Raw genomic sequence first — 137,107 nt, 5'->3', positions numbered from 1 at the left:
TGTATAAAACATCTATCAGGTAATGGTACAAACTCTGCTCCTCAGATCATCTCTCCTGTCAATCACACTGATTGACAGGATTAATCCTTACATGTACAATGAGGGTTGCATTTACAATAGAATGTGTAAAGTACACAGTATAATTGTAACTATTAACAAACCTTCTTATCTGCAGCAGTTAGGGCTTCAGTGCCTTGCTCAAGGACACTTGCTCAAGGACGCTTGCTCATTAACACAGACACACACACGGTATCCGTGTGCATCGCCCAAAGAACAAACATTACACACGCGATCGACCCCTTCTGTTCTAGCAGCATGTTGAAAATAACATGCCTCGCGAAATCCAGGGCAAAAACAGTCAACTCAAGATAAAGCCGTTTTAATTAAAAGATTAAACAGGAAGTGGACGGAGGCGGAAATGTTCGGATGACGTTATTTCCGGATCCGGGTGAATGGAAAGTGAACCTGATCACTTGGGGGACAGAGAACAGCGCAATCCTCCTATAATTTGACAAACCTCTGTAGTGGTGCGTGGTGTAGTGGTGTAGTGGTGAGGCCAAAATTGGTTCTGCCCGGTTCTCCTCAGTGGCTGGAGCAATTGCTCTGAATTTGCACACAGCCATTGACCATTACCATGTGCACCTAACAGCGAAGCCCGTTTTCCGATTACACGAAATCTCAGCTGTTTATTAGTGATTTTGTGTTCGCTGGCTCCCGGGTTGCCAGATCATGTGCGCATATCCCCCCACGGGTATGGTCTTTTATAAAACGATAAAAAAACTAATGCCATTGGCACTAGAGCCTTTGGGGAAAAAACTGGATGAGTTAAGAGGGATTTAAAACTGGTTAATGATCTGGTTAACCTGAGTTGGCCTTTATAGCAACCCATCTCCTTTGGTCACCAAAGTAGCCGTATGAATCTCCAGTAGACCCTGACCAGATGATCTAATGGTACGCACTGGCACATACTGTTCAACCATATCACATAGATAGCTAGGAGCTACACCATTAAACTCTTTAACTGCCAGAGTATATACTACTAAACAAGGCCCAGACTGCCAGAGATTTTTTAAATGTTCTTACCTTTTCAAGTAGTCACAGAATATTTATCTCCAGTATGATCGATCCCCTGATGGTTGCTAATCACGGAGGGTTTCACTGTGCTTCCGCAAAAAAAAAGAAATGTCATCGCGACCTCCCGTTCGCTTGTTATACGCACTTAAAAATAGCATGTTTCGGCAAAAAATAATAATAATAATAATAATTAATAAGTTAACCAGGGAGTGAATGGAGCAGTAAATGTTCGGATCACGATATCTTTGGCTCTGTGTAAAAAAAATAAAGAACACAAATCGGGTCTTTCTCGTCGATGGCAGGCTGCGCCATAGCAGAATATGAAATCTTAATAAAATCTTAAAATCTATCATGAAGGATATGGAGTACAGGTACAGACCACACTTTCAATGCAGGTTTTCAGGAAGTTTATTGGTAAAATATTAGCTCTGGTCCATAGCGTTAGAAGGAGTCCTCCTTAACGCTATGGTACTTTACATTCTTTCCCCTCGCACCGCGGTAGTGCAGCCTCTCGTCTTTAGTAAAAATAAAAAATACACTTTTGCTACTCACCAAAACAAAGAGGGTTTTATAGAGTTGAAAGCCTACTCTACTTAGTGGGAACACTCTGAGCCCCCACCTCACGTCTAAAATACACCTTTTGGCCAGAAAAGAAAATATTTCACCGGAAGGAAGAATCTGGTCAATGGGAAAATTCCATTGACCAGATCTGTAGAGGGCACTGTGGAGTAACCAAAAACATGTTTTCCTTCTGCTCGGCCAAAAAGTGTATTTTAGACGTGAGGTGGGGGGCTCAGAGTGTTCCCACTTAGTAGAGAAGGCTTTCAACTCCATAAAACCGTCTTTGTTTTGGTGAGTAGAGAAAGTGTATTTCTTATTTTTTACTACAGACGAGAGGCTGCGCTACCGCGGTGCGAGGGGAAAGGCTCGAAAGTACCATAGCGTTAAGGAGAACTCCTTCTTCTAACGCTATGGACCAGAGCTAGTAAAGTATATACGTATATGTACTATAATTATGTGCTTCTGCTGATGATAGTTAGTGTTCAGGATGTGAAGTCTGCAGGTCCAGGAGCACAAAGTTTTGGTAGGACCAAGCCCCCAGAACTACGGTAGAACAGTGAAGCGGCCAAGCCTGGTGGTCAAATCTGAGAATGCACTTAAATGCTACTGCGCGTGCGTCTCCCGTTTTGTGCGCATGCTCACGACGCGTCACGCCCCATGGATCCATTCCATTGGTTCATATTGGTTCCATATTGGTTCCTATTCTTACTTCCTGAAGATTCTTGCAGGGGCCCTCATACAAGGTTATTATGATTATGCATGCACTTCATGGTATCACAACACCTCCAAGGCCTTAAAAACAAGGCTCCAAACATCCCAAAACAAACTAGTAAGGCTACTTCTTGGCCTCAACTACAAAACCCATCTAACCCCTGCTCATTTTGCTAGGATTGGATGGCTTAGGGTTGAGGACAGAGTACAGCAACTTGCTATGGGCCTGGTCTTCAAGATACACCACAACATTGGGATCCTCATCCCCCTGTATTTGTCTAAATACTTCCTAAATGTTAATGAAGTCCACGATCATAACACCAGAGGCAGCTCCACAAATCATGTGCAACCCAGATTTGGCTCAACAAAGGGAATTAACTCTTTCTCATGCTATTCATCAAAAATGTGGAATGCCCTACCAAAAGGAGTAAAGGAGTGTAAAACCCTACTCACCTTCAAAACTGCCCTAAAGATACACCTTCAGGAGGCTGCAATTCGAAAATGGCCCCTGTCCAAGTCTTAACCTACCCCCCCCCCCCTTTTCTTTTTTCTTTTGTACATTTTTGTTTCACTCTTCATACCAGTAACCTGTAAGCTGATTGTATGACTTTCTGTATAGTAGTGTGTATATCTGTCTGTCTCTTATATGTCATCATGATTTGTGTGCATGGGGATCTCATCTTAAACAAGCTTAGTGCTTAATGAGTCTTCCAGTTTAGTAGACCTTGTATTGTGAATTTGTACTTCCATGTACTGATGTGCTCATGTCTTACTAAATAAAGTACATCAATCAATCAATCAATTCCGGGTGCTTCAAAACACCACTGAGCACTTTAATAGAAATGAATAGCTGGGGGCGGGGCAATCCGCCCTCTAGATATATTATAACTCTATGGGTAGGACACATAATGACACATCAAAATGTTCTATTTTATGATACTTTAATAAGTTGTTATTGTCAATGTCATGGTGAAACAGTGCCATCTCTTGGCGGTATGTAGACAAATCAAACGCTAATCTAAATGGTTGAACGGCAGACAGTTTATGAAAGAAATGCTCTGATTGTCATTGTAACTAATGATCGCCAAAGTGTAAAATAACTGCATTATATGACTCATGAAACTACATGTAATGTGTTAATATCGCCAACGCTGCTACATACTTAAAGGCAGGGTAAGTGATATTTTTTGGTTAAAACAAAAAGCTTTATGTTAAAGGAGGAGTTCACCCAAAACATTACTTTTTATCAATTGCACGCCCTATGAAGCCTTGAATCCATGGATTATTTTTAGTTTTTGGCGCATTCTTAAGCTAATAATTTGATTCCCGTCTCCTACCGGCTAATGTATCCGGTAGGAGACACAAAGTAGATTATTTGTGTCTCCTACCGGAAATACACACGGTCATCAAATTATTGTCTTAGGAATGCCACAAAAACAAAAATAAATCCATGAAATCTAGGCTTCATGGGGTGTGTAATTGATAGAAAATAAGTAATTTTTTGGGTGAACTCCTCCTTTAAAAGGTTAAAGCTCTATATTGTGATAGTGTTTGTTCAGTAACAGGAGTCTCCCCGTCTCTCCAGCTCTTTAATAAACAGAAAATACATTTTCAGGTAGGTGACAAAATCTCAGCCAATCAGGAGAGAGTACCCATTTACCAGCTTCATTTGTATAGTGTTCCAAGTTCCAATTTTTTTCTGCTCATTTCTTTGTGTCATAATTTCCAATTTCATTTGTATAATCTGTATCCTTTCCGAGTTCTCTATCCTGATTGGATACAATTGGTATCCCGACCTGAAAATGCATTTTCTGTTTCCTAAAGAGCTGGTGAGACATGGAGACTCCTGTTACTGAACAAACACTCTATAGCAATGAGTACTATCAGAACATAGAGCTATTTAACACTTATTTTAACCAAAGAAAATCACTTACCCTTCCTTTAACACTAACTGTAAAAAAAATCGGAATGATTTTAGTAGAGACACACACTACAGGCAGACAGTGGATGAAAGCAAGTTATGATTTTGTGCAACATGTTTAAATGCTGGACTTTGGGCCCAAGGGGGGCCCAAGGGGGGCCCAGGGGAAGCCCAGAGACCCCAGGTTGGGTAACAGTTTAATCTGAAGAATACATTTGAATGTCAGTGTCAAACAGAACCCTCAGTCGTGCTGCCGTCCTCCAGAACCCGTGTTGTCCCCATTGTCCCCCAGAACCACGCCCAGAAGGTCCCCCTCGGCCAATGAGATTCCCGAATCGTTGGGCGAGTGCTGCTGCTGATTGGCCACTAGCGGCGACGCCCCCGTGTTCATGTTGTTGCTGCTGCCGTTGGTTCCTCCGTGAGGGACGGCTCGCCCGCCGTTGATGCCGATCGAGTTGCCGATCAAGTTGCCGGTGCTGGTGCTGCCGGAACCCACGACTGTGTTGATGTTGCTGGAGCTGATGCTGCTGGTGGTGTTACAGGTGTTGCTGGTGTTAATGGGATTACCGGGAGCTGACTGCGTCGTACGAGAGGGAACGCTGAAGGAGAAGATCCTCTCCGCCGCGCCACACAACAACCCCCGTGCGCTCAGGGGTCCGCCGGGGGCGGGGCCGTTGTTCTGCTGGCCGTCGGCCGAAAGCAGGGGGTCCAGGGTGAGGCGCGGCGGCAGCGGGCGCCGGGACAGCAGGCCGTTGGTCCCGGGTCTGAATGAATGAATGAGTTTTATTTCGAACATTATTTAAAAAAAGACAAATAGAAAACAAAACAGAAGAAAAACAACAACAACAACAATGTCCGAAAAGGAATAGGATGAAGTGTAAAACTTAAAAACTCATTTTTTCAAAATGTATTCACTTTTTTTTTTTTTTTTGATGTTTAGGCTAAACATCTCCACTGCATGTTAAAAAGAAAACATAAAAATAGAACAATAAAAATAACCGCAGTAATAACAGAGATAAAATAAAACCAACCCTACTTGTAGACACTATCTACAGGGATGGTAGGTCAACATGGCCCCTCCTCAACCAAATACCTCTTAAATATGACATTTTAATATGCCTTCTTGAAGTGATTCATATTTGGACTTTGTTGTACCTCCAAACTCAGTCCATTCCATAAATTTACTCTGTGAACTGAAATGCACATTTTGAGATTAAGCTCTCGTCTTTAATTGTAACCCCCCTCTCTGTCACCAAACATTTTTTGTATGTTACCTGGCAATCGTTTGTTTCTTGCTCTAAACATGATTAGTGCAGTCTTGTATTCAACAAGGTCCATGAAATTCATGGAAAGTGATTTTGAAAACAGTAGCCTACCTGAGCTTGGACATGGGACAGAGCTCCGGAGCGGCCGGGTCGGGGAAGGAGAAGGAGAAGCACTCGCCGTCTACCTCGCTCAGCCAGGGGAACGCAGAGGACGGGGGCTGCGGCATGCTGTGGCCGCCGGGCGTGTCCGGGGCGGGCAGGAGGAGCTGAGAGCCCGCCCCCCCCGCCGCCATGGTGGGAGGGGCCAGAGAGGTACAGCTACGGTGGTCCCAGTCGCCCCCCGGGCGCGGCGGCTGCCTGGCGGGGCGGTGGCGCGGCAGAGTGGGCGGCACGCAGTGGATGGGCGTCTGTGGGCAGCTGGAAGGCAATAAGGCAAGTTTATTGATATACAGTACACATATATATATTATATATACACAGTAGCACATTTCAACTGCAAGGCAATTCAATGTGCTTTAACAGCAGTTATTCTAAAATACTTTTTCATGTCATGTTTCTTTTCGCACTGATTTAAAAGCAGTGAGAGTTACAGACAGACAGACAGACAGACAGACAGACAGACAGAGACAGACCTGTAGAAGCCAGGTCTGTCATACATGGGCATGGAGGAGAAGACAGGCAGACAGGCAGACAGGCAGACAGGCAGACAGACCTGTAGAAGCCAGGTCTGTCATACGTGGGCATGGAGGAGAAGACCATAGATATAGAAACCTAGATACCTCATTGGCCTCTGCAGTTTGTTGGAGCAACTCGTATAGCGGCCGCCATTTTCGCGTAGGCAAACGGACACTCAAAGTGACTACTGGCCAATCACAGTGCTCACAGCGCGTTGACTACTGGCCAATCACAATGCGTCTTTTCTAAGACTTGTCAGAATGTAGTTGTCCCGCCCCGACCTGCCTCTGATTGGCCTACCGAACGCCCCCCTCTGTGACACACGCGGAAGCTTCAGGGAAGATTTCCTACGCTAAAATGGCGCCCGAGATACCAGAGAGACCTCAGAGCCGAAGGAGGCGTCTACCTTTATATGTCTATGGAGAAGACAGGCAGACAGACAGACAGACAGACAGACCTGTAGAAGCCGGGTCTGTCATACATGGGCATGGAGGAGAAGGCGTAGTCCGGGTCAGCTTCGTGGCCTCCTCTTCCTCCACCGGAGGTGGCCTGTAGGTGGCGCTGTTGGACCAGTCCGGGCGCCGTGGGCAGCGCCTCAGGGTGCAGGTACAGGAAGCGGCTCGACGGCGCGCCGGGCCGGCGGCGCAGCAGGGAGACCCGCGAGGAGCGAGGAAAACTGGGCGACTGGACTCCCTGCAGGAGGCGCCCCAGACCTCCTAACAGCGGCGTGGTGGAGTAGCTGGCCTCCTCGTGCTCCTTGATCTGCTCCAGGTTGGTCTGGAACTCCATCTCCTCCTTGGGAACACTGGTGGTGTACAATGGTACAGCGTTACAGAATGTTATATTATACCCATGTAGGAGGGCTTAATATTAATAATAATAATAATAATAATAATAATAATAATAATAATAATAATAATAATAATAATAATAATAACCTGATGTCCAGGGCAGAGCCCATGTAGGAGGGCTTAATAATAATAATAATAATAAATGTAACAATAATAATAATAATAATAAATGTAATAATAATAACCTGATGTCCAGGGCAGAGCCCATGTAGGAGGGCTTAATAATAATAATAATAATAATAATAATAATAATAATAATAATAATAATAATAATAATAATAATAAATGTAATAATAATAATAATAATAATAAATGTAATAATAATAATAATTAATTATAATAAATGTAATAATAATAATAATAACCTGATGTCCAGGGCAGAGCCCATGTAAGAAGGTTTACGGTGCTCAGCGCTGGCTGCAGTGTATGGAGGCTGAGGCTCTGCTTCATTCCAGTACTTGTCTCTCTCCACCAGGGGGAGACTGTCGTACATCTCGTCCACACACAGCAAGGACACCTTGGAGCACAGGACTTTGATTGATTGATTGAATGAATGCTTTATTAGCACGATTATTAACAGTACGGGTACAGTCAAAGGTTATGCTAAAAGGATAACACAAAAAAATAACAGGGGGCTTGTTTCCATTGGGGTCCATGGTACTCAATTCATCAGCAATACAACACAAACCACATTTTGATGGCAGCATAGTAGAATGCATTTTGTCTCATGTTTGAGACATTTTGGGGGAACGTGGATCAGATGATCTCCTTCACAATTGAAATGATTACCATCATAATATAGAGCTATTTAACACATTATTTTAGCTAAATAAAACCTCACATACAGCCCCTTTAATGCAGGTGTTGTGCATCATTTGGTTCCGGTACAAACCTGTAAATTGCGGTCGACCAGCCAGTTGGTTTCAAAGTCATCATCATCTTCCCCGAAAGGGTTAATTAGCTGTTCTGCTACCTGACAATATGAAGAGAAGATGAAACGTGATATAAAATCATCTTTAGTTGTTTTGAATTCTTTCATTCTACCCTTTTCAGCTTCTATAAATCAAGGCTTTCCTAATAATACCTTAACATTTTAAACAGTAAAACTAAAATACAAAACAAAACAAATTTAAATTCCTAAAACTAAAGATGCATGTAAAGTAAACGTAAAACTTTTCTTTTCTGTCATACATGGGCATGGAGGAGAAAATCCAAGCCAATAGAAACTACAGCCATCCTCTTCCTGGAGAGTTAGCGCGCTATAATAGAAGTATTAGATCTGGCATTAACTCATTCTCTGCCATTGATGTGCTTCTGATGTGTTTTTTCCAAAGACGTGTTTGACGTGTTTTTCCGTTTTTACGCTAGATGGCGCTCTTCGCTAACACATTTAAAAAAAATCCTTTTATTGCAAGTTGTTCATATTACATTTGATATTTAGCCTACATTACATATATTATATCTCCTTGAAATTGTTTTATTTTCTTTTTCTTTTTTTTATATATACACCCAGTGTTAAATAAAATGCAGTAACCAAAACAATTATAATAATTAAAAAAAAAACATAATTACACAAGTCAATCAAAGCAAAATATACTAATACTAATACATGCTAAATTATTATCCTTATTAATAATGATAACTTAAAATAAAAATAAAGGGGGGGGGGTATGTGTGTCCTCTATGTTGCGAACAGTTGGTTGTCTCTATTTTTATGTCAGTTCTTAAAGATCTGACTGCCTTTTTCCTAAATAGCCTTTTTTTTTTTTTTTATAAAAGATCACAGCCCGAGTTTCTGATGTGGAATCGGTGCTGGCCTGGGTCTCATCAGTCATTCCCTAAACTTAGTCAACGGCCCCTTAATTTGTCCTTTTACTCCATCTTCTGTTAAACTAATTGTTTCTAATTATAAACGTTATACTCTCCATTTTGAATATTTCCTGTACTCCTCCTCACTGGCAGTAGGATACAGCAGCAGAAACCTTTCTGTCAGAAAAGAAGGTTTCTGATAGAAAGGTTTCTGACAGAAAGCCCTAGCTGTCTGTCAGGAAATAAGTTCTACCTTGAGCCATCCGACGTAGAAGAAGAACTGCAGCAGGGTGAAGACGGGGACGTAGAAGTCCACATCGTGACCCGGGTAACCCTGACCTGGGTCCAGGAACTGTCGACCAATCAGACACGCCAGGAAGAAACTGTAGACGGCCACCGTCACCACCTGGACACGCCCACATCGTTATACATCCTGTATATCCTATCATCATCATCGGTGGTGGTAAAAGTACTCACACGTTTTACTTAAATAAAAGTATCAATACTGCAATGTAGAAATGCTCTGTTACAAGTAAAAGTCTGGAATTCCAAATTGACTTGAGTAAAAGTACAAACGTATTGGTATCAAATGTAATTAAAGTACCAAAAGTAGAAAATACTCATTGTGAAGAATGTCCCATTTCACAAGTTTTCAAATGTATAAAAATCTTTTGAAAAAAGCAGATCTACAAGTTCACAATGCGTCGCATGGCGACGCATTGTGAACTTACCTGTGTATAGACCAGAGGCAGACTGATCCAGTCATAACTGTACAGCTTCATGCACTTTGTCCGTAAACTGTTCAGCTCCTGAACAGAGAAGAGACAGAGAAGGACAGAGGAAACAGAGAAGGAAAGGAGTTAGGGTTTAGAACAGATCATCATCAGATCAATATATATATTGGTTTGGTTGACATATCATTAAATATTTGTCTAAATGTTCTAAAATAGAGACTTTGATCAAATAAAATGTGTTTTTATTGATTTTAAGAATTTGCGCAACCCCCCCCTTTTTATACTAGAGTTTCGGGCACCTAGGCTCTCAAATCTACGTTGCAACGCCGATCCGAAGGATATGTCTGAGTCATAGTGACGGAGGCTTTGTCAGAGTACCCGCTGTACCCGTCTGTCTGTGGCACTACATGTACAGTAACACCCATCTTACCGTTAGAATGGTGGACAGTGTTGTTACAGTGTTGTTACAGTGTTGTTACAGTGTTGTCACAGTGTTGTCACAGTGTTCTTACCGTCAGAATGGTGGACAGCGCCACATCGTTGTTGATTCGTCCTTCAGTCCTGGCTCTAAGAGCCAGGCTGACGAACCACATGCAGGGAACCCAGAACTTGTTGTGAGGAGAGGGCAGGGCTTCTAGATGTCTGAGCTCCTCTTTGGTCATCAACCCTGAGTGACACACACAGCAACTAATCAGAACACTTCCTCTGTGGTCATCAACCCTGAGTGACACACACATCAACCAATCAGAACAGTTCCTCTATGGTCATCAACCCTGAGTGACACACACATCAACCAATCAGAACACTTCCTCTGTGGTCATCAACCCTGAGTGACACACACAGCAACCAATCAGAACACTTCTCTGCAGTCATCAACCCTGAGTGACACACACATCAACCAATCAGAACAGTTCATATGTTGTCATCAACCCCAAGGAAGGAAGGTTTTGAAAAGAAGAGTCATGCAGTCCGCCCTCTATATAGTTGTGCAGTCTGCCCTCTAGATAGTCGCGCAGTCCGCCCTCTAGATAGTCGTGCAGATAGTGATGCAGATAGTCGAACTGCACGACTAGATAGTCGTGCAGTCCGCCCTCTAGATAGTGGTGCAGTCCACCCTCTAGATAGTGGTGCAGTCCACCCTCTAGGTAGTCGTGCAGTCCACCCTCTAGATAGTGGTGCAGTCCACCCTCTAGATAGTTGTGCAGTCCACCCTCTAGATAGTGGTGCAGTCCACCCTCTAGATAGTGGTGCAGTCCACCCTCTAGATAGTTGTGCAGTCCACCCTCTAGATAGTCGTGCAGTCCACCCTCTAGATAGTGGTGCAGTCCACCCTCTAGATAGTCGTGCAGTCCACCCTCTAGGTTTGCCACTCATGGGTGGCATACCGGAAATACTCCAGTATAGTAAAAATCACACCCTGTGTGAAGTGGGCGGTGTCTTGCTAGCTAATCACAATACTGAATGGAGTCAACCAATCATGTACAAAAAATAAATACATTTATTGAAACACTCTTTATGATGGAAGAAACCATAACTTAAAAAAAACCAATTTATGTTTTTTTTTAAAAGTTATGGTTTCTTATATAGGGCTATGCACATGTGTCATGTGACACTGGCCAATCACAGTCCTGAATAGACTGTGATTGGCCAATCACGGTGCAGGGTTAGGCGGGGTACATTTTGGCCAATCACAGCGCAGGATTTGGTGTACAAATATCCAAACCTCACTTATAGGGGCGGTTTCACCGGCCAAAAAATAACTCAAAATTGTACTTAAGTACAGTACTTGAATAAATGTACACACAAACGCACACAAACACGGACGCACACCCACACAGCCCTTCTTCCTACCGGCCTGCACCAGGTGCTCCATGGTGGGGAACCTCTTGTAGACGGCGGTGCTGACGGAGCGGTAGATGAGGACGCCGGACAGGTTGGCGTAACGCATCAGCGTGCGTCTGGTCAGACGTGCGCTCTCGTCCACACCGCGCACGTGACCCCCCACCAGGGCGGCCAGCCGGTCGGGCCAGGGGACGCTCTCGAACTGACCCCACCAGCGAGACACCACCAAGGTCACGTAGAAACCTGACAACCATACAGAACACTATTAATTTTTTTCCTTTTCTTTTTTTCCTTTCTTTTTTACCCCTTTCTTCTCCCCAATTTCTCCCCAAACAGTTTTCTGAAAAAACGTATGTTTCTATATCAGTGGTGCTCAAACGTTTTCATGTCAAGGACCCCCAACATAATTTGGCCGCCGACCCCCATCTCAAAATGACCCCCAGAAGCAAAGATTTGAGTTAAGAATTTTCGCTTGAAAAAATATATATATTCAAAGATTTTCTAGATTTTTCTAAAATAGCAGATCTACAAGCTCAAAAATAATAGATCTACAAGCTCGAGCTACGAGCTTGTAGATCTACTATTTTTGAATAGCCCAAGTATAAAATAATAGTTATAGCTAAAATCTAAAATGACACAGATGCGTTCCGGAAGCTACGTCCTACCGGGGAAACTCCCCCCTGTCAGGTGATAAGAAGTCTGCTAGCTCCTCATGCATTGAAGCCAGGTCAGTTCAACTGAACCTGGTGCATAACATCTACATAAACAGCGCCCCTGTGTAAGCTTTTTCAGAAGCGTAGCGAAGCCCATTCCCACCTAACCAGAGCCAGCATAGCAGACCTGACCATGCCCACGTTCACCACTGAAATGGGAAAACGCTCATTTAGATTTGGAGGAGCAGTTAACTGGAACTCGCTACCTCTGACTATAAAGAGCACCAGCAGCCATCTCCTTTTTAAGATAAGGGTCAAAGCATGGCTATTAGAAAATGTTGCAGAATAGTAGGGTCACTTATGTTAGCAATGCGATTATATGTATTTATGCTGTAGGTAGTGTAGCTATTGATTGTTTTATGTATTACTGTACTGTCTACCTGTATGTATTTTGTTGCAGTGTTGTTTGTCTCAGACCAAGGACCACAATGAAAATAAGCCGCAAGACTTTTATGTGTCTGTATCCTTGACGTTTCTACGATGAACATGACGTAACATGTGTTTTTTCCTGCATAACGTCTAATAAAATCAAATCAAATCAAGGAGGCATGAGCTCAGTTTTTCCTGGAGAACTAATGTGGTTAATTATGAACTATGACATTATAACTCACCCAGAACAAAGGACACAGGGATCAGTTCTCCATAATGGTTGCAGTAGAGGGAGAGCTTCTCAAAGTATCTCTTCTGCTCATCAGCCAACACAAACCTACAACACACACACACACACACGTATGCACGCACGCACACACGCACGCACATCCTGCTCAGTCTTTCTTTTTTTTCTCTTTAATTTAGTGTAGCCAATATTTTTTTAGCCCTTTTCCTTCCCAATTTAGTCGTTATGCCAATGAATTCCTCTCCACACACATTTCTGTGTTGTCACTGCTGTCGTATCCTACTGACTCACCTGCCAGTGAGGAGCCCCCACCGGGAGGACATAGAGCCCAAATTCGTTCTACTCCTCCCGCCCAACACTCCCCGCTGACAGATGCCGCCCCAACCCGTAGGAGTACGTGCAATGACCGATATCACCCTCCCCGCCCGGCCCCTCCCCAGAACACGGGCCAATTGCGTTCGTATAGACGCTCGACAAAGCCGGATGCACCACGGTGGATTCGAACGCCCAACCTCCGTGGTGGTGGGCAGTGACTTTTACCACTGCGCCACCCGAGCGCCTCTGCTCAGTCTTTCAATTCAATTTACGTTCAATACATTTGTATTATATATTGCCAAATCACATTTATCGTCGTTGTCGGGCAGAAAACTTATTTTATGTTGTGTGTTACTGGGTCCTGCCCGCCAGACAGACACAGGGACAGATGCAAAAACATAATCTCCATCCTGATGGACATTTAAAAAACAAAACAAAAACAAAGAAACGTACCTGTAGAAGACTAATATAATATATGGAAATTAACGTTGCGATGGGAACGATGTACAAAAACGAATTTCACCCACTTCTTTACCTTGTAAACCTGTGATGTGACAATAAAACTGATTCTGATTCTGATTCTGATTCTAATATAATATAATATAATATAATATAATATAATATAATATAATATAATATAATATAATATAATATAATATAATATAATATAATGTAATATAATATAATATAATGTAGTACCTGTAGAAGACCCCTAGGAGGTAGTAGAGAGCGATGAAGATGATCAGCTCTCTGTAGAGCAGCTTGTAGACGCTTCCCTTCCATCTCAGCAGCAGGTGGAAGAACGTTCCTAGACCTGCGTCAGCCACCCGCCGCGAGTATGTGACCGTCATGACCTCTGACCTGACCGCTCTGCTCTGTCACCACAGTTCTGCTCTGTCACCTCCGTCACCACAGAGATGTTCTGCTCTGCTCTGTCACCAGATAGTTCTTCTGCTGCTCTGTCACCTCTGTCACCACAGAGGTCTTCTGCTCCGTCACCAGGTCGGTCCAATGGAAACACAGAGAGAGTTCTGTGCTGTGGTGAATGTTCTCTGAGAGCAGAGTTCCTCATCAACCTGGTCCTCCTGATCACATGGTCTGAAATAGAAACATTAATGTCATCAATAGTTCCGTCTCCCTGTCCTCCTCCACCTCCATGGAGGCTAGGGGTTCAAATCCCCTGATAATATTTTTACTTTTGGTACTTTAAGTACATTTGGATACCAATACTTTAGTACTTTTAATCAAGTACATTTTTAATTCTGGACTTTTACTTGCAACAGAGTATTTCCACATTGCGGTATTGATACTTTTACTTAAGTAAAACATTTGAGTACTTTTTCCACCATTCCGTGTGACAGACCATCTTATATAGCCTACAATAATAATAACTATATAGTAGTTGCTATAAAATTAAATCAACAAAGATGTATACCTGCATATTGACGGAACTGTTTGTGTTATAACATGTAACAGGTGTAAATGGAAATGCTTTGCGTAATCATGTTGTGCAGGAAACGCATCCTTGAATGTTACACTTGGTTTATTTAGTTCATTTAACCCATTAAGACCTGAGGCCCATTCTTGTCTTCTAAATCCTAACAGTTTTCATATGCTCAAAATGGAAATGTTTTTGGTCGCGGACCCACATCTCAAAATATGTTGTTCCAGGGACCCCCAGAAGCAAAGATTTGGATAAAAATGTTCGCTTTAAAAAAAAATATATACTGTATTCAAAGATTTGCAAAAAATGTTCATGATTTTTCAAAAATATCAGATCTACAAGCTCATAGCGCGGCACTCGGTGCCGCGCTATGAGCTTTCCCGGTCTTTGTGAGTAATTTTTTTTTTTAATCTGCAAACAGACTTTTTGACGGGAGATAAAGCAGCTCTTTTACAGACCAGGAGCTCAAGGTCTTTTCTTAGATATGGAGAGAAACGGTGTATTATTGCTACAGTTAAGCCTTCAGGCATGTGAAACACATGGCCTGTTATTTACTCTCTACGTGGATACAAGCATTCTTCAGGTGGGGGTATAGAATAGAGAATCTATTTGCACGTATTATGTGGGACACGGTCAGATAGTGTTACGAGTGATATGTAACATCTGATCTGGTAAAGGCCGATTGTTACAGTGTAAATGATCTACAACATGATTTGACGGTCCAGATAATAACTAGGCTTACTTAACTAAAAATATCAATACTAGAATGTAGAAATACTAAATTCCAGAATTCAAAATATACTTTTGAGTACAAAAGTATTGGTATTAAAAGGTACTTAAGGTACCAAAAGTAGAAAGTACTCATTATGCATAATGAGAAAATACTCATTATGCAGAATGCCTCTGAGATGTAGTGGAGTAGAAGTAAAAGTATTGGAAGTTGGATTTACTCAAGTAAAGTACTAATACCTAAAAATTGTACTTCAGTAAATCTACTTAGTTACTTTCCACCACTGATTGTAAGACACGTTGTATTTTCTACTCCTATAAGGAAAAGGGTAACTTTATGTCCTGCTGTAAGATGTTTTCAGAACTATGGCTTATGGATAGCGTGTTGTTTGTAGTTTTTTACTAAAATGGATTAAATCCTAACGAGGATTACATCATTAATTCAGAGGCGACTCGTTGACCGACTATAAAACACAACAATGTTTGTTACAATTCTACACAATACCAAGTAAAAGTACTAAAATGTTTGAAAATAGCCGATCTACAAGCTCACAACGCGTCGCGATGCGACGCGTTGTGAGCTCGTAGATCGGCTATTTTCCAATAGCCTAGGTATAAAATAGGGCTTTAAAGGGGTCAATGTATGTTTTATAATGTAATCATTTATATCTGCAAAGTAACTAGTAACTAAAGTTTTCAAATAATTGTAGTGGAGTAAAAGTACAATATTTGCCTCTGAGATGTAGTGGAGTAGAAGTGAAAGTATAGATAGACAATTGGAAATACTAGTTCACCCCCAAAATGACTTTGTGTCTATGGATTAGTCACCACATGGAGACTTGAATTCATGGATACTTTTTAGTCTTTGTCTCATTCCTAAGACAATAATTTGATGACCGGCAGCGGTTCCAGTAGGAGACACAAATAGTCTCCTTTGTGTCTCCTACCGGAACCGCTGCCTACCGGTCCGCTGGTCATCAAATTATTGGCTTAGGAATGAGACAAAAACAAAATAAATATCCATGAATTCAAGTGTCCATGGGGTGACTAATCCATAGGAATAAAGATGAATTATCCCTTTAAATGAACACAACTAAAGGGTTTTACTGATCAGCCAATGAACAGACAACATGATGAATGAATGAATGAATGCACTTACTGTGACTTGAAGTGTAGTATGTTGATGGCCTCTGTAGTGAACGCTGAGGAGAGAGAAGTGTGTGTGTGTGTGTGTGTGTGTGTGTGTGTGTGTGTGTGTGTGTGTGTGTGTGTGTGTGTGTGTGTGTGTGTGTGTGTGTGTGTGTGTGTGTGTGTGTGTGTGTGTGTGTGTGTGTGTGTGTCCGGTCACTTGATGTGTTAATCTCTCTCTAACAGAACAGTATTGTGAAACCAGGGCAGTTAATCTGACCACAGCATAACAAACACTTCACTAGTATTATTACAATATCCGTTCACTAAATACTGTCTACAACCTATTATCACTCACACACACACACACACGCGCACACACGCACACACACACACACGCACACGACTGCTGCCATCAGCAGGGGGGGGGGGGGGTAACGGTTAAGTGTCTTGCTCATGGACACCTCGACACATAGCCGGGGCCGGGAATTGAACCTGGGACCTTCTGTTTTCCCAGGTAGCCTCTCTCTCTACCCATTCAGCTATGCCTTAAATGCCTCAAGTTTCTGCTCATAATGCTTATAAATGCCTTATTGGCTCATTTATATATAGACTGTATTCACCCTCTCCCTTTAATGTGTTATCTTCTTATTTCTTATTAAGTTTGCCTGCCATGTAATGGCAGAACAACACTTATTCTAATCCGCCATACTTAATAATATATATATATGGTTAGATGCTCCTTTTTTGCTTAATTCTTCTTATTTTTTTTGGTTTTAGGGTTAGGTGAATTTTGTATTACTTTTTTAATTCATTTTTTTGTTTTTTTTACCCTGCCAAAAGTGACCACCCAAAAACCAGTTAGGAGCATGTTTCAGGCCATTTGGTGTCAATTGGTGGTACTTTGTAGTGACAGTATTTTGGGTCCAGACTTAGCGAGCTGCAGGCACACTCAAACTTTCTAAGACATTTTGTTTCTAGGTTTCTAGTTATTTTTAGTGGCTTGTATTGTTTAACTATAAGTGACAAATAAACCTTCTTGATTCTTGGAAGCCCTTTGCAACAAGCCCATTTTTCCATTCACACACATCAGAGGGAACTTTAGAGGGTTTATATTAGTGTCTTGCTCAAGGACACATCTCCACAGAGAGGGAGGAGGAGCCAGGCAGGGATTTGGAACCTGGAACCTTACAGTTCCGGCCCGCTCATCTAGTTGATCTTAAAGTCCTGAGTCACTGAGTCTCTGACGCCAACCTGTTCATTCCTGGATCAGAGCTCTGAGGAGCCGGCTGTACCCGGTACCATGGAACACTTCCTGTCAGGTGTGTGTGTGTGTGTGTGTGTGTGTGTGTGTGTGTGTGTGTGTGTGTGTGTGTGTGTGTGTGTGTGCGTGTGCGTGTGCGTGTGCGCGTGCGCGTGTGTGTGTGTGTGTGTGTGGACCCCTACTGGAAGGAATGTGTCCTGCAGACTAAACTACAAAGAAGTTGTTAGCCATTATTAACCCTTCACACCCTCCTTCTCCTCACCAGGCTGAAGTTTAACCTGATGAACTCTGTCAGAGTCTCTGTGAAAAACCTCCAACAAACAGGACTTCACCTTTTCATCTCCTTCCTCGGTGAGTTTAAATCATATACATATTATATATATATATATATATTGTTTTGAATACTTTGTAACATTTGCTCAAACGTTTGTGGTGTTTAAGACATCAAATAGGTTTTATTGCACTAAAATGATTCATGTAGCCTAAAACAAATGTGTTTTTGGGGAAGTTGAAAATGAGCACCAACTGCTCTGTCCTACATTAACCCTGACGGAGTCCCACAGGGGTCTGTACTAAGCCCCCTCCTTTTTTTCATCCCCCATCTAAATCTGAGCTTGTAGATCTGCTATTCTCCACAGGAATAGGGAGGCTGTTTAAGAGATTAAAGACGCCTTAAAGAAACAGCAGTGGACCGTGTGGCTGACGTTAAACATCTAACTATAGCTCAACCACTTGAACTTTAGCATCACTGATCCTTGGGGTGGGTGGGGGTGGGGGGCATTCGCCCAGAAAAATAGCAGATCTACAAGTCACAACGCATTGTGAGCTTGTAGGTCTGCTGTTTGTTTGGTGCAGAGGGTAGTGGACCAATACAGAGCCGACCCCAGTCAACAAAGTATTAGTTTACTAAGACAAGGCAAGACGAGCCAGTTTTGTTTGTAGAGCACATTTCAAAATATCTATGCTGTGATATTAGTCTGGAATCTCTGTGGTCCCTCACAACTTCGGAGGGAGAGAAGTCCAGTCTGGAACCAGGCTATTGTCAATGGCAATGGACATTTAAAGGGAAAAAAGTACAAACATTGGCAGGCTACTATAGTGTTACATACTTACACCTAGAAACCCCATACAAACTTCAAAATGTTCATCTTACTGTGAACATGTTTGCCTGAAAATGAGTCTTTGAATTCAATTGTCATGAATTCAAGTCTCCATGGGGTGACTAATCCATAGAAAAAAATATGTTTTTGGGTGAACTATCCCTTTAATCTTCGAAATAAAACAAATTGATTCATTGATTCATTCAGTCTCCTGGTTGTTCCATCCTGTAGGGGGCGCCATCATGGAGTCTTTAGAGGGGGTCCACAGTGTCCAGCTGTCCTCCTCGCCTCCATTCGGACCCCCGCCCCCCAGCCGGGGGTACGAGCTCATCAGAGGGAGGTCAGGGGTCGCCGTCTACTCTAACAATGCTACCTTCTTCACACGCTCGTCAGAGGAGAGGTGCATTGTGGGAAGGTAAGCGTCACACATCACAGTATCGTATGCTTTTATTATTATCGTTAAAAAGATAATGAATCCATCTTGGTGCATCCGATTTTGTCGGGCGTCTGCTCGAACATAGCCTCGATCTCCAGACTTTTATTGTTTAGTTTTGCTAAAAAATAAAAGCCTGGAGGAACGCGTCGGTGTACCCGGTATAGGAAGTGTTTCATTTCCCCAACCAACCAGAGTGCTGTGGGCGTCGCTCGTAATGTTGTGTTAACGGGGCGGGGGTTGACGGACAGATTGGTGAACCAATGGGATCAGGCGCAATCTCTCTGCCATCTCGCTGCACCAACGCCCCTCTGGAGCGTTGGTGCAGCCTAACTCGAACACAACTCGGTCCGTGTTCGGGGGAGGGAAGCCGGGTGGGAGGAGGAGGAGGGTGATAATTGTCACTGCACATACTCCTATGGACTGGGGGGCGGAGCCTGTCAGCGGGGAGTGTTGGGCGGGAGGAGTAGGACGAAGGCTCAACTACGTCCTCCCAGTGGGGACTCCTCACTGGGAGAAATGTGTGTGTGTGTGTGTGTGTGTGTGTGTGTGTGTGTGTGTGTGTGTGGGGGGGGGGGGAGGAATTAATTGGCATAACGACTACATTGTTGAGAAAAAGAGGTAAAAAGCTAAAACAATAAAATAAAATAAAAAACAATGAGTCCAATACATAATGTTACAAATATTGAACATCAGGCTATAAGTTCATAATAGAACAGCAACATGTTGTTGGCCCAAATAACACCAACACCAAGTCTCCTACATCATTAATTCCTGGGTCAAAACATGTTGGTATTTTGTAAATGTTATGAACTTTCCTGATTTCTAACATTATGAAGCCTGATGCCGTCACTCATTTTATTTTTGATCATGAATGTTTATATTATCTATGTTGGGTCTGTGCTCTGGAGAACGTGTGTAATATTTAACAATTCTTTCAAAAATAGCAGATTTAGAAGCTCACAACTTGTAAACCTGCTATTATTTGTCATTTTTCATATGCCAAAGTATATAGGGCTGAAGTGGTTAGAGGTTGTGCACGTGTAAAAGTGATAATTAATTAGTTAAATTTAAGTTAGTTATTTTAAGTTAGTTAATAAGTGTTGAATAGCTCAGTTATCACTGCTATACAGTGTTTGTCCACCAGGGGTCTCCCTGTCTCCCCAAGTTATTTTCAGGCCAGGATACCAATGTCATCCAATCAAGACAGAGAACACATACAGGATAAACATTGGAAGTGATGACACAAACAAACACAAACAAAACAATTAGCAGAACCATTTAGAACTGCATGGATCAATGGAGGCTGATGAATGGATTATCTCTCCTGATTGGATTACATTTATAACCCACTTGAAAATGTGTTTTTCACAGTGGTGGAAAAGTACTCAAATGTTTTACTTAAGTAAAAGTATCAACACTGCAATGTAGAAATGCTCTGTTACAAGAAAAATAATGGAATTTAAAAAAATAGTAGATCTACAAGCACACAACGTGTCGCGATGCAGATTTACAAATGTTGTGAGCTTGTTGTGGATCTGCTATTTTCAAATAGCCTTGGTATAAAATAGGGCTAAAGTGGTTAATGTATGTTTTATAATGTAATAATTTATATCTGCAAAGTAACTAGTAACTAAAGTTTTCAAATAATTGTAGTGGAGTAAAAGTACAATATTTGCCTCTGAGATGTAGTGGAGTAGAAGTAAAAGTACTGACAATTGGACATACTCCAATTTTTTAAATACATTTCTATCTACACAATCTACATTTTTAATTCCAGACTTTTACTTAGTACTTCTACATTGCAGTATTGATACTTTCACTTAAGTAAAACATTCTAGTATTTTTTTCCACCCCTGCTTAATAGACACCCTGACCCTGTCATGTGATGATGTAACATTGAGGAAGACACTTTGCAAGAACATGTGACAATCATTAGTGTGTGTGTGTGTGTGTGTGTGTGTGTGTGTGTGTGTGTGTGTGTGTGTGTGTGTGTGTGTGTGTGTGTGTGTGTGTGCGTGTGCGCGCGCGCGTGTGCGTGCGTGTGTGATCATGTGACTTGTCAGAGCTTGACAACACTTTAATTTTCTCCTTCATTCATTGGTTATTTATTATTCTCTGCCTTAAACTAAATACAAAAAATAAATAGATACCAAATAAAAAATCTCCCAATTCGTCCTGTAGTGTTTAGGCTAAAAGGAGTGATAAAAACAGATCTATAGAACCTATAATCTCCATGCAGACACCAGGCAGCAACCTGACACTTACAGCTCTGCAGGTTGAAACATCCCATAGCCCGGAGGTCAGCCGTGCTGTGATTGGCTGGCTGTTTGTCAGAGATTTATTTTATTTTATTTTATTTATTTATTTTTGGTTGGAGGTATAAATAAAGGTACAAACAAAGGTATAATAATAACACCAACATGAACCTTTATGTAAATGTAATATGTATGGATTTAAATCACCTTTTTTCTCTCTATAGTGTTTAAATCTGCATGTTTTTTTCTTGAAACTAAAAGCGAATGAATTTATAATAACTGCCCATTGTTCTAACCATGAGGATATGATCATGACAGCCCTTGATGTTTACATAATACTACTACTACTACTACTACTACTACTACTACTACTACTACTACTACTACTACTACTACTACTACTACAGTCTACTAATAATAATAATAATAGTTTTATGTATTATTATTATTTACATTAAAACATTCTGTAAACATTCCTAAAACAGATATATTTATATGTGATAAAGTCCCAAATATGATCATTTTCCATCTACAAACTAAACTCTTTAAGACAGAAAGTGAACAGTCATCATAAATTGGAAATCTCAGCGGTTGGCCTGACAACCACGTCTGAGCAAATCACAGCAGAGCTGGAGACCCTCCGGGCCTATGGGATCTGTCTACGTCAGCGTCCGCATTCCAGCGCTCTCAGCGCTCCATGAACAGAGCAGATCTACAAGCTATCGACGCGTCGCTTGGCGACGCGGCGATAGCTTGTAGATCTGCTCTGTTCATGGGAGCGTCGATCCTAGAGGAGTGTTGAGATCTGATTGAAGTCGCTTTGTTGTTGTTTTAAAGTGATCTTGGAAGGGGTGAGACAGGTTCTGATACTGTCTGTCTGTCTGTCTGTCTGTCTGTCTGTCTGCCTGTCTCTCTGTCTGCTTGTTGACTGTCTGTCTGTCTGTCTGTCTCTCTCTCTGTGTGTCTGTGTGTGTGTGTGTGTGTGTGTGTGTGTGTGTGTGTGTGTGTGTGTGTGTGTGTGTGTGTGTGTGTGTGTGTGTGTGTGTGTGTGTGTGTGTGTGTCAGTGTGTGTGTCAGACTCTCTGTCTGTCTGTCTGCTGTGGGTTGCTGGTTCTGAAGTTAAAGTGTTGGTTCTGAACAAACATACACGGGGTAAGCGGCACACTAACTCACACACACACACACACACACACACACACACACACACACACACACAGAGGTGGGGTGATTGCATTGTTGTTGTTGTTATGAATGTATGTATTATTGGACATAATGTGACATTTAGGATGTTGTTACAATGTTAGACATATTGTAACTTTAACATAAGGACACTTTGTAACATTCTGAGTCACAATGTTACAAAGTGTCCTTATGTTAAAGTTACAATCACAATTTATGTACACATTGTACATAACATTGTAACTTTAAAGGGACACATTGTACATTGTAACTTTAAGGAACGATTGCATAACATTGTGACATTAAGGCCATATTGTAGCCTTAGATCAGGGCTGCCAGGCTTAGATCAAGACTATCGTAGAAGTATTTGATCGATTTTGACATATTTTTTATATCTATGACTATGAATCTACCCCCCCAAGTTTCCACTGGAATGTCACCAGTAAAGTCTGTATTTCTCCAAACATGTATAAATGCTAAATATAAGGTTCTTAACAGCTTGTCTCAAATGTTAACTATGTGTCCAGAGTATTTGTGTAATGTATTAGTTCATATGTATCAATAAAGAAGTGTTTAATCCCCTTCTGTGGCCGATTCTGTCAGGGGTTCCCAATGGGTGGTAGGGACGGGGCGCATCCGGTGAAAGCCTGAATTACACTCAATGTAAACAGGAAGTAAACGAGGAAAAAGGCGTTCGGCCACAGACGGGATTAAAACACTTATTTATTGAAACATATGGACTAATACATTACACCGACACGCCGGACACCTAGTTAACATTTGGAATAAGCGGGTAAACACCTTATATTTATCATTTGTACGTAGAAATACGGGCTTTACTAGTGACAATCCAGGGCAATCTGGGAGGGTGGTCGCTAAGACTCGTAGATATAAAACATGTCCAAATCGATAAAATGTATCTACGATAGTCTTGATCTAAGTCTAGACAGACTGTAACATTAAAGGGACACTTTGTAACATTTAAGATTACGGAGCTTGATTAATGTAGTGCTACTTTAATTTGAGAATCTGTGTGTGAGAGAAGAGACAGGACGGGCGGCTGCCCCGTCTCGTTTGTGTGTGTGTGGGTGTGTGAGAAATACTCTCTCTCATATAAAAATCGCGCCGTCATTCCACGACCCCAAAATACGGAACATAGTGCGTCCCGTAACAGTTCAATACGGAACACGTCTTTTAGTTTCCAAATAAGGAACGATTCCGTATTTTACGGGACGGTTGGCAACCCTATAAGATGTCGCCATGCTGACCCAATTCAGAGAAACTAGGTGGGTTGGGAAATTGCTCACCGGGAGCGCACTCACTCACGTAGGCTATTAGTTTGTATTGGCCAGTGCGCTCGCAGTGCTTTATATCCAAACGCACCCAATGCCACCCATATTCAACTTTCAATTCAACATTTATTATAGTTTCAATTAATCACAAGTTTGTCTTCAAGTCACTTTAGATGTTATGATCGCTTTAGATGACTGAGAACATAAGACACTCCAGGCTGTGTTTTAAAACGTATTATTCTGATTAATGATGCATCTAAGACACATAGTTTTTTTTGGTAGCTTTTTAAATATCAGCCGCATTGTAAGCTTTTAGATCTGCAATTTCCGCAATTTCTTAATTTTTTGAAAGTATTTAATGATTAAATATGTCAGTCATTTTCTTTGTATTTAAGTTATTTGTAATATCTGTCCCGTGTAACTTCAAAGCCTAAACGCCAAACAGAAATGCAATTTCTATTCATAATGTTCCAGTGTTCAATGTCAAAAACAAAAATTAATGGTTAATCGCAATTATTTGAGTGACAATTAATCATCAAGCAACATTTCATAATGGTGACAACAAGCACAGCCATGCTGGTGGGAGCTGTTCCACAGAACTCTGCTAACATAACATGATACAACAATGAGATAATAGTAATAAAAAGTAAGAATAAAAAAAGATTAAAATAAAGATGATGATACTGAATGCAATAGAACTGAATGTTAGGGTCAGGGTCTCGTCTTAACCCATGAAAACTGGGAACGCATCTGTGTAACCACTTTAACCATTATTTTATACTTTATTGTAGCCTTAGATCAGGGCTGCCAGGCTTAGATCAAGACTATCGTAGAAGTATTTGATCGATTTTGACATATTTTTTATATCTATGACTATGAATCTACCCCCCCAAGTTTCCACTGGAATGTCACCAGTAAAGTCTGTATTTCTCCAAACATGTATAAATGCTAAATATAAGGTTCTTAACAGCTTGTCTCAAATGTTAACTATGTGTCCAGAGTATTTGTGTAATGTATTAGTTCATATGTATCAATAAAGAAGTGTTTAATCCCCTTCTGTGTTATTCATAATGTTCCAGTGTTCAATGTCAAAAACAAAAATTAATGGTTAATCGCAATTATTTGAGTGACAATTAATCATCAAGCAACATTTCATAATGGTGACAACAAGCACAGCCATGCTGGTGGGAGCTGTTCCACAGAACTCTGCTAACATAACATGATACAACAATGAGATAATAGTAATAAAAAGTAAGAATAAAAAAAGACTTTGGCGATTCAAAAAATTGAAGATCTACAAGCTCATAGCGCGGCTTGTAGATCTGCTTTTTTTTATTGTGAAACTTTGTGCAAATCTTTGAATATATATATATGTCACAGGGTGAATGGAGATCCAGGGTGATTGAAGACAGAGCGCTCGTTTTTAGGCACGGGGCTCCTTCGGGGCGAGGCGGGGCTTTTCGAGACAGGGTTTATTAGCGAGGCTCGCGAGGAGGAGGAGGAGGACGGCGCTGCGAGGCGGGGGGTTATTACGCGAGGCTCGCGAGGAAGAGGAGCCTCCTCCTCCTCCTCCTCCTCGCGTTTTAAACCGTCCCGTCCTCTCCTTCTCTCCTTCTCCTCCTCCTCCGAGGAGGAGAAGGAGAGCGCGGAGAGGCGGGGCTTTGATGCGCCGACGGAGACCTGTCTTTTGTTGTTCCCCCCCACATAGCAACCAGGAAGCTAAGCTAGGGGAACCATAATATCTATGAGGGGAACGCTGAACACGCGTTCACACGCACGGCGCGCCGACTTAGTGGAGCTTGAGGCCGAGGAAGCGCGCCCTCGCGCCTCCAGGCGCGAGTGCCCGCGGTGACCGGCCGACGCTCCACTAGTCGACTCAGCGCCGTTTGATTTGTAAACCGATAGGGACAGAATAGTTCTTTTCATGGATCACTGTGTGTGTGTGTGTGTGTGTGTGTGTGTGTGTGTGTGTGTGTGTGTGTGTGTGTGTGTGTGTGTGTGTGTGTGTGTGTGTGTGTGTGTGTGTGTGTGTGTGTGTGTGTGTGTGTGTGTGTGTGTGTGTGTGTGTGTGTGTGTGTCAGGGAGAAACTAAAACAAAAGCCAGCAGAACACAATAAAAGTATCTTAACAGTCCATTGAAAGCATGAGCGCGTGTGCGTGCGCGCGCATGTGTGTGTGTGTGTGACTGTGTGTGTGTGGGTGGTCACGGCCATATGTGCTTGTGCACAAGCCTGGCTTGTGGCTCCCTCTAGTGTTTCTTCTACAGAATTGCTGGGTGGGTAAAAACGAGCGAGCCTTCTTCAATCACCCTGGTTCTCCATTCACCCTGTAACATATATATATGTATATATATTTTAACATGTGTAACTCAAATATTTGCTTCTGGGGATTCTACAAATGTTCCCCAAAAAGTTTGTTTTGGGGGAAAAAAAGAATAATATCAGTGGTTCTCAAACCTTTTTCACGTCAAGGACCACCCACAATTATATGTATTTGTCCACGAACCCCCATCTCAAAATATTTTGTTCCAGAAGCAAAGATTTGAGTTAAAAATGTATCTACTGTACAGTGAGGAGAACAAGTATTTGATACACTGCCGATTTTGCAGGTTTTCCCACTTACAAAGAATGTAGTAGTATTTGTTATAATAGGTACTTACTGTAGGTAGGTACTTCAATCCAGAATCCAGAAAAACAAATCCAGAAAATCCTATTGTGTGATTTTTAAGTAATTAATTAGCATTTTATTGCATGAAATAGAAAAACAGAAAAACAGAACGTAATATTTGGTAAAGAAACCTTTGTTTGCAATGACAGTAGCCTCGATCTCCAGGCTTTTATTGTTTAGTGTTCTAAAAAATAAAAGCCTGGCCCAGCCCGTCGGTGTACTCGGTATGAGGAAGTGTTTCACTTCCCAACCAACCAGAGTGCAGTGGGCGTCGCTCGTAATATTGTGTTAACGGGGCGGGGGTTGACGGACAGATCGGTGAACCAAAGGGATCGGCCGCAATCTCTCGCCGGCTCTTTACACCCGCCCCTCTATACACGAAATCAGGAGCGTTGGGGCAGTCTACAATGACAGAGATCAGACGTTTCCTGTAGTTCTTGACCAGGTTTACACACACACACACTGCAGCAGGGATGTTGGCCCACTCCTCCATACAGATCTTCTCCAGATCCTTCAGGTTTCGGGGCTGTCGCTGGGCAACACAGACTTTCAGCTCCCTCCAAAGATTTTCTATTGGGTTCAGGTCTGGAGACTGGCTAGGCCACTCCAGGACCTTTTTAGATGAAGAGAGTTGGGACCACAGTCTCAAAGAAAACCATTAGTAACACTAACGACAGTGTATCAAATACCCACTGTATTTATTCAAAGATTTGCACATAATGTTCACGATGTTTTTTAGCCAAAGACATTTTAAGTGACACGGGTGTGTTCCCGGATTAAATGGGTTAAAGACACACAATATCTGTATCTTTTAGCAGCAGTGTCAAAAACGTGCAAGAGCAGAGAAACACGATATCCTGTATCTTTGTCTCTGCAGCAGCAGAGTGTCAAATGTACAGAGGATGCAGAATGCACACAGATACTGTTTTATGCGTTGTGTGTCTCCCTTCCTGCCATCTTCTGTCTCCATTGAAGACCGGGAACGCATCTGTGTGTCATTTTAAGATTTCTTTGCCCATTCAAAAATAGCTGATCTACAAGCTCCTAGCGCGGCACCGAGTGCCGCGCTAGGAGCTTGTAGATCTGCTATGTTTGAAAAATCGTGAAAATGTGTGCAAATCTTTGAATATATATATATTTTCAAAGCGAAAATTTTTAACAGATCTACAAGCTCATAGCGCATATCTACTATTTTTTAATAGCCAAAGAAATCTAAAAATGACAGATTCTTTCCCGGTCTAAATGGGTTAAGAGAGCATGTGATCCTATAGTTTACTGAGACACTACACTGTCTCTCTGTATTCTATGATCCTATAGTTTACTGAGACACTACACTGTCTCTGTATTCTATGATCCTATAGTTTACTGAGACACTACACTGTCTCTCTGTATTCTATGATCCTATAGTTTACTGAGACACTACACTGTCTCTCTGTATTCTATGATCCTATAGTTTACTGAGACACTACACTGTCTCTCTGTATTATATGTGTTTACCTTGTTTATTGTAAGTCACTGTGGTTAAGAGTGTCTGATAAATGACTACATTGTAAACTATGCTTTGTGTTGTTGTTGTTCCAGGTTGGTCGACCTGGACACCCAGCCCAACATGGAGGAGGGGGAGGGGCCGGGCCGGGCCGACGCCCAGCCGCAGGCGGAGCATCACGACGATGATCACCATGGCAACGTGTCGCGTCTGCGGAGCTCCTCGCTGGAGATCCGAGAGAGAGGCTCCGAGATCCTCCGACAACAACTGGACACCGCACAGAAGGTTCTTATCAACACGCACACACTCACTCACGCATGCATGCATGCATGCATGCACGTGCACACATAGACATGAAAGTGGGCTTGAGCACCTGCCCTTTTACCCGTCGGTAAAAAAGTGTCCTCTCCAGACTAGAAAAATAAAATAAAAATCGCCCAAAAAAACGCCAAAAACAAATTTCAACTGCCCCTAGCGGCCTAACGGTGAGGCCGACGGAAATGGCAGTGGATGTGTTGGATGCAGCTCAAGGTATCTGAGTGAATTTTACTCAGGTATCTAGTTTGTCTCCGTCCGACCTTCCTAGCCCGAGTTATTAAAGAAAAACGGGTGACAATGGCCAAAACGTAATCGAAAATCGGTGATTGAAAATTGTTTTGGTCATTATCTCTGGAACGGAAGGTCCAATCTGCTCAGTTCAAATCTTGTTGGATGTGTGACTTTGAGGACATTAAATACGCAATGACAACCGTGTGTGTGTGTGTGTGTGTGTGTGTGTGTGTGTGTGTGTGTGTGTGTGTGTGTGTGTGTGTGTGTGTGTGTGTGTGTGTGTGTGTGTGTGTGTGTGTGTGTGTGTGTGTGTGTGTGTGTGTGTGTGTGTGTGTGTGTGTGTGTGTGTGTGTGTGTGTGTGTGTGTGTGTGGCCATCACCATTGATAATGCATCACCATTGATAATGCTGTGGTGACGTCAACTCGGACTGCGAAGAATCTGGGTGTGACCTTGGACGATCAACTGTCGTTCTCGGCTAACATCGCATCAGTGACACGGTCCTGCAGATTCCTCCTCTACAACATCAGGAGGATTCGCCCCTTCCTCACTGAGAAGGCAGCGCAGGTGCTCATCCAGGCTCTTGACATCTCCCGCCTGGACTACTGCAACTCCCTCCTTGCTGGTGCTCCGGCATCAGCCATCAGACCTTGTTCAGAAAGCTGCGGCTCGTCTGGTGTTCAACCGCCCCAAGTTCTCCCACACAACTATCCTTCTCCGTTCTCTGCACTGGCTCCCCGTAGCGGCTCGCATTCAGTTTAAAACCCTGGTGCTAGCCTATAGGGCAGTGAAAGGAACAGCTCTTTCTTACCTCCGGGCTATGGTCGTTGCCCGACCACTTCGGTCTGCCACCTCGGGGCGACTGATTGCCTCGTCACTCAAGGGTCCTTCTGGTCGATCGACACGGTCACAACTTTCTTCTGTTCTGGCCCCACAGTGGTGGAATGAACTTCCCACTGATGTCAGGACAGCAGAGTCACTGCCCATCTTTCGCCGCAGGCTGAAAACCCACCTCTTCAGGAAACACTACCCTTCCTCTTTGCCTGGCCTACTTGTTGTTAACTAGTTGTACGAACTCTTGTTTTATTTTTTGTATTGTTTTATTGGATCTTGTTTGCTCATTTGATTTTGCTATTTTGTCTCATCTGTTTAAGAAAGTAGGTAGCTGATATATTGCACTTTTACCTTAGCGCTAGGTATACTCTTGGTTGCTTGTTTTTGCAGGAAATGCACTTAAGACTTCTGGTGATTAGTAGTTTCGTTCCCTACCTATGTTGAATGCACTTATTGTAAGTCGCTTTGGATAAAAGCGTCTGCTAAATGACTGTAATGTAATGTAATGTGTGTGTGTGTGTGTGTGTGTGTGTGTGTGTGTGTGTGTCTCCATACAGGAGCTCCAGATGAAGGGGGAGGAGTGTGAGCGTCTGTCTCAGGTCAGAGAGCAGTTGGAGGCGGAGCTTGAGGAGCTGACCGCCAGTCTGTTTGAGGTCAGCTGACACGTTGACCTATTGACCTGTTTTGAATTCAATGCTTCATGGGGTGTTTAATTGATATAAAATAAGTTAAACATAGATTTCATAGATAGCTTCATAGACTTGTTTGACAGACACTGTCATCAGTGTTGTGTCAATTAATATTATCCTTTATTTGTTTACACGTTATCTTAAACCTGCGACACTTAATAGTGAACTTGACCTTTGACTCTGTACTGAAAGTAGCCGATAACAGCGGTTCAGTGAATATTTCCTACTCAAACGCTAACAGAAACTCCTGAATGAATGAACAGTCTTTCAGTCATATCTCTCCCTCTCTCTCTCTCTCTCCAAACAAACATCTCAGGGAGAGAAGGAGGCTCCTCTCTCCTCAACACTAGAAGCCTCATCAACACACCCACTGGGTTAGCCATGGTTCACATGACGCTCGTCTGTCACGAGCGCCATGGCGGAACTTAAACCTGGTTTTGGCACCTTCTCCATTTACAACCCGTACATCTACATAAACGTTCACATTTCAAATATAAAGTGCAGACCCCACGGCCATGGATGTTACAATTTGAATCGGGCGGGTCTAAGTACCCGTATCTTCCGTTTAAAAAGCATTTTAATCCGATCGGCGGCCATTTTCTCATAGTTCAATAGAGAGTGTGCAATACACCTCCCAACCGATTGGGTCGCGTAGTTGAAAGCATATGGAGAACATTGTGTGTGTGTGTGTGTGTGTGTGTTAAAATGCTTTTTATTGAACAATACGGAAGATACGGGTACTTAGACCCAACCGGATGTAAATTGTAACGACCGTGTCTGTGGGGTCAGTACATTATATTTGAAATGTGAATGTTTATGTAGATGTACGGGTTGTAAATGGAGAAAGTGCCAAAACCAGGTTGAATTTCCACCATGACTGTCATGATATGACATTCATGTTTCAGGGCTAGCACTGGCTAATTGAAAATATGACCAGTGTCACCTGGTCCATTCACACATTAACCCGTTTGGTTTGAGTTTGACATTTACACACTTTACTGTAACTGAAAAGAAGCTTGGAGGGTAAAGTCTGTTGCATCATGTCAGGTTCTACTGAGTCAGACATTACATTTTGTGTTCACACATTCCGACCAGTGTTGCCAGATTTCACGAGAGAAACAAGCAACCAGGTCTATGAAAACAAGCCCAAAAGAAGTGACTTGGCCACAAGAGAGCGCGCGCACGCACGCACACACACACACACACACACACACACACACACACACACACACACACACACACACACACACACACACACACACACACACACACACACACACACACACACACTGGTGTCTATATATATATATATTAATATGTGTTAAGATACTGTGTTAACAGCACTGTGGTATTTGACCATTCTATACCTTTAGTAGTTAAACTGATACAAATGTTTACCTCAGAAAATATGAAATGATGTTGAGATAGGATAACCAACTGAAACACTATCTCCTCTCCTCTCCTCTCCTCTCCTCTCCTCTCCTCTCCTCAGGAGGCTCATAAGATGGTGCGTGAGGCTAACGTCAAACAGGCAGCAGCAGAGAAACAGTTAAAAGAAGCTCAGGGGAAGGTTTGTCTCTCATCATACATATATTAATGTCTGACTGTACTCATTCAAGTATTCAATCAATAAAAAAATATATAGATTTCTTGCTTGACCATGTCTTTGATTGATTGATTATTTTATTAGGCAAAAAATGTAAACAGTACAATTACATTTATAATACTTTGTCTAAAAGGTCCGTCCAAAAAAGTCCTTGCGGTCTTGTTTCCATTGAGGTCCTTGGTATTCAATTCATAGACATATATAGTAGCAACCAAACAGTTCAAATATCAACACAAAAATACAGAAAAAATAACACTATATGTACAAACAAAACTAAAATGCAGAAAAAAGTAACATATGTACAAAAAATGGGGGGGGGGTCGTCTGTGTAACGCGAAAATGGTACTACCTCCTCTTTTGGCGAGGTGAGTTTTAAAGGCTGTTTTAAAAGAGCCCAGCGAACTGCATTTTTTGAGGGATGGGGTTAGACTATTCCAAACCTGGGTGGCAGTGCTGTAGAAGGAGAATTTGCCCATGTTTGTTTTATGGGTAGATGGTACCAGATCGTTGTTAACGCTCCCTCTAGTTTTGTGACTGTGGGTGTCACTAACTTTTTGGTCTGTGTTTGTTCTGGTTCAGATCGACGTCCTACAAGCGGAGGTGGTTGCTCTGAAGGCTCTGGTCCTGACCTCCACCCCCTCCTCACCAAACCGCCAGCTGCACCCCCAGCTGCGGTCCCCCGGGCTCAGCAGCAGGGGTCCTCACAGACGGGGAGGAGGGGGGGCCCACGTCCGCAACAAGAGCGCCAGCGGGGTCCTCCTCCCAGGGGGTGGGTGGGGGTCCACGGACCCGGACCCCTCTTCTGTGTCGGCGCAGACCCCCCTGACCGAGGACAGAGAGGTGAGATGATTGGTCAAACCCACATAACTCTTTGCCTGCCTCCGACGAGTTCCCTCGTCAGATTATGCTAAGGCGCAGCCTGCCACTGACGCCTGATTTGGGAACCAACCGGAGCTTTGGGCAAACCACGCCCCCGGAGGTGGTATAGTAATAGAATGATGCATTATATTATAATTATATAGTGTATATTCAGTGGTGGAAAAAGTACTCACATTTCTTACTTAAGTAAAAGTATCAGTACTGCAATATAGAAATACTCTGTTCCGGAATTCAGTCCGGAATTCAAAATTTACTTGAGTAAAAGTACGAAAGTATTGGTATCAAAATATACTTAAAGTACAAAAGTAGAAAGAAGTCATTATGCACAATGTCCCATTTCACAAGTTTCAAATGTATAACATGTATAAAAATCTCTTGAAAATAGCAATTCTACAAGCTTACTATGCGTCGCGATGCAACGCATTGTGAGCTTGTAGATCGTCTATTTTCAAATGGCCGAAATGTATATATGGCTGAAGTGGTTAATGTATGTTTTGTGATAATAATGTAAATCTACAAAGTAACTAGTAACTACAGTTTTCAAATAATTGTAGTGGAGTAAAAGTACTATATTTGCCTCTGAGATGTAGTGGAGTACAAGTAAAAGTACTCCAGTAAAGTAAAAATAGCTCAAAATTTTACATAATTACAGTACTTGAGTAAATGTACTTAGTTACTTTACACCACTGTGTATATAGGTGGGCCTGGCTGTACGTTATGCCATGCAGTCAGGACACTTAAAAAAAACAATTACTTGTGCATGTGTGCAGTAGGATGCAGGGATTAACAGAGCTGTTCTGCAGCCTAAAATCTCTTCATTCCACTTCACACATATCGCTAAATATCAATCTATAGAGTACAGAAGTCCTGACGTCACTCGTTCATTCCCTGGTTCGTAAAGTAATTTTGCTATGGAGAATAACATTGGGTCATCTTAGAATCGTCTCATATAAGAATCGTGGTCCAAAAATAAACAAACTGTCTCGGCGATATCGTCAGGGAGGTGGTTCTGTATCGTTTATGATAGTCAGTCACTCATATTTGAAACAGTCTGCTTCTGGCGAAAATGTAACTAATTCGTCGGAAGTAACATTAGCGTTTTCTCACCGTCAGTTGATGGTTCATATCCATAAGAGTCAAACCGCCGGGGTCATTTGTTTATTTTTGGAACACAGTTCTTATTTGACGCGATATTAAACACGTCTATGGGAATTCAGAACGGGGGGGGGGGATGGGAAACTGCGAGCCAGGTAGGATGTGTAAATTACGTCAGACTTCGGTGCTCTATAGTATTATATTATAAAATAATGCATGCCCCATTTTCCTGTACAGTTTGCGGTATGTACCGTTCTCAGTCACGTGAGATAATATATGCTCCTGCATCCGTACTTATCTCCTCCCTCCACTCCAAACATAATCTTAAATATCACCTCGTTCTTTTTTTTTTAAACGGTGGTGGTGCGCTCTCTCTCTCTCTCAATGTTAAAGCAAGCTCGCTTTACCCAGCAGAGAGCTCCGGGGGCGTGGTTTGCCCAAAGCTCCGGTTGGTTCCCAAATCACGCACCATTGACGGGTTTTTGAGTTTTCAGTGAGGGGGGAGGGATCATTACATTTCATTACAGTCATTTAGCGACTTACAATAATCCCCGAAGAAGAGTACACCCAGATATCACGTGATCACAACAAAATGGAGCTGGTTTCGTTTAGTGTTATGGGATTTACAGCAGTATAAAAGTCCCTTTTTCTTGTCCCTTTCTGTTGTTTTTGGCGAAAACAAGCCACATTCAACTGGCCATAACTATGGAATGGATAACCACGACTGGACCGTTTCCCCCCCCCCGATTCTACGAGACCCCCGTGCATGTAATGAGGCGATCGCTGTGTTAACACCTGTTATGTCTCACGTCTCAACTCTTACACTGTATCTTAACACTTATTTCTGAATGATCTCTTAACTCTTACCTTTGATCTCTTGCCTAATCATAAGTGGTGGAAAAAGTACTCAAATTCTTTACTTAAGTAAAAGTAGCAATACTGCAATAAAGAAATACTCTGCTACAAGTCCAGAATTAAAAATGTACTTGAGTAAAAGTACAAAAGTATTGGCATCAAAATGTACTTAAAGTACCAAAGTACAAAAACATTTGAAAATAGCCGATCTACAAGCTCACAACGCGTCGCGATGTGACGCGTTGTGAGCTTGTAGATCTGCTATTTTCAAATAGCCTAGGTATAAAAATAGGGCTAAAGAGGTTAATGTATGTTTTATAATGTAATAATTTATATCTGAAAAGTAACTAGTAACTAAAGTTTTCAAATAATTGTAGTGGAGTAAAAGTACAGTATTTGCCTCTGAGATGTAGTGGAGTAGAAGTAAAAGTATTGGAAATTGTAAATAATCATGTAAAGTACAAATACCTCAAAATTGGACTTAAATACAGTACTTAAAGGAGAATTCCGGACAAATTAGGTGTTATTTTTGATGTCTCGTTACTCACCTAGCGACGTGAAAAGTGCCGTTCATTTTTTCCATATATTCCCCTGTCGTCATTTTTTAAACCCCCTCCGTTGTCATAATGGGAGCGCGTGGGTAAGGGAAATTCGTCTATTATAACCGACGCAAAGTTGTTTTTTTCTCTACTAGTATTGATAGTAGAGTCTCATGATAGTCAAACATGCGTTGAAACTATCTGCGAGGCTGCCGTCAATGGCGAACGATTTAACACTGGTTGCTTGTTTCTTCCAGAACCTGGCAACTCGTGTTGCCAGAATTTGGAAACAAGCAACCAGTGTTAAATCGTTCGCCATTGACGGCAGCCTCGCAGATAGTTTCAACGCATGTTTGACTATCATGAGACTCTACTATCAATACTAGTAGAGAAAAAAACAACTTTGCGTCGGTTATAATAGACGAATTTCCCTTACCCACGCGCTCCCATTATGACAACGGAGGGGGTTTAAAAAATGACGACAGGGGAATATATGGAAAAAAAGAACGCCACTTTTCACGTCGCTAGGTGAGTAACGAGACATCAAAGATAACACTTAATTTGTCCGGAATTCTCCTTTAAGTAAATGTACCTAATTACTTTCCACCTCTGCTAATCATTTGGGCTCCATCACACAGCAGCACCAACACCCATGTGTGACACAGTCTGATTAAAGGTTTAGGTTGTGTAGTTATTTATTTATCTGGTCATGATGGAACTACAATCTCAAATAGTCGCTTCGTTGATTAGAAATCTAAACGAGCCAACACATTGATTCACAAGGAGGATCTTTGAGTCTCCTACCCGAGACATTAGCATTTTTCCGCCGGTCATCAAATTATTGTCTCAGGAATGTGACAAAAACAAGAAAATCTCCATGAATTCAAGGCTTCATGGGGTGTGTAATTGATAGAAAATAAGTCATTTTTTGGGTGAACTTGTCCTTTAACACATTCCATGCCAGAGTTTAATCTCATAATGTACTCACCAGTGCCAGCGTTTTATTGTTGTTTTTTAGTTTTTTTCATGTCGCCACAGACCTCGCTAAATAAGTTAAAAGTGCGCGTTCATTTGGTTCTAAACACACAGCGGATCCGTGAGAAACGGCGAGCGAAAACAGTTTCCAAATCCGTGCCGCCATCTTGAAGCTACAGCCGATGAACGGTAAACAGTGATCAGCGAGGAGAAAAACAACAACCAGAGAAAATCGAGTTTTAAACAGGATCCCAGACAGGAAGCGGATACGATCGAAAAAACCGGAACCCGAATAATTCCGTTTCCGACCGGAAACCGGAAACGGAAATGGATCAAAAAAATTCGGAAAGTGCACCTGGGGCACTTAACATGGGAATCGGCGGTTCGCGTAGATCTACGCGACTGGCACGCTGCGGCTTTAAATAGGTTCGCGTAGATCTACGCGACTGGCATGCAATGTGTTAAGGAGGATGATTAATAAACACAACAGTTTGTATACTGCACACTGGACAGGGTTTCAGAATGACACATTATGGTCAGAATTCTCATTGGTTTATGAGCTAAGAGAGGATGGAGCACCAATACATGGAGTAACATCATGACTACAACAATAATATATTAATATAATATTAATATATAATAATATAATAACTACACAAGCCAAACCGCTACGTAAGGGTCAATGTGCCATTTTCCTCTTTTTCTGTCTGTCTGTCTGTCTGTCTGTCTGTCTGTCTGTCTGTCTGTCTGTCTGTCTGTCTGTCTGTCTGTCTGTCTGTCTGTCTGTCTGTCTCTCTCTCTCAGAGTGTATCTACTCTGATGTCTCTCTTCCAATGTGTGTTTCCCGCCCGTTCTGTCAGGACCTCTATGGTCAGGACCTCTAGGAAGAGGGCTGGGCCTCGGCCTCTCATCGTACAGGTAACCACACCCCCTTAGACCAGGTGTCACACTGTGACCACACCCCTTTAGACCACCTGACAGGTTGATATGCATATTTGATTGTTAATGTTTAGTTGATCTGGGACAAATCCTCAGTAAGAGTCCATTTGGACCCATGGTGGTCCCACATTGAGAAACATTGTTCTACAGATTTGTTCTGACTAGACCATACCCGTCGGGGGATATGAACACCCAAAGTATGTGCAGTGTGGGTTATGCGCTGTGCACAGACAGTACATCAGGGATGGAAAGTGACTTTGTCCTTGGTACCTGCAACACTTACAACACACACACTCACGTGTCCCGTCGCCGCGGCACGAAGCCACAGAGAACACACACACACACCAGGGATTCCGTTAGCCGGTATTTACCGGCCATTGACCGGTAAAAGTTTTAATTGGCCGGTAATTATAAACACCACCGGCCACCGTGGCCGGTTGGGAAAATGGTGTTATTAGGCTATTTTATCATTTAAGCCTATTATTAATATTATTATTTGGATAAAGTAGTTGGCTACAAACAACCATTAAAATCATAATCATTTAAAGTTTTTTTTATCATGATCTGACTGTGGTTTAATTCCCGACAGCCTGCTCTGCTGCGCACTGCAGTAGTAGATTCGCCTATTCGTTGTACGATGGTGTCGCGCATTGAAAATATCAGAGCTACAATCTCACAACACGTTGCAACGCGCTGCGTTGTGAGCTTGTATGTGTGCTATTTTTGATACGCCACAAAACAGCTGATAGACAGACACAGCTGTGTCTCCTCCTCATCAGCCAGCGTGGTTCGCTCGCGTGTGTTGATAAACAGAACCGGGATTTTCCGAGGTGATAGAATCTGAACCAAACCGGACCCAATTGTCGATAAAGGGACCCGAACCAGAACACGTGTGGGTCGTGGATATTATGCAAGCACAGTGACTGTCTGTCTGCAATGGATAAAGTGGTGAAAGTTGGGCGACAGTGTCGCGCATGGAAAGGCTCTGCCGCAGCTCGCCCCAAAACACCCTCGCCCCCATTTTTCAGGCGGACCAGCGGTTCTTGTATTATTGTATTTGTTTTATTGAGGATAAGGGTAGAAATAGGTTTAGGATTAGGTATAGTTTTACTGAGGTTAAGATTAGGAATAAGGTTAGGTTTAGGCATAGTTTACTGATATGTTTAGGAATACCAGGCGAATACAGCCGGATTTTCCCCGGGGCGACTGTGTTTTGGGGCGAGCGGGCGGTATTAGTTGCGCAGCAGTTCACTCATGCCCACTTTATTCATTTCATTTTTGGCAAGCGACATCTCTGCATGATATAGTAGATCATATAATTTAGTTATCTATAAAAACAGGAACAGATTGCATCTGTGATAAAGTGGAAAGAAGCGCAGCTCTAAAGTAACAAGGTGTAATGATCAGTTGGGTGCATGTATGCAGTGCAAACGCCCATGTGACGTTAATTATAATATATGGCCGGTAAATTTATTCTTTGGCCGGTAAAATATAATCCTGCGCATGTGACGTTAATTATAATATATGGCCGGTAAATTTATTCTTTGGCCGGTAAAATATAATCCTGCTGGCCCAAAAAATGCCTAGCGGAAACCCTGACACACACACACCCGCTCATAAACAGTTTCAACAGCCGGAGCCGTCCCCCGTCACGAACACACACACACACACACACACACACACACACACACACACACACACACACACACACACACACACACCACGGTACATCCTCATGCGGCCAGAGCCGTCGTGAAAACAAACAGCCCCGTCGCGAACACAAATAATCTACTTTCTGATGCGTGCCTCCCCAGCGCGCATGCGCACGTGCGTGGCCGCACATACACGGCCGCGGACCTGAGCGAACAGACAGACACACTAGCCGCTTATTATAAGCAACTTTGCTCTCTTTGTTTGGGCTTGTTTTCATAGACCTGGTTGCTTGTTTCTCTCGCGAAACCTGGCAACCCTGTAAAAATGCATTCACCCCATAGGTTGGGGGGGGGGCTATAACCATAACGACAGTCCCATCAGCCGAGACGAACTCAGAATGTCCGTTGTTTACAGCAAAACGCAAATAAACATGTTAAATTGTGGCGAAGAGAAAAACAGGCTTCCTCACAGTGTGCATGCTAATGATGAATGGCTGTGTACAAGTGCAGAGCAATGGCTTCAGCCACTGAGGAGAACAGACAGACAGACTGACTGACATTCCTAAAATGATATGTAGGATATGTAGGATTGTTGCTGTAAGCAGACGCAATAATATTGTCCGTAGTTATGTTATTGTCTCCGCCAGGCCGAAGGCGTTTTCGCCCTTGTCTGTGTGTGTGTCCGTGTGTCATTCCGTCTGTGAGCAGCTAATCTCCGACACCGATTGGACCGATCGGCATGAAACTGTGCACAAATTTCACGCTAATCGGTACTCAGTATCTCTATAGTCATGTGATCAAGACAGATCTGTCGGACATTTCATATTCCATCCTGATTGGCTAAGATTGCGGCTTACAAAGTTTGCAGGAGTCACTCGTTTTGAACGAAATGCCTCAAATCATGAACTAGCAAGGTTGGGCCCATAGTGAAAAAGAATAAAGTCTGCACACTGGTAGTTGCAAAAAGCTCCAGAATGTATTGCTCGTCAACGTTTCGGCCTGTTCAGGCCTTCATCAGGACATAGTGATGGGCCCATAGTGATGACATCATCAGCACCAACCACAGGAAACGTTACATATTGATTATTCGAATATGTTTTTAAAAGTCAACCATGTGAAGAAGAAGATAAGTGGGAAAACTGCATTGTTATACGTGTTTAAATCCCTCAACCAAACCAGCTAATCATCTTGTGTGTGTGTGTGTGTGTGTGTGTGTGTGTGTGTGTGTGTGTGTGTGTGTGTGTGTGTGTGTGTGTGTGTGTGTGTGTGTGTGTGTGTGTGTGTGTGTGTGTGTGTGTGTGTGTGTGTGTGTGTGTGTGTGTGTGTGTGTGTGTGTGTGTGTGTGTGTGTGTGTGGGGGGGGGGTGTGTGTGTGTGCGCGCGCGCGCGCGTGTGCCTGTGCCTCCAGATGGACTCAGTCCTCTATGCAGAGTTCCTGTCTTGGAGAGAGCGTCCCGTTCTGGAACCTTCCTCTGCCTTCCTGGGGAGGGTCTACCGAGAGGACATCAGACCCTGTCTGTCCTTCACACGCTCTGAGGTCAGAGGTCAACGCCCGTTAGGGGTGTAACGATCACGCTGGCCAAGACCTAGCCGGTTGAGTGTCTAAACAGAAGTACTGGAGTATGGCGGAAGTATACCGCCCAAGGAAAATGACGTTGAGGCTTTACAAAATCTGTTTACATTCTCCATGAATAAAACAAGTGTTGTGATTGGTCGACAAAGATCGTTTCCGGGGGAAATAGGTGCGTCAGAAGTCGCGCTCCTAAAGACACTCTCTGCATTAACCCATTCTGGGCGGGAACCCCTATTTGTAACTATACCTTTCAGGACGGGAACCCCTTTTGGGGTTCTTGTTGCTATGTACAGTATAGCAACATACATTTGTTGTAATTTTTGAATAAATAATTGAGGTTTTTCAGAAAAGGATTAAAGGATTTAGAAGGCGTTTTTAGAAACGGCCTCAGGTCTAAATGGGTTAAATGGTGACCAGGTTAAATGGTGACCAGGCTTTTCTCCTCGTAGATGAGTAAGGCTGGGAACGAGGCTATGTAACAATATGTCTCATTACACGGCTTGGTTGAATGCTTGATTCTGATTGGTCAGTCGCTGAATTCATGTGGTCTGTTATTTTTGAATAATGGCCGATGAGCTCAATAGCAGACCTCTGTCTAATGGGTTCACAAACTTTTCAGGCCGAGACCCCCCCCAAAATAATCATATTTGAACTGGAGACCCCCCAAAATAATCATATTTGAACTGGAGACCCCCCAAAATAATCATATTTGAACTGGAGACCCCCCAAAATAATAATATTTGAACTCAGTTGGTCCAGAGTGTGTATTAATAGTTGTGTATTAATTAGTGTTGTTGTTTGTTACAGTTATCTCAGTTGGTCCAGAGTGCGGTGGAGAACAACTCACTGACCATTGAACCAGTGGGCGTGGCCTCTGTTCCTGTGGTCAAAGCCAGCGCCGTGGAGTGTGGAGGACCCAAGTGAGTCTTTATTATTATTATTATTATTATACATATAAAATAATAATACTGTGGAGTGTGGAGGACCCAAGTGAGTCTGAACAAAAAACAACACAATACAAAAATGTAATAAAATGAATGAATAAAGTAATTGAAAAAACAATTACAAATACTGCCCTCACGTAATGAATCTAACATGGTTAAAATGGAGTTTGAAGTTACAATGGGTTTGTATAGGAAGGGGGCGTGTCTGATAGAATGAATATCAAATGTCTAAATACTGAATCAAGCTACTTAAAAACTGTCTGGAGGTGAAACAGTAGAGTAGACGATAAAATGACCCCAAACATGTTGGAAAGTGAAATATCACTTTAAACTATCTTCTACTTGAGGCAGCCAGGGTGCTGGGCTCAGTGGGCTGGACCCCACAGTGTCTTTACCATAGAAATGCATCAGAAAGTCACTGGCAGATAAAAAACAAAACCAAAAAAAAAAACGCTTTCTTCTGGGTTCATAATTGTAATCAGTGTTTTGATGTGAAATGTCTCCCCCTAGTGGCTGTAAAGCAGCGATAGAAACGTAAGTCCTGACCTGACAAATCACTTCATAAAAGCTGCAATACAAAACTTATAATGAATATAACTTTAACCAGTATGTGTATGACAGAGACTCTCTACTCTTCCATTGAGACATTTAGACTCCTGGTCTAGACTCTGGTGTTGGGCAGGACACCTACTGGTCTAGACTCTGGTGTTGGGCAGGACCCCTACTGGTCTAGACTCTGGTGTTGGGCAGGACCCCTACTGGTCTAGACTCTGGTGTTGGGCAGGACCCCTACTGGTCTAGACTCTGGTGTTGGGCAGGACACCTACTGGTCTAGACTCTGGTGTTGGGCAGGACACCTACTGGTCTAGACTCTGGTGTTGGGCAGGACACCTACTGGTCTAGACTCTGGTGTTGGGCAGGACACCTACTGGTCAACAAGTATAATAGCGTATGAAGCTCATCACACAATATCTCCCCTGGACAAGCGAGGGTTCCTCCTTCTCGGCGTGAGAGGTTGAAATGTAGGACACGTCACCCGGGTTCAAATCTCAGATAGGAGATGAAAAGTTAAAGGATTGCAGCTTGAACCTTGTTCTCGAGCATGAAGGAACGACCCCCCCCCCCCCCCCCCCATCATGGATGCATGATGTAAAAATAACACCAGTGGTGTAAAGTAACTGAGTACATTTACTCAAGTACTGTACCTAAGTACGATTTTGAGGTACTTTTACTTTACTGGAGTATTTCCAATTGTCTATACTTTTACTTCTACTCCACTACATCTCAGATCTCTCAAACTTATTTGAAAACTTTAGTTACTAGTTACTGTAATTATTACATTATAAAACATACATTAACCACTTTAGCCCTATTTTATACCTAGGCTATTTGAAAATAGCCGATCTACAAGCTCACAACGCGTCACATCGCGACTCGTTGGGAGCTTGTATTGATACTTTTACTTAAGTAAAAAATTTGAGTACTTTTTCCACCACTGGATAACACTTAGAAAACTCACAGTTTGTCTATTTATTAGTGTCTGATGTGTTCAGTTGGTGTGCAGTTAGATGAAAGGATGAGGCCAGCATGTTTTGATATTTGCACCATGGTCGGTCACACATGCCCTGCATACGCATCATAGAGCCAATATACTGTATGTGAGTGTGACCGCACACTAACTCTTCTTCTACTGTCTACTGTTTTGAAACCTCTTCTTCTTCAGTGCTTCAATATGTGGCGCGTGTTGTAGTTCCATCCGTCTGCATTCACAACCACAGACAGACAGACAGACAGACAGACAGACAGACAGACAGACAGACAGACAGATAGACAGACAGACAGACAGACAGACAGACAGACAGACGGTGTGTGTGTGTGTGTGTGTTGACGTTGTGTGTCTGTCCTCAGTGTTGTGTTATAGTGCGTGTGTTGACTTTGTGTGTGTGTTTATAATGTGTGTTGACGTTGTGTGTTACAGGAAGTGTGCGTTAAGTGGTTTGTCCCGTCTGTGTCTCCATCGCATCAAACTAGGCGACAAAGAAAACTACTATTACATCTGTCCTTCAAGCAGAGCGCGGGTAATCTATTACTATTACATCTGTCCTTTAAGGACCTTTATCTATTACTATTACACTGTCCTTTAAGGACCTTTATCTATTACTATTACATCTGTCCTTCAAGCAGAGCATGGGTAATCTATTACTATTACATCTGTCCTTTAAGGACCTTTACCTCTGCAGAATTGATACAGACACATTAATGTGTTTTATTATTAAAGATCTCATATTAATTATGTGATCTGCTCTCATGTTTCCTCCACCAGATCATCTCAGTGTGTCATTTCTTCTCATTATATTAATGGTCTCATGTTTCCTTCACCAGATCACCTCAGTGTGTAATTTCTTCACATATATTCGCTACATCCAGCAAGGCCTCGTCAGACATGATGGTGAGTTAAAGCAAACACAGAGGCATCTGGTACTTACAGTGAAACAAAGTCATGCTCTATACATATAATACAGTATTATATTTATTAGAGGGTCTGTACCCCCCCCCCCCCCCAAAACAAAACAAAACAAAACAAAGAAAACAACATTCTGTAGGTTTTTTATGCCTCCGCCGGCAGACAGCCGGCTTTATCATTTCGGGTTGTCCGTCCGTCCGTCCGTCCGTCCGTCTGTACATCTCTACAACGTACTTCCATCCCAACAGGAACCACTTGATGGAATTTCATGACATTTGGTCATGGTCACTGTGAAGAGCAGACCTCCAAGCTCACAACGATCACATCCGCGACACAATGTGAGCTTGCATGTCAGCTGTTTTCTCGGTGTGCAATACCGCTGCGGGTTGAAGTATTTTATGTCTCGCTAGGAGCGCGTCACCAGCCAACACACAAGAGGAGGTTGAATGAACTGAAACCAACAGATCCCCAAAACAACAGGTTTGGGGATCTGTTGGGAATTGATTACATGTAACCGTGCTGTCTCAACGTCTATAGCTCATTCAAAGCCCATCATGTCCATCTGACACGCCTGTTGACCATCTGTATGTTGTGTCCTTGTCTCCTCCTGTGTGGCAGAGTAGATGTTCTAACAACTTTGATGATGTAGAGAGCCACTATGTCCACACTCACTCCAGAGGGCCACATTGCATATACTGTTGGGCAGACTCTTATCTCTTATCTCCGTATTTTTTCTTAAATTAATGCTGTACTTACTTTTTCTGTCACACAAAAGTAAAATAGCATATCTACAAGGTCGCGTCACACCGCGACGCATTTTGAGCTTGTAAATCTGCTATTTTTTACAATGTTTTAATTGGAATCCTGAAAAGTTACATTTTGTCTCCTCCTGTGCAGCAGAGCAGATGTTCTAACATGTATGTTGTGTCCTTGCAGCAGAGCAGATGTTCTAACATCTGCATTGTCTCCTGTGCAGCAGAGCAGATGTTCTAACATCTGTATTGTCTCCTGTGCAGCAGAGCAGATGTTCTAACATCTGTATTGTCTCCTGTGCAGCAGAGCAGATGTTCTGGGAGGTGATGCGTCTCCGCCGTGAGATGACCGTCACCAAGCTGGGCTTCTACATCACTGACCAGAGCTAGCTCCGCCCCTTCTACATCACTGACCAGAGCTAGCTCCGCCCCTTGGATCACAGCTTTTTGTACTGGGAGGATGACTCTCTTTTTTTTTTTTTATCTGTTCATTTGACAGGTTTTAGTGCAAGTTCTGAGATCAAAACTAAAGAGGGAAACAGAGATGCTTTTGAGACACTTTTGCCTGTGCAATAAGAACCATTGTAACTATTACTTGACCAATAAGAAACATTGTAACTATTAGAGGACCAATAAGAACCATTGTAACTACTTGACCAATAAGAAACATTGTAACTATTAGAGGACCAATAAGAACCATTGTAACTATTACTTGACCAATAAGAAACATTGTTACTATTAGAGGACCAATAAGAAACATTGTAACCATTAGAGGACCAATAAGAAACATTGTTACTATTAGAGGACCAATAAGAACCATTGTAACTATTAGAGGACCAATAAGAAACATTGTAACCGGTACCAGACCTCACACAGCCCAACTGCTGTCTAGCCTATAGAGAACACAACATTGATAATAACCAGTAAATCATACGCATTTTTTCACATCACATTTCTCTTTTTATTAGGGTCTGGAGCTAAAACAGTTTGGGAGCCGGTGTTATGTTCTAGAGGCCTTATGTTGTTGGTATGGATGGAAACACTTTCCATATTTGTGCCTCCTGTATGAAATAACTTCATATGACAGGAGCATCACATCATTGTTCTTTCATTACTGGTGTATTGATATAACCATAGTTCTGGTATGCAGTTCTGTTTCAACCCCTGTTTTAGGTTAGGCTAAATTAATTTAGTTTCCCACAATTTATAATTTTTCTAAAATGTAGACTTTTTCTAAAATAGCTAAAAAAATTGCTGATTTACAAGCTCACGACCGCGTTGCATCATGAAATGTGCGTAAGTGGTTGAAAAGTATCAAACTGTAATAAAAGGCAACATGGTTGCAATGCACACAGCAGTTATAGCTGTAGTTAGTTAGGGTTAGTTCTGCAATCCTGCAATAATGATGAGCCATAAATTGACTTTTTGCACCAATCCAGTTCATAGACGTAACATGCAGTCTAGATACTGTAGGTCAGGGGTCTTCAACAGGGGGTCCGGGACCCCTAGCGGGTCCTCAGAGTTTCTACAGGGGGGCCGCCAAAATCTTTGTGTGATGGTAACTTTTTCCACTTGAACCCTAGCAGTGTCCCTATACTGGGGGAACAGTCGCCGAAAATAGCAGATCTACAAGCTCACAACGCAGCGGGAGCTTGTAGATCGGCTGTTTTCTGCTAAGGGGTCCCTGCTTCATCTGTCTCTCAGCTAAGGGGGTCCCTGCTTTATCTGTCTCTCAGCTAAGGGGTCCCTGCTTTATCTGTCTCTCAGCTAAGGGGTCCCTGCTTCATCTGTCTCTCAGCTAAGAGGGTCCATGCTTCATCTCTCTCAGCTAAGGGGGTCCCTGCTTCATCTCTCTCTCAGCTAAGGGGGTCCCTGCTTCATCTCTCTTTCTCAGCTAAGAGGGTCCATGCTTCATCTCTCTCAGCTAAGGGGTCTCTGCTTCATCTGCCTCTCAGCTAAGGGGGTCCCTGCTTCATCTCTCTCTCTCAGCTAAGAGGGTCCATGCTTCATCTCTCTCAGCTAGGGGTCTCTGCTTCATCTGTCTCTCAGCTAAGGGGGTCCCTGCTTCATCTCTCTCTCAGCTAAGAGGGTCCATGCTTCATCTCTCTCAGCTAAGGGGTCTCTGCTTCATCTCTCTCTCAGCTAAGGGGGTCCCTGGTCTGAAAAACCTTGAGGACCCCTGGTATAGGTAGTTTTGACCTGGTGGTCTGTGTCCAGACAGACTTTATGAAGGTACAAAAAATGAAGAATTATTATTCTGTCTCACAAAGTGCAATAATGTCTGATCTCTATGAACTGATGTGTAAATATAGACATGAATTATGTACCATATATAATTATACACACAATATGCACTCCATTAAAAGCTGACCAAACTTCTACGCATCTGTGTGTCATTTTTAGATAAAAAAATTGCAGATCTACACGCTCATGCCGCAAGATCTACAAGCTCTATGAGCTTGTAGATCTGCTAATTTTGAAAAATCTTGAACATTTGTGCAAATCTCATGTTTAATTTTGATGGGCTATTTATTTTGGACAATTATCCAAACAGCATCTTGCAAGACTATTTGTATATTAATACTAACCTGGAGAATTCTCTCAAGAGTTCAATCAAATAGTTGAAAATGTCGGGATATGTCACTCTTCCATTTAGTTGGGTTATTTCCCCAACTTACATTAAGGCAAGTTAATACAACAACGATAAAACCACACGTTTTCATTGTTCGAGTACTGTCGGAGCTCCCAATCAAATGTAGTGGGCGGGATTTACGTGTCTGACGATCCTTCCCCACTAGAAACAAACCAAAACTCATTTAACAATAGCGTCCTCGGAGCAGACAAAACCACGGAAAGATATTCACATTTTAACTTTCATCATAGAAACAAATGGGCTTATAACCAAAACGATCCATGTTGTCTGGGAGAAGTGGTGTTAGTGTTCCGTGTAGAAATATTGTTAGTGGGAATGAAAACATTAGTCGCACCACCGGAAGTGAAAGGCTGAAGGCAGACCAAAACCCCGGTTTCCTTGCGCACGTGTGCTACGTCGACTTCCTCCCAGACCCAAGTGAGATAGTAAAAAACAGCAGAGGGCGCTGTTTTTCCTTTTCATTTGGCGATGGGTTCCCAGATTGGCCCCGCACAGACTCGGCCAGGCCCAGTTTCACAGCAACACTTACTACAATTACAATAGCTTTGTACTGATTTTCTACTGTTTCTAATGTTAATCACCCTAGTAACTCAACCACTTCGGAGCTGCTTTTAGCCTTAGATGCATTTTCAATGCAAAGCATGGATTAATACCATGTAAGAGTGCAAGGATTGTTATAAATAAATGCTGATTAGGCTTATCAGATATGATAGCAGTGTTAACAGCGAGCATTCCTATATCTATTACAGAATAGTTTAAACTTGGTGTAGCAGGTCGGTATGAATTTATCTATCTATATAGTAGTCCGTGAGCCAGGGGGGTTGGTCAGTACCATCTGAGGGGAATAATGCTCATAGTGATTTTTGTCAAGGTATGCATGTCTAGAGTTAGAAAATATGTGATAGCCTTGCACCAATGGTAGCTTTATGGGTGCTATCATGCATTTTATTTTATAACACGAGGCGAAAATGACATGGGTCAATCTATGAAAAATACTATTAACCCCCCCAAAAAAATATACAAAAGGTTTTTCAATTGGTTCTGGTACGTTTAGGCATGCTTAAGAACATAAAAAAAAATCTAAGAAATTATATTTCTCGTAAAGCCATAATTTTCAAGATGGTGTCCAATATGACTGCCATGAGCTTAAATGGCTTTATGATACTGTTCAACCTAGAAAGGTGGTTTTGGTGTCTAAAACTAGGTTTTAGGGTTCAAGAAATATGGCTGAATCAGTGAAATTACCATCAGTTAATTATTTATTGCCAAATTAAAGATCCCATGGTGATGTTCCATTGTACTAAATTATGTTAAAAACAACAAAATATTGCAGTTGTGTGAGGGAATCTGTGAACTTATGGTGATTCATATGGGGACCTGGGGCGGGGGGGGCGTTCATAGGTGTAGAATCTATTTCTACTGTTATATTTTCACTTGCTGGTCAGTCTTTGGCCTATGTGCTAAAGGTCAGGTCAAGGTCTCTCTCGCACCTTATCGTTCAACCAGGTGTCCAAGCAGGCAGCAGATATGGTCACTGGTTGACATGTACAGTAGGCCCTATTCACCTCACAATTGACATGGAGCCGTTTGTTGACACCTTGCAGGTATGGAATCAGCCAGAAAAGCTCTATAATGTAATTGTGCATCCCGGTGGGATGCATGTTATACAGTCATTCTTCAGCTGCATTGCAAAACTGATGCAGGGTTCAGCACTGGAAGTGGAAATGCATGTGATTGCAGAACATGACAGGCAAGTTCAGTGGTCAGTCCTGAGTCAGCAGCACTCTTGAAGTGGTTTCTCTCAACTTGGCCAAAGACATTTGAACAGATACAGCAGTAGCCTACCTGGACACTGCGCATTTCCATCCTACTGGCTGACAGTGGGTAGACAACTTCTTCCTACACTTCACATCCACCAGTTTGAATGTGCAGGGAGACACATTGACATTAACTTTACCTTTTCTCTCATGAAGCACATGACTGAAGCACTTCTTCCGTGCTGGCCATGTGCAGTGTGCTTGATATCTAACCCAGTGCCTGCCGAAGATGCATGTGCTCCATGCCATAGAGGCTAAGCTAGACCTTGTCTGTCAGCACCATGATGGATTCTGGATCACTGTCTCTGCTCACCAGTCTTGGGAGCAGACTGCCATAACGATCAGGAAAGATGCTGTCATGATGCATGTGAGTGGAGTGGACTGAAGCCTTCCCCAAAATGTGCAGAAACAGTAGAGGGAGAGTTGAAGCACTGGTGTGTCTTGGTCATAAAATATTGGGGTGTATCCTCACACACAGAAAGATCACCCACATGAGATGTCATCATGAAGAGTAAGAACATTAAGCAGAAGCCGTTGAGCATGTTGTACACCTTCAGTGCTGACGATATATACTGCATTTAGTCATGATGAGGCAGACATCACCATGATTTCCTATATCCCTGATGCAGCCATCTCTGGAAAGGGTGTGATACACATGCTCAGTGATTTAACTGATGTTCTTGTCCTGTTGGTGTATTGGGGTGTATCAGGTGGACCTACAGTGTAAAGTACAGATGGAGCATTGTGATGGGACAGTCTTATATGTATGGCAAAGGCAAGATCAGAGCACACAACACTTTGCTGGCAGGGAACTTCCCAGGCTACCCTGATGTGCTGGGTGAGGTGGTTGCCACAAGTCAATGGCCCTTCCTCCAACACCGACCAACCTGTTGCACCACATGTGGGCTCATTTACAAGTGATGTTGTGGAAAGTGGCAGACCACCAAGCTCCACCTGACAAGTCGTTTGATGTCACACAATTTGGATGGGAGATCCAGGATATTCCTGTTCCTGTCATTACTAAGGGTGACCCAGCACCGTCAGAGCTATGTGACATGGTGCAATATCAATGTACAGTAGGGCACAGAGAGTGAGAAGTACATCACTGATGTACTGTAACTGCTCTGGTGAAGATGGTTACTGATGATATGTTCATGCTACAGATGAGGAGTGATGTCAATAAGGAGGATACTTGTACGGATGAGGTAGAACAGGATGTGGGTTGGAGAATACAGATGTAGTTGCAAAAGATACATATTTGCCGTTAGATTATATAATTTTACTACATTCAGGTTATTATGAATACCAGTTCTTGTGACATGTTAATGACACTTTTGACATGATTGACCTGACATTAAAAAAAACAGGAATGGATTCTACACATATGAAAACCCTAAAAAAAAGAGGTATCACACAGAGGTATTCTAAGACAAGCGGATTACAAGTTAAAAATTGCCAGGCGTGTGTTTAGTGGCCATTTTGGATATTTTCTTACACACTTGCACTATATTCTGTTTATTGAATTTCATAATACATTTCCTTAGAATCCATGTATGTAAACATGGTTTTAAATCTTTAGGTAATTTACAAAGGAACCCTTTGTGTTCCATCTTTCATTAAAACCGAAGTACATCTTATGTCACATATAGTCACTATGTTGTCACTGCCTATAATAGAAAAATATTCTAGATATGCTAATGTTATGCTTTAACAACCTTTCTGAACAATATATAGTCTGAGCTTTATCCCAACCATTTTTCAGAGAGAGAGGGTCAATAATAAGAGAGAACCATCAGTTTGAAGTAGAATGCTTCATTCGGATTTTGAAAACTGTGTTTTGGCTTGTGGTTATAAAAGGAGTGATGACACACAGATAGCTACCACCGATGCAAGGCTATCACATTTTCCCTAGCTCTAGGGGTGTACCAAAAATCACTATGAGAATTATTCCCCCCAGATGGTACTGATGACCCCATATTTGGGGTCCTGGCTCACGGACCATATGTGTATGATCAGCTTTACAGGGAAGAGCAGCAAGAGGAGGGGGGAAGAGACCCCAGAAGACAAAGATGGCGGACCAAGTGTATGTAAAAAGGGTTTTCATGACTTACATTAGTTGCAAAACGCTCTAAGTTTATGACCACCAACCAGGGTTTGAGACGAACGTGGTGATGCTGTGGTACATGGAGAAGGTTTTATAACAAATACTATAGGGTGGAAATTTAACATGAAGTAAAAAATGATGGGTTGATCAAATAAACAAAAGGGTGGGATTCCGTTATGTCAAGAAATATTTCCCCGTCGCCATAAGTATAATCCCGTCAGCTACCAAAACAAAATAAAAAACTAAACTAGCCACTAACGAGAAAAAAACATTAAACAGATTTAACTTAAGACCAGCCCATCAGAAACTGAACTAATGAATGCCAAATAATCAAATGGAATTAATGATCACGTTTTGCCAGATAATGTAATTCTATGAAGTGAGTGTAGTGTCTTTGAAAGGCGGAGGAGATAGTTTCACGTGTCTGACAGGGATCCAGCCTCCTCTCCCGAATACTTTGATGACGTGGGAGTCGGTGAGAGTCACTTGGAACGGGCCTTCCCACAGTGGAGTGCCCCAACGCTGGTGGCCTCCCTTCGTCCTCACGGTTGGTTTAAGGAGGACCCAGTCCCAGTTTTGAGGACAGAAATCTTTTCATTTCATAAGCGATTCGATTCATTGTATCGGGAAAGGTTTGGTCTTTCTGAGGTAATGAGAAAGGTTTTAGTGAGGGGACAACGTAAGAGAATCTCATAAGGTGACAGCCCGTTCAGAGTGGGAGTCACATGCATAATCAGCCTAGCTAAAGGTACACACTGAGGCCATGGCATGCCTGTGGATGCAGAGATTTTTAAGATTCTACCTTTAATCGTTCGATTAGCATTTTCAATCAAGCCATTGGCTTCAGGGTTATAAGCACAATGTGGTTTTTGTGTGATTTGCATTGTTGTACACAAATGTTTTATAATGGAGTTCAGGAAGTGAAGTCCACGATCAGAATGCAGAATTTCCGGACATCCAAACGTCGGAATAACCCTATCTATTAGTACCCGGGCCACTGTGTGTGCATCGTTCTTGACGCAGGCTACGGCTTCTATCCATTTACTGTACGGATCAATGAAATTGAGGAGATACTGAAAATTCTGAACTTTTGGCAGGGGCCCTACAAAATCTAATTCAAGAGTTTTGAAATGGCCGCGTGGGAGAAGGGAAGGTGCCAGGGGAAATTTCCATTCCCCCCTGAGGGTTGTATTGTCTGCAAATTAAACACTCTCTACAAAAGGTTTGAAGAAAAGTTGTGATACCTGGTGCACAGAAGTTACGCTTAATTAAACCTCTCATGCCCTCTGCGGACACATGACCAGGTCCATGGGTCAGAAGTGCGATGGGGTGAAACAGCGACTTGGGAAGAAAAGGGAGAGAAGGGGGGGAAGAGCAACGGCGGTAGCCGTCTCGATCAAAGGCACACCCCATACGGACCCATTTGAGCTTTTCCTTTTCAGGTGCGTTCTGCTGGGCCCGCAGGAGGACGTGCATATCTAGACGCAGACGGGCATGGCTGCGGCCACAGCGTCAAGACGAGTAGAATAGTAGGCCACAGGCCTGGAAGAAGAGCCTAATTTCTGTAAGACAACAGAAGACATGTAAGAGGCATTATCACACAGGCGGCAGTCTACAGTTTGTATGAACATCTTGCTATAGTCAGGGAACGCTAGACAAGGAGTAGAGGCTAATTCTTTCTTGAGATCAGTGAATTGGAGTTCTGCTTCAGGGGTCCAAGTGAGCTTGTCTAGTGGGGACATGGGGCTGCCATAGATAAGCCTAAGTAAATGACTAGTCTTAAGAGCGTAATGGGGTATAAATTGCAGACAGAAATGAGCTAAACCTAAGAATGACATTAGGTGACGCTTGGTGATAGGTTTAGGAGTCTGGAGGATAGCAACCTGTCTGTCAGTGTTCAGAGACTTTCCCTCAGCAGAGATGGTGTGTCCCAAGTAGATAACACTAGGCTGCCACAGCTGTAACTTTTTCCTGTTGACTCGGTTGCCAGTTTTCTGCAAGATAGTGTAACAGAGCAAGAGTGTCAACTTTACAACTGTCTATGCTATCGGACGCCACTAGGAGGTCATCTACATAAGTCAGGATTTGTGATCCACAAGGGGGGGGGAAATTCTGAAGGCATGATGAAATGGCTTGAGCGAAAATTGTCGGAGATCATGAAAATCCCTGAAAAAAATGCGTTAGCCAAGTCTAACACGGAATAGGTGGTTACCGTAGGCCTAAGGTTGTTTAATAGTGTAGAGGGGTCAGGTACACAAACAGCACGCTTCAATACAGAGGAATTCACTTTTCTCAGGTCAAGGGTCATGCGATAGGCCCCAGAGGCTTTCTTAATTGGCAAAATAGGACTATTACAAAATGCTTCAGGACAGGGACTAATAACCTCTGGGAAAGTTTTGTCGTCTGGCTCTAAAGCCAGGATGGAGTCTGTGTCTGCAGACTGAGCCATAGGGGGTCAGTCATCTACATGTTTTCGGAGTAGGACCGGAACTCGTGTCCAACCCGTCAAGGGGATGCGACACATCTGGAGTGTCAGGTCCTGTTCCACACCATAGTGGGTGGGGTGGGGTGTGAATCTACCAGTGTTCACCGCGCGAGAAGCTAGCTCGCCTATGTCCTGCCATGTGGAGCGTGTTGCCCTAGCGATAGATATGTGTGGAACATAATCTGTGCGGTGGAAACGTGTCTGGGTGGCCGTCAGTTGCACAGTAGCAAATGCAGCGTTCCAATGGGATGACCAGTACAGGTGTGACAGAGTAATATGCTGCTTGGTCGTTAGTGAGTGGAAGATATCTTCCTCGTATGCAAAGTTGCCTACATTGTCATGATAAAGATACCACAGGGTGACATGTATGTCAGAAGGAGAGTGATAAATCCTCTTACCTTCACGAGGGAGATACTGGTCAAGGGTTTTTACCAACTCTCCAGGGGTGAATGGGGGCTTCGAGCTCAGCAGATCCAGGGAATAGAAGTGTTTTGACATGACGTCATCACTGTCCAACACCAGGATCCCAGGACCGCCATTGGGGGAACGGCGGACAGGTGTCATGCCGTCCGGGGAACTTACTAGATCAATGGCAAGAGCGATTAATCCATCACGCCCCAAAAGATTACAGGGGCACGAGGGATGCACTATAAACTGGAGAGGGGTTTGTAATGTGGTGTCAGGATCATACAATACCAGAGGCTGAGTGAGGCGCTTGGTTTCGGACAGACCGGATGCGGTTTTGATGTCCATGGTGTTTTCAGACATGGGAAAGGGCCCCGCTGTGGAGTTTAACACACTTCTGCACGCACCTGAATCACAGAGGAAGGTAGTTTTTTCATTATGAACCCAGAGATGAATTAGGGGTCTTTTAGTGTAGTCAGCGTGTAAGAGTAGGATATGTTCAATGTCAAACACTTCTTGTTCGGGTGCTACTGTTGTGTGTAAATCAATCAAATCCTCCCCGGTGGGCCTTAGCACCCCCCAGGGGGGAGGGGGAAAGGAATCTAGTTCCTCATCACTGGTATCAGAGGTTTCATCTACAATGGCCAGATCAGATGGTTCTGGCAGGTTATATGTTGGACCTACGGCTAGTCATGCCTGCAGGGTTCTCGGGGAGTTACGAGACGCTGGCTGCAGGGCTGGGACATTTGATGAATGTGACGCTTGCGGCCGTAAAGACCTAGGGACCCAGTCTGCGGGTTTGAATGGGAGTCTCCGGTTGTAATCCGGACAGTCACCCCACGTATGTTCGCCCTTCACACCGCAAGACCAGCATTGTACAGATGGTGGAAGAGAAGTGAGCTGTCTAGGGTTTCCTTGTGTGGTGTGTTTACATTACCTGGGGTCCTTGGTCCTTGCTGGCTCTGCTGTCGGCGTGCCCCGGCTCCCCAGGTGTGATGTTGATTCCTTGGCTTGTTATGTTGTGGTGGATGCAATGTGACGTGACCCTCTGCAGAAATCACAGCCTGAATTTTGGCTCTAGGTTTTGGTTCTGCAATGCAGCCCTCGTAATACTTAGCAAGAGTAGTGATATCGTCTATATCTTTGGATTTCCATAATGGATCATGCATTGTTATGGCCTGCTTTAGGTGAGGGCGTAGGCCGTCTATTAGGAGGTGATTGAGCAAGCTTTGGTAACCAGCTTGCCCTTTTGTTAGGCCTGAGTGGCGGTCAAACTGAGTTTTAAATTTGTAAATAAAATCAGTAGTATCTTCTCCTTCTTTCTGTTTTAAGTTGGTGAGACCAGACAAATCAATGTTAGCACGCATGAGAGTTTTTGCGTTTTCTATCATTTTATCTACGGCCCCCTGGTGGTGTTCATTTCTGACCATTACTTGAGGGGCGTCAGGGTTATCATTTACCTGGACACGCATATAGGGGAATGGGAGATTGTTCTGACCGATTTGACCGTTAATAACGGCGCCTTGTGAAATTTGGTGCGCCATGACCTTGGGACAACATTTGGTAATCAGGTCCCTTACTTCCCTAGTGTTGAGTTCTTCCATCTCTGCTCTAAGAGCGGTCTCCCATGTCTCCGGCTCTGATCGAAAGTCTGGTAGTGTGTCTGCTAGTGATGAGCGGGTCGACCCGTAACCCGCGGGACCCGCGGGTCAACCCGCGGCGCGGGTAGGTCGAGTCAGGATTTCAGAGAAAATTATGCGGGCTGAGGGTGAGCGGGTCAGCCGCTCTCCACGAAAAAAAAAAAAAAAAACCCTATTTTGACCAACATGCTTGTTTATTCAGCCCATGACAATGTTGTGCTACTGTAGACATTTAAAGGGACTTTGGGTACTTAAAAGAGCGCTATATAATATATATATATATTCCCACCGCGGGTCGCGGGGCGGGTTGAGCCATAGATTTATATATGGGTTCGCGGGGCGGGTTGAGGCGGGTCGCGTTCCGTCGCGGGTTGGGGCGGGGCGGGTCATGAAAAAACCCGACCCGCACATCACTAGTGTCTGCCGTGTTTGCAATGTCTTCTCAATACCACTTCCTGTATCCATAGGACATTGAGCCGTCTCCCTGCGGATAGGCTATCATGGGAGCTATCAATGTGTGGTCGTAGTATGTGTCGGTGTAGTAGGGGCTTTTGAAACCCTCTTGCCCTTAGCATCCCTATCTAATTGCACCCGACGCTCGGGGGGAGGTTTTTGTTTCTTACATGTACTTGCAGCTGATAGTTGGACGTCGGGTGGGGGAGAGAAAACCCCTGAGGGCCCACCGGCAGAGAGTATTGTCAGTTTTATCATACAACACATCGTCATCATCACTGTCAAAATCAGACCCATCTAAAGTAGGAAATGTGGTTTGCATGGCAGCAGCGTGAGTGGTGGGCACATGGTTACCACCGGGAGCTCCCCGTCTGCGGGGTTGGGGAAAATGATGATCGTCCCGGGATCCTGTAGCAGGGTGGGGAAGATTAGGGGTAGGGTTTGCAGCTCCCCCAGATGGGGGCGGTGAGTAGAGTGCAAGCTGTTTTTTCTGTCTACTGATTGCTTCCTCCCTGTCTGACGCGGTACGTCTGAATTGCTTAAGAGAGAGTATCCCTAATCTTTCTATCTCTCGTTTGGCTGCTTTGGGGCCTTTCTTTTGTGTGAACTTGTCAATATGGTCGTGCAAGGCCACGGAGAGCTTAGTCAAGTCCTGTGACTTCAAAGAATTATCATATTCAAATTCAGCCCTCCAGATTGGTAGAAAAGGGGCGACAGTTGGACATTTAGTGACGAGGACTTTCAAGTCTGGGTCTGCCACGTCTGAAGTCAGGGCTGCAATGAGGTTTGACTCAAAAGTCCTAGTATTAGTTTCAGTCCGTTTACAGACACTCTTATATTTCGGTGTGGGCTCTGAACCTACGGTGTGGGGTTCCCGTGAGGGAGAAAAAATGTTCCCCATAATGCTGGGGAAAAAAAATTACCCGGGCATGAGTAAAAAAAAAGAAATGAAAAAAAAAGAAATAAAAAAAAAAAAAAAAAAAAAAATGAAACAGAGTCTACTTCACAGCAGGTATGTCTAAGTGGATCTTAAGAAATAGTATTGCTATACAGCACCAGAAATGAAAAGTAGTGATGGAGAATGAACACCAGTAGAGATGAGAAGTGGGTCTGGCTGGGGGGGTGGTTCAAGTAGGGAGAGTGGAAGTTTTCCAAGGTCAGCTACACTACAGGAGGAGGCCAGAAGGAATGTGGGGGAGACAGAGAGAGAGAGAGCTGATTAAAGATTAAAATAAAATAAAATTCCACTATAGCCTATGTTCTAAGTTGGCATACTGTGACAATGTGAATGACAAAAAAAACTAAAAACAAAACAATAACAACCAACATAATGAATAGTAATAAGAGTGAGAAAATATGAAGAGTTGCAACTTAAAAGATTCAAATCACAGCAGAGGAGCTGTGATGCGAGACGTCTCAATATATATTTCCAAGAACTGCACCTTGGGCAGAACCAAAGTCAATATATATTTTCAAGAACTGCACCATGGGCAGAACCACGGGTAGAACACAGTCGACTTAGTCTGACTATCAGACAAAATGAGGCTCTAGTGATTGATCCTAGTCAATAGCCTACGAGAACATAGTACAAAAATTACCATTGAGAATGACAGTCAACTACTTATCACATCCAATCCATACACCGTACACCCCTGAGAATGATATGGGGGTTATACAAGATATATAGAATAAATATAGATACAGTAATTTACACGACAGACATTAACCTACGTTCACATAGCTAGGCTCTTGTGAGTAATAGCCTATCCATGGGAACGTAGCACAAAGGTAACCATTGAAAATGACAGATTGATCGAGGGGTCAACTATTTTTTAACAGTTTACCCGGTCATTAGCCTATGTTAACATAGCACTAGAGTAGCTGCTCCTGGGCAGCGTGAATGAAACCGCGGAGAGAAAGGGAGAAAAAAAGTGAGAGAAAATGTACTGATAAGCAGTGAAATAATGGTACCATAGGAATGCAGTTTTAGAATTCAGTTATGGCAATTAAACATGTGTCCTGACAGACTATAGGCAGCTAGAGTCAGCAGGGCACATCCAATAAATAAATAAATTCTAGTTCCACCTTGCTGTGCAAATAATGTAAGAGAAAAATGCGTACTAACCCAAGCTGGTTTCTGAAAACGTGTCGAGCCCGGGCTCCGGGGAGGCGGACAGTGGTTTGCGCAGACCGATATCCTCTCCCGAGCCGGAACCGGACCAATTGTTTCTTAGACTCGTAGGACCACTGATAACTTGAAACCTGAAAAACCAGGAGAGTATGCTTTCAAAAAGGATTACCGTAAAAAGAAGTAACACGGAGTCAGTCTTAAATAATAATCAGGTTTACTCAATTATTTGCACAGGAGAGACAAGGTGGTACAGCATCAAAAATATTCTCTACTGGTAATACAAAATGTTCATCAATATAACAGACAGTTTATCTTTCATTAAGCCCACCCCACAATATAATATCAACATGAATAGGGGCGAAGGCTCATCTTGGTGGCAAGGTTGTCTGTGCTAAGGCATCATGGATAAACTGTAGCCACAACTTTCATGGGTAAGAAAGAGTAGGCCAGGGAGCAAGGACATCTTATATCAGTAGTTACAGAACTGTCCCTTCTAAGCAAATACATCATACTTTATGCAATTATCCAAAGTGATACAATACAGTAATCATAATCTAATACACTATGGATTATAAATTATCTATCAGGGGGTTTTTAACGTTTACTTTCTTGTCTCTACAGAGTCTGATGATGTAAGGTTGGTTGAAGGAACCAATAACTGTACTGGTCTACTGGAGATGAAACACCAGGGAGAATGAAGACCAGTGGTTGGTTGGTCTGACTGGAACCTGAAGTCATCACCTGTAGTGTGTAGACAGCTGGACTGTGGCTTTGCTGTTTCAACAGAACGGAGTTCTGGATCTACACATAAACCTACGTGGAGGATTACATCTTCCTGTGTTGGGTCTGAGTCTTCACTGAGGGATTGTGGAACAAAGATGTCTGCTACTTCCTTGTACATACTGGAGGTGAGTGGAGACCAGTGGATGGTTGGTCTGACTGGAACTTGAAGTCCTCATCTGTAGTGTGTCAACCCGATCTCCAGAGATTACCGTAACATTGCACGGAACGAGTGCACTTCATTCCGTGGATAGCCGCCTCGGAACTCCCGAATTGCGTGCATATGGTACGGCGCTGCCTTTGTGACAAAACCATTTCGGAGGCGCGCAGTCACAGGCGAATTGTCCCCCCGTGAAGGACCACCGAGGGAGCTAAGGCGACCGAGTTGCCGTCCTGAACGGTGGGACATTCGCCTGTGCCTACTCAGCGCCGTTTGAGTTATGTACCGATAGGCACAGAATCGTAATTTTTATTGTGCGGACTGCTCTGCTTCCGGGTTTTTCCGTGTTGCGACTGGTTACGCCCACCGTGGGACTCGCCGTACATATGCACGCAATTTGGGAGTTCCGAGGCGACTATCCACGGAATGAAGTGCACTCGTTCCGTGCAATGTTACGGTATTCTCTGGAGATCAGGCTGAGTGTGTAGACAGCTGGACTGTGGCTCTGCTTTTTCAAGAAAGTGGAATTCTTGTTTTACGCGTGAACCCGTTTGGTGGATTTCATCTTCCTGTGTTGGGTCCGAGTCTACACTGAGAGAGTGTGGAACAAAGGTTTCTGGTAATTCCACTGCCAGACTGGAGGTGATCTGTTCAGGTAAAACAGTCTAATGTATTTTGTTTGTTTTAGGATAAATGAGGACCTAAACATTGTATTTGACCAATAACTTTTGATTCGAAATGTGATTTCATTTTGAAAAAAGACAAACATACTCATTAATCTTGATAAATGAGCTGATGAATGTAAATCTGGACCTGAGTCTGTATGTTGTCAAGATTGTCCTCAGTTAAGAATCAGATACAATGAGTCGGTTTAGAGCCAATAATGTTTATTAACTTATTTCCAATATTTTTTGTCTCATTTGACCTTAATGCCATTGACTCTCTCTGTGTATAACTAAGTTGTTTCAGTCAATCACCTCTGAATGTTACAGATCTGCGGTTTAATCCAAACATCACCTCCTCCTTGAACTGGGTTTCTGAGGGCCAGCATCAGGGGTTACAGGTGATGGAGGGTTACAGCTTCTCCATCAGCTGCTCCGTCCAGCCACAGTACCCAGGAGGCTCCTTCCACCTCACCTTCACTGGATCCAACACAACACACAACTACACCCAGCCAGCTGTCAATAACTCTGCCAACTTCCTGTTTCCTTCAGCAAACCACACCCACCACGGGAACTACAGCTGTATTTATCACATCAATGTTTACTCAAATGACTTCTACTATAAGAGCCAGTTCCTCTCTGTCACTGTCATAGGTAACCAGGATTACATTGACTTTTCAAGTCACAATATGTAACTCAATCAAGCAAATGACATAAAGCACACTTTAACTGTTTAACTGACAGAGTTTTTCAGAACAGTGTCAAGCCACTGCCAGCGATTCCGAGCGTGTTTACTAACCTTTGAAAAATCATGGAATATTTTCCGTGCTCATCTTGTCATTGGCAGTCAAGGAGTTAATATGACATAAATTCACAAATGTTGAAATAATTACATCAAATACACTTTTATAACACATTATAACACAACGTTTTTTTTTTAACAGGGTACATCTAGTGCCAGCGCTTCTTACCGTTTACGCTGATGTGTTTAGAGCTGTAGACGGCTCCACGAGGACACAGATGAAAACAAAGGCTGCTTGCACAATGGTCGAGGGTCCCGACTAACGCCAGGAACAATCATATTTCTCATGCGATCCGCCATTGCAGAGTGATCGTGCGTTGTTTTCATCACGTTAAAAAGATATGGAGATCCAGAGGTTTTTCTCAAGGAGATATAATGGGGAGTGGACGGGAGGTAGTTTTTTTGGCACTGATCGACTTCCAGCCCTTCCATTGTACAGACTCCGTGAGTGACTCCAAAGTTGCGTTAGGGCGCCCCATGTGGGAAAAAAAAGAAAATATTTTTATAAACGGTTATAGCCGTTTTTGGCACACAATGATGTTTGATGTTGTAAAATATTTCTCTCACAGCTTCTCATCTGACATCTAACATCCTCAAAGTTACAGTCGTAATGCTGCTGCTGTTGGTGGTGATAAGCTATGTCCTCTATCGTGTCTGGAAGGTAATGTATACGTCTTTATTCAATCGTTATTCATCTTCATTCAATACCAGACCAGAATATAAATTAAGTAGTTCCACTGTTTGTAATGAAGAGAACCTGATCTGATCCAGTAAGATTAAGTTGTGTGCTGATGTGTTTCTCCAGGCCACCAGAGGGCGGAGAGCAGAAGTGGAGTCCAGAGTTTATTATAATGTAGGACGGGAGAACGTTGAGGTGGTTTATTATAACACTGTTGGTTCCGATGCTGAAGCTGGACCCAGTGAAGAGACAGAATATCACCAGTATGAAGAGATACACCTCCAAGGAAGGTCTGAAGCTGGACCCAGTGAAGAGACAGAATACGACCAGTATGACGACATAGATCTACCAGGAGGATCTGAAGCTGGACCCAGTGAAGAGACAGAATACCACCAGTATGACGACATAGATCTACCAGGAGGATCTGAAGCTGGACCCAGTGAAGAGACGGAATACCACCAGTATGACGACATAGATCTACCAGGAAGGTCTGAAGCTGGACCCAGTGAAGAGACAGAATACGACCAGTATGACGACATAGATCTACCAGGAGGATCTGAAGCTGGACCCAGTGAAGAGACAGAATACCACCAGTATGACGACATAGATCTACCAGGAGGATCTGAAGCTGGACCCAGTGAAGAGACAGAATACGACCAGTATGACGACATAGATCTACCAGGAAGGTCTGAAGCTGGACCCAGTGAAGAAACAGAATACCACCAGTATGACGACATAGATCTACCAGGAAGGTCTGAAGCTGGACCCAGTGAAGAGACAGAGTACCACCAGTATGACGACATAGATCTGCCAGGAGGTTCTGAAGCTGGACCCAGTGAAGAAACAGAATACGACCAGTATGACGACATAGATCTACCAGGAAGGTCTGAAGCTGGACCCAGTGAAGAGACAGAGTACCACCAGTATGATGACATAGATCTGCCAGGAGGGTCTGAAGCTGGACCCAGTGAAGAACCAGGACACCACGTGTATGAGGTGGATCTCTAAGGAGTTCATGTCACATCCATCACATAACTGTCCATCACCTCAGTCAAGGTTTGAACATTTACACTGAACTGTAAATGTAGCAGAAAGACCAAGTGAGGTTTAGAAGAGGCAGATAAAGTCTTCAGTGAAAACATTCATGAGGATACAAGTCAGAAGACAATGACACCTACAGGTGTACAAGAGCTCTGTGTTTGAAGATCAGATCACATTGGACCGTGTCTGCCTTCACCCTCATGATGTTTCATCAAGTCATTATAACTATCAGTAATTAGTTATCAATAAATGCATCTATTGATCTTACTGTATCGGTGCATGTCTATGCAGCCCAGGTGTTTTTGTCATTGTTCATTAGTCATTCAGGTCATAGATTATCACACAGTGAACCATCAGAGTCTGAGCTACACAACTATTGATCTCATTACATGTGTTTCTATTGGCACAATAGAATGTGGAGATGTGTACATTATGTATATAGATTTTTTAATATAATTAACCTCTTACTTTTAGATGTTTAAGTATTACATATTTTAACACTGCTTTTGTGGATCTGTTAATAATAAGGTAGCATTATTATTTTTCAGTTTTTTTGTTTTCGTTTTTAAACATTTTCCCACGATCTTTGTAACCCATTTTTTCACCCAGTGCCAGTTGCCTAAGCTTGTAGTCCTGGGCGCTATTCTCCCTCTGCCAGCCTGGGGAGAGCCCCGAACTGAGCTCATGCTTCCTTTAATGCATGAGGAATGAGCAGGCCGCTTCTTATGGGGGGGGGGGGGGGGCGCCACACCCCCCCCTACCAAGGATGGTGGAAAATCCATAACAAATGAACTCTCTGATAACTCGGAAACAAAAACAAAGGACAGCGCAACTGCTGATAACAGCCTAACTCCACAGAAGGAGATTGCCACGGAGGAGTCGACTGCTGATGACAGCCTGGAGGAGATTGTCGACTCTGATGACAGCCTGGAGGAGATTGTCGACTCTGCAGCCACGGTCTGCAGAGGGTCACGCTGGGTCACGCTAGAAGAGGGATGGCCTCTCGATGAGGAAGATCAACCAACTCTATCACCTTATGAACTCAGCCTTATGAACTCAGCCCAACTAAGCCCATCCTCCTCATCATCATCTTTTTCCCTGTCCCCAATACCCCTTCTGGAGTTCACCAGTAGCATGAACGACTTGATTAAAGAGGGGACTAGACTCACCCCCCAACTCAAACGCCAGGCCCCACAACCATCAACCGTGCCCTGCCCCCCACCCATCCCCCCTCGACGGTTGACGCTGTTGGCACTAGCGATACAGAGGCGCAAGATCAGGAACGAAGAACGTCAAGAACAGCGCAAGAACAAGAACGTCCTGTCGGCTTCCCTACGTCTAGAGAATACATTTGACTGCTGAGATAGGCAGGGTCCATTATGCATAGCCAAAATCATATCTGGGCCCAAGGCTATTTCAGTTAGCCTTGTAGAAAACAAGGTTTACAATATTCCCACTGTTATCTCAAATAGAGCCTCCGGGACAAGGAGTGACTTTAAACACTCTGCAAATATAGCAAATTTGACACGCATTCCCTGTAGAGGCAACAGCCAGATAGTTGAATGCCTGAAGCTAAACCTGGCCCTATTTAACATCAGGTCACTTAATGACAAGTCTTCCTCTGTAAATGATATCATCTGTAAAGAAAAACTAGATATTATCTTTTTAACAGAAACTTGGCTTGGATCTGATGGAGCGGTGCCCCTAGCTGCAGCATGCCCACCAAAGTACAGTTTCATTCACTCAAGACGTGAGGGAAAAAGAGGAGGTGGTCTGGCGAATATCTTTTCTGACACTTTAAAATTCAAACCTCTGCCAAACCTCGGCAGTTTTAAATCATTTGAATACCAGGCCACCATATTGGAGAGTCAATCCTCTGTGCTTATGATTAGTATGTATCGACCTCCAAAGTGCAGCAAAGCCTTATTTCTAACAGAAATATCAGAACTTTTATCTATCTGTTCCACTAATTATGACAGAACTCTGATTACTGGAGATGCTAATCTACATGTTGACATTGTTTCGGATGTTGTGGCTATGGGTTTCCTACAGTTACTGCACAACTTTGACTTTATTCAACATGTTGTTGGGCCAACACATAAACATGGCCATACCCTGGACTTGGTGATCACTAAAGGTTTGAATATCACTGTTGACAGTATTATTGATAAGCCCGAACTAACAGACCACTATTTATTGTGTTTTAATATGACTGTCTCTGATCTAGGGAAAAACAATACAGAATATACTATAAAAAAACGTTTTTTTAGCTCATCTGCAGCAAACGAGTTTCCTCGTCATCTGGCGTGTGTGCAGGTGCCCCCCCTACTTGATGCTCCCTCAGTGAATGATATGGTTCAACATTTTAATCTCAAATTAGAGTCAGCTCTCGACATAGTGGCTCCTATGAAAACTAAAAAGAAACTTAACTCTAGAGTAACACCCTGGATCGACGCGCACATGCGCTCACTCAAGAAAGAATGTCGTAAAGCTGAGCGAATTTGGAGAAAAAACAAACTCACTGTCCACCTAGAGATCTTTAAGAAGTCAACAGTGGCCTATAACAAAGCACTGCGCTTGGCAAGGCAGGCATATTTTTCACGCATTATCAATGACAACAAGCAAAATGCCAGAGTCTTATTCTCTACCATTGAACATCTCTTAAACCCCCCCCAGGCTTACAAGGAGTCGCTCCCTGCTTCTAAAGCTAAGTGTGATGAGTTTGCATCCTTTTTTGAAAACAAAATTTTTAGCATTCGAGCTGGTATTATGAATGCTGCTGCTAGCACTGCAAATGCGGCAAATGGTGCATGGTGCAAAAATGTAGATCCCTCCAGAGGAAGCCTAATATCATTCTGCGCAATTAATGAAGAGGAACTCCGTAAAACTATATCACAGATGACATCATCATCTTGCTCACTGGATGTAGTACCCACCCCGTTTCTCAAAGAGGTTTTAGACAGTGTTATTGGAGATATCCTAAGAATTGTAAACAGCTCTCTACTTTCAGGCGTCTTTCCAGACTCACTGAAAACGGCTGTAGTCAGGCCGCTACTCAAGAAACACAACCTTGATCCATTGGTGCTGGGTAATTATAGACCAATCTCAAATCTGCCATTTTTGGGCAAGGTCTTAGAAAAAACTATCTTTCATCAACTGGATGTGTTCCTACAGAACAATAAGGTTCATAACAAATTCCAATCTGGCTTCAGGAAAGGTCATAGTACAGAAACAGCACTTGTAAAAGTAATTAATGATCTAAGGGTGTCCGCTGACGACAAAAATGTATCTGTTCTCCTACTTCTTGACTTAACCGCTGCTTTTGATACGATTGATCACACAATTCTACTACAACGTTTGGAGTACTGGATTGGTTTGTCAGGCACAGCCTTGTCTTGGTTTCACTCTTACCTAACAGGCAGAAGCTATTTTGTCAGTCTAGCTAACTTTGACTCAGACAAACACAACATCTGTTCTGGTATTCCACAGGGCTCAATTCTGGGTCCCTTATTGTTCTCCCTGTGTATACTACCGCTGGGAGAACTCATCGCCGATCACGGAGTGAACTTCCATTTCTATGCTGATGATACCCAGCTGTATCTTTCAGTAGCTCCAGACGACCCCTGCGCTCTAGACCCATTGTTGACCTGTCTGTCCAGTATAAAATGCTGGATGAGTGAGAACTTTCTTAAGCTAAATGAGGATAAAACAGAAGTTCTCATAATTGGCTCCAGTGAGCAGAGAGAATCAATAACAAGTAGACTTGGTAACCTGGCTGTAGAAAGTAACACCACAGTAAAGAACCTGGGGGTGATTATCGATTCTGAATTGAATTTCAATACACACATTAATCATGTCACCAAGATTGCTTTCTTTCATCTTAGAAATATTGCTCGAATTAGAGACTATCTGTCGTTAGACGATGCAAAGACGCTGATCCACGCTTTTGTTTTCTCTCGGCTTGATTACTGCAACGCACTCTACTCTGGCCTGCCAAAGAAAACAACTGACAGATTACAACTTGTTCAAAATGCGGCAGCCAGAATTTTAACTAAAACCAGGATGAGAGAACATATCACTCCAGTTCTTGCTTCACTACACTGGCTCCCGGTTGTTTTTAGGATTGATTTTAAAATTCTTTTAATAGTTTATAAAGCTCTAAATGGTCTGGCACCTACCTACCTCTCTGACTGCCTAGAGAGATATGTTCCAAACCGGGCCCTCAGGTCTTCAAGTGCTGACCTGCTCGAGGTGCCTACAATGACATATAAAAAATACGGTGAAGCAGCATTCTGCTTTTACGGACCGACAGTGTGGAATAAACTCCCATTACACCTAAGACAGGCAGCCTCTGTCGATAGCTTTAAAGCACAGCTCAAGACCTATTACTTCACTCTTGCTTTTAGCTGATTCTTTGGTTGATTTTTAATTCCTCACTGTATTCCCTATTTTAATGTTGTTTTATGCCTTTGCTTTTGCCTTTGCTTTTATTTTATTTTATTTTATTTTTGTTTGCTTTATTGTTAAATTGGTTCTAACTGTAATTGTATTCTTGCTCTGTAAAGCACTTTGAGCTGCATTTCATGTCATGAAAGGTGCTATACAAATAAAGTTTATTATTATTACTATACAAATAAAGTTTATTATTATCACCTGACAGGTGACATTTTATTGTTAATTACAGTCATGCATTGTGCCCGTCTATTTTATATTGGGAAAAAATGCTGTTTGATTGGTGTTTTTAAACAAGGCTTGCTATGAGCAATACCTCTTAATTTGTTTTTATTGGATAACTTAAGGGGCGTTCCCGTGGTTGAGTTGCTATTTTGTGCCACCATCTTTATCCCTAAAACACCTGCGCTACCCCTTACATTATGCATAGGTGTGGTTTGGACGTTACATTAATAAAACCAATCAGCCTGCCAGGTGTCATTGGCTTTAAGCGTTTAGAGGCAGCACCAGCTGTCTTGTGCGTAATTAACGGGTAGCACATAGTGCCAAGGCATAGCGCAGGGTGCAACATAGGGCCCTCAATGTATATTAATATGTTCTTATTTTTATTTTGTTACTTATCCTTTTATATTCTATGTAACATCATCAGGGTTAGATTTCTCGTTTGAACTTGGTCCATTATGGATGAGCCTATAGGATCCATCCAACCATTCTAACCATTATGGATGAGCCTATAGGATCCATCCAACCATTCAAACCATTATGGATGAGCCTATAGGATCCATTGTGTGTTTTCAGAAGCAGAAGGACCTGAATGCTTCTTACTGATGTAAAGTTCACTGTTGATTTGTCATCTGACAGCAGTGTTCAACACTTACATTCATACAATATGTTATGTTTGATGTTTAATCTTTGTTACCTTAAGGAAATAAAAGTCAATAAAGATGAAACTGCTGAAGTGTTCCTCTCCTAAATGTGTTGTGTGTAGTATGGGACGTTGTCATGGTTACCATGAACACAAACACATCCAACAGGTTTTCAATAGTTTCATAACATCAGTCATCTATTGACAACTGATCAATGAATGTCTCATCTACTGATCACTGATCAATGAATGTCTCCTCTACTGATCACTGATCAATGAATGACTCATCTACTGATCACTGATCAATGAATGTCTCCTCTACTGATCACTGATCAATAAATGTCTCATCTACTGATCACTGATCAATGAATGTCTCATCTACTGATCACTGATCAATTAATGTCTCATCTACTGATAACTGATCAATGAATGTCTCATCTATTGATCACTGATCAATGAACGTCTCATCTACTGATAACTGATCAATGAATGTCTCATCTATTGATCACTGATCAATGAATGTCTCATCTACTGATCACTGATCAAAGTCGTTTTGTCAACAAACCATTGCCAGTCGTTGGAAGACACAGAGTGGATTCCTTAGGCAGTGTGGCCACGCCATCTCACACTACCCTCTTGCCTCGCACCACGGTAAAGGCTGTGGTTTATTTTTATTTGGGTTTTTCTTTTCTTTTGGTTAAACAGAGGTATAAATTACATTGAGGGATTTCAAGTGGATAACTTTTCACAGTGCTCTTTGAATATTGACTGGAACTGAAGTTAATTGTGGTATTTGGGAAACTGGACTGGATTGTGGGTGTGGGCTGGAACTTTTCAATACAAAGATGAACTGAGGTTTTCTGTATCTGTGTGATTTATTCTGTTTATTGAGTTGAAGGTGTGTTTTTTTTATCTCTGAACTTGCCTACAATCCCTTTAATGCTATTTGTTCTGTTAAATCCTTTGTGAGGTTGACTTATAAAAAGCGGTTTTGTCCAAACTGGACTAAATGGTGTTAGGCATTGTTCAAACTGGCACCCCAAACATTACATCAAAGTCAAACAGTTTCATAACAAGTAACAGATATTTAAAAAGGACCTCAATCTAAAGCAAAAACAAGTTTTCACACAATTGCAAATGTCAACAGGCAAGGGAACAAACAAACAAAACTGTTCAAACAAACTCAGTGGGAAATAACAACTTTATTAATTCAAACTCGAACAAAAGGGAAACAATTCAAATTGCTCCACAGCTTCAAACTCACCAGCCTCAAACAAATCAGACTCACTCAATTCAAACTCAAGCTAACCAGCCTCAAATCAATCAGCCGGATGGACAATCAATTGCAATGATTGACTCACTTCAAAGTGATTACAGTTTGATTGATATGCACATTTGTGACAATATGATACCAAACCACATCCTCCCTTACGGCCGACCTCTTCTACAGCACCAGGACCCATATTGGTGGAACTGTCTGATGCTGTGGAAGGAATGCGTATTCAGTGGTGGAAAGTAACTAAGTACAGGTACTCAAGTGCTGTACTTAAGTAAAAGTTTGAGATATTTCTACTTTACTTGAGTATTTCCAATTTCAAATACTTTTACTTGTACTCCACTACATCTCAGAGGCAAATATTGTACTTTTACTCCACTACAATTATTTAAAAACATTAGTCACTAGTTACTTTTGATTTTGATTATTATTACAAAACATACACTTCAGCCTTATATACATTTCGGACATTTGAAAATAACCGATCTACAAGCTCAAAATGCGTCGCAATGCAACACATTGTGAGCTTGTAGATCTGCTATTTTCAAAAGATTTTTATACATTTGAAAACTTGTAATAGGACATTCTGCATAATGAGTACTTTTAGTTTTGGTACTTTAAGTATTTTGATGCCAATACTGTTATACTTTTACTTATTTTACTTACTTATTTTGAATTCCGGACTTTTACTTGTAACAGAGTATTTCTACATTGCAGTATTGATACTTGCACTTAAAAGTAAAACATTTGAGTACTTTTTCCACCCTCTGCATATTGCCCATCACCATCTGGAAGCAATGGTCAAAATCATTTTCCAACAAATGAGGAAAGAACAACAGCGTAATACAGAGACACTGAGAGACGTCAAGGAAAGCCTTACTGACACAATACTTATTACTGACACAATACTGACACTGAAGTTTTGGGAGTTATTTTCCTGCGATCATGTCTTCTGTGTATTTTACTGCAAGGGTTAATAGCAGAAAAAGCAGATATACCAACTCACAATTACATATGAACCTCTAGATTGGCTATATGTGTGACACTGTTTTGGGACAGAATACAGCTTAAAGGGGAATACCACTCATTTTCAACATTGAACTATGTCTTTAATACACCTTAGAGCTGTTGTGCAAATAAGAAAAAAGTCCCCCCCCTTCTATGTTGCCTAGAACTATATAATTGATTGAGGTCATGTGATCAGTGACATACAGAGGGTGTACTTTTGGCTGAGGGGGCGGAGCCAAAAGTACGACCTGCGTATGTCACTGATCACATGACCTCAATCAATCCAGGACTTTTTTCTCATTTCCACACAACAGCTCTAAGGTGTATTAAAGACATAGTTCAATGTTAACAATGAGTGGTATTCCCCTAAGTCATTAATCAGACTTTTTCAATTGTATATAAAAATATATATACCTGTGTTTATTCATTGATATACTGTATGAAAATTACAATAAAAAAAATCTGTGCTTTACCATTTTGCTAAATATAAAACGTTATCAATAGAATAATCGCTAAGATAAGTGATAGTTACAGCCCTAAACTGGGTATTAATACTTTTAAATAAACACATGGGTGATCTTCAAGAGTGATACACGTAATAAATTATTAAAGAAATTACAGAAGTTTCTCCGCCCTCTTTTGTTTTTAACATGGCAGGTTATAAGTGTGTAACTGTTAACTTGAAAGAACCGTTTTATATTTATACAGTATAGTTTGTTGATTACTTTTGACGCAGTAAAGCCATGTTTTATTTTTGGTTTTAGAGGTATTCAGTAGGTCTTAAAAGTCCTTAAATTGTCGCACCAAAATGCAGGACGACATGAGAGCATTTAAGGACATTATTGTACACACAATAACCACAACAGTGGAACAAGGTCAGAGGTCAAACCAGAATGCATCAAGAAATGACTGAGCAAGTGGATGAACCTCAGAACACAGTTCCATTAATAGTCTGTTCGAAACTGTCTCTCTCGGTTTTCTGTCTCTGTGTCCACAATAAAACTGACATCGGCAGCTATAGAGTGTGCTGCTTTACTCTTTCATTATTTAGTAATACAGAAAACAATACAGAAAACAACATTAACTCATTGAGTGCCCAAATTATTTCTGGCTATTTCTGGCCAGTAAGATTATATATATATTTTTTTTAAAGTAAAAGAAAAGTGCTTAGGAAGCGAGATACAGCCTTTTTCAGTTATAAGTTAAACAAGGAGTGGATGGAGCTGCAAATCTTCAGATAATGATATATATGGCACTCAATGAGTTAAGTCATGGTATTTCTTTCTTTAAAAATAAGTTTTCCATTCAATATCAATAGATATAAACTTATATAAATAAGTATATAACAGTATGTTAGTTCCATTGATCCAAGGCCGGAAAGGTCAGACCCATAAAAGGCAGGTCAGCCATTGCTATATGATGACAAAAAGTCCACAAGAACAATATCAATGCAACACATTGTTTCATGGTGGATCCTTTAAGTTCCTCTGTGGCAACAAGCAGCTCCGTTCATCCTCAGCTCTCGTTTCAGTGGGAAATATCTGAAAAGATTTAAAAAATAAAGGTTCATGTCAGCGACGATAAAATAAATAAACCTCTTATGGTCTTAATATCTCCTCATTTGAGGCATTTTAAAGTGAAGTCAAGGCAAGACTTCAACATGCTACACTCATGTGGTGTGTGGAAGCGACAGGATTCAGTCAGGATTCAGAGCACACCATAGCACTGAGACGGCATTGGTGAAGGTCACAAATGACCTCCTGATTGCATCAGATAACAACCTTCTCTCTGTACTGGTTTTGTTGGACCTCAGTGCTGCATTTGATACTATCGATCAACATATTTTGTTGCAGAGACTAGAGCATTTGGTTGGCATTAAGGGTGCTGCATTGAGGCAGAGCATTTAAGTTTCAGGCACCTCAGCTGTGGAACCTTCTCCCAGTCTCAGTCCGTGAAGCAGACACACTCTGTATATTTAAGACTAGATTAAAAACCTTTCTCTATGATAAAGCCTATAGCCGAAGTGTATAGACTCAGTCACCCTATAGTCATCCTCTCTTCCTCTCCACCTCCCCCCCTTTCTCCTCTCTCCTATCTCCTCTCGTCCTCTCTCTTCTCGTCCTCCCTTTTGGTTGTGTGGGTTTGTGCCCCATTGGTACAATTGTAATTAACCCTGTACGGATTCACGCTCTAGTAAGGCCTGCCACTAATTCTACACCCGGGGACCCGCTCCCCGGAGTTTCTTTTGTCTCCCACGTCGCAGTCCCATGGACTGTCACTACGGACCCCCAGCTGCGGCTCAAGACTGTGACTGCGGACCGGGCCTCTCCATGGAGCACGACCGTGGATTTCTACTACACTACACTATACCACTACACTATACTTATGATCTTAACATTCTTATATTATACCATTATATACTGCATACACATTATTGCTGTACTATATTATGTTATCATATACTATCTTACACTATTATATTTGCTACTATTGTTATTGTTACTACTTGTACTGTATCTCTTTCTGTCTCTCCCTCTCTCTCTCTTCTTTCCCCCGACACGGTCGAGGCAGAAGGCCACCACCCTAGAGCCTAGGCTAGGGTCTGCCTGACGTTTCTTCCAGTTAAGAGGGAGTTTTTTGTTGCCACTGTCGCAAAATTGCTTGCTCAGGGTGGGATTGTCGGGTCTCTTCTCTACATGTAAAGTGTCTTGAGACAACTTGTTGTGATTTGACACTTTAATAAAATTGAATTGAATTGAATTGAATGTGTGGTCATACATGAATATCCTAGCAACCAGGTTCATGAAATTTTACTTCTTTCACCGTGCGGGGATCAGTGTTGCCAGATTGTGCGCGAGCAACAAGCAACCAGGAGGTAATCATAGCTACTTCAGCTGCTTTTCCCTTCATTAAGCACATTAAGCAGACACATAAAGCAATAGCTAGACACAGGGTATTTACATTACATATTTATAATTAACTCTAGAGGTTCGGGCCTCCGATGTGCGGGCCAGGCTACTAGAGCCCCGTGTGCGGCTAGTGGGCAGGGCGCCCGTAGGGCGCCCGGACCTCTAGTATAATACATGTGAGGTCATACACCATGAATTGCAGGGTAAGCTGTTGCCATAACAACAGATTGTGGCAGAGGATCCCCCCCCTTTTCTACGAGACCCCCGTGCATATAATGAGGCGATCACCCAATCACCGTGAGGACGGCGATCACGGAAAATATTCCATGATTTTTCAAAGGTTGGTAAAATGGCTCGTTTTGGCTGGCAGTAGCGTGACACTATTACACTATTACTCTGGCAGTTAAAGAGTTAATAAACTGTCATTCAACCTTGTGGCCCGAGGCTGCCCATATTCATTCATTCTCCTTTAACATACGGTCAGTTTAAAACATTGATTGCAGACCTACTGTACCCACAAACGTCTGCAACTGTTTTAACTTGTGTTGTATCATACTGCATGTAAGGGGGACGTTTTTGTTTAGTTTAGTTGTATTATTGACATGTATTGTATTTGAACTGTGATGTATCTGAACTGTGATGTATTTGAACTGTGATGTATCTGAACAGGGCCGTCGCAAGGGTGGTGCGAGCGGTGCGGTGCACCGGGCCCCGCGCTTGGGGGGGCCCCGCAAAAAAACGAGAAAAAAAAAAAAATGTTAATGAACAGAATCACATTTATTAAAGGTAGGGTAAGTGATTTGCAATTATTCAAATAATTGCAAAATGGGTCTATGTTCTGATAGAGCTCGTTACTATAGAGTGTCCTGTCCATATAAAGAGTCTCCATGTCTCTCCAGCTCTTTATAAAACAGAAAATGTATTTTGTATTTTTTTTTTTTTTTTTTTTAGTTTCATTTCCAATTTTATCCAACCAGGACAGAGAACTCAATCAGGATATAGATTAAACAAGTGAAATTGGAAGTGATGACACTAAGAAATGAGCAGACAAAATTTTAACTGGAACACTATACAAATTAAGCTTAAAAATGGGTACTTTCTCCTGATTGGCTGAGATTTTGACACCTACCGAAAAATGTATTTTCTGTTTATTAAAGAGCTGGAGAGACAGGGAGACATCTGTTACTGAACAAACACTCTATAGCAATGATTACTATCAGAATATAGTATTTTAACCTTTTAACAAAATACTTTTTGTTTTAACCAAAATATATCACTTACCCTACCTTTAAGAGTTATAAAAAGAAATAACCGCAAATAACCACCAAAAACTCAGAAATATCCACCCAAAACCGCAAAATCGCGCGCGAGGATGGGGGCGCGCACGCGACTTCGCACCGGGCCCCGCATTTCTCCCAGACGGCTCTGTATCTGAACTGTGATGTATCTGAACTGTGATGTATTTGAACTGTGATGTATTTGAACTGTGATGTATTTGAACTGTGATGTATCTCGACGACACTGCAAATGAGGGCAACCTCAACGTCCCTTACAGAATATTAAACGTTTGAATGAATGAATGAATGAATGACTGACTGACTGACTGACTGACTGACTGACTGACTGACTGACTGACTGACTGACTGACTGACTGACGGTGCGGTACCTTGTAGAACACATCACCATGCTGACCAGCACCGCCACCACCCCGGTCACTGAGATGACGGCAGAGACCACCGACACCACCGACACAGACGAGCCCCCCGAGGCTGCATGGAACAACATTCATGTTAATGTATAGAATCATCATGGAAGAACATTCACAGTGATGTTAATGTATAGACTGACCACTGTTTGGTATCAGTGCAGCACAAGTAAACTACAAACCATCAGTTGATGTAATACATGTATTGTGTTCTGTTTTATGTTACAGTTCATGTGGGAAATCAGAAAGATTGAGAAAGGAGCGCTTGTTTTCGGCCGGTCCGGTGGCTCCTCGGGGTCCCGTCCCATCCCGGCCCTCAGGATGCTTTTTTTTTTACTCGAGGCCGGGGTGGACAGGGCCTACCGGAGCTATCGGACCGATTAGCCGTTTTCACTCAGCGCCCAGCTAGCTCGTAGCTAGCGCCTATCTAGCTCACTTTTCAGCAGGAGTCCGCTCATAATTCCGACCTCCCGTTATTCCCACGCCCCAATAGTCCGACAAACGTTAGGTTAGTGTGAGGTTAGGGTTAAGGATAGGGATAGTTATAATGGGGTCAGAATAATGGGCTATAATATCAAAGCCTCCTGCTTGCTCCGTCTCGCGCTGATCCGAAAAACAAGTGCTCCTTCTTTCTCGATCCTACAGATTTTCCATATGAACTGTATATAAATATATATATATATATATATATATATATATATATATATATATATATATATATATATATATATATATATATATATGACTCATTCATATGACTGTAGAGTACCAACCTGTACAGGTAAAGGAACCTGCTGTGTTCACACACTGCATGTTCTGTGGACACTCATTTATATAGTAGGAGGAAGTACACACAATGTACACACTATGTACACAATGTACACACTATGTACACAATGTACACACATGTACACAATGTAAGTGTGTAATGTATAGTACCCATCCTTATGCAGTCATAAGGATGGGTACTATAAAGTAATAAGGTCATAAGACAATCATAAGGATGTGTACTACAGTAATAAGGTCATAAGGCAGTCATAAGGATGTGTACTACAGTAATAAGGTCATAAGACAGTCATAAGGATGTGTACTACAGTAATAAGGTCATAAGGCAGTAATAAGGATGTGTACTACAGTAATAAGGTCATAAGGCAGTCATAAGGATGTGTACTACAGTAATAAGGTCATAAGGCAATCATAAGGATGTGTGCTACAGTAATAAGGTCATAAGGCAGTCATAAGGCTGTATTCTACAGTAATAAGGTCATAAGACAGTCATAAGGATGTGTACTACAGTAATAAGGTCATAAGGCAGTCATAAGGCTGGGTACTATAGTAATAAGGTCATAAGACAGTCATAAGGGTGTTTACTACAGTCATAAGGTCATAAGACAGTCATAAGGATGGGTACTATAAAGTAATAAGGTCATAAGACAATCATAAGGATGTGTACTACAGTAATAAGGTCATAAGGCAGTCATAAGGATGTGTACTACAGTAATAAGGTCATAAGACAGTCATAAGGATGTGTACTACAGTAATAAGGTCATAAGGCAGTAATAAGGATGTGTACTACAGTAATAAGGTCATAAGGCAGTCATAAGGATGTGTACTACAGTAATAAGGTCATAAGGCAGTCATAAGGATGTGTGCTACAGTAATAAGGTCATAAGGCAGTCATAAGGCTGTATTCTACAGTAATACGGTCATAAGACAGTCATAAGGATGTGTACTACAGTAATAAGGTCATAAGGCAGTCATAAGGCTGGGTACTATAGTAATAAGGTCATAAGACAGTCATAAGGGTGTTTACTACAGTCATAAGGTCATAAGACAGTCATAAGACTGTGTACTACAGTAATAAGGTCATAAGACAGTCATAAGGATGTGTACTACAGTAATAAGGTCATAAGACAGTCATAAGGCTGGGTACTACAGTAATAAGGTCATAAGACAGTCATAAGGATGTGTAGTACAGTAATAAGGTCATAAGACAGTCATAAGGCTGGGTACTACAGTAATAAGGTCATAAGGCAGTCATAAGGATGTGTACTACAGTAATAAGGTCATAAGACAGTCATAAGGATGTGTACTACAGTAATAAGGTCATAAGGCAGTCATAAGGATGTGTGCTACAGTAATAAGGTCACAAGGCATTCATAAGGATACATTAATAAGGTCATAAGACAGTCATAAGGATGTGTACTACAGTAATAAGGTCATAAGGCAGTCATAAGGATGTGTACTACAGTAATAAGGTTACAAGGCATTCATAAGGATACAGTAATAAGGTCATAAGGCAGTCATAAGGATACAGTAATAAGGTCATAAGGCAGTCATAAGGATACAGTAATAAGGTCATAAGGCAGTCATAAGGCCGGGCACTACAGTAATAAGGTCATAAGGCAGTCATAAAGATACAGTAATAAGGTCATAAGGCAGTCATAAGGATGGGTACTACAGTAATAAGGTCATAAGGCAGTTATAAGGCTGTGTACCGGTGCAGGTGGGAGGGGCAGGAGTCCAGCGCTGGGTGCTGGGGTCACAGGTCACGGAGGTAGCACCCATCAGGGTGAATCCAGGGTGACACTCATACAGAACCATGTGGTCACACTGCAGCCAGTACCCGGACGGGACCCTGGGGACCACCCCACACCTGGGGTCTGTGGGGGTCAAAGGTCATTTAAAAGGTCATTACAATGTCCTACTTAATCACTCATAACTGCATAAACGGACATTATGCGCCTCCCTGACCTACAGCAGTGGTGGAAAAAGTACTCCGATATTTTACTTAAGTAAAAGTATCAATACTGCAATATAGAAATACTCCGTTACAGGTAAAAGTTCAGAATTCAAAATGTACTTGAGTAAAAGTACAATAGTAATGGTATCAAAATGTAGCCCTGCGTAGCCAGACTATATCACTGCGTGTATATGAGTCTGGTGCTTCTATGAGGCCTTTTTTTTCCCAAGGGTGCGGTATCAAAACAATGGCTCTCGACGCAATTGGTTAGACGCAAAGGCTCTCGGCGCAATTGGTTAGCAGATCTACAAGCTCACAACGAGTCGCGTTGCGATGCGTTGTGAGCTTTTAGATCTGCTATTTTCAAATAGCCAAGGTATAAAATAAGGTTAAAGTGGTTAAGGTACAGTATGTAGATCGGCTATTTTCGGCATGCAGCTAAGTGAAAATCATTTCGATGTCATCACGGCAGCGCCAAAAATAAATTTTAGTCGACTAAATCAACTGTAGATTTAGTCGACTAAAACTTAACATAATTTTATTTAAAAGACCATGACTATAACTAAATGAAAAGTTGCCGTTGAAATCAACACTGCTGCAGACGTCTGAGAGTTCCATCAGAGAGTCCAGCATAATAATCAATAAGGATTAGATCCATTAAAAACAGCGTGGTGCATGGTGTGTGTGTACCTGTGTGTGGTTCTCTCCATGGTGTGTGTGCGTGTGTGTGTGTAACTGTGTGTGGTTCCCTCCATGGTGTATGTGCATGTGTGTGTGTGTGTGTGTGTGTGTGTGTGTGTGTGTGTGTGTGTGTGTGTGTGTGTGTGTGTGTGTGTGTGTGTGTGTGTGTGTGTGTGTGTGTGTGTGTGTGTACCTGTGTGTGGCTCCCTCCATGGGCTGAGGTCCATGTGTGGGACCAGAGGGTGGGAGCAGGGCAGCATGTCCTGCGGGGTCCGGGTTCTGGAGAAGGGGTCCGCTGGGACGTGTGTGATGTGACTGTTGTCACAGATGATACGAGACAGAGACACGCCTTGGAGGCGTGTCCTCTGGGCGGCGCTGAAGACGCCCGCTCTCTCCCACCAGAACCTAAAACAATAATAATAATAATAATAATATTATTATTATTATTAATATTAATATCATCAATAACTCATTCCCTGCCACAGACGTAATTGACGTGTTTTTGGTGGGGGGGGCGGGTTGCCTGTGAATGATCCAAGCACCACCGAAGAAGAGTACAACCAGAAATCACGTGATCGCAACAAAAAAAAGATTGCCTCCTTTCAAGGACAAAAGTATTTTTTTTCTCAGATTTCTGTTGTTTTCTAAGTGTTTTTCAAAATCGGAATTGGATTTTTTTTTTTCAAATTGGCTTATTATAGCGCCACCAGGAGGTCAATTTTTGACAAACAAATTTTTTGATATTGCTCCTACAGATTTTGTCCAAACATCACGCAAATCGGTACACAGTATCTCTATATACACGAATCCACGGAGCGCTGCCTTGCGCGCAACCATTGCTGCGGTGTCAGACTCAGTAAGCTGCTGCTGCGGTGTCAGTCAGCTGCAGTCACTGCTGCTCACGTTATTATTTTACCTGCTTTTTACTAACTTTTACTAACACTAACTTTACAAAGATGTGCAGAAAATCGGGACGAATCACCTACGTCAGGTACCAGTAGGCTAGTTTATGGCTGCTCTGCTAACGTCAACAGAACAGACGGACAGAACCGCAGCTGCAGCTGACTGACACCGCAGCAGTGGCGGCGCCCCCTACAGGGCAGCGCTCCGTGGATTCGTGTATAGTCATGTGATCAACACAGATCTGTCCGATTTGCCATATTCCATCCTGATTGGTTAAGATTGGCTTCCAAAGTTTGCAGGATTGTTTCGTTTTGAACAAAATGCCTGTGCGTGCATGTGTATGTGTATGTGTATGTGTATGTGTATGTGTATGTGTATGTGTATGTGTATGTGTATGTGTATGTGTATGTGTATGTGAGAGTGTGTATGTGAATGTGTGTGTGTGTGTGTGTGTGTGTGTGTGTGTGTGTGTGTGTGTGTGTGTGTGTGTGTGTGTGTGTGTGTGTGTGTGTGTGTGTGTGTGTGCGTGTGTGTGTGTGTGTGTGTGCGCGTGCGTGCGTGTGTGTGTGTACCTGTCTCCGTCTCTCAGGTCTCGGAACTGCCTGGCCAGCAGACAGGACAGCAGGGGCCCCACGCGGCCCCCGGACAGGGGGGGCTCAGAGATGGCCCCCACCCACACGTCTATGTTCTCGGGGGTCCCGTACAGCCGCAGCAGCTTACGGGCCAGGGTCAGGTTCCCCAGGGCGGCCGAGAGGTCAGAGGTCGTGTTGGGAACTGAGAGGTCGCAGAACCTTCGCCAGGAGCTGTACCCTGTCAGAACACCAGGGGGCAGAGCAGAGACACATGTTTACAGGAGCTGTACCCTGTCAGAACACCAGGGGGCAGAGCAGAGACACATGTTTACAGGAGCTGTACCCTGTCAGAACACCAGGGGGCAGAGCAGAGACACACGTTTACAGGAGCTGTACCCTGACAGAACACCAGGGGGCAGAGCAGAGACACACGTTTACAGGAGCTGTACCCTGTCAGAACACCAGGGGGCAGAGCAGAGACACACGTTTACAGGAGCTGTACCCTGACAGAACACCAGGAGGCAGAGCAGAGACACATGTTTACAGGAGCTGTACCCTGTCAGAACACCAGGAGGCAGAGCAGAGACACATGTTTACAGGAGCTGTACCCTGTGAGAACACCAGGGGGCAGAGCAGAGACACACGTTTACAGGAGCTGTACCCTGACAGAACACCAGGGGGCAGAGCAGAGACACACGTTTACCAACGGACCACAATGGAAACGACAATCAATCACAATAAGGATGCTTGGGTTTAAAGGGATAGTTCACTCCCAAAAAATACTTTTTTTCTTCAGATTAGTCACCTCATGGAGACTTGAATTCATGTATAATGTTTTGTTTTTGTCTCATTCCTAAGCCAATAATTTGATGACCAGCGGACCGGTAGGCAGCGGTTCCAGTCTTTGTGTCTCCTACCGGAACCACTGCCAGTAATCAAATTATTGGCTTAGGAATGAGACAAAAACTAAATATCCAAGAATTCAAGTCTCCATGGGGAGACTAATCCATAGAAAACAAAGTCATTTTGGGGGTGAACTATCCATTTAAGTGGTTAATATGAATAGTAAAGGCAAGGCAAATGACTTAATTATGTGTGATGTGTGATGTGTGATGTGTGATGTGTGATGTGTGATGTGTGATGTGTGATCAAATAATAATGCAAGAATTATTATTGGGACTTTTTAAAATACTGTTGACGGCATATTGCTCCAGTTCCATGTACATGCTACACAGGGTCCAGATTTCACTTCCTTTATTTTCTTTTTCTCAGTTCAACTGTCGGCTGGAAAGAAATCTAGTCACATGTTTTGTGTTTTGTGTCTGAAAGTGTCTTTCAAAGTAAATGATATGAATGGATGCTTATTTTATCTTAAAGGGCAAGAGCACTTTGGTAGGGTTTGGGTTGTGTATTTACCTTGCCATGATGTAACTCCAAAGGTGGACAAGAAATCAAAAATAATTGCTCCATTGATTAGAAATTGATAATTCAAAATATGCTCCTCATTGACTTACATTGTATGATGAAACAGCAACAAGTCACTCTATCAGCACATAAACAAATGTACACAAAGTTGATTCAGACAATATAGAACATCACCAAACCCACTACTGTTTTACTTCCTGCTGATTTTACTATTTTTATTAAGAAAAAAACCCGGACCGGATCCACAGATCTGGATCTGGATCTTCAAATAGTAAAATAAGCAGGAAGTTGACATTTTTATATAAAAAAAAAAAAAACAGTACTGGGTTTGGTGATGTTCTATATTGTCTGAATCAACTTTGTTTGTGTTTGTTTATGTTCAAGGTTCAAGATCATCATGTTTCATCATACAATGTAAGTCAATGAGGAGCATATTTAGAATGATCAATTTCTAATCAATGGAGCAATAATTTATGATTTCTTGTCCACCTTTGGAGTTACAACATGGTAACTACACAACCCAAACCTCTACAACAGTGGTCTGGCCCTTTAAGTCATGGTCCCGTGTGTGTGTGTGTGTGTGTGTGTGTGTGTGTGTGTGTGTGTGTGTGTGTGTGTGTGTGTGTGTGTGTGTGTGTGTGTGTGTGTGTGTGTGTGTGTGGTGTGTATAGCAGTGGTTCTCAAACGTTTTTGACCCAGGGCAACCCCTGTAAATAACGTTTTCATCCACGGCACCCCTGAAATTACACTGTTAAAAATGTTTGAAACGTATGGTCATATTACGCTACGTAAATATGCAAATCTTTCCCCCTACGATACAGTATGTCACAGAGGAATATCCGTTTCCATTAGAACAGACTGAACATAACTTAATACTTGACGTTTAACCACTTAAACCCCAGCATCCCTATAGTCTGGGGGGAACGTTCACCAAAAATAGCCGTCACAACTGTGTAATTTTTTTATTTGAGCTAAAAAGCATTATTTTACACTTTGACATTTTTTTTTAAAAATCATGATTTTTTTTGCAAATCTTTGAATAGATATTTTTTAAAGCGAACATTTGTTACTCAAATCTTTGCTTCTGGGGGGTCCCTGGAACAACATATTTTGAGATGGGGGTCCACGGCCAAATATATATCATTTTGGGGTCCTTGACATGAAAGAGTTTGAGAATCACTGACATAGTAGTAGAAAGTAGTTAGAAAATACAGTAGAAAATATTTTGTAGAATCGGCCTCAGGTCTTAATGGGTTAAAGTGAAGTGATATCGATGAATTCCAAATATTATCAAAGTATTCTGCGGCACCCCTGGACTGGCGTCACGGCACCCTAGGGTGCCACGGCACCCTCTTTGAGAAACCCTGGTGTTAATAGTACCTGGTAGGCCGTGGTCCCTCCCTCTCTGCAGGTTTAACCCTAGTGTTAATAGTACCTGGTAGGCCATGGTCCCTCCCTCTCTGCAGGTTTAAGGAGCCCAGGTCCAGGGGCTTCCCTCCCTGGGCTTGGAACAGCCTCTCTGTCAGCTCCTCCACCATCATCTGACCGGGGGTCTGCAGCTTGGCTGGAGACAGCAGGAGACCCCGCAGCACCGGGTCTATACCACCTGACCCCCACACACACACACACGCGCACACACACGCACGCACGCACGCACGCGCACACACACACACACACACACACACACACACACACACACACACACACACACACACACACACAGTACTTATTATTACAAAACATACATTAACCACTTCAGCCCTATAAACATTTTGGCCATTTGAAAATAGCCGATCTACAAGCTCACAATGTGTTGCGATGCGACACATTGTGAGCTTGTAGATCTGCTATTTTCAAAAGATTTTAAAATATTTTATACATTTGAAAACTTGTGAAACGGGACATTCTGCATAATGAGCTCTTTCTGCTTTTGGTACTTTAAGTACATTTTGATACCAATACTTTTGTACTTTTACTCAGGTCAATTTTGAATTCTGGACTTTTACTTGTAACACGAGTATTTCTACATTGCAGTATCGATACTTTTACTTAAGTAAAAACATTGGAGTACTTTTTTCCACCCTTTACCTTCCTGAACGACCCTCCAGGAGGCGAACAGAGAGCGGTGCAGAGGCAGTGAAGGATGCTGGGAGTTGTGGGCGTAGCCGGGGCCCAGCCGGGTCACCACGGGCGTCACGGTGACGTGGGCGAAGCGGAAGGCGGCGGCGGCGAACACGTTGGCGATGCCGGGGTCCACGTCGCCACGGTAACCCCGGTAGGCTGGCATCAGGCGGGCAGCGCCACTCTGACCCAGAACCCTGGGCAGGTAGTGTTCCCACGTCAGGATCTGGAACAACAGGTCAGGTACAGCTTCTATTATATATATTATTATTATATTTATATTCAATCTGGAACCATGGCAGTTTACATGTCAGGTACAGCTTCTATTATATATATTATTATTATATTTATATTCAATCTGGAACCATGGCAGTTTACATGTCAGGTACAGCTTCTACTATATATATATATATATATATATATATTATTATTATACAGGATCTGGAACAACGTAAGTCTACAGGTCAGGTACAGGTTCTAGTTCCTGTTTCTCTTCTCACACTTAATAATACATCTCAATGAATTGATTCTCACTGGAATCGCACCCCTGACATATGACAAAAATGCCAATAAAAAAACTAAAACTAACACTGAATTAAATCCTTTATATAAAATGTTGAGATAGATAGATAGATAGATAGATAGATAGATAGATAGATAGATAGATAGATAGATAGATAGATAGATAGATAGATAGATAGATAGATAGATAGATAGATAGATAGATAGATAGATTAAAAAGTAAGCTTAACAAGCTAAATCTGCTGTGAAAACAAATTGGAATGAAACAAAATAACAATACAAACTAATGAAAAATACAAAACTATGGGAGGCACAGCTCCCAGGATCTTGTGGGGTTAGGGTCACGGTTAGTGTTAGGGTCAGGGTTAGGGGTTAGTGTTAGGGTGTGGGGTCAGGGTTAGGGGTTAGGGTTAGGGGTTAGGGGTTGGGGTTATCTCTACCTGGTGAACAGCTCCCAGGATCTTGCGGGCCTCCTGGTACAGGGTGTCGGGGCTCCAGTGAGGGTTGAGGACGTGCAGCTCTTCCACCAGCCGGTTGTGTTCTCTCAAGAAGAGCGTGTGCAGAGCGATCATCCCTAGATGCTCATTGGCTCGTGAATCACCTGCACAGATGATGATGATGTCACCACATGTATCATTAGGCCGAGCTATCTCCGATCGTCAGGGTCCAAGAGGTCAAGACATTGCTGATATGCTCAAAGATCAAATAAAGTGACTCCACGCCTGTTTATTTTGTTTTGAACAACCTAAAATGCAAGTCCCAACACCCTGGCGGCTCGCCCGAGTTGAAAATATTTCAGCTCAAAGCTTCAGCTAAAAACGACACATGTGAACAAACACGACAGCAACACACGGTGGCGCAGTCGGTAACGCTGTCGCCTCACAGCTAGAAGGTCCTGGGTTCGATTCCCGCCGGGGACGCTGTGGGCACTGGGGGGCGTGTTCTCTCCTCCGCATCATCAGTGCCCATACCCTAGTTGGGGTTGGCAAAAGGGCCTTTCTGTGTGGAGTTTGCATGTTCTCCCCGTGTCTCCTAGGGTAGGTACCCTCACAAAAACATGCTGTAATCCTGGTCTCTGTACTGCCTCCCCCTGGTCAGCCGGGGGACCTGATGGACTGGTTGGAATAACGTGTTCCTTCCACGTGCTACGTATAACCAGGGAAACTCTCCCCTGTCAGGTGATAAGAAGCGGTTTGCTAGCTCTCATACATTGAAGGAGGCATGAGCTCGGCTCTAGGCTCTCCCTAGGCTGGCAGAGGGAGTGTAGCGCCCAGGATTACTTAGATAATTGGCACTGGGTGAAAAAATTGGTTACAAAAATCGTGGGATAAAAAAAAATTAAAATAAAACTCCACACATGTTTGTTTTGTTTTGAACAACCTAAAATGCAAGTCCCAAAACCCTGGCGGCTCGCCCAAAAAACGCCCGAGTTGAAAATATTTGCTTCAGTTAAAAACGACACATGTGAACGAACGCGACAGCAACACTCAACATCCTCGCGAGATCTAGCACCAGTAAACATAGATCTTTAGCACCAGTAAACATAGATCTATAGCACCAGTAAACATAGATCTATAACACCAGAAACAAAGATATATAGCACTAGTAAACATAGATCTATAGCACCAGTAAACATGGATATATAGCACCGGTAAACATAGATCTATAGCACCAGTAAACATAGATCTATAGCACCAGTAAACATAGATCTATAGCACCAGTAAACATAGATCTATAGCACCAGTAAACATAAATCTATAACACATGTAAACATAGATCTATAACACATGTAAACATAGATCTATAGCACCAGTAAACATAGATCTATAGCACCAGTAAACATAGATCTATAGCAACAGTAAACATAGATCTATAACACATGTAAACATAGATATATAGCACCAGTAAACATAGATCTATAGCACCAGGTAAACATAGATCTATAGCACCAGTAAACATAGATCTAGCACCAGTAAATATAGATCAATAGCACCAGTAAATATAGATCTAGCACCAGTAAACGTAGATCTAGTAAACATATCTAGCACCAGTAAACATAGATCTAGTAAACATAGATCTACATCAGCAGTAAACATAGATCTAGCAAACATAGATCTTGTACCAGTAAACATAGATCTAGCACCAGTAAACACAGATCTACAGCAGCAGTAAACATAGATCTAGCACCAGTAAACACAGATCTACAGCAGTAGTAAACATAGATCTAGCAAACATAGATCTTGTACCAGTAAACATAGATCTAGCACCAGTAAACATAGATCTAGCACCAGTAAACATAGATCTAGTAAACATAGATCTCGCACCAGTAAACATATAGGACGCCCACTTAGGAGAACATTATTTGTGTAATATTTTGCCCCTACTGGCGAAGCGACCTAGTGGGCTATCTTCCTAAATTAAGCATCTTTGGAACTATACTCACCAGCTTGAAAACAGGAAGTGCTGTTACCCTGGGGGGGCATGGTGGGGGGCGTGGCGGTGGGCGTGGCGGTGGGCGTGTCAGGAGCCTGTGTCCCCTCCCCGCCGCTCCCCCCCCGAGGGCCACAGGGGTCCAGGTGGGCCCCCGGCAGGCGGGGCAGGAAGGGCATGAAGGGCAGACCGCGGTCCTGGTGCAGCGGGTTGAGAGCCATGGCGCCCACGGGGGACGACAGGTTCCGCAGCGCCCCCGCCTGGCGGGAGGAGCTGCCGTACACCATGCTGGCGTCCACGAAGGACGTGATGGCGTTCATCTGCTCCCTGGAGTGGTGGGGCAGGGGCCCGCACGACGGTGACGAGCGGAAGAACGGCATGCAGCTCTGGACCCCCCAACGAGGGTCTGACTGAGGGATCTGAGGACACGCCATGTCACCGACAAAAAAGATGGCACTGTTAAAGGGATAGTTACAGGAGGTTTGTGTTTTTTGTTGCATTCCTGAACCAAACATAAAAAAACAACAACAAATGTTAATAGGAAAAACACTAAGAAAGAGCTAAGACTATAAGGAATAAAATCAATAAAAAACTGCGTAGTTGTGCAGTGGTTCTAAATTATTTTCATGTCAAGGACCCCCAAAATGATATGTATGTATTTGGCACCAGAGCTTTTTTGAATAGCCAAACTATAAAATATAGTTAAAGTGGTTGTGACACTATATTAACTAATTTTGCTGGGGACCCCCCGGGACCCCTCCTAGGACCAAGGAAGTAGTGTGTGTGGGGGGAACAGCATACTGTATAAATAGACTTTATAGACTGACCTGGCCGTTTGTACTTATGGACTTAGACCAGGGGCCTGTTCCTCGAAAGGTGAATTAAATAAGCCTGGATTTAAGTCAAATCCAGGCTTGACAAAGTCGGGTCCGTATAGCCTGGTTTATTCGGTTCCTGGAACGCCAAGCCAGGCTGAAAAGGAGCGACTTTGTCGAGCTAGGCCTTGTCAAGCCAGGCTGTGTCGAGCCAGGATAATGAAGCCAGGCTTCACTTATTTCTATAAAAGACCATGAAAGTCGATAGCAGAATCCTTGAACTTGACCAATCATGGAGCCCAAAACCAGAGCGGCGTTCTTCTCTGTGGCTGAACAGCAGCACTGCAGCAGCTCATGGAATCTTACAAGGAAGTAAAATTTATAATAAGCAAGAAAGGAAACACGGCCGCAATAAATATAGATCCAGGGAGAAAGCGTGGCAAAGTATTGCAGACAAATTAAATGCACAAGTTGTCCAAAAATATGCAATTAATTTATATACAAATCCATAAATATATAATTCAGTTAGGTTTAAACATAAGGAGTTTAAGTGAATGTTGGAATTATAATTATAAACACTTAGAATAATTTTCTAATTTCAAATTTCTAAAATCGAAGATCTACAAGGGAAAAGCTTGCCTTTTGGCGGCCGGGGGTCCACGGTCCACGGGGGTCAACGGGGGTCCGGGAGTACACGGGGGGCCGGGCCCCCCGTGTACTCCCGGACCCCCGTTGACCCCCAACAGAGGTCTGGGGTATACGGGGGTATACGGGGGTCCACGGGGGCGGGGGTCCACGGGGGTCCGGAGGTCCATGGGGGTCCGGGGGTCCACGGGGGTCCGGAGGTCCATGGGGGTCCGGGGGTCGATGGGGGTCCGGGGGTCCATGGGGGTCCGGGGGTCCACGGGGGTCCGGGGGTCCATGGGGGTCCGGGGGTCCACGGGGGTCCGGAGGTACACGGGGGCCGGGGGTACACGGGGGTCCGGGGGTCCACGGGGGCCCGGGGACCCCCGGCCGCCATAAGACAAAAACATTTCGGGCTTGTAGATCTTTGATTTTCGCATAAGAATTGAATAAGTGTAGAAAAACTCATTGGTTTATGATTGGAGTCATTGGACTAACAGCTATTTCACAAAACTTGAAGAACAAGGCACTGGATTAATAAAGCTTGGCTGTTAGCCTGCTCCTGACCAGGCTAACTTCACAGCTAAATTGCCATGGTAACTAAGCTAGGCTTGCTTCAATTCTCTTTTGAGGAATCGGATAAGGCTAAACTTAGCCAGGGTGAACTGGCTAAACTAATCTTCAAGATAATTCACCTTTTGAGGAACCGACTCAGCTCTAATCCTGGCTAAATTAAGCCAGGATAGGTGGTAAAGCCAGGCTTTAGCTCTAATTCACCTTTTGAGGAACAGGCCCCAGGTTATCAGTCGAGTATGAACAACTTATAGACAGACATTTTATGAGATTTATATTATAGATATTATGTATATGTCTATTACCAGTGAAACGGACGTTGTGAAGTAGATAATGTACCAGTGTTCATTTTGATTTAGTTTTAGTCGTACTTTAGTCATCTAAAATGTTTTGGTATAAACATCATAATATTTTTACGGGGCCAGAGCTCTCAGCTCTGGACCTGTTTTAATGTTGCCCTCTTTTTTCTTCCACCACTTTTCGCAGTTCTGGCTGAACCGTGCATACGCTTTTTACGAAACTTGGCCATATGGTAGATGGTCATGAAAAACTATCAAGAAATAATTCTCACAATCTTTCGTCAAAAGGTGGCGCTATAGCAAAATGCCAACTTTGAACAGGTACAACTCATGCCCTGTTTGACCTACAGCCATGAAACTTCAATACACACATGCGTCTACTCATGATGAACAACTTTCACACTCTGACTTTTGACCTCTGACCTTTAGATCTCCCACCATTTTGAATTATATGAAAAACAGTTAAAACCTATCTCCTCCTGGGATTTTTTAGTAATCTGCACGAAACGTTTTACACATGAACTTTGAACCTATGCCGAAAAACTGATGCAAAAGATTTTCCATAAGTGAAAAAATGAAGCTTTAATGAGCCAATGAATATTGCAGTTTTATGACAATTATTCATCTGCCCCTAACACATACATGCAGACTCACATTTCTTTGAAACTTTGCGGTAATGTTGAGGGTCATTCCAAATATCACTGAAACCAATCTTACTCCAATTGGTCAAAGGGGGGCGCTATAGCGATTTTTTTTAAATGCAAACTTTAAACAGGCAAAAGTCATGCCTCGTTTGGCCGACAGCCATTAAACCTACTTACACATGTGCCTTGACTCATGAGGAACACATGTATCACGTTAACCAGTAAGCTCCGCCCTTAGATTGTCTGCAATTTTGAGCAGTTTGAAAAACACTTAAACCCAGGATTTTTCAGCTATTTGCGTGAAACTGTATCATCTGTGTGATCTCCTTTTTCACAGGTTCTTGTCTGTTGGTCCAATGGCTTCTCCCTTAAGCGAGTGCCTCACGACCGCAAGGTTGCCGGTTCAAGCCTCACTTGATGCAGACTCATTTAAGTTGAATTGCAAAAAACATGACTGTATCAATGAATACATATGCAAACGGTAAAGATAACATGAAATGCTTATTTGAGAGTATGTTTTTTCAATGTATGACGTACTTCATTGTGAAAATATCCGATCTACAATCTCACAACTTTTCAGATAGCAACGTTTTGTGAGCTTGTAGATCGGCTGCTTTCACTGGTTCACTTTTATCTTCAACAGACAACCTCAGCCTGTACAAAGCTATAGCACTATAGGTAGTGTTGCAGCTTGTCAATCCGAAGGTTCAGGGTTCGATTCCTGTTAATGGCAATAGGTTGAGATGTCAATTTCTCTTCAATCTATTATGTTTCCAAGTCTCTCTCTCTCTCTTCAATCTATTCCGTTTCCATGTCTCTCTCGCTCTCTCCCTCTCTCCCTTCAATCTATTCCGTTTCCATGTCTCTCTCTCTCTTCAATCTATTCCGTTTCCATGTCTCTCTCTCTCTTCAATCTATTCCGTTTCCATCTCTCTCTCTCTCTCTCTCTCTCTCTCTCTCTCTCTCTCTCTCTCTCTCTCTCTCTCTCTCTCTCTCTCTCTCTCTCTCTCTCTCTCTCTCTCTCTCTCATTCACCAGGTCAGGTCTGTTGGTCCAATGGCTTCTCACTTAAGTGTGTGCCTTAGAACCTCAAGGTTGCCAGTTCAAGCCCCACTTGATGCAGACTTCATTTAAGTTGCATTGCACACAACATGATTGTGTCAATTAATGCAAGTGCAATTGTTAAAGATAACCTGAAATGCTTATTTGAGAGTATGTCTTTTCAATGTATGACATAGTTCATTCTGAAAATAGCCGATCTACAATCTCAAAACTTTTCAGATAGCAACGTGTTTCTGAGCTTGTAGATCGGCTGCTTTCACTGGTTCACTTTTATCTTCAACAGACAACCTCAGCCTGTACAAAGCTATAGCACTATAGGTAGTGTTGCAGCTTGTCAATCCGAAGGTTCAGGGTTCGATTCCTGTTAATGGCAATAGGTTGAGATGTCAATTCCACTTCCATCTCTCTTCAATCTATTATGTTTCCAAGTCTCTCTCTCTCTCTTCAATCTATTCCGTTTCCATGTCTCTCTCGCTCTCTCCCTCTCTCCCTTCAATCTATTCCGTTTCCATGTCTCTCTCTCTCTTCAATCTATTCCGTTTCCATGTCTCTCTCTCTCTTCAATCTATTCCGTTTCCATGTCTCTCTCTCTCTCTCTCTCTCTCTCTCTCTCTCTCTCTCTCTCTCTCTCTCTCTCTCTCTCTCTCTCTCTCTCTCTCTCTCTCTCTCTCTCTCATTCACCAGGTCAGGTCTGTTGGTCCAATGGCTTCTTGCTTAAGTGTGTGCCTTAGAACCTCAAGGTTGCCAGTTCAAGCCCCACTTGATGCAGACTTCATTTAAGTTGCATTGCACACAACATGATTGTGTCAATTAATGCAAGTGCAATTGTTAAAGATAACCTGAAATGCTTATTTGAGAGTATGTCTTTTCAATGTATGACATAGTTCATTCTGAAAATAGCCGATCTACAATCTCAAAACTTTTCAGATAGCAACGTGTTTCTGAGCTTGTAGATCGGCTGCTTTCACTGGTTCACTTTTATCTTCAACAGACAACCTCAGCCTGTACAAAGCTATAGCACTATAGGTAGTGTTGCAGCTTCTCAATCCGAAGGTTCAGGGTTCGATTCCTGTTAATGGCAATAGGTTGAGATGTCAATTCCGCTTCCATCTCTCTTCAATCTATTATGTTTCCAAGTCTCTCTCTCTCTCTTCAATCTATTCCGTTTCCATGTCTCTCTCGCTCTCTCCCTCTCTCCCTTCAATCTATTCCGTTTCCATGTCTCTCTCTCTCTTCAATCTATTCCGTTTCCATGTCTCTCTCTCTCTTCAATCTATTCCGTTTCCATGTCTCTCTCTCTCTCTCTCTCTCTCTCTCTCTCTCTCTCTCTCTCTCGCTCTCTCTCTCTCGCTCTCTCTCTCTCTCTCTCTCATTCACCAGGTCAGGTCTGTTGGTCCAATGGCTTCTCGCTTAAGTGTGTGCCTTAGAACCTCAAGGTTGCCAGTTCAAGCCCCACTTGATGCAGACTTCATTTAAGTTGCATTGCACACAACATGATTGTGTCAATTAATGCAAGTGCAATTGTTAAAGATAACCTGAAATGCTTATTTGAGAGTATGTCTTTTCAATGTATGACATAGTTCATTCTGAAAATAGCCGATCTACAATCTCAAAACTTTTCAGATAGCAACGTGTTTCTGAGCTTGTAGATCGGCTGCTTTCACTGGTTCACTTTTATCTTCAACAGACAACCTCAGCCTGTACAAAGCTATAGCACTATAGGTAGTGTTGCAGCTTGTCAATCCGAAGGTTCAGGGTTCGATTCCTGTTAATGGCAATAGGTTGAGATGTCAATTCCGCTTCCATCTCTCTTCAATCTATTATGTTTCCAAGTCTCTCTCTCTTCAATCTATTCCGTTTCCATGTCTCTCTCGCTCTCTCCCTCTCTCCCTTCAATCTATTCCGTTTCCATGTCTCTCTCTCTCTTCAATCTATTCCGTTTCCATGTCTCTCTCTCTCTTCAATCTATTCCATTTCCATGTCTGTCTCTCTCTCTCTCTCTCTCTCTCTCTCTCTCTCTCTCTCTCTCTCTCTCTCTCTCTCTCTCTTCAATCTATTCCGTTTCCATGTCTCTTTCTCTCTCTCTCTCTTCAATCTATTCCGTTTCCATGTCTCTCTCTCTCTTCAATCTATTCCGTTTCCATGTCTCTCTCTCTCTCTCTCTCTCTCTCTCTCTCTCTTTCTCTTCAATCTATTCCGTTTCTCTCTCTCTCTCTTTCTCTTCAATCTATTCCGTTTCTCTCTCTCTCTCTCTTCAATCTATTCCGTCTCTCTCTCTCTCTCTCTCTTCAATCTATTCCGTCTCTCTCTCTCTTCAATCTAATCCGTCTCTCTCTCTCTCTCTCTCTCTCTCTCTCTCTCTCTCTCTCTCTCTCTCTCTCTCTCTCTCTCTCTCTCTCTCTCTCTCTCTCTCTCTCTCTCTCTCTCTCTCTCTATTCACTGGCCCCGTATTATCGCTGCTTGCAGCTATATTCTATAGTTGATTTAGGAGACTATGTATTTGTCCGTGATGGCGTCGTAATGCGTCGTAATGCGTCATCTTAATTGATCCCTTTGAACTTCAGAGGGTTGTGCACTGAGTTGATTGATTGGGCCATAAAAGTGTCGTTAGTGTTCTCTCTAATCAATGAATGCATCAAAGACAGCAATCACTTGGGGGGGGAGTGTTTGTACACACAAATCTGAAAGGCTAGTCTGCCTTTAAATAAACAAGCCCCCAAAAAAAACAACCGCCAATATTTACAAGCAACTTTACAGAAAAACAAGCCCAAAGTCACTTATAATAAGCGGGACATGGCAACACCTGGTATCAGGTATATATTAATCTCTCAAGAACAGATTCTGCTCTGCGTTGGAATCTGTCGGGGAGGTTCGTCATAACGTGTACGCACTGACCTACAAGTGGGCGTGCCTTCAGATCAGGAAGCAGGCCGCGCTTTACCCAATCAAATGTAGTGGGCGGGATTCACGTGTCCGTCGATCCTTCCCCACTGGAAACCAACCGAAACTAATTTAACAATAGCGTCCGCGGAGCAGACAAAACCACGGAAAGATATTCACATTTTAACTTGCTCTTTCATCATAGAAACAAGTGGGCTTATAACCAAAACGATCCATGTTCTCTATGAGAAGTAGTGTTAGTGTTCCGTGTAGAAATTTTGTTAGTGGGAATGAAAACATAGTCGCACCACCAGAAGTCATGTGCTGAAGGCAGACCAAAACCCCGGTTTCCTTGCGCACGGGTGCTACGTTTTCTTCCGCCCAGAGCCAACTGAGATAGTAACAAACAGCAGAGGTCGCTGTTTTTCCTTTTCAGTTGGCTCTGGGTTCCCAGATTGGGTATATATATACCTGGATGGGGAAGCAGGGCGAGTCTCGGCTGCAGGTGCGGCTGCAGTCTGCTCCCGTCCTGAAGGCGGCGCTGCTGGGGCTCTGCGGGGTGAGCGCCACGTCGTGGTCCACCCACTGGCCCCACTCCACCAGAAAGTGGGAAAGGCCGTCGTCCAATGAGATGTCGTCGTCGTGAGTGTACAACACTTCCCCGGACACTTGACGCACCTGTGGACACGAAGGGTGTAAAGTAACTAAGTACATTTACTCAGGTACTGTACTGCAGTACTTTTTTTTTTTTTTTTTAACTTTACTAGAGTATTTCCAATGTTCAGTACTTTTACTTCTACTCCACTGCATCTCAGAGGCAAATATTGTACTTTTACTCCACTACAATTATTTGAAACTTTAGTTACTGGTTACTTTGTAGATATACATTATCATATTATAAGACATACATTAACCACTTCTATATACATTTCGACCATTTGAAAATAGCAGATCTACAAGCTCACAATGCGTCGCGATGCGACACATTGTGGGCTTGTAGATCTGCTATTTTACTTACGGTACAAGACCTGATGAAAATCACTGAGTGATCCAAACACTGATGGCAACACAAATACAGCGGAGCTTTTGCAGCATTACCAGTGTGCAGACTGTTACAGCGTGGAGACAGCATTACCAGCGTGCAGACTGTTACAGCGTACAGACAGCATTACCAGCGTGCAGACTGTTACAGCGTACAGACAGCATTACCAGCGTGCAGACTGTTACAGCGTGCAGACAGCATTACCAGCGTGCAGACTGTTACAGCGTGGAGACAGCATTACCAGCATGCAGACTGTTACAGCGTGGAGACAGCATTACCAGCGTGCAGACTGTTACAGCCTACAGACAGCATTACCAGCATGCAGACTGTTACAGCGTACAGACAGCATTACCAGCATGCAGACTGTTACAGCGTACAGACAGCATTACCAGCGTACAGACTGTTACAGCGTGGAGACAGCATTACCAGCGTGCAGACTGTTACAGCGTACAGACAGCATTACCAGCGTACAGACTGTTACAGCGTGGAGACAGCATTACCAGCGTGCAGACTGTTACAGCGTACAGACAGCATTACCAGCGTGCAGACTGTTACAGCGTGGAGACAGCATTACCAGCGTGCAGACTGTTACAGCGTACAGACAGCATTACCAGCGTGCAGACTGTTACAGCGTGGAGACAGCATTACCAGCATGCAGACTGTTACAGCGTACAGACAGCATTACCAGTGTGCAGACTGTTACAGCGTACAGACAGCATTACCAGCATGCAGACTGTTACAGCGTACAGACAGCATTACCAGTGTGCAGACTGTTACAGCGTACAGACAGCATTACCAGCATGCAGACTGTTACAGCGTACAGACAGCATTACCAGCGTGCAGACTGTTACAGCGTACAGACAGCATTACCAGCGTGCAGACTGTTACAGCGTACAGACAGCATTACCAGCGTGCAGACTGTTACAGCGTACAGACAGCATTACCAGCGTGCAGACTGTTACAGCGTACAGACAGCATTACCAGCGTGCAGACTGTTACAGCGTACAGACAGCATTACCAACGTGCAGACTGTTACAGCATACAGAAAGCATTACCAGTGTGCAGACTGTTACAGCATACAGAAAGCATTACCAGTGTGCAGACTGTTACAGCATACAGACAGCATTACCAGCGTGCAGACTGTTACAGCGTACAGACAGCAGTACCAGCGTGCAGACTGTTACAGCGTACAGACAGCATTACCAGCATGCAGACTGTTACAGCATACAGACAGCATTACCAGCGCGCAGACTGTTACAGCGTACAGACAGCATTACCAGCGTGCAGACTGTTACAGCGTACAGACAGCATTACCAGCGTGCAGACTGTTACAGCGTACAGACAGCATTACCAGCGTGCAGACTTACAGCATACAGACAGCATTACCACCGTGCAGACTGTTACAGCGTACAGACAGCAGTACCAGCATGCAGACTGTTACAGCATACAGACAGCATTACCAGCGTGCAGACTGTTACAGCATACAGACAGCATTACCAGCGTGCAGACTGTTACAGCATACAGACAGCATTACCAGCGTGCAGACTGTTACAGCATACAGACAGCATTACCAGCGTGCAGACTGTTACAGCATACAGACAGCAGTACCAGCGTGCAGACTGACAGCGTACAGACAGCATTACCAGCGTGCAGACTGTTACAGCGTACAGACAGCATTACCAGCGTGCAGACTGTTACAGCATACAGACAGCATTACCAGCGTGCAGACTGTTACAGCGTACAGACAGCATTACCAGCGTGCAGACTGTTACAGCATACAGACAGCATTACCAGCGTGCAGACTGATACAGCGTACAGACAGTAGTACCAGCATGCAGACTGTTACAGCATACAGACAGCATTACCAGCGTGCAGACTGTTACAGCATACAGACAGCATTACCAGCGTGCAGACTGTTACAGCATACAGACAGCATTACCAGCGTGCAGACTGTTACAGCGTACAGACAGCAGTACCAGTATGCAGACTGTTACAGCATACAGAAAGCATTACCAGTGTGCAGACTGTTACAGCATACAGACAGCATTACCAGCGTGCAGACTGTTACAGCGTACAGACAGCAGTACCAGCGTGCAGACTGTTACAGCGTACAGACAGCATTACCAGCATGCAGACTGTTACAGCATACAGACAGCATTACCAGCGCGCAGACTGTTACAGCGTACAGACAGCATTACCAGCGTGCAGACTGTTACAGCGTACAGACAGCATTACCAGCGTGCAGACTGTTACAGCGTACAGACAGCATTACCAGCGTGCAGACTGTTACAGCATACAGACAGCATTACCAGCGTGCAGACTTACAGCATACAGACAGCATTACCACCGTGCAGACTGTTACAGCGTACAGACAGCAGTACCAGCATGCAGACTGTTACAGCATACAGACAGCATTACCAGCGTGCAGACTGTTACAGCATACAGACAGCATTACCAGCGTGCAGACTGTTACAGCATACAGACAGCATTACCAGCGTGCAGACTGTTACAGCATACAGACAGCATTACCAGCGTGCAGACTGTTACAGCATACAGACAGCAGTACCAGCGTGCAGACTGACAGCGTACAGACAGCATTACCAGCGTGCAGACTGTTACAGCGTACAGACAGCATTACCGTGCAGACTGTTACAGCATACAGACAGCATTACCAGCGTGCAGACTGTTACAGCGTACAGACAGCATTACCAGCGTGCAGACTGTTACAGCGTACAGACAGCATTACCAGCGTGCAGACTGTTACAGCGTACAGACAGCATTACCAGCGTGCAGACTGTTACAGCATACAGACAGCATTACCAGCGTGCAGACTGTTACAGCGTACAGACAGCATTACCAGCGTGCAGACTGATACAGCGTACAGACAGTAGTACCAGCATGCAGACTGTTACAGCATACAGACAGCATTACCAGCGTGCAGACTGTTACAGCATACAGACAGCATTACCAGCGTGCAGACTGTTACAGCATACAGACAGCATTACCAGCGTGCAGACTGTTACAGCGTACAGACAGCAGTACCAGTATGCAGACTGTTACAGCATACAGACAGCATTACCAGCGTGCAGACTGTTACAGCATACAGACAGCATTACCAGCGTGCAGACTGTTACAGCATACAGACAGCATTACCAGCGTGCAGACTGTTACAGCGTACAGACAGCATTACCAGCGTGCAGACTGTTACAGCGTACAGACAGCATTACCAGCGTGCAGACTGTTACAGCGTACAGACAGCATTACCAGCGTGCAGACTGTTACAGCATACAGACAGCATTACCAGCGTGCAGACTGTTACAGCGTACAGACAGCATTACCAGCGTGCAGACTGATACAGCGTACAGACAGTAGTACCAGCATGCAGACTGTTACAGCATACAGACAGCATTACCAGCGTGCAGACTGTTACAGCATACAGACAGCATTACCAGCGTGCAGACTGTTACAGCATACAGACAGCATTACCAGCGTGCAGACTGTTACAGCGTACAGACAGCAGTACCAGTATGCAGACTGTTACAGCATACAGACAGCATTACCAGCGTGCAGACTGTTACAGCATACAGACAGCATTACCAGCGTGCAGACTGTTACAGCGTACAGACAGCAGTACCAGTATGCAGACTGTTACAGCATACAGACAGCATTACCAGCGTGCAGACTGTTACAGCGTACAGACAGCAGTACCAGTATGCAGACTGTTACAGCATACAGACAGCATTACCAGCGTGCAGACTGTTACAGCATACAGACAGCATTACCAGCGTGCAGACTGTTACAGCATACAGACAGCATTACCAGCGTGCAGACTGTTACAGCATACAGACAGCAGTACCAGCGTGCAGACTGACAGCGTACAGACAGCATTACCAGCGTGCAGACTGTTACAGCGTACAGACAGCATTACCAGCGTGCAGACTGTTACAGCATACAGACAGCATTACCAGCGTGCAGACTGTTACAGCGTACAGAAAGCATTACCAGCGTGCAGACTGTTACAGCATACAGACAGCATTACCAGCGTGCAGACTGATACAGCGTACAGACAGTAGTACCAGCATGCAGACTGTTACAGCATACAGACAGCATTACCAGCGTGCAGACTGTTACAGCATACAGACAGCATTACCAGCGTGCAGACTGTTACAGCGTACAGACAGCATTACCAGCGTGCAGACTGATACAGCGTACAGACAGTAGTACCAGCATGCAGACTGTTACAGCATACAGACAGCATTACCAGCGTGCAGACTGTTACAGCATACAGACAGCATTACCAGCGTGCAGACTGTTACAGCATACAGACAGCATTACCAGCGTGCAGACTGTTACAGCGTACAGACAGCAGTACCAGTATGCAGACTGTTACAGCATACAGACAGCATTACCAGCGTGCAGACTGTTACAGCATACAGACAGCATTACCAGCGTGCAGACTGTTACAGCGTACAGACAGCAGTACCAGTATGCAGACTGTTACAGCATACAGACAGCATTACCAGCGTGCAGACTGTTACAGCGTACAGACAGCAGTACCAGTATGCAGACTGTTACAGCATACAGACAGCATTACCAGCGTGCAGACTGTTACAGCATACAGACAGCATTACCAGCGTGCAGACTGTTACAGCATACAGACAGCATTACCAGCGTGCAGACTGTTACAGCATACAGACAGCATTACCAGCGTGCAGACTGTTACAGCATACAGACAGCAGTACCAGCGTGCAGACTGACAGCGTACAGACAGCATTACCAGCGTGCAGACTGTTACAGCGTACAGACAGCATTACCAGCGTGCAGACTGTTACAGCATACAGACAGCATTACCAGCGTGCAGACTGTTACAGCGTACAGACAGCATTACCAGCGTGCAGACTGTTACAGCATACAGACAGCATTACCAGCGTGCAGACTGATACAGCGTACAGACAGTAGTACCAGCATGCAGACTGTTACAGCATACAGACAGCATTACCAGCGTGCAGACTGTTACAGCATACAGACAGCATTACCAGCGTGCAGACTGTTACAGCATACAGACAGCATTACCAGCGTGCAGACTGTTACAGCGTACAGACAGCAGTACCAGTATGCAGACTGTTACAGCATACAGAAAGCATTACCAGTGTGCAGACTGTTACAGCATACAGACAGCATTACCAGCGTGCAGACTGTTACAGCGTACAGACAGCAGTACCAGCGTGCAGACTGTTACAGCGTACAGACAGCATTACCAGCATGCAGACTGTTACAGCATACAGACAGCATTACCAGCGCGCAGACTGTTACAGCGTACAGACAGCATTACCAGCGTGCAGACTGTTACAGCGTACAGACAGCATTACCAGCGTGCAGACTGTTACAGCGTACAGACAGCATTACCAGCGTGCAGACTGTTACAGCATACAGACAGCATTACCAGCGCGCAGACTGTTACAGCGTACAGACAGCATTACCAGCGTGCAGACTGTTACAGCGTACAGACAGCATTACCAGCGTGCAGACTGTTACAGCGTACAGACAGCATTACCAGCGTGCAGACTTACAGCATACAGACAGCATTACCACCGTGCAGACTGTTACAGCGTACAGACAGCAGTACCAGCATGCAGACTGTTACAGCATACAGACAGCATTACCAGCGTGCAGACTGTTACAGCATACAGACAGCAGTACCAGCGTGCAGACTGACAGCGTACAGACAGCATTACCAGCGTGCAGACTGTTACAGCGTACAGACAGCATTACCAGCGTGCAGACTGTTACAGCATACAGACAGCATTACCAGCGTGCAGACTGTTACAGCGTACAGACAGCATTACCAGCGTGCAGACTGTTACAGCGTACAGACAGCATTACCAGCGTGCAGACTGTTACAGCGTACAGACAGCATTACCAGCGTGCAGACTGTTACAGCATACAGACAGCATTACCAGCGTGCAGACTGTTACAGCATACAGACAGCATTACCAGCGTGCAGACTGTTACAGCATACAGACAGCATTACCAGCGTGCAGACTGTTACAGCATACAGACAGCATTACCAGCGTGCAGACTGTTACAGCATACAGACAGCAGTACCAGCGTGCAGACTGACAGCGTACAGACAGCATTACCAGCGTGCAGACTGTTACAGCGTACAGACAGCATTACCAGCGTGCAGACTGTTACAGCATACAGACAGCATTACCAGCGTGCAGACTGTTACAGCGTACAGACAGCATTACCAGCATGCAGACTGTTACAGCATACAGACAGCATTACCAGCGTGCAGACTGATACAGCGTACAGACAGTAGTACCAGCATGCAGACTGTTACAGCATACAGACAGCATTACCAGCGTGCAGACTGTTACAGCATACAGACAGCATTACCAGCGTGCAGACTGTTACAGCATACAGACAGCATTACCAGCGTGCAGACTGTTACAGCGTACAGACAGCAGTACCAGTATGCAGACTGTTACAGCATACAGAAAGCATTACCAGCGTGCAGACTGTTACAGCGTACAGACAGCAGTACCAGCGTGCAGACTGTTACAGCGTACAGACAGCATTACCAGCATGCAGACTGTTACAGCATACAGACAGCATTACCAGCGCGCAGACTGTTACAGCGTACAGACAGCATTACCAGCGTGCAGACTGTTACAGCGTACAGACAGCATTACCAGCGTGCAGACTGTTACAGCGTACAGACAGCATTACCAGCGTGCAGACTGTTACAGCATACAGACAGCATTACCAGCGCGCAGACTGTTACAGCGTACAGACAGCATTACCAGCGTGCAGACTGTTACAGCGTACAGACAGCATTACCAGCGTGCAGACTGTTACAGCGTACAGACAGCATTACCAGCGTGCAGACTTACAGCATACAGACAGCATTACCACCGTGCAGACTGTTACAGCGTACAGACAGCAGTACCAGCATGCAGACTGTTACAGCATACAGACAGCATTACCAGCGTGCAGACTGTTACAGCATACAGACAGCAGTACCAGCGTGCAGACTGACAGCGTACAGACAGCATTACCAGCGTGCAGACTGTTACAGCGTACAGACAGCATTACCAGCGTGCAGACTGTTACAGCATACAGACAGCATTACCAGCGTGCAGACTGTTACAGCGTACAGACAGCATTACCAGCGTGCAGACTGTTACAGCGTACAGACAGCATTACCAGCGTGCAGACTGTTACAGCGTACAGACAGCATTACCAGCGTGCAGACTGTTACAGCATACAGACAGCATTACCAGCGTGCAGACTGTTACAGCGTACAGACAGCATTACCAGCGTGCAGACTGATACAGCGTACAGACAGTAGTACCAGCATGCAGACTGTTACAGCATACAGACAGCATTACCAGCGTGCAGACTGTTACAGCATACAGACAGCATTACCAGCGTGCAGACTGTTACAGCGTACAGACAGCAGTACCAGTATGCAGACTGTTACAGCATACAGACAGCATTACCAGCGTGCAGACTGTTACAGCGTACAGACAGCAGTACCAGTATGCAGACTGTTACAGCATACAGACAGCATTACCAGCGTGCAGACTGTTACAGCGTACAGACAGCAGTACCAGTATGCAGACTGTTACAGCGTACAGACGTCATTTTTGGGGGGGTGACGTCACATCCCTCTATTGCTTCTCTGAGTGACGAGGGATCATTCCTAAGCTATGTTAGAGGGCCCCTTGTGGAATTAAAAAAAAATTATAATAATTGAAAATAGAACGCATGGCAGATTAATTGAAAACACACATCCTTTGGTTCTAGTGACTGATATCGTCTTTATAATGTTTGAGGGGTTCGTGTTTTAAAAAAAAATCTTTTCATAATTATTTTTTTATAGAGATTATATATATTTACGATTGATGATTAATCATAATTAATCACTGCTAAATTGTGATTAATCTGATAAAAATCTTCCCAACAGCCTGACTTTTTATTATCATTTATAATGGGTCTCGCATTGTCCAAATTGGGCACAGATGACATCATTACTGTAGCTACACTCTTTCAGAACCAAGCCGTCTATAAAGGCAGTAAATGGCGGTAGTGAAGCCACGCCCCCTATTGGGACGCAGCCTGCTTTCAGTTGCTGTTGTTAGTAATGGCTGCCAGTTCCCTCCTGAGGTTGTGTGGGAGTTCAGACTGCTCCAGACCGAGCTGAATAACTGCTAGCTCACACAACGTCTTCAGACTAGGACTTAAGTCTAAGACATACAGGTCATCAGGTGGGTGGTCGCCTCCAAAGAGGATGATACGATCTCCCACCATGCAACAGCACATCCTATTCATCCTTGTTGGGACTTTCCCCTTAATGGGCTCAACCTTCTTCCAGGAGAAGGTCTCTGGATTTAATTTCCACAGATCACTCCTGTACCTGCTGTTATGGCCACCACATTATGTAAAGCTCTCCATGGTAGGTAAAGGCTGAATGACCGCGGCGACCTTCTAGAAGAAACTGTGCAGAAGGTGTGTTCAGCCAGCAGTCGGTCTCTGTGTCAAACACACACAACATGTTTTTGTCCTCGCGCCACCAGCCCCCAAAATACAAACATCTTTCTCCCGATGATGGTGGCAGAGTGATCTGACTGCTGGAGTGCTGGAGTTCCTCTGGTGTTAATTAAAGACCAGACCATTGTGGTGGTGTCCAGCTCGTAGATGTCATTAGTGCATCCAGTCAGCTGGGTGCGTCCTCCATGGACATACATGAACTTCCCCAAGACACAGGCTGAATACTCATACCGCCCCTCTGGAACAATCCCAGAAGTCTTGGGCTTGAACCATCTGTGGGTGTCGACATCAAATGCATGAAGATGGTTGTAGTACTCCTTTTTGTAAGTATCCTTCCCACCCCAGACATAAATTAAATCTTCTATCAGCACAGCTGTGTGGCCATGACACATGGAGGGAACTTCAGGGAGACGTTCTCCTCCTACAGTTGTCACTCTGGGCAACGTCATCCAGCGCAAAGCCACAGTGTTGAAGACATGCACTTCCATCTGATCCATGCGAGTCTCATTGTAACATTGTAACGCATTGTCATTTTCTTCAAATGAGAACAGCTTGTATCCTACTGCTACAGCTGCATAATGACACGTTTTTGTTCCTCCGTTCAGATGCACGGCCCAGTAGAACATTTCTCACAGCAGCACCACTGTGGGTGAAAATGAATTCTTCAGAGTCTTGCTGTGTGAAGGAAGGACTGCAGTTCTACCGTGCCTGTGCCACGCTCTACCGGTATTGGTTCAGTGGCACGAACGTCACGCAAAGTATGGAGAACCCGCGAAGCAGACGGGTTGTGTCGATCCCCTCTCTCAGGACACTGGACGATGAATTGTGTTATTGTGTTGACCCCCGCTCCCTGGACACCGGAGATCCCCCGCGCTACACAGCTACACACTGTTGTTCAACAGTGTTGACAACTAATTTTCAGAGGGAATTTAAAAAGTCACCATAAGCATGTCACCATAACCATAAGCGTTCTGTTTATTTGACGATGACTTTTAAAGGACAATGGCTGTGATGATGACAATGAGATGTCATTGCCTGATGATGTCATTACATAGAAAATACACAATGACGTCACTCAAACTGACAGGCCATCTCGGCAGAAAGTATGATTTGATAGTATCTCTTTGCCTAATTCTACTAAGGCGCAGCCTGCCACTGACCAGTTCTGACCAGTTTTGTGTTTTCAGTGGTTTTCCACCAGATGGCGCTGTTCACTACCCTATGAATGATGTTTTCACTGCCTGATGATGACAGACCCGGAATTGACGTAAATTAAAAAGAATAAAAGCTTGTTTACTTCCTGTGGGAAAATGGTTCCTCTTGCTTTACGGCAAAAACAAGGCACATTCAACTGGCCACAGCTGTGCAACGGATTACCACGAGCGGATACTTTTTTTTCCCAAGACTCCCGAGACCCCTGTGCATGTGATGAGGGGATCGTCGTGAGGACATCGATCACGGAAAATGTTCCATGATTTTTCAGGTACAGTAAAATCGCTTGTCTTTGCTGGCAGTGAGGTGACACTATACACTATTACTCTGGCAGTTAAAAAGTTATAGATAGGCAAATCAGAGAATCAATCAAGCCGATAGTCTGATCACTGATCGAGGTGGGGTAAGATTCCTAAATCATAGCCATAGCTCTGATCAACAGTCTGTGGCGGGTCTTGGAGGCGTGTGGAGTGATCCTGTGCTTAAGAATCCCGGACGAACTTTCGGAGCCTTTGTCAATTATAGTAGTAAGATATTGGTTTTACTTTTTTACAGCGTGGCTCTGAGGAGCTGAGACATAGGGGTGATAGGGGTCTCTGTGTGTGTGTGTGTGTGTGTGTGTGTGTGTGTGTGTGTGTGTGTGTGTGTGTGTGTGTGTGTGTGTGTGTGTGTGTGTGTGTGTGTGTGTGTGTGTGTGTGTGTGTGTGTGTGTGTGTGTGTTATTACAGGAGGCAGTGTGTAGTTGTTGTAGGTGTGTTCGGGGTTCCATCCTCGAGGGGTCCCTGTAACGTCTTCATACTCTGCAGGCAGCCAACGGGAGTAAGGGCTGTTAGCGGACCCCCATCTGGGGTGGTCTCTGTAGAGAGAGAATACAGGCTGTTAGCGGACCCCCATCTGGGGTGGTCCCTGTAGAGAGAGAATACAGGCTGTTAGCGGACCCCCATCTGGGGTGGTCCCTGTAGAGAGAGAATACAGGCTGTTAGCGGACCCCCATCTGGGGTGGTCTCTGTAGAGAGAGATCAGCAGTGCTAGAAAAAGTACTCAAATGTTTTACTTAAGTAAAAGTATCAATAAATACTGCAATGCAGAAATACTCTGTTACAAGTAAATGTCCAGTATTAAAAATGTACTTGAGTAAAAGTACAAAAGTATTGGAATCAAAATGTACTTAAAGTTCCAAAAGTAAAAGTACTCGATGATGCAGAGTTTTCACAAATTTTTGAAAATCATTTGAAAATAGCAGATCTACAAGCTTTGGAAATATTTCCTGTAAAGTAAAAATACCAAAAAATTGTACTTCAGTACTGTCACGACTGCCACACCCACTCTACCTTTCTTCCCCTCTTTCTAGTTCTCATCTGATTATAGGAGTGGAGACAGGGGTGCAAGACAGGAGGCGGAGACGACCAATCAGCAAGTCTATAAAGCCAGGCTCGACGCTTCATGCTCTGCCAGATCATCAGTCTCTGTTGACCTATAACCAACTGAACCCTGGAAGTCTGCCTCTGCTCTGCTTAGACCCTGTATCCACCACTGCTACACTCGGCTCCACTCCTGTATCTGTACCTGGACGTCTGCCTCTGTCATCATTGCTGGGATCCACCATTGCTGCATTCAGCTCACCTCAAACAGTATCTGAATAAACCTATATTCTATAACTGCAACTCTATCCTGTCTGTCTCCGTGTTTGCACCTGGGTTCAAGGAAACTTACAATATGACAGTATGATCTGGCCAATCTGAACACTGCAGACATGGAGGTATTTTCTCAAGCCATTGCTAATCAAGACGCTGTGATTGCTCAAGCCATTACTAATCAAGACATCGTGATTGGTCAACATGAACAGACTTTGACACAGATTATTGGTCGTTTGGATGCACTTACTGTTAGTGTAAATGGCATACGGGATCACCTCAACAACCCGGCCGCTGCTGCTCCCCCCGCAGTTGCTGCTGCTGCCCCTGCCCCTGAGGCTCGCCCGGCCCGTGAAATGCCATTCCCTGCCCCAGAGCGTTATGCTGGGGATCTAGGAGCTTGTCAAGCTTTTCTAATGCAATGCTCTCTTGTTTTTGAACAGCAACCACGAACCTATGCTTTGGAGCGCTCCCGTATATGTTACCTGCTCGGCCTGTTGAAGGGGTCCGCTCTCACCTGGGGCGCTGCTGTCTGGGAGGAACAGTCGCCAGCAGTGTGCCAATCCTATGCTGCTTTCACCCGTGAAATGAAGAAGGTGTTTGATCATCCTGTACGAGGCAAGGAGGCTACTAGACGACTCATGTCCCTTCGCCAGGGGGTCCGTAGTGTTGCAGAGTTTGCGATTGAGTTTCGTACCCTAGCTGCGGAGAGTGGATGGAATAATGAGGCTCTTCAAGGTGCGTTCCAGAAAGCACTGAATGATGACATCAAGGACGAGTTGGCCTCCCGTGACGAGTCGACGGATCTTGACGAGTTAATTAGTTGTTCCATTCGTCTTGATAATCGCCTCCGTGAGCGTCGGAGAGAGAGAGGTTTCCGTTCTCAGCGTGTGGGCTCGTCTTCCGGCGTTCCATTCCATGTTCCATCTCCAACCAGGGCTCCACTCCATGTTTCACCTCTGTCTAGCCGCAGCGTTCCATCTCCGAGAAGCCCCGAGCTCTGCCGAGAGTCTCCAAATGAGGTCCAGTCCGATGGAGTTGGGTCGTGCTCATCTGTCCCAGGAGGAGAAGACTCGTCGGCTGCAGACCAACTCATGCATGTATTGTGGTCAGGCGGGCCACTTTAAATCTGCATGTCCTGTCCGTCCAGTAAAAGATGGGGCTCGCCAGTAATGGGGGAGATACTGACGAGCCGAGCTGAGTGTACATCCTCCTCAAGGCCACAGCTCAATGCTGACCTCGTATGGCGTTCTCAGTCGGTGCCCCTTTCAGCTTTAATTGACTCTGGAGCAGATGAGAGCTTCCTTGATCGCCAGGTAGCTATGCAGATGAAGATTCATTTAATGCCTCTTGATTGTCCTTTGCAAGCTAAAGCACTTAATGGTCTACCGTTAGCCCTGGTGGATAGTAAGACTGTACCAGTAACTATCATTTTGTCTAATCATCGAGAGGATATTCAGTTGCATATAATAGACTGTCCACAGACCCCATTGGTTCTTGGTTTTCCTTGGCTCAAACTACATAATCCTCAAATTGATTGGTCTACAGGGAAGATACGTTCTTGGAGTACAGCTTGCCATTTAAACTGTTTACATTCTGCTCAGACTCCTTCCTCCACTGAACCACAGCCTCCAGCAGATCCTCCAGATGTGTCCTCTGTACCTGAGTGTTATCACGGCCTTGCTCAAGTATTCAGTAAGGATCAAGCTTTGTCTTTACCACCTCACCGGCCCTACGATTGTCCCATCAACCTCCTGGATGGCGCTCCTCTTCCCAGCAGTCGGCTGTATAATATTTCTCGGCCTGAGCGGGAGGCGATGGAGAAATACATCCGGGACTCTGTGGTGGCTGGAATCATCCGACCCTCTTCATCTCCGGTGGGTGCTGGTTTTTTTTTTGTTGGCAAAAAGGATGGCTCGTTAAGACCTTGCATTGATTATCGTGGTCTGAACAATATCACTGTTAAAAACAAATATCCTCTGCCATTAATCAGTTCTGCTTTTTCACACCTGGATGGAGCTACCGTTTTCACCAAACTAGATTTGCGTAACGCTTACCACCTTGTGCGCATCCGAGAAGGTGATGAATGGAAGACAGCTTTTAATACTCCTCTCGGCCACTTTGAATATTTGGTAATGCCATTTGGATTGACTAATGCACCTGCTGTGTTTCAGGCCTTGGTTAATGATGTGCTCAGAGACATGTTGAATCGATTTGTTTTTGTTTATTTGGATGACATTTTGATCTTTTCTAAGGACCAAGCCGAGCATGAGCTGCATGTTTCCCAGGTTCTCCAACGTCTCCTGGAGAACAGACTGTTTATTAAGGCTGAAAAGTGTGAATTTCATGCTTCCTCTGTGGCATTCCTAGGCTATGTAATTGCTCCAGGTCAAATGCAGATGGATTCTGCCAAGGTGTCTGCTGTTGCGGAGTGGCCGGCACCCACTAACCGCAAACAGTTGCAACGTTTCCTTGGTTTTGCCAATTTCTATAGATTGTTCATTAGGAATTACAGCACTATTGCAGCCCCACTTACAGCTCTCACGTCCACCTCCATCCCCTTCCATTGGAGTTCTGCAGCAGAAGCAGCTTTTGTTGATCTTAAGGACCGTTTTGTTTCTGCCCCTGTCCTTATCCATCCAGATCGAGATCTACAGTTCATTGTGGAAGTGGACGCCTCTGACACTGGGTTGGGGGCGGTTCTGTCTCAACGCTCCGCTACTGACAATAAATTGCATCCATGTGCTTTTCTCTCACGCAAGCTTGATTCTGCAGAAAGAAATTATGATGTCGGCAACAGGGAGCTTTTGGCAGTTAAAGAGGCATTGGAGGAGTGGCGCCATTGGCTGGAAGGTGCTGTCCAGCCCTTTGTTGTATGGACTGATCATAAGAATTTGTCATACATTCAGTCAGCAAAGCGACTCAATTCACGGCAAGCAAGGTGGGCTTTGTTTTTTGGCAGATTTAATTTTTCTCTCACTTATCGTCCAGGTTCCCAGAATGCTAGAGCTGATGCTCTGTCTCGTCAATACTCTGTGGAGGAGAGCGGTACCGATCCTGAACCCATTTTGCAACCTACCTGTATACTCGCCGCCGTCACCTGGGAGATCGAGTCGAGGGTCCTACAAGCTCAAACTCAACAGCCTGACCCTGGTAACGGTCCTCAAAATAGCCTGTTCGTCCCTGATGCTGTGCGCTCCCAGGTCCTTGAATGGGGGCATTCAACCCATTTGACATGTCATCCAGGCATCAATCGGACGCTGTCCTTCCTTCGTCAGCGGTTCTGGTGGCCATCTATGGTGGATGACACTCGGTCCTTCATCTCTGCCTGTTCTATTTGTGCCCGTAATAAGACCTCTACGAGACCTAGTTCTGGCCTTCTTCGACCCCTGCCGATTCCGAGTCGTCCATGGTCACATATAGCTGTGGACTTTGTCACTGGCCTGCCACCATCAGGAGGTAAAACAGTTATATTGACCATCATTGATCGTTTTTCCAAGGCTGTCCATCTCATTGCTCTGCCTAAACTTCCTTCTGCTAGAGAGACTGCAGACCTCCTGGTGGACAATGTGTTCCGTTTGCATGGTTTATGTTCTGACATTGTCTCTGACAGAGGTCCCCAGTTCACCTCTTGCGTCTGGAAGGCCTTCTGTACAGCCCTGGGTGCTACTGCCAGCCTCTCCTCAGGTTACCACCCTCAGACAAATGGTCAGACTGAAAGAGCCAATCAGGAGGTTGAGGCTGCTCTACGCTGTATGGCGTCTGCAAATCCATCCACCTGGAGTTCTCAATTGCCTTGGGTAGAATATGCACACAATTCTCTGTCCAGTGCCTCCACTGGTATGTCTCCATTTCTCTGTTCTCTTGGATATCAGCCTCCTATGTTTCCAGCTCAAGAGATCGAAGTAGCCGTTCCGTCTGTCCAGGCCTTCATGCGACGCTGCCGTAAGACCTGGAAGCGTGCCCGCACTGCTCTTCTCAACGCTGGGGAGAGGATTAAGAACCAGGCTGATCGTCATCGAACCCCAGCGCCTCAGTACGTGCCTGGTCAGATGGTGTGGCTTTTGGCCAAGGATCTTCCGCTCAAGGTCAGCCACAAAAAGATGGCTCCTCGTTTTGTGGGTCCTTTTGAAGTCGAGTCCATCATTAACCCTTGTGCTGTTCGTCTGAAACTCCCGGCTTCTCTCCGTGTACATCCTACTTTCCATGTTTCCCAGATCAAACCAGTGTCCACCAGCCCACTGGTCCCTCCAATGCCTGCCCCACCACCACCGAGGATGATTGACAACTACCCGGCTTACACAGTTCAAAGACTGCTGGACGTGCGCCGCCGTGGTCGAGGGCTTCAATATCTAGTGGATTGGGAGGGTTATGGTCCGGAAGAGCGTTCTTGGGTCCCTCGAAGACTGATCTTGGATCCTTCCCTCATTCGCCAGTTTCATGATGACCATCCGGACCGGCCCAGATGTGCGCCAGGTGGCGCCCGTTGAGGGAGGGGTACTGTCACGACTGCCACACCCACTCTACCTTTCTTCCCCTCTTTCTAGTTCTCATCTGATTATAGGAGTGGAGACAGGGGTGCAAGACAGGAGGCGGAGACGACCAATCAGCAAGTCTATAAAGCCAGGCTCGACGCTTCATGCTCTGCCAGATCATCAGTCTCTGTTGACCTATAACCAACTGAACCCTGGAAGTCTGCCTCTGCTCTGCTTAGACCCTGTATCCACCACTGCTACACTCGGCTCCACTCCTGTATCTGTACCTGGACGTCTGCCTCTGTCATCATTGCTGGGATCCACCATTGCTGCATTCAGCTCACCTCAAACAGTATCTGAATAAACCTATATTCTATAACTGCAACTCTATCCTGTCTGTCTCCGTGTTTGCACCTGGGTTCAAGGAAACTTACAATATGACAAGTACAGTACTTGAGTAAATGTACTTAGTTACTTTACACCACTTGGAGATCAGACCTTTAGTCATCCCACTAGGATTGGGATCCAGAATCACAGCAGTGTTCATTGTGTCGACTAAAAGACGAAAAATCATCGTCTACTTCATTTTTTCACTGACGAAAACGAAATAAAAACGAAATAAAAACTAAGCTAGTATGACAAAAACTATGCATAAATATAATTCCATGGCTTATACCTAGTTTGATCGATATCATGTTTGCATGTTTGTTCGTCTGGACCGTTTCTTTATTCCATTGCACTATTATTAAATTGTTGTATTGTCTTTTGAAAGGAAAATATGACAGTAATAACAATATGGGGGGGGGGGGGGGGGGGGGGGAAAGGGAGAAAAATAAAAAAATGTCTAACTGCCAACTTGTCAAAACTCTACGTGATACAAATAAAGATATTTATATATAAAAAAAAGAATATGCCTAAATATAATTGACCATTTTGTCAACAGATAAAAACTAGACTAAACACTTACCTGTTGTTACACTCTCCTGTCTCAGACCTGTATCTGTCAGTCAGACAGTTGTCATGACAACCAGGAAGCTGCAGCTCATTGGAGCATCCTGTCACCTGCAGCAGAATGTCAACGTCCTCGTTACCTAGGAGATCTACGCACGCACGCGCACACACGCGCACGCACGCACGCACGCACGCACGCGCACGCACACACACACACACACACACACACACACACACACACACACACACACACACACACACACACACACACACACACACACACACAGGGCATAGTTACTATGCTATAGCTTTAATGTATCTCTCAGATCAGGCTGGTTCAGGTTGGTGGTATAAACCAACTTTTTTACTTAAGTAAAAGTATCAATACTGCAGTGTAGAAATACTGTACTCTATTACAAGTAAAAGTCAAAATGTACTTGAGTAAAAGTACAAAAGTATTGGCATCAAAATATACTTAAAGTACCAAAAGCTAAAGTACTCATTATGCAGAATGTCCCATTTCACAAGTTCAAAATGTATAACAATCTTTTGAAATTAGCAGATCTACAAGCTCACAATGCGACGCATTGTGAGCTTTTTTTGAGCTTGTAGAGCTATTTTTGAATTTTTAATTTCAAATGCATTTAGTTATACTTATGTTAACTTTATGAACTTAAATACAAATACATAGGACATTAAAAAGACGAAACAATTGTAATACTAGTCATTAAGCTACTAATATAGACTGAAGTAATTAAAGCGGGTCATGTTAGCATGTTTGAATTGTAAACAGCTGAAATCAATAATATATCAGTATTCTGATATTAAACCATGAATTAGAACTTTTCCTTATTTTTTGTGTGTTTTTGGTCTCCCCTACCTCTCTTCTATCCCCAAAAATACCCCAGTTTGAGCACTCAGGCTTTCACTGCATATCTGGGGTTTTATGTAAATTGGGCCAAACTGATTTGGCCCCGAAAGTGACGTCACTAGCGGTACAATCCCTCCCGTTTTTCAGTTCCAACTTATTTTTTATTTATTTTATTTTTTTACTTTTCCCATTCAGAACCAGGAGATAACATGCATACAAACTGGCTCAATAGCGCCACGTGCAAATCAGGACAATGTGGTATTGCAGGTGAAAGTGCTTTATAAGCCAGAGAGAAGTTAGTTGGAATTAGTATATCTGAGGCTTGATTTAGGCTAAAATCTTTTGAAAAACGTTTGAGGGACATAAACAATATGATATTAAATACTAGAAAATGTGCTCCTCGGAGCACAGGTCTCCGCCAGTACTGTACCTGATTAATCCTGTCTTACCTATTTATATTACATATTGTCACGTGTCACTTCACCAATGTTACCTCACTTCAAAAACATAAATGGCTTTTTGAAGTGACACACCTATTTATAGGATTTTATTTCGTCATGCGTCTCGCTAGCCAATCAAAAGCATTGGTGACAACATATTGTCACGTGAAGCTTGACCAATGTTAGCTTGGCTAAGGGGGGGGGACACACAGCGGGACGGGAACGAAAACATACTCTCCACCTCTGGCGGAGACAATTATTTCCTTTTTTTTAAATTCATGGCGTAGATCCTTTAACTGACATTAAGTGAAAGTGGGGGCCCATGTGGCCCCCGGGCCGCCAGTTACCCATGTATGGTCTAGGGTCAGGTTGGGTCATGGTGCTGGTATTAATACCTCTAGGGTCAGGTTGGGTCATGGTTCTGGTATAAATCATACCTCTAGGGTCAGGTTGGGTCATGGTGGTATAAATCATACCTCTAGAGTCAGGTTGGGTCAGGTTGGTGGTATAAATCATACCTCTAGGGTCAGGTTGGGTCATGGTGCTGGTATAGACCATCTCTCGGATCAGCTCCACGGTGTTGTACAGAAGCTCTGCAGCCCGGATGTGACTCCTGGTTTTGGGTCCGGTCTGTTTGAACTGGGCCAGGAGGTCGCTGGGTCTTAATGCCCCTCCCTCTGAAAGAGACGTCTTCACCCTACAACCACCACTATATGTATCAATATTAAATCAACTTATATCTATGAATATTAAATCGACTTACATCTATCAATATTAAATCAACGTATATCTATCAATATTCTATCAGTTTACATCTATCAATATTCTATCAGTTTGCATCTATCAATATTCTATCAGTTTACATCTATCAATATTCTATCAGCTACATCTATCAATATTCTATCAGCTACATCTATCAATATTCTATCAACTACATCTATCAATATTCTATCAGCTACATCTATCAATATTCTATCAGCTACATCTATCAATATTCTATCAGCTACATCTATCAATATTCTATCAGCTACATCTATCAATATTCTATCAGCTACATCTATCAATATTCTATCAGCTACATCTATCAATATTCTATCAGTTTACATCTAGACTATCAATATTCTATCAGCTACATCTATCAATATTCTATCAGTTTACATCTATCAATATTCTATCCGTTTACATCTATCAATATTCTATCAGCTACATCTATCAATATTCTATCAGTTTACATCTAGACTATCAATATTCTATCAGCTACATCTATATGTCATTATTTAATCAACAATATTCTGTCTGGTTTGTTTGGCATTCCTCCACAGTAAGGACAAAGGATGATGTTCACATGCATGGATAATAAAGCTACTATTCCTTTCTATTTTTGATTGATTAATTTGATTTATTTAATTGGTAGCAATCGTCATACATTGAAGGTTAAAAGACAATTGAGGATAATAAAAGAAAATCGAGACTTAAAGGTCTTGAAATCATGGATATTTTTTGTTTTTTGTCACTGCTGCCAGTCATCAAATTATTGGCGTAGGAATGCAAACAAATATCGATGAATTCAAGACTCCATGGGGTGACTAATCAATAGGAAAAAAGTAATTTTGGGGGTGAACTATCCCTTTAAGTGGTTAAATATTATTTTTCTATCAATTACAGTCACTCACAGTGTTAATCACTGATGATCCGGGTTCAAAGATAATGTTTTAAATATAGTTTTGCTCTTGTTACGATTGGTCTCCTATTAACTTCAATTAGTCAAATATTGGATTATTGGCTCAGAAACGAGACAAAAATTAAAAGATGAATTCAGGGCCTCATAAGGTGAGTAATTGATTAGGTGAAATATTCCTTTAAAGAAGTAATCATAAGCACTGTGTTTACCTTTCAGTGGTTTGCGCGTACGCAGCGTTGGTCAGCGCAACAGCTCTGTGGAACGCCTCTTCTACGAACGCCGACCCTAAATGATGACCTTCTGAGAGACAAGATCCTAAATGATGACCTTCTGACAGACAAGATTCTAAATGATCACCTTCTGAGAGACAAGAACAACATCCTAAATCATACATGGGCAACTGGCGGCCCGGGGGCCCCATGCGGCCCCCACCTTCACTTAATGTGGCCCGCAGGTTAATATCAGAATACTGATATATTATTGTTTTCAGCTGTTACAATTCCAAACATGCAAACATGACCCACTTTAATTACTTCAGTCTATATTAGTAGCTTCATGACTAGTATTAAATTCTATTGTCTTTTTTATGTCCAATGTATTTGTATTCAAGTTCATAAAGTTAACATCAGTATAACTAAATGCATTTGAAATTTAATAAAAATGATACTTTTCAGGATTCAAATTCAAAAATAGTAAAAATAGCAGATCTACAAGCTCAAAACGCGTCGCACTGTGACGTGTTTTGAGCTTGTAGATCGGCTATTTTTGCTACTTTTGTGTGACATAGAATGGCGAAGTACAGCATTAATTTACGAAAAAAAAGTTTAAATACGGGGATAAGAGGTAGCCTATATATAATACAATATATACGACAGTATATACAATGTGTCCCTATGGAGTGAGTGTGGGAAATATAGTGGCCCTCTGCATCATCAAAGTTGCATCAGCCCTGCATGTCCTAAATTTCTGAGAGACAAGAACAAGATCCTAAATCAGGGGTCTTCAACGTTTTTCATTCCAAGGACCCCTTGGCTGAGAGAGAGAGAGAGAGAGATGAAGCAGGGACACCCACTACATACAATATGTATTTTCATAGATTTCATAGACCAACACCAAACCTCTTTGCCGAAAATAGCCGATCTACAAGCTTGTTGTAGATCGGCACATGTTGTGCCAAAGACCATGGGGGGGTCCCCGGACCCCACTTTGAGAACCTCTGCATTAGACCACGGACCACCATAACTGTACAAATGGAACGAAATGGACCCGCACTCTCAGAGTTACAACCACACAAAGGTCCATTTGGTTCCTAACTATCGTTCATTTATCTGGGGACCCCCTGGAACCCCCCCAATGACCCCTGGGGGTCCCCGGACCCCACTTTGAGAACCAATGCTTTAGGGAGGAAGAATGTTCCCATACGTTAATAAGTCTGTTAAAGGGCCACTTCACCCATTTTCAACCTTGTGTTCATAATATACAGTAACTGGTCCTCACTATACAGTAAGTGATAATAACTATAATACTCATTATAAGATGAGCATCATCTCTATCTACTCACTGTCTGTGTCGCAATGGTGGACAGTTCAGAAACCTGCCTACCAGTGACATCATCGATAGGCAGGATTGGTAATTTCAAACAAGATTTCAAACTTATTTTATAATTATTATTTTTTATTAATGCAAATGACTTCAAATGGCTTCTTCCAGGAATAGAAAGGCTGTAGTTTCTATAAGCTTGGAATCCCCATCGATATTATGAAGATTGAGGTTGAAAATGGGTGAAATGCTCCTTTAACACCAACAGAACCCACCTGAGGTGTTGGACGTTCTGCTCAGGGAGACACACTGCAGCGTGAACACCAGTGACACCTAGTGGCACAAAACAACACCTATAGGGTTATGGATTTACTGGGAGGAATCAATAGAGCAATAGGTTCTAAAACTGTTTTGTCTCAGGGCCAGTGGTGGAAAAAGTACTCAAATGTTTTACTTAAGTAAAAGTATCAATACTGCAATGTAAAAATATGGTATCAAAATGTACTTTAAGTACCAAAAGTAAAAGTACTAAAATGTTTGAAAATAGCAGATCTACAAGCTCGTAGAGCTTGTAGATCTGCTATTTTCTGCTATTTTCATAATTTTCTGCTATTTTCATAATGTAATAATTTAAATTTATATCTGCCGTAACTAGTAACTAAAGTTTTCAAATAATTGTAGTGGAGTAAAAGTATAATATTTGCCTCTGAGATGTAGTGGAGTAGAAGTAAAAGTATTGAATATTGAAAGATACTCCAATAAAGTAAAAGTACCTAAACATTGTACTTAAGTACAGTACTTGAGTAAATGTACTTAGTTACTTTACACCACTGCTCAGGGCACCCCTGTAAGTAGCATGTTCATCCACGACACCCCTATAAAAAAATGTCATTTTATGGTCTACTCAGGCTTATGCGAGCCCTGCCCCCAGACAGTTTTTAAGTTGCTTGATTCAGTATTTAGATATTTGATATTAATTTTATCAGACACGCATTTTGGCCATTTGAAAATAGCAGATCTACAAGCTCACAATGCGTCGCATTGTGAGCTTATAGATTTGCTATTTTCAAAAGTTTTTTACCGGTATGCATTTCACACATTTGAAAACCTGTGAAATGGGACATTCTGCATTAGTACTTTTAAGTATATTTTGATACCAATAATTTTGTACTTTTACTCAAGTAAATTTCAAATTCCGGACTTTTACTTGTAACAGAGTATTTATACATTGCAGTATTGATACTTTTACTTAGGTAAAACATTTTAGTACTTTTTTTCCACCACAGTTGATGAGGCAGTATTGTGTTGAGGCGGTAAAACATGTATTTTATTCTCTCCATTTCCTGAAAAGTTAATATTTTAGACATAGCTGGTTTCTGAACAGATTTTTTTTTTTTTAATTAAAAAATAAAGTAAAATTAAAAAGATATAATGATAACATACCATCAGTACCGTGTCCATCGAAGATCTCAAACTCCCAAACGCTTCAATCCATGCAGAATACAGTCTCATCATTCACACATCTTAAAACAGATGCTGGGTTGAAAAGAAAGGACGTGAGCGAGCGAACGCACGAAAACCCAGATTTATGTATTTATTTTCAGTCCTGAGGCAAAGACCTCAAACAGTTTGTATATATCAGTGATTTGAGGTGTATCTGAGCCACAGTATGCTCATAACTTACTGCTGTCGGTTATTATAGTTCATTAAAAAATAACTCAAATTAGAATTGAGAAAAAAATGACATTTTAGCTAACTGAAAAAAAAAACTAGGATTTACAAAAAAACTCTAACTGAACTGTATTGTGTTCTTACAAATACAAACTAGACAAAAAAATCAGTGTTTACACTAAATAAAAAATAAAGTACACAAGTTTAAAACTCACTGAACTTGATAAACAAAGTCAAAACTGAGTAAAAATAATAAAACTACCTTAACATTCCAAACTACAATAACCTTTGCTGTCTTTCCCCTTCTGAACTCTGCTCATCTGGGGGGTGTGTGTCTTATAGTCTGACACGCATGTGTGTGTGTGTGTGTGTGTGTGTGTGTGTGTGTGTCCAGCAGGTATGTGTCCAAATAATCCCTTTATCTGTATCTGTGTGGTGACAGTTCTCTGTACATCAAACACTCTCATTCCAGAGGGGGAAGCACCTACATACTGTAAATGTATTCAAGTACTGTACTTATGCAAGTAAAACTTTGAGGTACTTTCCCATGTTTTTATGCTCTATATGTCAGAGGCAAGTTTTATGCTTTTTTTAAATTTCAATACAACTCATTTTATTTCAAATACCAGCAGGTCATTATGTGTCCAAATAATTATTTTATTTGTCTCTCTGGTGACAGACACTCCACATCAAACAGTCTCTCTCTCTCTCTCTCTCTCTCTCTCTCTCTCTCTCTCTCTCTCTCTCTCTCTCTCTCTCTCTCTCTCTCTCTCTCTCTCTCTCTCTCTCTCTCTCTCTCTCTCTCTCTCTCTCTCTCTCTCTCTCTCTCTCTCAACACACATCCGTTCAATTTGTACCATTTCAAACAACTAATTCCAAGGACCCCCAGTGAGGCGGCTACAGACCCCCATAACTCAGAGAGTGTACAAATGGAACCGAATGGACTCGTAAGGGTTTCATGTGTACACTCTCAAGAGTCGCAGACCTGTAAGGGTCCATTTGGTTCCATGTGTACACTCTCAGAGTTACAGACCTGTAAGGGTCCATTTGGTTCCATGTGTACACTCTCAGAGTTACAGTTAAGGGTCCATTTGGGGGAGCCTCTGGGACACCCTTCAAGGACCCCTGGGGGTCCCCGGACCACACTTTGGGGAACCACCATTCTTTTTTTTAATTTTATTTTTTTTATCCCACGATTTTGTAACCCTATTTTTTACACCCAGTGCCAATTGTCTATGTAATCCTGGGCACTACCTTCCCTCTGCCAACCTAGGGAGGCCAGGGCCGAGCTCATGCCTCCTTCAATGCATGAGAGCCAACTGACCTTCTTTTCACCTGACAGGGGAGAGTTTCCCTGGTTGGATGTAGCGCGTGGAAGGAACACATTATTCCAACCAGTTCCCTTCCCCTCCATCAGGCGCCCCGGCTGGCCAGGGGGAGGCAGTATAGTGACCAGGATTACTGCATGTTTTTGTGAGGGTACCTACCCTAGGAGACACGGGGAGAACATGCAAACTCCACACAGAAAGGCCCTTTCGCCAACCCCACCTAGGGTATGGGCACTGATGACGCGGAGGAGAGAACACACCCCCAGCGCCCACAGCGTCCCCTGCGGGAATCGAACCCAGGACCTTCTAGCTGTGAGGCGACAGCACTACCGACTGTGCCACCGTGCCCACTCGGGAACCACCATTCTAAGTGTCCGTTTGAGAGAAAACAAAACATCTGATTAACTACTGCCTGTATTTTGATCATCATGTGATATTTCACACAACTTGAAGCGTTTCAGTCGATGGTGGTTATTTCAGTTCATGTGTGCTGGACATACTTAAAGGGATAGTTCACCAAAAAAAAAACATTTTTTCTATCGATGAGTCACCCCATGGAGACTTGAATTCATGGATATTTTTTTTGTTTGTGTCTCATTCCAATAATTTGATGACCAGTGGACCGGTAGGCGGCGGTTCCAGAAGGAGATACAAAGGAGACTCTTTGTGTCTCCTACCGGAACCGCTGCCCGCATTTTGGGGTTGAACTATCCCTGTTTATGTTTTTCTTTCAACGATTTCTGGCAGCCAAACAAAATTGAATTTTCACAATGACATCATTCTCTCTCTCTCTCTCTCTCTCTCTCTCTCTCTCTGCTGAAAGACACATCTGATACGTCTCCATGCCAGGACAGACAGTGACACAAACAGGTGGGCTTTAGGCTGGATGAGACAGAAGATGAGAGAGTGAGTGTGTGTGTATTATTAAGTTATTACAATACGTGTGAGGCTCATATGTTCCCAGATGTTGTAGCAGAAAGTGAGACAGACATTGTGAGGAAAAATTATCCTGGTCCTATTAGGTTGAAGTAATTCCTTACTTAAAGGGCAAGAGGTAGAGGTTAGGGTTGTAGTTACCTTAACATGATGTAACTCCAAAGGTGGACAAGACATCAAAAATAATTGTTCCATTGAATAGAAATTGATAATTCAAATTGATACATTGTACGCTGAAACAGCCCTTCAAAGTCACTCTTTTAGCACATAAACAAACACAAACAAAGCTGATTCAGACAATATAGAACATCACCAAACCCAGTATTGTTTGTTGTTTTATAAAAAATGTTTTACTATTTTTATTAAGAATAAAACCCGGACTGTATCCGCGGATCCGGATCTTCAAATAGTCAAATCAGCAGGAAGTTGATATTTGGATAATAATAACAAACAGTACTGGGTTTGGTGATGTTCTATATATTGTCTGAATCAGCTTTGTTTGTGTTCGTTTGTGTGCTAAAAGAGTGACTTTGAGAGCTGTTTCACTGTACAATGTAAGTCAATGAGGAGCATATTTTGAATGATCAATTTCTTATTTTAGATTTCTTGTCCACCTTTGGAGTTAAATCATGGCAAGGTAACTACACAACCCAAACCTCTACCACAGTGGTGTTGATCTTTAATGGTTGGAGTCATTCCTGATTTACACATGAAGTTACATGCCAAAACTAAAATAGCTAATTTACAAGCTATAAATGTTGCAGCACAACGCGTTGTGTGTAGATTTGGCTATTTTTGGTGCGCGAGACCAGCACGTAGTAACTAAGTTTAAGGCTTTAAGGTTAAAAATGGCATTTATAAAATTGCTAAAATCTGTGTTACAAATATAGTAACACGTGCGTGCGTGCATGTGTGTGTGTGTGTGCGTGCGTGCGTGTGCATGTGTGCATTAGGGGAATTCTCATAGTCAGGGATCCACAGTTCTAGGTCTGAATCCTCTGTGAGTCACAGGAGAGGAGAGGAGCTCTGAGGTCTTTGATGTCACAGCTGTGTGATGAGATAACATCACACATTTCATTAGTTATTAATATTATTATCTGTTGACCTACGACTGATCCCCCTACAATATTTATACATTCTGCTGGAAGAAGAGCAGTTATACTTTAAAAAGGAATCTTATCAAAGCTAACATAATCCTTGACCTATTAAATATGACGCCATAACAAACACTTATTATCACTCTATAAAATAGCATTATGGAAACGATTCAACAATTAACTTAGTTTATTCACATATATGAATAGGTTAGAACATTCATATTTTGTGTCATTCTACACTGAGCTTTCAAAGCTTAACACACAGAACAGCAGATTATAGATTAATTATAGCCCTACTGTACAAAACAAAAAGAAAACTTTGAAAATAAAAATCCGAATGGAAAACATCAAATTGTATTAACACATTCATTACCAGGTATTAATTAATTAATTGACTGCCATGGACAAGATTTCTCGCCATATTCTGCTATGGCACAGCAACCGCAGCCTTTTTTTTTTTTACACAGAACCAGAGATAATGCGATCCGAAGATTTACTGCTCCATTCACTTCCTGGTTACTTATTACTTAAAAATCCTGTATCTCGGCTGTTTTTTTGCCGAAACATGCTATTTTTAACAGCGTATAACAAGCGAACGGGAGGTTGCGATGACATTTTCTTTTTTTTCACAGAAGCACAGTGAAACCCTCAGTGATTAGCAACCAACAGGGGATCGATCATACTGGAGATACATATTCTGTGACTACTTGAAAAGGTAAAAAAAATCGAAAAATCGCTGTCAGTCTGGGCCTTGTTTAGTTGTATATACTCAGTGGCAGTTAAAGAGTTAAAGAGGAAGACGTTATGTTTAGATTTTGGTCACAGTTTACTAGCAGCAGGTCGAAGGGCAACGGGTCAGCGTGTTGTTAGGCATGTTGGGACCACAGGTCGAAGGTCAGAGAGGTCACAGGTCAGGCGTGTTGGGACCACAGGAAGCGGTCACAGCGCTCCAACATGGTGTGGATGAGAGACCTGAGAACACACACACACACACACACACACACACACACACACACACACACACACACACACACACACACACACACACACACACACACACACACACACACACACACACACACACACACACACACACACGTAACTTTTTAACAACTATATAGCATATTATGTCCCACAAAATTGTAAAGTTACATGTTTAAACAATAGCAATCCTCCTTCCATAAATGTATAGACTCAGGGGGTCCCTGCTAGGGGCTTGACTGTATTACTATGTATAAACTCAGGGGGTCCCTGCTAGGGGCTTTACTGTATTACTATGTATAAACTCAGGGGGTCCCTGTTAGGGGCTTTACTGTATTACTATGTGTGAGGGAGACAATGGCCCTCATTTATAAATGGAACGTACAAACCGGCTTAAATTTGAGCCCAGGAATCAGCTTACGCCCATGTCGTCCATGTGGGATTCACCAAGTAGGTGTACCCTGTCAATTCTAGTGTAAGATGTGTTCGCTGTTGATAAATGTGGCGTAGCCTCGCCCCGCCTGTTTTTCCACATGAAGAAGCGGAATACGGCCGAGAAGAGAAACTTCTCCTACATGTGAAGTTACCCCACCAATCATCTGAGTGGATTCACACACAGCTACACAGCACACACGTGCGCCTATCATCTGCGTGGCATGGCACATGCTATTTGCATACACACGGCTCAGACCCCATACCTGACACACACACGTCCAATAAGAAAATATAACACGAATAAAACAAAAATACGACCACATTCATAACAGTGCAAGTCCAGTCAACAATAAAGTCTCAGGATATGTCAGAGGAATGTGGTCTGGGGAAGAAAAAAAAAAATATATATGCATCTTTTTTAAATTCTAGCCATAAGTAAAGATTATATCCGAAACGAAAACCGGAATCATGAATTAAATAAAAGCCTACGACGTCCGTAAAAATGGGTCCCGGCCCACTGTTTGGGAACCACTGCCTAACCTGACCTAACCTCAAAACCACACCCAACTGAGCGGAACACCTGGTAAAGAGGGGGTCCGCTACTCGTGCACTGAGTTGGCAGTGCTCGGGACCGAACCCATGACCTTGTGGTCCAAAGGCGAGAGCTCTACCGACTGATCTACCGGTGTGTGTTTTGATAATTCAGTAAAGCTCACCTCTGTCTCTTCTCGGCCACGGCCAGCAGGTGGCAGACCAGCGTAGAGTGTTCGGAGAGGACCAGGTCCAGCCCACACTCCTGCAGGACCCCCAGGGCCCGCTGGGGGCCCAGCATCCTGGCCAGTCTGAGGGTCAGGGCCTCCGGGGTCACCTCCCTCACCGCCTCCACGGAGCCGTTGGGCAAGGCAGCAGCACCGCTGCCGTTGGAAGTCGTCTGCTGTGACACATTGCTGCTCTGCTGGGAGAGCTGAACCAGCAACTTCCACTCCTCTAGAGTCTGAGGCTCCAGGCCTAAAACAATACAAATATGTTTTCATACACTTTCATACACATAACGACTAAAACAAAACTAATGTTTTATTACTCTTTAACCCATTTAAACCGGGAACGCATCTGTGTAAACACTTTATCCATATTTTATACTTTGACTATTCAAAAATATTGAACATTTGTGCAAACATTTGTAACTGAAATCTTTGCTTTTTGAGCATTTTTACTAATCTTTCAAGAGCCACAGAATGTTTTGCTCCAGGACGATCCGACACACATAGTGTGGCACTGTGGGCTTTGGAAAAATGTTAGGTGTTACACATCATTGGCACTTTCTTTGTTAACATAGGAATGACCCTGGCTGGACGCATATCGATGGTCCATTGAGTGACCTGCTAAGTACTGTAGGTGTAGGCATACTGTCAGATGTTCTGAAGCAGTCCAGAGAGAACGTTTGGATAACAGTGGCTGATGGATTCATGAACTAAATTACAGAGGTGACGTCTGCATGGTAAATGCATTATGACAACAATAAAGTGTCCCCATTATGCAAGTAGAATAACATTCGATATATATTGTGGGTTAATAAATAGGCCTACATATTAAATTGTTTATTTCAATCGGCGTTCGCTCGCGTGCGAGTGTGTGCGCGTGACGTAGCGCTTCGGTAGTTAAAAAATCCACAGCACACCACTTTGTTAGGCAGCCATCATGTTACAATGCTCCAGACTACATTATATATATATATATATATATATATATATATATATATATATATATATATATATATATATATATATATATACATATATATATATATATATATATATATATATATATATATATATACATATATATATATACATATATATATATATATATATATATATATGCGTGTGTGTGTGTGTGTGTGTGTGTGTGTCTGTGTGTGCTGCCTTTATGCAAACGCCTAGAAAATACATGGGCAACAGGCCCCCACCTTCACTTAATGCGGCCCGCAGGTTAATATCAGAATACTGATATATTATTGATTTCAGCTGTTAACATTCCAAACATGACCTGCTTTAATTACTTCAGTCTATATTAGTAGCTTATTGACTAGTATTAACAATATTTATTATTATGTACAATGTATTTGTATTTAAGTTCATAAAGTTAACATAAGTTTAACTAAATGCATTTGAAATTAAATAAAAATACTACTTTTCAGAATTCCAATTAAAAAATAGCAACAAAAAAAATCTGAATTCCAATTCACAAATAGCAAAAATAGCAGATCTATAAGCTCAAAACGCATCGCACTGCGACGCGTTTTGAGCTTGTAGATCTGCTATCTTTGCTACTTTTGTGTGACATAGAATGGCCCGACAGTATATGCAATGTGGCCCTCTGGAGTGAGTGTGGAAATATATTGGCCCTCTCCATCATCAAAGTTGCATCACCCCTTGCCTAGAAGTAACAAACCTCATGGAACAGATCTGTTGTAAAAGTGTGCTATAAGCAGTGTTGGGCGAATCACTTACGTAAAAAAGTAACTAGTTATAGTTACTAGTTACTGCTCTCATTGGACAATACATTTTACACACATTTCACATTTACAACACCAGACCAAAGAGGCAGTCCACTCAGAGAGTGGGCGGGGTCTATGGTCTGGAACCAGGCTAAGATGCGCTAATAACAGTTCAAACAAAGGCTTCATGATGACAAGTTGACTATCTGTCAGGAGCCGTTTAACTTACGTGACTACGTCAAGCATTCACGCTGCACTGCACACACACACACTAGGGCTGTACCCAAACGTTCGAAGGTTCGGACCTTCGTTCGTTATGTCGGCATTCGAATCTTAATTAATGAGTTCGAACCTCCGCTTTAAAAAAAAAAAATATATATATATATATTAAAAAAAAAAAATCTTAAAATATATATCAGAATATCACAGTACTATGTTGTGTTTACAATAATTTGAAAGTCACGAAAGTCACGCACGCACGCACGCACAGTAGAGATGCGCGGATGGCCTCTCACGTCACCCGAATCCGCATGTACAAATTAATTATCCGCCCGTTATCCAACCGCAATAATTATATTATCCAATTTAAATATCCGCACCAACCGTTTTTCCCTATGTCAAAATATTATTATTTTCTGGTATTCCCCGTTAGTTTTATTATTAGTTGTGCGATGCGATCACAAAATGCATCGATTTAGCCTATGGAATGTCGTGCGTCTTTTTTCTTTTTTTTAAAACCGGTGCTGCGCTGATCATATAGAGCGCACTGCTCTGCTGCGCTGAACATACAGACTCTGTGCGGCATCCAACATACATGCGGCATCCAACATACAGAGCGCACTGCTCTGCTGCCAGCGGCACCGGTTTAAAAAAAAGAAAAAATACGCACCGACATTCCATAGGCTAAATCAATGCATTTTGTGATCGCATCGCACAGAGGCTGCTCTACACACTCACACAGACACAAGCACGCAGAGATTTAGCTATTTTATGGATAGATATATTAGATTATTTACCGCAATATTTCACCCGCGGTTTATCCGATATTAATTAATAATTATATTTGATTGACCCGAATCCACCCAAACCGCGGTTAACTGCGGCAACCGCGGCTAAAACTAGTGTTCTTGGCACACAACATGAAGAGAGTATAGCAGAGGTGAGGGCCGACTCGGTCGGCAAGACTTTTATTTTTGGTTCGTCACGAGACGAGAGTGAGACATTTTATTTTAAAAGTCGTTGTTTGTTAACTGTTTGAAGCTGCCACGCCCTGCCATACTTATGTTTTATAGTTGTTGTTTAATGTAACTAACAGCCCTGTGCAGAATATTGTCTGTCGTATTGTTAGATATTGGCCAAAAAGAGAGCGAGTTGTCTGGAGAGAAAAAAAAAGACACTGTGACAATTAATGCGCCTGTTTTATTTTTCTGTTACATGAATGAAGGCTTTCAAGGGAGGCTATTGATCTGCATTGCTTGTACTGTCTGGTAACTAACGACTTCAGCAATAAATCCTAAACTTTAGGAAATATCTTGTCTTGTTTGATCCTTAAATCCTTTCAATACATTATGGGCATTATGAAACAACTTTTTTTTAAACCAATAGATTATGCAATGTCGGCTCTATAATGAATTGCAGCTTGGTTAAAGGCACGTTCGTTTAATTAATTAAATAAACACGATCGTTCGAACGAACGTCCTTCGATGGTTCGAAAGTCGAACCATCGTTGTATTCATTAATTAATAAATAAAACGATGGTTCGACTTTCGAACCATCATTGTATTAATTAATTAATAAATAAAACGATGGTTCGACTTTCGAACCATCGTTTTGTTAATTAATTGATTAAAAACGATGGTTCGACGTTCGAACCACCGTTTCATTAATTAAATAATTAAATACGATGGTTCGAACGTCCGTTCGAAATTCCTCGCCGAAGTTTGAATCCTAAAAACAGGGTTTGGGTACAGCCGTAACACACACACACACACACACACACATGTGGGCCCTAGCCGTGGTATTCAGCCCAGCCCGGCCCCTGGCCAGATAGGCGGCGCAATTTTACAGCTCGAGCCCGGCCGGAAGCCGACACCTTTTTATTTATTTATTATTATTAATCAATTATTTTCGAGCATGCGCTTTCACTGGTGCACGCAGCAGCTGGGAAAAAGTAACTAGTTACTTTACTAGTTGTTACCGCAACAAAGTAGCTGCGTAACAGTAACACGTTAGACCAAACTCTGGCTATGAGCTGCAGTACCGTTGGGTTCCTCCAGGAGGCTGATGTCATCCAGCTGGCAGACGGTGGAGAACGCCTCGGGACGCCATCCCAGCTCACAACACAGGTGCAGATACCCTGTCCAATACCTGACACACACACACACACACACACACACTTCTTGTGAGGACATCATAATTTAAGGACGCCATTGAAAATGTCTGAAAATAACTGAACATTAGCCGAGAAATAGCAGATCTACAATCTCACAACGCGGCACAACGTGCTGTGAGCTACACACACTTCTTGTGAGGACATCATAATTTAAGGACGCCATTGAAAATGTCTGAAAATAACTGAACATTAGCCGAGAAATAGCAGATCTACAATCTCACAACGCGGCACAACGTGCTGTGAGCTATTTTTGGGGTGTTTGACATCGCCTCGCAAACCAAATATAAAATAGGGAAAACTCTAGCCCCGCCAAACCCCTAAACCTGACCTCTAAATGTCTAATCCTATACCTAACCCCAACATCAATCTTTTTATAATTGTAAACCACAATCTAAAAAAAATAAAATTAAAAACTGTAAAACAACAATTTCTCTTCTGAAGAACCAGGAAAACGGTTCACAATACCCATACTGTGGTGTGCCTCGGGGCTAAAGCACCCAGGTGAAATGAGGAGCACCCACTGAAAGCTGGTAAAAAAATAAAAAATAAATAAATAATAATTTATTTTTTCAAAATCAGATCGACACTGAATAAACCGAATTAACCGAAATAAAGTTACAAAACCCCCCCCAAAAAAGTAAATTATCCGGCCAAAACCCGCAATTTTTTTCCGGGGCACACATGCACGCACCCATTAGAGCTTATAAATATCGGCGCCCCTGGTTCACAATGTCTATTTCTCATATTCTACTATAGTTGTGGACGCTACTACGTGAGTGGTGAGTCAGTAGGACACAACAGCAGTGACAACACACACTAATGTGTGTGGAGACAAATGAATTGGAAAAGCGACTAAATAGGGGAGAAAAAGGGGTAAAAAGCTAATAATAATAGTAATAATAATAGTATTTATTACCCATGGCTGCGACAGGTCTCTGCCATCTTCTGCTTGGAGGTCAGGTCAGCAGGAAGTCGAGTCAACAGAGACAGCAGGCGTCCATAACCCCAGCTGAAATAGTGAGAGTGCCATCTAGAGGACAATGACACACATTACATCAATGTGATGCCATAAGCACAGCTGAAATAATGGGAGTGCTACCTGGAGGACAATGACACTCATTACATTAATGTGATGCCATAACCACAGCTGAAATAGCAGATGTACAAGCTCAGTGTATCTTGACAGCTTGTAGATCTGCTGTAATAACTACTTTTGAAAGTAACCTACAGTATTATAATGACATGCCCAAAATAGGGATTGATTACTAATCAACAAATGTTAAATTGTAGATTTTATTTTAACCGATTAAACCGATTCCGTTAACTGTTGCAGCCCTAAAAATAACATGAATGCCATCTACAATACGACACAAATCACACGTTGTCGACCATAGGAGATTTTTGCCTCTGCCACCAGGGGGGGCAAAGAAAATATATGAACGTATATGTTTTATATATGCAACATATATGTTTATCATATACAGTATGTGATATATATGATATTGTCCACCTGTATATATATGTCTCTATATATGTACATATATATCCATATATGTGGACATAGAAGAGACATATATTTCCTATATATCCACAGATATGCACATATATGAACCTGAATATGGCATATATGCAGCATATATTCTGCATATACTTGCCATATATTGGCAATATATATATATATATATATATATATATATATATATATATATATATATATAAAAAAAATCGTCCTCCCACCATGCCCCCCTAAAAATTGTCTATGTTGTCGGCTAATGAAGCGACATCGTTGTGATGTCAGTCACGCGTCAAAACGACCTCTGACCTGGGTTGTCCGTCAGCGGTCTGCGTGTCACAGAGCTGAGGTGCATCATGGGTAAGAGCCAGCTGCAACCATTCCTGTCTGAGTGACTCTGGTTGGAGGAGAGAACCCAGAAACCACAACCTACAGACACACATAGAGGCATAACTTACATCAGAAACCACAATCTACAGACACAAATAGAGGCATAACTCACATCAGAAACCACAATCTACAGACACAAATACAGGCATAACTTACATCAGAAACCACAATCTACAGACACAAGTAGAGGCATAACTCACATCAGAATCCACAATCTACAGACACAAATAGAGGCATAACTCACATCAGAAACCACAATCTACAGACTTGTGTCTGTAGATAACACACATCAAAAACAACTATCTACAGACACACATAGAGGCATAACTTACATCAGAATCCACAATCTACAGACACAAATAGAGGCATAACTCACATCAGAAACCACAATCTACAGACACAAATACAGGCATAACTTACATCAGAAACCACAATCTACAGACACAAGTAGAGGCATAACTTACATCAGAAACCACAATCTACAGACACAAATAGAGGCATAACTCACATCAGAAACCACAATCTACAGACACAAATACAGGCATAACTTACATCAGAAACCACAATCTACAGACACAAGTAGAGGCATAACTCACATCAGAATCCACAATCTACAGACACAAATAGAGGCATAACTCACATCAGAATCCACAATCTAGACACAAATAGAGGCATAACTCACATCAAAAACAACTATCTACAGACACACATTAGAGGCATACTGTAACTCACATCAAAAACCTACACAGACTCAAATAGAGGCATAACTCATTGAAAATTGACGTAATTTCTGAGCTCGATCGACAGCCCTGGAGATGAGAAGACGTACCTCTGCTCCTCGGCCTGTGATTGGACCAGATTGTCCAGATAGGCCAGGAAGTGATGTCCCTGGGCCATGGCTGTGATGTCACTGGGAGTGATGGTGGGGTAGAACTGGGAGAATGAGCGCAGGGCGGCCTCACCATGTCTGTCATACAACCTATGCGCACACACACACACACACACACACACACACACACACACACACACACACACACACACACACACACACACACACACACACACACACACACACACACACACACACACACACACACACACACACACACACACACACACACCTGATTGGATTCTTTGTCTAAACAAATGCTGGGCTCGTCTGTTTGAGAATTACTGGGTTAGAGTACAATGTGAGGTAAGGAGATAAGGAGCTGACCTTTGTAAGTGAGCTAGGAGGTGAGCAGCGCTCCAAGGCTGCATCTCTCTCAGGCAGCGCAGCGACTTGAGAAGATCTCCTTTATGAAACACCTCCACAGCCTTACTGGACCCGGTCAGCTCTACACACACAGAAATCACATCAATGTTCTACAGGAACAACCACAGTCCTCCACTAGTAATCACTGGGAATGAATGGGAACTTCATCCTCCTTGTCCCCATGAGCAAGCTCTGCACCATGGGCGACCGGGCCTTCTGCTCCACTACCCCACGTCTGTGGAACGCGCTCCCCAAACACCAGAGAGCACCACAGTCCACTGATGACTAAAAACATACCTTTTTAACAAAGCGTTTTCTTAATTATTCTTGGGCCTTTTTTTTCCTATGACCTGATTTGACCTTGTTTTTAATTTGACCCTTTAGTCTAGTTGGGTCCCATGTAATTGTTTGTTGCCTTTGCTGTTTTATGGCATGTTTTTAAACCCTGTAGCACTTTGAGGTTTGTAAAAATGTAAAGTGAGTTATAAATAAAATGTATTTATTATTATTATCCGAGAATTTGTGGTTGTGTTGCATTCCTTCACGGTGAATGAAGACTACAAAAATTAAAAGAGAATACTTGATGAATTTGGGGTCTAAGGAGATGGACCGATCTGAGTGTTTTGTATTGTTTCCTGACAATTTTTTCTCCACACATCCAAGGACGTAAATACTAATTTCAGCAGAAATGCATGTGTTTTCAAAGTACTGAGACACTTGGATTATAATGTGAGAGTGTTGTTAGACATAAACAGATTTGTATATAGTTTCACTGTTATTAATCCTGAACCCTTTATTTTCTTAATTTCATCAAGTACGGTATCTTCATTTTTGGATTCTTTATTCACCGTATAGGAATGCAACACAAAAATACATTCTCCACAAATGCAAGGCTTCACGGGGTGAGTATCTTATTTTGGATTTAAGTATTCTAGTATTTTAAGAGAAAAACACAGTATTTGGTTCAGACAGTAAAATCGTCTTGGTTTCTGACCTAGCATGGCCTCCATGAACGAAGCGTGAAGCTGCGGCTGGTCCTGGAAACACTGCACACACATCCTCCTCACGCGCTCCTGGTCCAGCAGGTAGAAATACCTACGCAGGAAGCTGGATGCTCCCACCGCCCTGACGCCTTCCTTCTGGAACACCTGCTGACCGAAGCACCTCAGCTCCAGGTAGAGCGTGGCCAGCTGGGTCAGCTCCTCCAGGAGGTCGGAGGTCAGGGGTCTGGGGGAGACCACCGTCACACACACCACCTCCTCCTCCTGACCGCCCTCACTCTGGTCCAGGTTGACCCCACGTTGTTCCGGATCTACAACCCCCGCCTCCTCCTCCGCTGGTTCTTCTGGGTCGCAGGGTTGGGTCGGCTGCTCTGAGAAGGTCTGTGGATGTTCTGGGGAGGCATCTGGACGTTCAGATGTCTGTGGAGGTTCCGAGAAGGTCTGCTGAGGTTCTGATGAGGCCTCTGGATGTTCCGAGAAGGTCTGTGGATCTTCTGAGGTCTGTGGAAGTTGTGAGAAGATCTCTGGATGTTCTGAGGTCTGTGGAGGCTCTGGTAAGGCCTCGGGATGTTCTGAGAAGTTCTGTGGAAGTTCTGGTAAGGCCTCTGGATGATCTGAGGTCAGTGGAGGGTCTGACAAGTTCTGTGGAAGTTCTGGTAAGGCCTCTGGATGATCTGAGGTCTGTGGAGGTTCTGACAAGTTCTGTGGAGGATCTGGTAAGGCCTCAGGATGTTCTGAGAAGGTCTGTGGATGTTCCGATACGTTCTGTGGGGGTTCTGAAAAGGTCAGTGGAAGTCCTCTGGGCCAGGTCTCCTCCAGCTCTTCAGGACCCAGAACCTGCTCCAGCACCGGCAGCCACTCCAGCAGAGTCTCTGCCAGGTGGGCGGGGTCTAACAGCACCAAGGGGTCCTGGATCTGGGAGCTGACATTGTAAAGAAACTCTAATCATTTAACCCATTGAGACCTGAGGCCCATTCTACAAATTCCTTCTAAATCAGTAGTTCTCACACTTTCAAGATCTTTAAAAAACTTGCCCAGGGCACAAAGTGACGGGACTCCCTCTTTCCTTGGTGTTTTGCCCAGGTGGGCGTGGTTATATGTCTAAACCTAACCCTAACCTCAAAGAAAATATGCTTTAACCCAGTGGTTCACAAACTGTTTTGGTCGAGACCCAAAAGAGAAATGTGATGTCTTCCCGGGACCCAAAGTAGTGAAAATAGCAGATCTATAAGCTCACAACGTGTCGCGATGCGACGCGTTATGAGCTTGTAGATCTGCTATTTCACTACTTCTACAGTTGTTTTAATGTATGTTTTAATAAAAAAAAAAAAATTATATATATATTTTAAATAAGAAGTAAAAAGAGGGATATTTACTCGCGCGTCGCGACCCATATAAATGGGTCCGTGACCCACACATGGCTCCCGACCCACTGTTTGGGAACCACTGCCTTTAACCTAAACTCAAAACCCCGCCCACCTGGGCGAAACACCAAAGAAAGAGGGAGTCCCACGAAGTGACGCGCTGCAAGCTTGTACATCTGCTATTTTTTGAATAGCCAACGCACAAATCAGCGTGCTCTGTGCGTACGTGCACTGTGCGTACGTGCACTGTACTTACACGGCTCGCTCGGTGGCCGTCCGTAGCTCCTGCAGGTCACTGTCTGCGCTCGTCATTTCAGTGTAAACCCTGGAGAACAATGAAAACTCAATGACTGCAGCTTTAAAACGCACAGATTCTGTGCGTCTGACCCGTGTATCGTAAAGTATCGTAACCTTCACACAACAGCAGACGTACACCGTGCTGCTGGGACGACTCTTACATTAAATATATTTGCCGCCCCATTGGCACCGGTAACCGGCCCGTAATCCCATAGATTTGATTAATAATAAAAAAAAAACAGTACCTCATAACAATAATAACTATAATTATAATAATAATAATTAGTCTTCACCTGCAACCTTGCTCTAAATTTGTATTCCAAACCTTGCACAGCAGGGGTTAGGACTAGCCATGTGTGTTCTTCATATAAATGAATGAATGAGTGAATGAAAACTCACTGGTTCAGATCATCTTCAGATGACAGGGTAGAGATGTTTAACCCTTCAACTCCCTCCCTGGGGTCAGGAGGTCGTTGCCACAGTTCAGCATTCATCTGCAGACTGTTCATCCTCTCTGTTGTCTTCTTCACGAAGCTAGAAACACTGTGAAACAGACAGACAGTTTATCCTCTTCTTCATTAAACTATAGAAACACTGTGAAACAGACAGACTGTTCATCCTCTTCTTCATTAAACTATAGAAACACTGTGAAACACACAGACTGTTCATCCTCTTCTTCATAAAACTATAGAAACACTGAAACACACAGACTGTTCATCCTCTTCTTCATTAAACTAGAAACACTGTGTTCATCCTCTTCTTCATTAAACTAGAAACACTGTGTTCATCCTCTTCTTCATTAAACTAGAAACACTGTGTTCATCCTCTTCTTCATTAAACTAGAAACACTGTGTTCATCCTCTTCTTCATTAAACTATAGAAACACTGTGAAACAGACAGACTGTTCATCCTCTTCTTCATTAAACTATAGAAACACTGTGAAACACAGACTGTTCATCCTCTTCTTCATTAAACTAGAAACACTGTGTTCATCCTCTTCTTCATTAAACTAGAAACACTGTGTTCATCCTCTTCTTCATTAAACTATAGAAACACTGTGAAACAGACAGACTGTTCATCCTCTTCTTCATTAAACTATAGAAACACTGTGAAACACAGACTGTTCATCCTCTTCTTCATTAAACTATAGAAACACTGAAACACACAGACTGTTCATCCTCTTCTTCATTAAACTATAGAAACACTGTGAAACACAGACTGTTCATCCTCTTCTTCATTAACACATTAACCGCCAAGAACGTAGTCCTACGGGCCGTTAAATCCAACTGTTAAGCGCCGAGACCGTAGCCCTACGGGCTGTGGTGCTTTTTCCATTTTCAGTGTAACACCACCCGAAATCGACCGGAAGTGCGATCACGTTTTTTGTTTCCCGTCTGCCTTCATTCTAAGTCGTACACAAAAAGCTCTGTAAAACCTGTAATGGGACATGTAGTTTTTCATCCTCGCATTTCCCATGTTAACATAAACGATCAGAACTCAAACATGGCGGCTCCGTTTGACACGCGGTCTCGACGAGTAGACACCAGGACATGTGCCCGTTGTTTACAAACATTGGATCGGGCAATCTAAAGGATTTTAGCGGGGCCTATGGCGACCTGAAAAAAACAAAAAACAACAATAAAACCTTGGCACTGGTGAGTACATTATGAGATTAGCCCTTGGCGGTGGATGTGTTAAACTATAGAAACACTGTGAAACACAGACTGTTCATCCTCTTCTTCATTAAACTAGAAACACTGTGTTCATCCTCTTCTTCATTAAACTAGAAACACTGTGTTCATCCTCTTCTTCATTAAACTATAGAAACACTGTGAAACACAGACTGTTCATCCTCTTCTTCATAAAACTAGAAACACTGTGAAACACAGACTGTTCATCCTCTTCTTCATTAAACTAGAAACACTGTGTTCATCCTCTTCTTCATTAAACTAGAAACACTGTGTTCATCCTCTTCTTCATTAAACTAGAAACACTGTGTTCATCCTCTTCTTCATAAAACTAGAAACACTGTGAAACACAGACTGTTCATCCTCTTCTTCATTAAACTAGAAACACTGTGTTCATCCTCTTCTTCATAAAGCTAGAAACACTGTGTTCATCCTCTTCTACATAAAACAAAAAACCCATTTCCACCTGACAAGTTTTCCGCCATGTTGCATTTTCTTTGCATGACACAGTGTTTGCGTGCACGGCCAAATACATATGATTTTGGGGTAAAAAATATATATATTCAAAGATTTGCACACATTTTCTGCTATTCTTTGGGCCTTTTTCTGCCTTTATTGACAGGGCAGTAGGCTGAATGGGGAGAGAGATGGGGGGGTGACATACAGCAAAGGTCGTCGGGATTGGGAGTCGAACCCTCGACACGCTGTCAAGCTGGATTACCAGCATGTGGTATGCTCCTGGACCGCTAGGCCAGCGGACGCCCCGTAGATCTGATATTTTTGAATAGCCAAATAAATCTTAAAATGACACAGTTGCGTTCCCGGTCTTAATTGTTTAAAGGCTTTTTAACAAGTCCTTGCTCACCGGCAGCGTGCTTGAAGTTTTGTTGCCCGTTGATGGTGGACCCCTTTCATCTAAACCAAATACAACTGGGGGGGTCCCCCCCAGGACCCCCACTTTGAGAACCCCTGGTGTGTAAAGGTGAGTGTTCACCTGTCTCTGACGGCCTGCAGGGCGATGCGGGGAGGTTTGGAACGGAAGGACAGAGGGAGATGGAACTGAGCGGAGTCTGGACGCTCACTGACCTCTGTGTGAGGGATGGACACACACACACACACACACACAACACACACACACACAGAGACACAGACACACGCGTGTGCGCACGCACACACACACACACACACACACACACACACACACACACATACACACAGAGACACACACACACACACACACACGATGGACTGCTGACAATGTAATGGGTGCAAACTGGATGGTATCCCAACAAAACGGCCACACGATGGAAAAATCAATCAAACGCATTGATAAGAAGAAGGTGATCATGTGCAGAATGCAATGAATGGACAGAGAGGTGGAAGAGAGGTCATGTTAATGGGTTTTGTAAAAAGAAAATAATAATAATAATAATAATAATAATAATAATAATTTAAAAAAAAAATGCATCAGAACAGAGGAAAAAAGATAGATAAAGTCAGATAAATCGTTTGATTGTTTGATTGATTGACAGAAAATACAATCATATTGTTGAATTACTTTTTTATAGTTAAAATAGTGAAAATAGATGCTCTACAGGCTCATAATGCTATGCGTTATGAGCTTAGAAGCAGATGGCGCACCAGACTGGAGCAGAGAAAAACACCCGTTCACTTCCTTGTTATTCGATTTGGGAGATTTTTTTCTCTGTTTGTGTTGCTTTTTGGTGAAAACAGCCTACATTCCAATAACTATGGAACAGATGATCGCGGCGGCTCGCTTTCCCCCCCAGATTCTACGAGCCTCGGATACGTCTTTTAAATCTATCGGGGGATCAATCATACGGGAGATAAATGTTTTATGATTTTTCAAAGGTTAGTGAAAACACTCGAAAATGGCTGGCAGTGGCTTCATAGCAAACAATGTTTTATTTCTGTTAAGATGCGTCACTGTCGCTATTGCAGCTAGGACATCGCTGCAATTACCTCTCTCCACCAGCAGAGGGGGACAACCAATATGAACTTTAAGCAGCAGTGTGTCCATAACTGTACCTGGGTCCAGCTGTTCGTCTTCCTGTCCAAAGCCGAAGTCTTTCAGTCGCTCCTCCTCCGACACCGATTGGTTGATGAGGGAGCCGCTCTCCTCGTCCGATTGGCTGCCTCTGCGGCTGATGACCCGGTAGATTCCACAGTCCAGAACATTGAAGCTTTCCTGTCAACGACACAACACATTTCATGACACGTTATACACTCCAGTCTGTATCAAACTACACAACAATATTTACACATGAAATATATAAAACAAAACAAAAATAAAACACAGATAAAACACAGAGATGCTTTGAGCTGAGTAAAACGTATGGACCATGATGACATGTAATGTCATGAGTCACATCAGCCAGTTCTACACACATTTAAACAACATTATGTTGCAAAGAGAGCTGAGCCAGAAGGCAAAGCTCTCTGTCTACCGAGCGATCTGCGTTCCTACTCTCACCTATATGGTCATGAAGTGTGGATCAAGTCCCCTTAGAGAAGAATGAATCAATGTGGTAAAACAACACAATGAGATAACTAATAGATAAACGTACATGTGAGCTGATGCTGCTTCTACGGCTGCTGGAGGCGGAGTCTAGGGGCTCCAGTCTGGCGATGACCTCCTCCAGCTGACCAATCAGCTCCGGGTGGGCGGCGGCACTGAGCTGGGAGCGCAGGAAGTCCAGCCGGTCGATGGGAACCGACTTCCTGGCCTGAAAACGTTGAACAGGAACCGTCAGGTTAGGAATGAGCAGTGGTAGAAGATGTACTCGGATATTTTACTTAAGTTAAAGTAGCAATACCACAATATAAAAATACTCTGTTACAAGTAAAAGGCCTGTGTTCAAAATGTTACTTGAGTAAAAGTACTACAAGCTCACAACATATCGCGATGCGACACGCTGTGAGCTGGTAGATCAGCTTTTTTCAAATAGCCTATGTATAAAATAGGGCTAAAGTTGTTTGTGGGCTAATGTATGCTTTATAATATAGTAATTTATATCTGCAGAGTAACTAGTTACTAAAGTTTTCAAATAATTGTAGTGGAGCAAACAATATTTGCCTCTGAGATTGAAATTGGAAATACTCTAGTAAAG

General features: G+C 43.1%; 4 protein-coding genes across 6 annotated transcripts in view; 1 reads left to right on the top strand and 3 right to left on the bottom strand.

Moving 5' to 3' along the window:
• Window positions 1-4,508: 4,508 nt before the first annotated feature.
• Window positions 4,509-13,938, bottom strand: best1 (bestrophin 1; the record flags this gene model as incomplete). The annotated part of the gene is made up of 11 exons (XM_080437200.1): window positions 4,509-5,031; window positions 5,644-5,949; window positions 6,665-7,012; window positions 7,424-7,575; window positions 7,951-8,031; window positions 9,121-9,273; window positions 9,599-9,676; window positions 10,114-10,268; window positions 11,453-11,686; window positions 12,768-12,862; window positions 13,787-13,938. The coding sequence occupies 11 exons, from the start codon at window positions 13,936-13,938 to the stop codon at window positions 4,509-4,511; spliced, it is 2,277 nt and encodes a 758-aa protein (XP_080293326.1).
• Window positions 13,939-22,298: 8,360 nt separating this feature from the next.
• rab3il1 (RAB3A interacting protein (rabin3)-like 1) lies at window positions 22,299-45,885 on the top strand. Of its 2 annotated transcripts, none has more exons than XM_080438772.1 (10): window positions 22,299-22,595; window positions 28,163-28,352; window positions 30,007-30,102; window positions 31,631-31,708; window positions 32,324-32,584; window positions 40,086-40,214; window positions 41,058-41,170; window positions 43,173-43,272; window positions 43,577-43,643; window positions 44,718-45,885. In XM_080438772.1, exons 2-10 carry the CDS (start codon window positions 28,191-28,193, stop codon window positions 44,798-44,800), a joined length of 1,089 nt encoding a protein of 362 aa, XP_080294898.1. In that variant the 5' UTR covers window positions 22,299-22,595; window positions 28,163-28,190; the 3' UTR covers window positions 44,801-45,885. The 2 variants fall into 2 exon arrangements, with proteins under 2 accessions (XP_080294898.1, XP_080294897.1); XM_080438771.1 differs by having other exon boundaries at window positions 22,441-22,595; window positions 44,715-45,885.
• Window positions 45,886-52,462: 6,577 nt separating this feature from the next.
• On the bottom strand, window positions 52,463-116,592 carry epx (eosinophil peroxidase; the record flags this gene model as incomplete). Its single annotated transcript, XM_080437322.1, has 19 exons — window positions 52,463-52,546; window positions 52,868-52,978; window positions 53,902-54,251; window positions 58,093-58,229; window positions 74,399-74,501; window positions 76,936-77,100; window positions 78,055-78,266; window positions 79,337-79,574; window positions 82,197-82,367; window positions 82,850-83,108; window positions 83,845-84,005; window positions 85,848-86,253; window positions 93,202-93,408; window positions 104,267-104,396; window positions 110,617-110,740; window positions 112,388-112,608; window positions 113,802-113,892; window positions 115,407-115,464; window positions 116,575-116,592. 19 exons carry the CDS (start codon window positions 116,590-116,592, stop codon window positions 52,463-52,465), a joined length of 3,246 nt encoding a protein of 1,081 aa, XP_080293448.1.
• A 3,728-nt stretch (window positions 116,593-120,320) lies between these two features.
• The window catches only part of hps5 (HPS5 biogenesis of lysosomal organelles complex 2 subunit 2), a 55,807-nt gene continuing 39,020 nt past the window's right edge, over window positions 120,321-137,107 (bottom strand). For both annotated transcript variants that reach the window (XM_080438764.1, XM_080438765.1), the window contains exons 11-23: window positions 136,565-136,723; window positions 136,026-136,185; window positions 134,971-135,064; window positions 132,688-132,831; window positions 132,248-132,316; window positions 130,621-131,549; window positions 129,588-129,708; window positions 129,201-129,350; window positions 128,291-128,410; window positions 127,385-127,498; window positions 126,337-126,443; window positions 122,296-122,587; window positions 120,321-121,135 (exon numbers count right to left, since the gene is read on the bottom strand). In XM_080438764.1, coding sequence (XP_080294890.1) covers window positions 121,075-121,135; window positions 122,296-122,587; window positions 126,337-126,443; window positions 127,385-127,498; window positions 128,291-128,410; window positions 129,201-129,350; window positions 129,588-129,708; window positions 130,621-131,549; window positions 132,248-132,316; window positions 132,688-132,831; window positions 134,971-135,064; window positions 136,026-136,185; window positions 136,565-136,723 — 2,520 coding nt within the window. In that variant the 3' untranslated portion in view covers window positions 120,321-121,074. The remainder of the gene's footprint in view (window positions 121,136-122,295; window positions 122,588-126,336; window positions 126,444-127,384; window positions 127,499-128,290; window positions 128,411-129,200; window positions 129,351-129,587; window positions 129,709-130,620; window positions 131,550-132,247; window positions 132,317-132,687; window positions 132,832-134,970; window positions 135,065-136,025; window positions 136,186-136,564; window positions 136,724-137,107) is intronic.

Source organism: Gymnoscopelus braueri (assembly GCF_963280865.1).
Source record: "Gymnoscopelus braueri genome assembly, chromosome: 9".
Classification (NCBI taxonomy): domain Eukaryota; kingdom Metazoa; phylum Chordata; class Actinopteri; order Myctophiformes; family Myctophidae; genus Gymnoscopelus; species Gymnoscopelus braueri.
This window is presented reverse-complemented; position numbering and strand designations above follow the sequence as displayed.

Coding starts and splice junctions, on each gene's coding strand:
- rab3il1 (XM_080438771.1), top strand. CDS start 28,191: ATGGAGGAGGGGGAGGGGCCGGGCCGGGCCGACGCCCAGCCGCAGGCG. Junction 30,103..31,630: donor TGACCGCCAGTCTGTTTGAG/GTCAGCTGACAC, acceptor TCCTCTCCTCAG/GAGGCTCATAAGATGGTGCG. Junction 32,585..40,085: donor CCCTGACCGAGGACAGAGAG/GTGAGATGATTG, acceptor CTGTGCCTCCAG/ATGGACTCAGTCCTCTATGC.